We start from the raw sequence: 144,179 nt of genomic DNA, 5'->3' as shown, positions 1-144,179 counted from the left end.
GGGTCTTAAGACCAGATTTAAGACCCCTTTCTCAGATTTGGGCAGTCCTGAAAGGGACCGTTGGAGGCTGCCGTGAATAAGTAAATTTACTTTTCAATACTTATGTTTATGTGAAGATAAGAGGAGCATGAGTGCTCCTCCTGGCTCTACACCAATACTATGGGCCACTGCTGGCCTGGGCTCGCCCCACTCCCGTTCACCTCCCCTTCCTCAGCACTTACCTGCAGGTCGGCTCGGTGCTGGACCCGGCAGAATATCCCAAGGACCCGACCGATGAGCTGTACTGGGACAAGCAATTGGCGTCCGTAGCTTGCCTGTCTTATGGAAATGAGGGCCGATTTTCAGCGAGCTTTGGGCAGACGTCTTTGGTCGCCCATTTCAAGCTCCACGCCTGTTTTGCACTGTTTTCTGGCGCTACAGGGATTTCTCAGCCAATGAGTCTGGATGGTTTGCAGAAAGACCTAAATGGGCTTCCATTGGCTCAGCTGAAGACATTCCACAGATTGGTCCATCTGGCTTGGCTTGAAAAAACATCTCCTCTCCCCTCCCCCACCCCCAGTTTCTTACTGCAGTATGGCTTTTAAACCATTGTGAGCTATACTCAACTTAAAAGAAACACTCAATACAAATCATACCTAGATCGCTCCCTGGCAATACAGTTAGAAATTCACAAAAGGCGACAATATACATGGGCAAATCTTTCACAGTTTCTTTCTTACGTGTGGATTATAGTTTTACATATTTTCTATGTAACAGTCATGTTTTATTTCATACAATTTTCCAACAATGACAGCAAAACAAAATACTTATTTTTTTGAAGAAGGCTTTCTGAATATAAGTTAGTGTTGCTGAGAGATGATTATGTTTGCCTGTCCTATGATACCCAATCTTAAGGCTCGTAGTTATCAGGGTAGGCCCCAGTCATTGGTGTTACTTTCTTTGGACAAAGCAGGCTTAAAAGGGGATATGTTTGAAGTTTTAAACTGTCCAGTTGAATAGGTTATTTGAGATGAATAGGGTTGGTAGGTCTAGGGGGCTTGATTATAAAACTGTTAGGTAAAGATTTAGGTTAGCTGTTAGGAAGTATTTCTTTTTACAGAGAGTCATCTCTCTCTGGAACAGATTACTTAAGCATGTGGTGAGTATAGTTTCCCTGCAGTACTTCAAAAGCAGACTGGTCAAGTTTTTGAGAGAGGAAGACATTTTCAGTTATAGAGGGTTGGCTGAGAATAGAAGGATTTATCTTCTGGAGTTTTGCTTGATTGTTTTAGGGAGTTGAGAGAGGAATTTCCCAGACTCGTCTCAGTTTTTGTCTGTTTTTTTTTCATAACTGGGAAAGAGCGTGGGTCAGTAAAGTATGTGGTTACACCATGTCTGGGTGGGATGAGCTTGATGGACCAGGGGGTCTTTTCCAATCCTTTTCGTATGTTTGTATGGGTGAATTATAATTTTAATTTCCCAGTCCATTTAACCATTAAAAAAAAAGTGTGGTCACAGATATGCCTGATTTTAGTAAAAACAATTTTGCTAATGGAGCAGAGTTAAGGAAAAAGTCTCACTTTCCTGCTGAAAAATCTGAAGGTGGATTTTCCTGGGTCCCTGTTGTGTAAGCACCAAATTGGGGAGCACATCAGAAATATGCTCCCCCCAGCAGTGAGATATAGCACTTGAATTTCCTGTACTCTCTCATTTGCACGGGGGAGACATTCCATAAACATACGCTGGGACATGCTATTTCCAATTCATTGTGCCCTGGAAATGGGTGCAAATAAGATGCTAAACCCAGGAAAGCCCACCCTCTGGTTTGAAGCCTTCATTTTTTTCACAAAGTATTGCACACTAAGAAACAAGTTGGTCTACTTTATAATGCTATTATGTCAAAAATACTTAACATCTTCTAATTGTGCAATAGAAAAGGTATTCAGTCGAAAAATAATCCGACATACATTCACTGTTGGCTGGTCACATTTTCTTCATCCAGTTTAAATTCTAAAATACTGTTGCTAATAACTCACATTTATTTTGTGCAAAGGTCAGTTATATGTAACTCCAGCTCATTTGTTTCATAAAAAAGATGTAAATACCTATCTCTCGAATAATTACTGTATGAAGGTTTTTGATATTCAACTGAAATAGATGAGATCAACAATAGTATTTTTTAAATTACAGCATCCCCTTAAATTTAAGAAAATCTCCATCTGTTTGACACAAAATGTTTCTTTTAATATTCAGTTCTGCCCATCTAGTTTGTATAAGAATTGCTTTTGCTTGCTCTGCTAAATAATGCAGCGATGCAAGGCAAATTCCTTGTGCAGTGACTCAACTTTTAACAGTGTTGTGACCCTATAAAGGCCTAGGCTATAAACAAAATGCTTCATTAGGTTTTCAGTACATCTCTTTTCAGTTGCTCTTAATTGGCATTATGTAAATAGATTTGCTATTTCTGGAACGATTCCCTACCTGAATTTAATTGGTGTTGTAGGTGAAGTAATTAGAAGTGAAGCAGATGGTTAAGAAGATCTTTGCTTTAATCATTTAACATGGTGTTTGAAGAACATTTATAGAGGTATGATTTTTTTTTATTCCCAGTCTTTTTGACCAGTTCAGTATTGTGTTTTATGGATGTGTTTTAAGTGGCTGTATTGGCTGTTGAAGTACTTAATAAATTCGAAACAAAATTCACCTAGCAAAATACTTCAACTTAATTTTAATGACACAGATAAATTGTTCGATCATCGCTTATGTTTTAGGGGATGGAATGGCCCCCATTGTTATTTATAATATGTATGTTAGTGCATCCATATGCAATTGCTCTGTCTGCTATTTTAACATATTTGTTGACTCATTTACTTTAAAGGAATTAATGAATGTGTTAAAATACCACACAGAGGAATTGCATATGAAGTGTTAACATATTCATACAATTGCGAGCAATTTTATCCATACTATATAATGTGAACGTGGGCAAATCATTCACCAGCTTTATACTATTATAATTTTTAACAATATTAGACAAAAATGATTTGTGTTCTCCACTGTGACCTGACAGTCAGTATTTTTGTTTCTGTTTGCTGCGATGAAATGGATAAAAAACACAGATAGCGATTCAGTTTTGAGTTTTAAACGCTTGTGTATTGTAGGAGAAAGAAGAAAACTGAGGGAGTTAAGGAGGGGTTCCATAGTTTTGAGGTGAAGAGGAAAACATGAGTTGGAGTAGTGTGTAGAAGAATGAGTTTTGGTTTAAATAAAGTAAGGATATAGGGTGGAGACAGGGAAGTTCCATTGTGTCATCAACAAAGTAGAGAGACAGAAAGGTTGCAAGGGATAGAGATTGAAGCATAGCAGTGAGAAAGGAATTGCCTATCAGACTCTTCTTGTATTCTGTCCAGAAGTACAAGCAAGGTATGAGAAGAACTTTCCAAGATGTAGAAGCAATCTTGGAGCAGTGAAAATCGGTTAATGTCTCTGCAAAAATAATGGAAAGAGGAGTTTTAGAACATGCTTATCGTTTGTGCAATGGTATCCAACAGGTTATAAATTCAATAGTTTCAGGTGCTGTGTCTTTGAAGAATTGAAACAAACAAGAGTTTCATTGAAGGGCCTGAAAGGGGGTGAGGATGTAATGATTCAGCCATTGGCACTGCAAGGGAAATGGAAGTTGTGAACACTGAGTAGATGTGGACTGAAGTAGAGTGGAATCATCAAGAAAAGAATAGGTAGAATTGCATGATGGATGGAGAAGGACAGAGACCTAGAAACCTGAGTTAATGGCAAAAAGAATCAGAACATGAACTAAAGACGCTAGAGCCCAGAAATTCGAAAACAGGCATGCAGGGGTGCGACGTAACAGACCATTGTGTCCAACATGAACCGAGTGGTCAGCTTTTTTTTTTATTTTATTCGTTCACGGGATGTGGGCGTCGCTGGCAAGGCCGGCATTTATTGCCCATCCCTAATTGCCCTTGAGAAGGTGGTGGTGAGCCTCTGCCAACAATCTTAACAGCTTCCATGGCAGCTCACACTGCTTGGCTCTGAAGGTCAGCATTGACAGGAGATTTCAGAGCCTTACATCATTCCTGCACTCTGTGCTCGTGCAGCGCTGTACGAGTGCTGAGGCGCAGTGCCAGGAAAGTGGCCTTGGCTCCATGGGAGAGGTACCCACTGTACTCTCTCAGGATGACGGCATGCCTGCTCTCCCGCCACCCACTCTGCCAATCCCCTTATTAGTGCCACACAGCCAGCTGGACCAAACTTTCCCAGCCCACGCCAAGATGCTGCAGTCTGCAGCCAGATCCTCAAGGCCCGGAGCTGCTCGAGGTTGCCCACCATGGCCACCTGAAGTGTCCTCAATGGAAGCTCAGCAGACTCCCAAGCTATAGCCACTGGGGAAACACTTTGTAGGAGCACAAGGATAGGTAAACGAGCACACAAGACAGGCACTGAGGGGTTGCACAAGGGTGATTCTTAATTATTTCTGTTAACTATTAGACACAGAGGGAATTGAGTTGTTTGATAAATTTGTTTTTTGTTCTGGGTTTGGTGTTGGTGTTTATATTTGTAGTGAAGTGAGGGCATAATCCATAAGCCTGGACTGAAGGAAGGCAATAGGAAGGTGATAGTAAGGACAGTGGTGATAAGGAGTGTGACGGGGAGCTGTTGGTGATAAGGATTGAGGGGGGGAGCTGTTGGTGATAAGGATTGGGGGGGAACCTGTTGGTGATAAAGACTGAGGGGGAGCTGTTGGTGATAAGGTTTGGGGGGGAAAAGATGGTGATAAGGATTGGGGGGGAGGGATGGTGATAAGGATTGGGGGGAGGGACGGTGATAGGGATTGGGGGGGAGGGATGGTGATAGGGATTGGGGGGGAGGGACGGTGATAGGGATTGGGGGGGAGGGATGGTGATAAGGATTGGGGGGGAGGGACGGTGATATGGATTGGGGGGGAGGGATGGTGATAGGGATTGGGGGGGAGGGACGGTGATAAGGATTGGGGGGGAGGGATGGTGATAGGGATTGGGGGGGAGGGACGGTGATAAGGATTGGGGGGGAGGGACGGTGATAAGGATTGGGGGGGAGGGACGGTGATAGGGATTGGGGGGAGGGACGGTGATAGGGATTGGGGGGAGGGACGGTGATAGGGATTGGGGGGGAGGGACGGTGATAGGGATTGGGGGGGAGGGACGGTGATAGGGATTGGGGGGGAGGGACGGTGATAAGGATTGGGGGGGAGGGACGGTGATAGGGATTGGGGGGGAGGGACGGTGATAGGGATTGGGGGGGAGGGACGGTGATAGGGATTGGGGGGAGGGATGGTGATAAGGATTGGGGGGGAGGGACCATGATAAGGATTGGGGGGGAGGGATGGTGATATGGATTGGGGGGGAGGGATGGTGATAAGGATTGGGGGGGAGGGATGGTGATAGGGATTGGGGGGAAGGATGGTGATAAGGATTGGGGGGGAGGGATGGTGATAAGCATTGGGGGGGAGGGATGGTGATAAGGATTGGGGGGGAGGGATGGTGATAAGGATTGGGGGGGAGGGATGGTGATAAGGATTGGGGGGGAGGGATGGTGATAGGGATTGGGGGGAAGGATGGTGATAAGGATTGGGGGGGAGGGATGGTGATAAGCATTGGGGGGGAGGGATGGTGATAAGGATTGGGGGGGAGGGATGGTGATAAGGATCGGGGGGAGGGATGGTGATAGGGATTGGAGGGAGGGATGGTGATAAGGATTGGGGGGGAGGGATGGTGATAGGGATTGGGGGCGAGGGATGGTGGTAGGGATTGGGGGGAGGGATGGTGATAGGGATTGGGGGGGGGGACGGTGATAAGGATTGGGGGGGGATGGTGATAAGGATTGGGGGGGGGGAACGGTGATAAGGATTTGGGGGGAGGGATGGTGATAGGGATTGGGGGGGAGGGATGGTGATAAGGATTGGGGGGAGGGATGGTGATAAGGATTGGGGGGGAGGGATGGTGATAGGGATTGGGGGGGAGGGATGGTGATAGGGATTGGGGGGGAGGGATGGTGATAGGGATTGGGGGGGAGGGACGGTGATAGGGATTGGGGGGGAGGGATGGTGAAAGGGATTGGGGGGGAGGGATGGTGATATGGATTGGGGGGGAGGGATGGTGATAAGGATTGGGGGGGAGGGATGGTGAAAGGGATTGGGGGGGAGGGATGGTGATATGGATTGGGGGGGAGGGATGGTGAAAGGGATTGGGGGGGAGGGATGGTGATATGGATTGGGGGGGAGGGATGGTGATAAGGATTGGGGGGGAGGGATGGTGATAAGGATTGGGGGGGAGGGATGGTGAAAGGGATTGGGGGGGAGGGATGGTGATATGGATTGGGGGGGAGGGATGGTGATAAGGATTGAGGGGGAGGGATGGTGATAAGGATTGGGAGGAGGGATGGTGATAAGGATTGTGGGGGAGGGATGGTGATAGGCATTGGGGGGGGGGACGGTGATAGGGATTGGGGGGGAGGGATGGTGATAGGGATTGGGGGTGAGGGACGGTGATAAGGATTGGGGGGAGGGACGGTGATAAGGATTGGGGGGGAGGGATGGTGATAAGGATTGGGGGGAGGGATGGTGATAGGGATTGGGGGGGAGGGACGGTGATAGGGATTGGGGGGAGGGATGGTGATAGGGATTGGGGGGGAGGGATGGTGATAGGGATTGGGGGGGAGGGACGGTGATAGGGATTGGGGGGGTGGGATGGTGATAGGGATTGGGGGGGTGGGATGGTGATAGGGATTGGGGGGGAGGGACGGTGATAAGGATTGGGGGGAGGGACGGTGATAAGGATTGGGGGGGAGGGATGGTGATAGGGATTGGAGGGGGGACGGTGATAGGGATTGGGGGGGAGGGACGGTGATAAGGATTGGGGGGGAGGGATGGTGATAGGGATTGGGGGGAGGGACGGTGATAAGGATTGGGGGGGAGGGATGGTGATAGGGATTGGGGGGGGGACGGTGATAGGGATTGCGTGGGAGGGACGGTGATAAGGATTGGGGGGAGGGACGGTGATAAGGATTGGGGGGGAGGGACGGTGATAGGGATTGGGGGGGATGGACGGTGATAGGGATTGGGGGGGAGGGATGGAGATAGGGATTGGGGGGGGGACGGTGATAGGGATTGGGGGGAGGGACGGTGATAAGGATTGGGGGGAGGGACGGTGATAAGGATTGTGGGGGAGGGACGGTGATAAGGATTGGGGGGAGCTGTTGGTGATAAGGATTGAGGGGGAGGGACGGTGATAAGGATTGGGGGCATGGACGGTGATAAGGATTGGGGGGGAGGGATGGTGATAGGGATTGGGGGGGAGGGACGGTGATAAGGATTGGGGGGGAGGGACGGTGATAGGGATTGGGGGGGAGGTACGGTGATAAGGATTGGGGCGAGCTGTTGGTGATAAGGATTGGGGGGGAGGGATGGTTCACATGAAGCGCTGACTGAAAGCTCTGGCAGCTGGGGCCCTGGTGGCCGGTGCCACTCGTGTTCTTCCTCCTCTTCATGCTGTTTCTCCTCCTCCTGTGCCTTCTCCTGCTGCACTTCTTGCTGCTCAAATGGTGGTAAGGGCTGGTCCCTCATGATGGCAAAGCTATGCAGCATGCAGCAGATGACCACAAATCTGGATACATGGTCAGGGCTGTACTACAAAGCTCTTTCGGAACAGCCCAGTTAGCAGAGCAGAAGTGTTGTTTGAGCATGCGGACTATCTGCTCAATGACTTATCTGGTGGCAGCATGCCGGCTTCCTCTGCAGCTGTGCCTGGGTTCCTGACAGGCATCATGAGCCAAGTCTGAAGGGGATAGCCCTTGTTGCCCAGTGGCCAGCCTCTAACCTGGCTGGAATAAAGGTGACACAGAGGACTGATGAAGGATGAATGAATCATGACTGCTGCCAGGAAACAGGGCACAGAACTGCATGATGTGCTGCCTGTGTCCACAAACAAGCTGGACATTGAGGGAGTACAATCCCTTTCTGGTCAGAAAAATGCCAGGATGGTATGGGGAGCACACATGGCGATGTGGGCGCAGTCTATGGCACCTTGGACCGTGGGGAAGCCTGCAATATGGGCAAAGCCTCGTGCTCTCTCATCCTGCTCTGCTCTATCCATGGGAAAAGAGATGTAGCTGTTCCTCCTGGCATAGAGATCCTCAGTCTCCTCCCTGATAAATGGTGGACTGCAAATTGGCAGGTGTGGCTGATGTCACCTGCTGCAGCCTGGAATGAGCTTGTTGCATAAACATTAAGTGAGTGTTGTCTATGCCATGGTTTGAGGCTCAAGTTGTGGCTGTAGTAGGTGACAAAGATGGTTGATACCCTCCTTTGTGAAGTGAATGCACCTGAGACATTGTTCCTCAGTGAAGTTCAGGTAGGAGAAATGCTGCCTGAAGATCCACTGTGGGTGTGGCCTCCAGCGCAGTGCCCTCTGCCTCCCTCTTCTCCCACCTACTCCTGCTCTCACTCATCCCCCAACCCCAAAGGCCACACTAGACCACCCATGACTGCAGGAAAACTGTTTAGAAAGCAGCCAAAAATAGTGCAACACCAGCAAAAACTGCTCAGAGCTCACGCGTCAATAATGGAACGGAGGGTCGTAAAACAAGTGTAGGACCTTTATTTAAATATTTTAATTACCGTTCTGAATACTGCAGCGTGCACCCTTGGCGTCTACGGCGGAGGCCGATCTAATATGGCAGGTGGTGCACGCATATTGGACAGTTAGACACTTACATCTGTAAAACTGGCATGGCACCAACAAATTCTACGCCATGGTGTCTTCTATACACTAAAAATTGCATAGTTGGTCCTGGAATAGACTAGCGTCTCTGCTAACGATATGCAATACACCATGAGGGATCTCTCCCCAAGGTAGCATAATTCCTGTGGGCTGACCCATGGTTAACACTGGAGGAATTCCGGAAGAATTTATTGCTCAATTTCCTCTTGTTTACTAACCCAAGTGGAAAAGGATACTGTGGAGTTGAATAGTTTTGGGTGGGAGAGGTGTGGGAAATAGAAAATATGTTGAACTAACACTTCCCATGTTATTACCTCCATTCGCAACCCCTCAGATAATGAAGCAGTCCGAGCCTGCATGCAGCAAGACCTGGACAACATCCAGGCTTGGGCTGATAAGTGGCAAGTAACATTCGCGCCAGATAAGTGCCAGGCAATGACCATCTCCAACAAGAGAGAGTCTAACCACCTCCCCTTGACATTCAACGGCATTACCATCGCCGAATCCCCCACCATCAACATCCTGGGGGTCACCATTGACCAGAAACTTAACTGGACCAGCCATATAAATACTGTGGCTACAAGAGCAGGTCAGAGGCTGGGTATTCTGCGGCGAGTGACTCACCTCCTGACTCCCCAAAGCCTTTCCACCATCTACAAGGCACAAGTCAGGAGTGTGATGGAATACTCTCCACTTGCCTGGATGAGTGCAGCTCCAACAACACTCAAGAAGCTCGACACCATCCAAGATAAAGCAGCCCGCTTGATTGGCACCCCATCCACCACCCTAAACATTCACTCCCTTCACCACCGGCGCACTGTGGCTGCAGTGTGCACCATCCACAGGATGCACTGCAGCAACTCGCCAAGGCTTCTTCGACAGCACCTCCCAAACCCGCGACCTCTACCACCTAGAAGGACAAGGGCAGCAGGCGCATGGGAACAACACCACCTGCACGTTCCCCTCCAAGTCACACACCATCCCGACTTGGAAATATATCGCCGTTCCTTCATTGTCGCTGGGTCAAAATCCTGGAACTCCCTTCCTAACAGCACTGTGGGAGAACCGTCACCACACGGACTGCAGCGGTTCAAGAAGGCGGCTCACCACCACCTTCTCGAGGGCAATTAGGGATGGGCAATAAATGCCGGCCTTGCCAGCGACGCCCACATCCCGTGAACGAATAAAAAAAAAAATCACAAATAGAAAAAGTGTTAAAGTGTAACATGTTGCTAACTGATCTCATTGAGGGTTCAAGGAAGAGGAAGGTGTAATAAAGTGAGTTCCTTTTAATCTATTTGTAAATTGTTCAACAGAAATGCTCTGTTGATACGTACACTGCCTAGTGTGGAACTGGATTGGAAAGTTGAGAGGCACAATGTGGAGTACAGAAGCCGAGTGGTTATAGTACTGGATGAGCAACCGAGAAGTTATGAGTTCAAATCCAGAAAAATTACCATGAAAAGTATTGGATTTTTGTAAAAGCCCAACTGGGTCACCAATGCCCTTCAGGAAAGAATTGCCACCCCTCCCTGACATGTGAATCCAGTCCCATACTATGTAGCTGACTCTTAGGTGTGACTTTCAACTGCCGGACACCCACTTTTCACCTGAAGAATGGGCAACCAGTAATTGAAAATCGGAGGGGAGGACATGTCAGCTGCCCCATGGTACCCATGCCCGCCTGATGCAATTTTCTGGCAGGTCTTTTTTTTTATTCGTTCATGGGATGTGGGCATTGCTGGCGAGGCCGGCATTTATTGCCCATCCCTGATTAATGGGCGAGCTGCCTGTCTGCCTGAAATAGGTGAGTAGCTGTTTAAATTTGCAAATCAGATTCGTACACTGGTTGTAGGACCCAGATTGCAATTTTTAGGTACGAATGGACAGAGCAAGCATCGCGCATGCTCAGCTCAATTGTACCAGGTGTTGAGCTGCCTGATCAGCAGTCCTTAGAGGCACTGCTGGTGGCCACTCAAAACACAGCCCAGGAAACTTTCAACTTCTTTTTAGGTGGGCCCAGGTCGAGCTGGAGTGCTCCTCCTGCTGTGATATACAATGTTATGTAAAAGCATACAGACACAGATGCATTCAAATAACATATTAGTGGTATTTCCCTCTTCCCTATTAGAATTTTTATTCCAATCCATGCAATATTTATTAAAAGATAATTAAGAATCTGAGGCTCCAATTTTGAGAACCCCATCCAGTAGAAAATCACTCTTCACCCCTTGCTGCCTGCCCAATGTCCACACATTGGGGTAAATTTTAACATACCAGCGGGAATTCAGCGGGGGGATGAATAGTCACGTGGGAAACCCGGAAATATTTTGCGTGCGTTGGCTGGAGCGATCGCAGCCCAATTGAAGGTCTTTAATGTGACTTCCGGGTTTCGCGTCTCCAAGCTGCGCAGCGGGCGTACTGCACACCTGAATGACATGCTGGGAGCTGGAGTATTGCAACCATGGATCTTGAGGAAGAAAGGAGAAATTTGAAGAAATGGAGCAACAAAGGACTAAGTCAGCACTCCGGTTTAATGACTCTTTGCTTGAGTTGCTACTGGCTGGTGTGAGGAGTAGGAGGGACATACTGTACCCGGGTGATAGGAGGAAGCGCCCTGCCTCTGCCACCAAGATGGTGTGGCTGGAGGTGGCATTGGAGCTAAGCAGTGGGAGCACCATGGCAAGGACGTGGGTGCAGTGCAGGAAGTGCTTCAATCCAGGTCAGGAAAAGTGAGTACAGTTACTGATTCACCTACATCCTGTGGTGTACATACCCACCACCCCCACCCCCCAACCTCACTCTGTCTTACCCAAGCCTACTCCATCACATCATTCCTCACACCCACATAAGTCTCATTATCAACTTACCTTCTCTTTCTGTACACTTCCTCACCTCCCCATTTATGAACATACCACTCCCACTCACCCCAATCCTGATGCAACTTGATGAATCTGTCTGATAGTAACCCTCTGAAGCATCTCTTTTATTGGCAGCCTCACCCAAAGTAATGCATCCATCGGGTCACCCTCACTCACTCACAAGCCTGTTCTTTCTCCCCTTGTAGGAGAAGAGAGCACAAAATGCACGGGAGAGGAGTAGGACTGGAGGGGGGGCCACCAAAAAATAGTGCTCCTGACAGAGGCAGTAGCGGAGCTCAGCCACAGGGTTGAATGCTTGGGGCCGGAGTTGGTGAGACTGGCAGCCCGCAAACGTCTGGTGACAGAACTTTAACATCCTTCACACACATCATGAATTGACGTTATCGATGATTGACCTGTTACACATCTCAGTGTGTTCATTGCAAGATAACTTCTGCGATGATTCTTATCACATCACATCCAACCATGCACCAGCGCAGATACTGACACTTTGGTGGGTCCTGTTAGACAGATAGTTTGGTTGTCACCTGGTGATTCACTATGCGCAAATGAGCACGAGCAGACACTGGTGGCATGGGCAGCTGTGGTGAGTCCGCGTCGGGAGGCGCACTCCTCTCCAAGCTCTGCTCAGCTGGACACAGATGCTGGACCCCGGGGGCCATCGTTGAGATTTGGAATGATAGAGGTACAGCTGCAATGGCAGCCTCCATTGAGCTTCAAGCACAGCTTACAATGAGTCCATTCAGGCCATAACAATGCCCGTGCGGACTCTGGATGCCAGCTTTACTGCCGTCTTAATCAGGCGGACAGATACTTTAGCCGTGGCCTTAGAACACGTCACAGATGTGCTCCAAGCTGCTGTCCAGCAGAGTGGTCAGAGTGATGTGGCCGTGACCCTGGGGAGGGATGATGGCAAAAAGGGACATGGAAGTGAGGATTCCATTCAAAGCGCTCCCACGTCTCTCCCATTGCCCCCCTCCCCCCGAATCAGTACCCACAAGGCTGCCTCGTCTCCTGATGGCCAAGTCTGCCCCTGCACAGGTGCAGGTGGAACAATCTTTGGCGGGGCCCTCACGGACTCCAAAACCCAGAGGGTGCAGGCTGAGAGCATCTCAGCAATTAGGGCAGGGACCTGAGCAACCTGCCACTACCTCTGCTGAAGCCACAGGGGATGTACCATGTAGAAGCAGTATGAAGAGGAAGGCTAAGGTTTTATAATCACCAAGGGTATGCACAAGGGTATCTGACACAATGCTATGCTTTTCATTTATATTTGTTTTCTTTAACATGCATATTAATTGTTATAATTGTCACCACCACTGCCGTGTCTTGTCCATTCAGGAGTCCCCTTTTTGAAAGCGCTCCTTCATGTGCATCACATGAACGCCAAGATTTGATGCCGCCTATTGGGCACGTTTACAATGGGTGTATGTGCGGTCGAAGGACTGTTTTGTGCAAGCGGAGGGTGGGGTCTGGTGTTGGTGGTGTTGGTTATTCCAGGTTATTGAGTAGTTCACTATCTTCACTTTGTAGATCGTCTTATGAGAACCTGTTGGATATGAGTGAATCCCTGGATTCACGAGTAGCCATGTGCGCCTATGCTCTGCCGATGAGATGCCCAACTGCATTGTCCTCCTTCTCCTCCTCCTCCTTCCCCTCCTCCTCATCCTCCTCCTCATCGTCCTCTTCAATGTTGCCAGCACTTGAGGATGCTTCATGAGCACATTGGAGGTCCTCCATCTGTAACCCCCTCTGTTGAGTGATGTTGAACAGGATGCAACACACCACTATTATTCTACACACCCTCAGTGTTGAGTACTGAAGGGGTCCCCCAGATCAATCCAGGCAGCTGAAGCGCATCTTCAGCATTCCTATGGCTTGTTCAATGACAGACGTGGTGATGATGTGACTGTCATTGTACCGCTGCTGTGCCTCGTTGGTGGGGTTTCTCACAGGTGTCACGAGCCATGTCTGCAGGGGATATCCCTTGTCTTCAAGGAGCCAGCCTTTAAGTTTGTCTTCTGGTGGAAGAGGGCCGGGATGTTGGACTCGCGCAAAATGAAGGAATCATGGCAGCTTCCAGGGAATTTGGCACACTCCTGCAGAAACCTCTTCCGGTGCTCGCACACCAGCTGTGCATTGATGGAGTGATATCCCTTTCGGTTGATGAACAGTCCTGACTCATGTGGTGGTCCTCGGATTGTTATGTGTCTGCAATCAATTATAGGAACACAGGAATATAGGAACAGGAGTAGGCCATTCAGCCCCTCAAGCCTGCTCTGCTATTTGATAAGATCATGGCTGATCTGTGATCTAACTCCATATACCTGCCTTTGGCCCATATCCCTTAATACCTTTGGTTGCCAAAAAGCTATCTATCTCACATTTAAATTTAGCAATTGAGCTAGCATCATTTGCTGTTTGCGGAAGAGAGTTCCAAACTTCTACCACCCTTTGTGTGTAGAAATGTTTTCTAATCTCACTCCTGAAAGGTCTGGCTCTAATTTTTAGATTGTGCCCCCTACTCCTAGAATCCCCAACCAGTGGAAATAGTTTCTCTCTATCCACCCTATCTGTTCCCCTTAATATCTTATAAACTTCAATCAGATCACCCCTTAACCTTCAAAACTCTAGAGAATACAACCCCAATTTGTGTAATGTCTCCTCGTAACTTAACCCTTGAAGTCCGGGTATCATTCTAGTAAACCTACGCTGCACTCCCTCCAAGGCCAATATGTCCTTCCGAAGGTGCGGTGCCCAGAACTGCTCACAGTACTCCAGGTGCGGTCTAACCAGAGTTTTGTATAGCTGCAGCATAACTTCTGCCCCCTTGTACTCCAGTCCTCTAGATATAAAGGCCAGCATTTCATTACCTTATTGATTATTTCTGCACCTGCTCATGACACTTCAATGATCTATGTACCTGAACCCCTAAGTCCCTTTGGACATCCACTGTTTTTAACTTTTTACCATTTAGAAAGTATCCTTTTTTGATCCAAAGTGGATGACCACACATTTGCCACAGTTTTGCCCATTCACCTAATCTATCAATATCCCTTTGTAATTTTATGTTTTCATCTAAACTGCTTACAATGCCATCAATCTTTGTATCATCGGCAAACTTAGATATGAGACTTTCTATGCCTTCATCTAAGTCGTTAATAAATATTGTGAATAATTGAGGCCCCAAGACAGATCCCAGCGGGACTCCACTAGTCACATCCTGTCAATGTGAGTACTTACCCATTATCCCTACTCTCTGTCGCCTTTCGCTCAGCCAACTTCCTAACCAAGTCCGTACTTTTCCCTCGATTCCATGGGCTTCTATCTTAGTTAACAGTCTCTTATGTGGGACTTATCAAATGCCTTCTGGAAGTCCATATGAATAACATCAATTGACATTCCCCTGTCCACTACTTTAGTTACCTCTTCAAAAAATTCAATCAGGTTTGTCAGGCACGACCTACCTATCACTAATCCATGCTGGCTCTCTCTGATTAACTGAAAATTCTCGAGGTGTTCAGTCACCCTATCCTTAATTATAGACTCCAGCATTTTCCCCACAACAGATGTTAGGCTAACTGGTTTATAATTCCCTCGTTTCCCTCTCTCTTCTTTCTTAAAAAGCAAAGTGACGTGCAATTTTCCAATCTGGAGGGACAGTTCCTGAATCTAGAGAACTTTGAATGATTATAGTTAGGGCATCTGCAATGTACCCACCTACTTCCTTTAAAACCTTGGGATGGAAACCATCTGGTCCTGGGGATTTGTCACTCTTTAGTGCTATTATTTTCTTCATTACTGTTGTTTTACTTATGTTAATTTTATTGATTCCCTGTCCCCGATTCAATATTAGTTTTCTTGGGATTTCCAGCATGCTATCTTCTTTTTCGATTGTAAATACTGACACAAAGTAATTGTTCAACATGTCCACCATTTCCCCATTGTCAATGACAATATCCCCACTTTCAGTTTTTAAGGGGCCAACACTGCTCCTGACCACCCTTTTTTTCCTAATACAACTATAAAAGTTCTTCGTATTGGTTTTGATATCCCTTGCAAGTTTCTTTTCATACTCTCTTTTTTAGCTCTTACTATCTGTTTTGTGACCCTTTGTTGATCTTTGTATCTTTCCCATTCACCAGGATCTGTGCCATTTTTTGACTTTTTGTATGCCCTTTCCTTATACTGTCTTATACTGTCCCTTACCTCTTTAGCTGTCCATGGCTGGATTTTTTGGCAAGTAGAGTTCTTGCCCCTCAGGGGTACAAACCGATTCTGTATCACGTTAAATGTTTCTTTAAACATTTCCCACTGATCATCAGTCGTTTTATCCATTAACAGATTTGCCCAGTTTACTGTGGACAGTCTCTGTCTCATCCCATTGAAGTCGGCCTTACCCAAGTCTAGAATCTTAGCAGATGATTCACTTTTTTCCCTTTCAAACACTACCTTGAACTCGGTCATGTTATGATCGCTATTGGGTAGATGTTCACGCACAGTCAAGCTGTTAACTAAATCTGGTTCATTACTCATTACTAAATCTAGTATGGCTTGCCCCCTTGTTGCCTCTAGGACATACTGCTATAGAAAACTATCCCGGACACACTCAAGAAATTCACTACCTTTCTGACAGTTGCTAGTCTGCTTTTCCCAATCTATGTGAAGGTTAAAGTCCCCCATTAAGACCACTATGCCTTTGTTACATGCTTGTCTAATCTCTGCATTTATACAATCTAGCACTTCAGAGCTGCTGCCAGGGGTCCTATACACAACTCCCACTATTGTCTTCGATCCTTTCCTACTTCTCAATTCAACCCATAAGGTCTCTGTTGGCTGCTTACCCCTCATTATATTCTCCTTTATCATTGAAGTGATTTCACCTCCAATCACTAAGGCTACTCCTCCCCTTCTTCCATTTTCCCTATCTCTCCTGTAGATCTTATAACCCTTGTGGTGCACCTCTGTCTAGTGGACCTGCAACTCCCAGAACTGTATGTCGTGCCTGCCGCGGATGTTGATGTGCCTCCTCCTCAGGTACACTGCTGAATGAATCCATTCTGCCCCCCATCCTGATGCTGTCAGTTTGAGGGGGTCCAAAATGTAGGTAAATATGTCTGAACACCAGAATTCTGAGTGTGAACAAATAAATCTCAGTCTAAGCACAAAGAACTCCCCGCCAAAGGTTTGTCTGACAGAACTGATTGCTTTGCTGCAAAAAAAAAATCATTTTTTTGTGACCTGTCAATCATTGGTTTAACGGTCCTAATGAGTTGCCAGCTGAAACTCGCCTCTGTTTCTGAGGCATCTTTCAGAGGCCACGGGAGACATTTTCAGAAGAAGCTAAAATGGTTTGTGTAACTCAATACACAAAAAGTTAATAGGATTAAGTACTTTAAAGACCTAAATTGGCCTTTTAAATATTGTTCCGCTGGCACTTCCAGGTGTCAGAAGCGCACGCACATCCAAACGCTCCAGGGACAAACCCGGAAGTAGGTGCGTTGGAATCGGGATGCGGTCCTGCTCCAAAAACAGAATATTTTTACTACCCACTGTCCCCAACCCTCCCGATCTTGAGAGTTAAAATTTACCCCATTGTAAAAATCAACCCTAGGATCTCTAATGTTCTACATAATTTAAACCTCAATTTCAAGCATCAGTAGCTTTAAATTGGTTCGCAGTGGAACTCTCAATCCTGGGAATATTCACAAATCAAGGTTGTCATTCTGTTCCCAGAATTTGTTTAATTTGCTGCCTCTCCCCTCATTCATATTCTTTTCTCAGGCTCTTTTTTTCTGATCCTGAAGTATTTTCCTTTGGAGCTTTTTTATTTTAAACTAACATCATTGTGGGATAATTGGAGCCAGACCTGTTTCCATATTTTATTTTTAGCTGATTGTGTGCATAAACATCAGAGCCACATTGACATCAATTTTGGTCTTCAGACAGGATGGAAAAAATGAGAGGAAGGGCACAATTTATCATATGATTTGTGCCAATTTCATTGGGAATGTGAGTGACCCAGGTAGAAATTACTTCTGACATGATGACATTCTTTGCACGATGAATAGTTTCAAGGGTTATTCTGTTTCTAAATCATACAACATCTTTAGTTAACCTCCCTTCACAAGGGAAAGACCAGAATAGCAGTATGCCTGAAATATTTATGTTGGAGCACTGAAGCTTACAATATTAGGCTTGGTGTGGAGTTTGCATGAAATGGAAAGGTCTATCCACATTTATTGAAAACTGTGTCAAGAGTCGACTTTGGTAGATTCATTATAGGTATTCTCCGATCTGTGCTCCCAGCAAGAAACCACACTCACAGGGTGTGTGCTTCAGAGATAGGGCGACCATATTGTAAGTCCAATTCTCTAACCCGTGTTCCCTGTGGGAAACATGGGAAGATGTGTAAAGCAATGGTCATCGCACATCCATTTAATGTTCTTTTCAATTATGGAGTGCTTTCAGAAACCATTCATTATTTTATGCAATATTGCTGTTTGATTATATCTAACAATTCGTGCTGAATAGCAAATGCCTCTCCCAGGAGCTTATATGGCTATCGGGAGGGGTGTTGTGGAGCCTATATATTTTGATGCACAAGGCATCACAATTGTGTGGGACAAGCTGGATGGACCAGTGGGTCTTTTCCTGTCCGTCATTGTTCATATGTTCGTATGAAAAGTGCACTAAACTATTCAGATTAATAAGGGGAAATTTTCTAACTCCATGCTTCTGCTGGGGAGCCATGCCTGCTGGGAATGCATTCCAGAAATTTGGAAGCTCTTGTGCATGAATTTCTGACCATAGCATTACAAAATTGTGTGCAGAGAGTACTTAAATTTGCAATATGCACTCCCAACAGGTAAGGCTCCCACTGGGACTGTGAAGTCAAAATATTACCATATAGTCCATTCATAACAACAATTTCAAATTGCATTTCTGTAGTGCCTTTAATATAGAAAATATTCTAAAATAGCCTATTTGATATATATATAATTATTAGGACTTGGGTGTACAGGGCACAATTTCAAAATTTGCAGATGACACAAAACTTGAAAGTGAGGAGGATAGCAATAGACTTCAAGAGGACATAGACAGGCTGGTGGAATGGGCAGGCACATGGAGGATGAAATTTAACGCAGAGAAGTGCGAAGTGACACATTTTGGCAGGAAGAATGAGGAGAGGCAATATAAACTAATTGGTACAATTCTAAAGGGAGTGCAGGAACAGAGAAACCTGGGGGTATATGTGCACAAATCTTTGAAGGTGGCAGGACAGGTTGAGAAAGCGGTTAAAAAAGCATACAGGATCCTGGGCTTTATAAATAGAGGTATAGAGTACAAAAGCAAGGAAGTTATGATGAACCTTTATAAAATACTGGTTCGGCCACAACTGGAGTTCTGTGTCCAATTCTGGGCACTGGACTTTAGGAAGGATGTGAAGGTCTTAGAGAGGGTGCAGAAAAGATTTACTAGAATGGTTCCAGGGATGAGGGACTTCAGTTACGTGGACAGACTGGAGAAGCTGGGGTTGTTCTCCTTAGAGCAGAGAAGGTTAAGAGGAGATTTGATAGAAGTGTTCAAAATCATGAAGGGTTTAGATAAAATAAATCTAGAGAAACTGTTCCCATTGGCGGAAGGGTCAAGAACCAGAGAACACAGATTTAAGGTGATTGGCAAAAGAACCAAAGGCGACATGAGGAAAAACTTTTTTACACAGCGAGTGGTTATGATCTGAATACGCTGCCTGAAAGGTGGTGGAAGCAGATTCAATCATGGCTTTCAAAAAGGAATTGGATAAATACTTGAAGGGAAAAAATTTGCAGGGCTACGGGGAAAAAGCGGGGAAATGGGACTAACTGGATTGCTTTTACAAAGAGATGTCACGGGCTCGATGGGCCGAATGGCCTCCTTCTGGGCTGTAACCATTCTATGGTTCTATGATCCTTTGAAGACCTTCACAGAGATGTAATGAAAAAAATGGATGCTGAACAAATGAAGGAGATATTAGAAGGGATGACCAAACATTTAGTCCAAAAGGTAGATTTTTAGCAGGATCAAAAAGGAGGTGAGAGAGGTGGAGAGTTGGGGGAGTTTAAGGGAGGGAATTCTGGAGCTTGGAACCTAAGCAGCTGAAAGTGTGGCCACCAATGGGAAGGAAGAAAGTGATGCACAAGAAGCCAGCATCAGAAGACCACAGAGTTTGGGGGTGTGGTGGGTTCAGAGGAGGTTATAGAGATAGAAAGGAGTAAAGCCATGAATAGATTTAAACAGGAGGATGAGAATTTTAAATTTGAGGTGTTGAGGTATTGGGAGCCAATGTAGGTCAACAAGGACGGGCTGATAAATGAGTGGGACTTGGTGTACAGACAGCAGCGTTTTTGATGGATTGAAGTTTACCGAGGCTGGAGGATGGGAGGCTGACCAGGAAACCAATGGAAAAGTCGAGTCTGCAAGTAACAAAAGCTTGGATGAGGGTTTCAGCAGGAGATGGGCTGAGGCGGGGCGGAAATGAGCAATTACATCTCTGTGAAGGTCTTCAAAGGATCATAGAATCATAGAATAGTTACAGCACGGAAGGAGGCCATTCGCGCATCGAGCCCGTGACATCTCTTTGTAAGAGCAATCCAGTTAGTCCCATTCACCCGCTTTTTCCCCGTCGCCCTGCAAATTTTTTCCCATCAAGTATTTATTGCTCATTTGCTCATGATAAATGAGCAATATCCTCTCCATCACAAAGACTACCTCCTTGTGGAGATAGAAGTAGGTAGTCTTTGTGATGGAGAGGATATGGAGCCAGAGGCTCAGTGTGGTGATGAAATTAGATGCCGAGGTTGCGAGCAGTCAGGGTCAGCCTGAAATAGACCAGGGAGGAGGATAGAGTCATTGGCAAGGGTGCAGATTTTGTGGTCGGGCCCAAGGACAATGACTTTGATCTTCCCAATGTTTATCTGGAAATAATTTTCAGCTCATCCATGACAGGATGTCAGACAAGCAGCCTGACAACACAGAGGCAGTGGAGTGGTAGAAAGAAGTGGCGGAGAGGTGGAGCTGGGTGTCATCATCGTACATATGGAAGCTAACTCCATTGGGGTGAATTTCCATGGGGGTTCTCCTGATGGTCCACCGTAACTTCAACAGAACAGCCGTTAAAATCCTGGAAACACAGCGTAAATGCCATAAACGCCATTTGCATTGTTTTTCTGGGATTTCAACAGCTCTTCCACCAAAGATACAGCAGATGAGCAGGAAAACAATTGTGGAAATTCACCTCTCTGTCTGCAGATGATGTTGCCAAGGAGTAGCATGTAGATGAGGGTGGGTAGGAGCCCCAAGGATAGACCCTTGGAGGACATTGGAGCTCATGGTTGGAGGGCTGGCTGGGAAGCCGTTGCTGGAAATTGTCTGACTATGATCAGATAGGTAAGACTGGAACCAAGCAAAGGCAGTCCCATTGAATTAGACAACGGAGAAGCAGCATTTTAAGAGAATGATGTAGGCACCCATGTCCAAAAGCTGCAGAGAGGTGATGAGAAATAATACATTACGGTCACAGTCATAGAAAATGTTATTTGTGACTTTGTTTATGGATGTTTCTGTGCTGTGGGAGGGGTGGAAACCTGATTAGAGAGATTCAAACAGGGAGTTGCTGGAGAGACAGGCATGGATTTTGGAGGTGACAACATGTTCAAGGACTTTGGAGAGGAAAAGGATGTTGGAGATGGGGCACTGGTTTACAAAGACAGAGGGTCGAGTGTGAGACAGGGGAGATGATGACGGTTTTGAAAAGGAGGGGGACAGAGCCTGTGGGGAGGGAACCATTTACAATGGCACCTGGTATGAGGGCCAGGAATGGAAGTTTAGTAGGAATGGGGTAAAGGGAAGAGGAGGTGGGTCTCATGAAAGAGATGAGCTTGAAGAATGCATGAAAGATCATAGAAGTAAAACTATAGATAGACAGGAGTTCAGGGCTAGGGTGGAAGATTCTGGGAGGAGTTTTGGCTAGGTGGACAAGGGGAATGAGGGAGCAGGAGAGGCAGCTGAATGGATGGTCTCTATCTTGATGACAAAGAAGTCCATGAGCTCCACACACTTGTTATTAGAGGTGGGCAGGGACAGATGTTTAAGGAGATGGTTGGTAGTGGAAAAGAGAATCTGAGGATATCTTTGCTCTACAGGATGATCTTAGAGTAGTGGATGGTTTCTGCAGAGAAAATTGATGCCTGGTAGAACTTGATGTGGTCCAGCCAGATTTGATGATGAATGGCTAAACCAATTTTTTTTTGTTATTCGTTCATGGGATGTGGGCATCGCTGGCAAGCACAGCATTTATTGCCCATCCCTAATTGCCCTTGAGAAGATGGTGGTGAGCTGCCTTCTTGAATCGCTGCAGTCCATGTGATGAAGGCTCTCCCACAGTGCTGTTAGGTAGAGAGTTCCAGGAGTTTGACCCAGCAATGATGAAGGACGCCAGATTGTACACCAAATATGCTCAAGTCTCGTCCTTGCACTGGATGGAGTGAAGGTAGGGGTCCTACCAGATGGGATGACTGGGATGGGAGCCCATAAAGTTTTTTCTGGGGATAAGGGCATCAAGGGTGGAGGGGAGGGAATGGTTGAAAAAATCAACAACTGCAGAGGTATTGTGGTGAATGGAGAGCCAAAGGCTATGCTGTTGGGAGTTTGCAAATGTAGTTGTAAGTGACTTGGAGAGAGTTTTTTTCCAGCACAATGATGCAAAAGGAAGTGGGGTTGGAGGGGGAAAGGAGGATATTGGTGGTGAGGGATACGAGGAAGTGATCATAGACAGCCTTGTCAGTGACTGGAGAGGTCATGGGCGATGTTGAGGTTGACCGGGTGGCCGTGAATATGGGTAGGAGAGTTTATATGGAGGATGAACTTTTACAGTTATTTTTAGATATATTAGTATTTTCTCTTTCCAGTAATAATCTAATTATACATGTAATTTAATGCCCTTGTAATTACACTGTGCGATACTAATGTACAAATGCTTAAAGAGTTCTAATGTCCATTTAGCTTAATTTAGTTTGTACACTAATACTGCACAGGATAACTTCAATGCTAATAGATACCTGAGAATTATTACAAAGTACTAATCTAACCAGAGACTAGAGCCCATAATCTAGGCTGACACTTCAGTGCAGTACTGATAGAGTGCTGCACTGTTGGAGGTGCCGAGTGTAACTTCCCGATAACGCCCCCACAAGATATTTAACCTCATGATCTGTAAGGACTGGTACAAAGGAAGATTTTAGTCTCCTTTGTCTGGGCTGCTCTCTCCCAAATCTACAATGAATTAGGATGTAAAACCATTTCATTATCAATGTAGTTTTCCCATTTTGTTATTAATGTTTTTAAGATATTATGCATGAAATTGCTTAGATTGAACACCACTATTTGTATTATACAAATTGGGTATAGAGGGGTCTATTTTTAGATTTTCAGACACTTTGCGCAGTCATGCTGTAGTAAATGCATATACTTGTCACCTAGCTGTTATCACTGCATATTCTGATACACAACATCTTAACTTACTGCTGGCAGTAAGTTATTTATTGAATTGTCACAAAGCTGCAACAATTGTTAACCACTTAAACAAGCAGGAAATAGGGTACTTGACCTCTATAAGTCACTTGGTGGAAATTAAACTGACAGAGTTAATTGGAAAATAGAAACTATGGGCCCGATTTTACAACGGGTGCGGGTTCTCAGCGGGTGGGCCAGCGGGTGCGTTGAAAACGGGCCCGGTGAAATTAGTGGGTTGCCCGCGCGATCGTAGCAGGCAACACACTAATTGGATCCACTTACCTGCTCCTCCGGGTTCCCCGCTGCTGATCTGCGCGTCGGGCGGGCTGCGCATGCGCAGTAAGATCTGTTAGCTGGAGGCGCTCTATTTAAAGGGGCAGTCCTCCACTGACAGATGCTGCCACAAACAGCAAAAATTACAGCATGGAGCAGCCCAGGGGGAAGGCCGCTCCCAGTTTAATGATGCCTCACCCCAGGTATCATTCGATGGGGTGAGGAGGAGGGGGAGGACAGAGATCTTCCACCCGGCGGGCGGGAGGAAGCGGCCTGCCTCTGCCACCAAGAAGGCCTGGCTTGAGGTGGCAGAGGAGGTCACCAGCGCCACCAACATATCGCCCACCTGCATACAGTGCAGGAGGCGCTCCAATGACCTCAGTAGGTCAGCCACAGTGAGAACATGTAGTCTTTCCCCTACACTCCGTCTGCCACAACACTGCCCCCACCCCACATCTCCTTCGGCACTGCCAACACTACTCTGTCACATCACCCCTCATACCCACTCAAACCTCATCCTCATCTTACCTGCACCTACTCACCTCGCCAGTACTCATCCCGCCACTACCACGCAACCCAATCCTCATACAATCTCATGGCTCTATCCCATACTCACCCTCTCGTGCATCTCTCTCACGGCCAGCCTCACTCAACCTGCCACCACCTGTGCTGCAGCCACAGGGCATGCATCACATATGTGCAGTAGGCAGCGTAAGGCAAACGTGTCGTGAGCATGAAGGGGATGCACAAGGGTGTTTGAGGGTTTGTCATGGTTCTTACTTCTATTGAATTAAAGAACAACTCACATCACATATTATATTGGCACCACTACTGCCATGTCTTCGCGAATCCTGTCCGGTTTGTGCAATAATGCCCGCTCCCGGGTATCCCTATGAGGACCCACCACTGATGCCACCCAGTGTGTCACTGCAGAGTGGGTGTAGGTGTATTTGCAGGGCTCTTCTGCGCAGACGACTGAGAGACATCGGGGATGTCCCCGGTTGCAGCCTGGAAGGCTGTGGAGCAGAAGTTCGGGAGGGCAGTGGTGACTTTGACAGCGACAGGTAGGAAGATGGTGCACGGGCCAGCCAGGAGCAGCTCGGCATGAAGGAGGCTGCAGATGTCCACGGCTACATGTCGACTGACTCTCAGCCTCCCTGTGCACTGCTGCTCAGAGAGGTCCAGGAGGCTGAGCCTCGGTCTGTGGACCCTGTGGCGAGGGTAGTGCCCTCTGCGACGCATCTCTCTCTGCGGTAGCCCTCCCTCCTGCTGTACAGGTGGATGTGTCACAGCACTGTGTTGTGGAGCTCCACGTGTCAGAGGTGGACGGCGTGGATGGCGAGGCTGGTGATGCTGTTCGCCCTCCGAGGAGGTCATGACTGCAGCTACGGCGGCCCCCATCCGCAAGATGTACATCTGAGGGGGTCCGCAAGGTAGGTCCATGTCTCTGGACCCCGGGGTAAGTGTGCAGGTTGGTGACTTTGACCGTCAGGAGGAGGGTGGTGGAGGCCAAACTTTGTCCCAAGTGACAGAGTGGCCTCCTGCAATGGGTGAGGGTCTCCCCCCCCCCCCCACCTGTCAAATGGACCTTTGCAGCTGCCACAGGCTGACAGCTGCAACACGTCCATTTCAACTGGGAGTGTTTCCCCCAGTGTGTGAAACAGTCCCATGTTTATCCAAAATCACAAACAGTCCCTTAATCAGGTCAGTTAATGACCTGAACAAGCAAAGTAAATACTCTCAAGTGGCATCCCGCTGGCTTTAATTGCCTGCGGGATTCCCACCAGCGGGGGCTGCGTGCGCACGCCAGCGCATCATCGGGGAACCTGGAAGTGGGCGGGATCGAGGCGCGATCCGGTCCCGCACCTGGATTTCGGGATTTTTTGGGGCTCCCCCGCCAAGAACGCACCCGAGAGCGGGTGCTAAAATCGGGCCCTATGTCACAGAAATCAGCAAGAACTAGACTCTTGGAGCACTGGGTGGGCCTGATTGTTGAGCAGTCTGCGGTCAGGAACTTTTTAAAGTGGAAAACGGCACTAACCTAGTGTTGCCAACTCTGGTTTGATGTATTCCTGGAGGCTTCATTACATGATGTCCCATCCCCATGCTCCGGCTATTGGTCTGCCCAACATGTCCATCCTCAAGGCACACCGTCTTCCTATGCCAATTGGAAAGCAAACAGACTTCTTGTGGATAATTTTAACCCCCAAGAACCGGTGCTGGGGGTGGGTAGTAAAAGTTGTTGAATACTTCAGCAGGACCGCATCCCAGCTCCAACGCGCCCACTTCCGGGTTTAACCCAGGCACGTTAGGATGCGCGCGAGCAACAGAAACCTGAAAGTCCCATCCCCACTTAAAGTCGGCGGGCCGATACTTAAAGGGGCAATGTACCCCATTGTGATAGTTGAGACACTTAATTTTTTGTGTATTAGAAATGTAAAACGAATTTAACCTTACCTGTTCAGGTCTCCCATCGCTTCTGATTCACGTCAGGTGAAAGCAGGCGGGAAGGGCCGGATCCATAAGATGAGTGCCTTTATGGGCCCGGAGGAGTAGGAGTGCTTAATCCAGGCCCAACAAGCCCACCTGGCACGATAGGACCCCCGCTATTGGCAGACCATCCCCACCCCCACAATGGTGGACCCTCCCCCCATCGATGGTGGACCTCCCCACCAATGGTGGACCCCTCCCGATGGTAGATTCCCCCCCCGATGGTAGATTCCCCCCCTTCTCCGACCGATGGTGGACCCCCACTCCCCGATCTTCTCTAAGGCCCAACCGATATCATCCACGTCCTACCACCCCATCCCCCCTCCTCCGGTTTCTTCCATGGAACAACGGTCTCTCTCTCCCTCCCTCCCTCCCTTCTCTCCAATTTGCAGCTCCTTTCCCTCCCAACAAGCAGCCAGCCTGTCAATCTGGCTGCCTGGCGTGTGGAAAACCCGAAAGCTCAAATACTTACTTTCAATTGAGTTGTGATCGCAGAATGCAACGCACTGACTTGACTTCCGGGTTCTCCATATGCTGGGTTCCCGGCTCCGAGCGAAAATTATTCCCCATGACTCAAGTGGATGATTTTTGATTGTCAAACATTCTTTTTTTCCCCCTAATTCCTATATATTTTTATAACTAACAAATGAAAGTGTTCAAAGAAAATGAGAAAAAAAAACAATTTTTTAAAGCTCCTATGACTTTTCTCCTGGGTTGCTTGCAGCAGTGTCCTGGAAATTAATCTTCAATTCCTGGAGACTCCAGGACAATCCTGGGGGGTTGGCAACCCTATACTAACCCCACTAACCCATGAACCAGGACTGAAGCTACACAGTATTCACGAACAATGGAACCTGGCAAGAGGTCAGGGAAAGGCTCAATAATAATTGAATGCTGAACTATATAATCAGGTAAGTAGAGTAAGAAAGAATTGCCATTTACATAGCCCCTTATCACACCTCTCAGAAATATTCCAAGGCAATTTACATGCTGTGACTTTTTTTATAAAGACAAATGTGGCATTGATTTTGTTCAAAGCAGTGAGATGAATAACCAGTTAATCTATTTTTTGACGGAGTTGGTTGAGGGAAGAATGATTGGCCAGGACACCGGGAAAAACTCTGCTCTTCTTCAAATGTTATTGTCAACCTCCACCTCAATAGGCTGATTCCTTAATGTCTCATCCAAAGGATGGCACCGTAATAATGCCACAGTCCTGCAGTGCTGGACTAAAGTGCCAGCTTTGATTATATGTTCAAACCCTGGAGTAGGATAGAACTCATGACCTTCTGATTCAGAGGCATGAGCCAAGCTGATATTATGTAGCAAGTATATGCCAGAGAGCATCAAGCTAGAATTTTACAGTGCGGTAGTCAGACAAGATCTTGAGGGCTGTATCTGGTTTAGATTCATGAGACACAGGGGAGACATTAAAGCCCTGGAAGTGGTGCATAGAAGAACCACAAGGCTAGTTCCTAGAGACAAGGGACTGAGTTATGAGGGAAGACTGGAGAAACTTGGATTTTTCAACCTTGAAAGGAAGTGATAAAGAGGAGACCTAATGGAGGTATATATCATAAATAGTATGGAATAGATAAATCCAGAGCACAGGAAGTATTACATTCAACCACCAACCCAGAGGAACAACTGGAGGAGAACCATAACATTATACTGGAGCCTTGTATAGGCCAGAGTGTGTAAGGACAGTGGGTTCCTTCCCTTATGGACATTAACGAACCAGTTAGGGTTTTACGACAATACGACAGCTTAATGGTCACTTTTACAGACACCAGTTTTTTATTTCCAGATATTTGTTTTAAACTGAATTCAAATTCTTAGTCTGCCATGCTGGGATTTGAACTCACGTTCTCTGGATTATTAGTCCAGGCCTCTGTTTCTCTATCTTAAAGGTGGTATGCAAATGAAAGTTATTGTTATTATTGAGAGATCAGCAATATTTGTGATAGATATATGCCATTGGATTGACCACTGACACCTATATCTCCACATACATGCATTCTGAGTTGACTAACAATCCTGTATCTCCAACTGATTCTTTGCACTGTTATGTAAATAGATGAACTTCCTAATCTTCCAGAACAAAGCATCTGTCACCTTTTAAGAAGAAGAACGCTGGGTTTAGATATCCTGACAAATATATGCCGAGGAACCAAATGAATCCTTAACACTCTCGCTAGGAACCGTCTGGGGTTTACCTCCCAGGGTAGGTCTAGGAATGAGTGATGCCTGAGTCGACTTGCTGAACTACCCTTACATTGATGTGGAGATGCCGGTGATGGACTGGGGTTGACAATTGTAAACAATTTTACAACACCAAGTTATAGTCCAGCAATTTTATTTGAAATTCACAAGCTTTTGGAGGCTTCCTCCTTCCTCAGGTGAATGTGGAAATGAAATCCTCGAATCCTTCGCATTTTGTAAATTCACAAATTTATAAATCACAGAACAATACTTGGTGATTAGACACTGTTTTCAACTGCCCGTTGCCAAGGCAATCAGTGTGCAGACAGACAGGTGTTACCTACAGATCCCCCGAATATACAAACCACCAATAAAAAAGAGAAAGAGAGGCAGAAACATCGAAAAGACAGCAAATGACCCGTTGTATTAAAAACAGATAACATTTGTTCGCTGGTGGGGTAACGTGTAGCGTGACATGAACCCAAGATCCCGGTTGAGGCCGTCCTCATGGGTGCGGAATTTGGCTATCAATTTCCGCTCGACGATTTTGCGTTGTCGTGTGTCTCGAAGGCCGCCTTGGAGTACGCTTACCCGAAGGTCGGTGGCTGAATGTCCTTGACTGCTGAAGTGTTCCCCAACTGGGAGGGAACCCTCCTACCTGGCGATTGTTGCGCGGTGTCCGTTCATCCGTTGTCGCAGTGTCTGCATGGTCTCGCCAATGTACCATGCTCTGGGGCATCCTTTCCTGCAACGTATGAGGTATAGACAACGTTGGCCGAGTCACAGGAGTATGAACCATGTACCTGGTGGGTGGTGTCCTCTCGTGTGATGGTGGTATCTGTGTCGATGATCTGGCATGTCTTGCAGAGGTTGCCGTGGCAGGGTAGCGTGGTGTCGTGGACGCTGTTCTCCTGAAAGCTAGGTAATTTGCTGCGAACGATGGTCTGTTTGAGGTTGGGTGGCTGCTTAAAGGCGAGTAGTGGAGGTGTGGGGATGGCCATAGCGAGGTGTTCGTCGTCATTGATGACATGGCGTAGTTTCTCCGCTCCGGGGAAGTACTGGACGACAAAGGGTACTCTGTTGGTTGCGTCCCGTGTTGGTCTCCTGATGAGGCCTATGCGATTTTTCGCTGTAGCCCGTCGGAACTGTCGATCGATGAGTCGAGCGTCATATCCCGTTCTTACTAGGGCGTGTTTCAGCGTCTGTAGGTGACCATTGCGTTCCTCCTCGTCTGAGCAGACCCTGTGTGCTCGCAGGGCCTGTCCATAGGGGATGGCCTCTTTGACGTGGTTAGGGTGGAAGCTGGAAAAGTGGAGCATCGTGAGGATGTCTGTGGGCTTGCGGTAGAGTGAGGTGCTGAGGTGCCCGTCTTTGATGGAGATTCGTGTGTCCAAGAAAGAAACTGATTCTGAGGAGTAGTCCATGGTGAGCTTGATGGTGGGATGGAACTTGTTGATGTTATCGTGTAGTCTCTTTAGTGATTCCTCGCCGTGGGTCCATAGAAAGAAAATGTCGTCGATGTATCTGGTGTATAGTGTTGGTTGGAGGTCCTGTGCAGTGAAGAAGTCCAGCTCGAACTTGTGCATGAAAATGTTGGCGTATTGGGGTGCGAATTTGGTCCCCATGGCTGTTCCGTGTGTTTGGGTAAAGAACTGGTTATCGAAGGTGAAGACATTGTGATCCAGGATGAAGCGGATGAGTTGTAGGATGGCGTCTGGAGATTGGCTATTGTTGGTGTTGAGTATTGATGCTGTCGCAGCGATGCCGTCATCGTGGGGGATACTGGTGTATCGTGCCGAGACGTCCATCGTGACTAGAAGTGTTCCTGCTTCAACTGGTCCGTGGGTGCTGAGTTTTTGTAGGAAGTCTGTAGTGTCGCGACAGAAGCTGGGAGTTCCCTGTACGATGGGTTTCAGGATGCTCTCGATGTATCCAGAGAGGTTCTCACACAGGGTTCCGTTGCCTGATACGATAGGACGTCCAGGTGTGTTGGCTTTGTGTATCTTTGGGAGGCAGTAGAAGTCTCCCACGTTGCGGTTGGTCTTGAGAGCATTGATGGTGTCAAGCTGTCAGGAAATGCGTCAATGCCAGATTCATCAGCCGCACTCAGAAGACAGTCCAGAATGTCACCCGAGCACAACGCAACGCCATCAACGCTCTCAAGACCAACCGCAACATCGTCATCAAACCAGCGGATAAAGGAGGAGCCATCGTCATACAGAACAGAACGGACTATTGCAAAGAAGCATACCGACAACTGGACAACCAGGAACACTACAGACGGTTACCCGCAGATCCGACCAAAGAACACACCCACCAGCTCAACAAACTGATCAAACCTTCGATCCAGACCTTCAAAGCATCCTACGCACTCTCATCCCACGTACTCCCCGCGTGGGAGACTTCTACTGCCTCCCAAAGATACACAAAGCCAACACACCCGGACGTCCTATCGTATCAGGCAACGGAACCCTGTGTGAGAACCTCTCTGGATACATCGAGGGCATCCTGAAACCCATCGTACAGGGAACTCCCAGCTTCTGTCGCGACACTACAGACTTCCTACAAAAACTCAGTACCCACGGACCAGTTGAACCAGGAACACTTCTCACCACGATGGACGTCTCGGCACTATACACCAGTATCCCCCACGATGACGGCATCGCTGCGACAGCATCAATACTCAACACCAACAACAGCCAATCTCCAGACGCCATCCTACAACTCATCCGCTTCATCCTGGATCACAATGTCTTCACCTTCGATAACCAGTTCTTTACCCAAACACACGGAACTGCCATGGGGACCAAATTCGCACCCCAATACGCCAACATTTTCATGCACAAGTTCGAGCAGGACTTCTTCACTGCACAGGACCTCCAACCAACACTATACACCAGATACATCGACGACATTTTCTTTCTATGGACCCACGGCGAGGAATCACTAAAGAGACTACACGATAACATCAACAAGTTCCATCCCACCATCAAGCTCACCATGGACTACTCCTCAGAATCAGTTTCTTTCTTGGACACACGAATCTCCGTCAAAGACGGGCACCTCAGCACCTCACTCTACCGCAAGCCCACAGACAACCTCACGATGCTCCACTTTTCCAGCTTCCACCCTAACCACGTCAAAGAGGCCATCCCCTATGGACAGGCCCTGCGAATACACAGGGTCTGCTCAGACGAGGAGGAACACGATGGACACCTACAGACGCTGAAAGACGCCCTAGTAAGAACGGGATATGATGCTCGACTCATCGATCGACAGTTCCGACGGGCTACAGCGAAAAATCGCACAGACCTCCTCAGGAGACCAACACGGGACGCAACCAACAGAGTACCCTTTGTCGTCCAGTACTTCCCCGGAGCGGAGAAACTATGCCATGTTCTCCGCAGCCTTCAACATGTCATCAATGACGACGAACACCTCGCTATGGCCATCCCCACACCTCCACTACTCGCCATTAAACAGCCACCCAACCTCAAACAGACCATCGTTCGCAGCAAATTACCTAGCTTTCATTAGAACAGCGTCCACGACACCACACAACCCTGCCATGGTAACCTCTGCAAGACATGCCAGATCATCGACACAGATACCACCATCACACGAGAGGACACCACCCACCAGGTACATGGTTCATACTCCTGTGACTCGGCCAACGTTGTCTACCTCATACGTTGCAGGAAAGGATGCCCCGGAGCATGGTACATTGGCGAGACCATGCAGACACTGCGACAACGGATGAACGGACACTGCGCAACAATCGCCAGGTAGGAGGGTTCCCTCCCAGTCGGGGAACACTTCAGCAGTCAGGGACATTCAGCCACCGACCTTCGGGTAAGCGTAATCCAAGGCGGCCTTCGAGACACACGACAACGCAAAATCTTCGAGCAGAAATTGATAGCCAAGTTCCGCACCCATGAGGACGGCCTCAACCGGGATCTTGGGTTCGTGTCACGCTACACGTTACCCCACCAGCGAACAAATGTGATCTGTTTTTAATACAACGGGACATTTGCTGTCTTTTCGATGTTTCTGCCTCTCTCTCTTTTTTTTTGGTGGTTTGTATATTCGGGGGATCTGTAGGTAAGACCTGTCTGTCTGCACACTGATTGCCTTGGCAACGGGCAGTTGAAAACACTGTCTGTAATCACCAGGCATTGTTCTGTGATTTATAAATGCGAAGGGTTCGAGGATTTCATTTCCACATTCACCTGAGGAAGGAGGAAGCCTCCGAAAGCTTGTGAATTTCAAATAAAATTGCTGGACTATAACTTGGTGTTGTAAAATTGTTTACAATTACCCTTACATTAACCAGTTCAGATTAAATGTAAGATTTAGTTTAACCCTCTATTAGGATACCTACAAGTACTGAGTGAATGAAGAGGTCACAATCATTCATGCAATATAATACTGTTCATTGGTTACAAAATCACAACTTAAGGTTGCATACACAAACACTTAATAAATATGAATAGATGTAGTCAGAGTCTGAATAGCAAATCACTAACGGGCAGAGTTACTTAACAAAATGAATAGCCGAAGTTACGCAAGCAGCTCGGTGTATAAATAACATTAACGGGCACTGAATATTAATTGATCAGAGTCTGAGATTTTTACATTTGGTGAGGTTATTTTAGGGTTAAACCTCTAGATAGCTGACAAGTTGACAGTCTTGATAGCCAGTCTATTGGATAGATTATCGTTTATATACTGGTGGTTGGCAATGTTTCAAAGCATACACAAACTGGTCTTTATGAGCGCCATGGTTGAATATATCTTCTTCCTTCCCTGGGATGCAGGTGTTAGCTTCTGGGGTGTTGGGTCGATGAGCCCTCTTTCATCACTGGGGTTATCTGTTCAAATTCAATGTTTGGTTCCAGCTAAAGCCACCTTACGCATGAACAACGATATCTGAGCTGGCTTCACTCTCACCTTTCTCTGATCTTAACACTTAGAAAATTAAGTGACACTTTTCTCTGTCTGCAACTTGCAAGTACAGCCTTACAAGCTAACTCGGTATTTTATTCAGTGTCCTGATATGCTGTGCCTGTAAAGGGATCTTTCTCTATTTGCCGGATAAAGGTTCTTATAGAACAAAAACAACCTAAGTGAACTAACAGTGAGACTGCAACTTTTACAAAGTCAAAGAGAGACACTACTACAGACTGTTTGCTATTCTACAAGGATTACTACAGATTGTCCATTAGTGATTTTAGGGGTGCATTCTATATCTTAATTTCAATGGGAGGTCTCACTACATTCAATTAAGCATTCAGAGTGGCACATGTGTCAGAATCTCTCCCCCACCACTTCTACGATCAAACCTGATAAATGTGGAGTCCTGTATGACTGGGGGATGATTTTATCCTCAGCATGACAGACTTTGTGTCTGCAATTTTATGGCCTTTACCCTATCAACCTTGCATTTCTCGATAACAGTTGGAGGAAGAGCATTAGCAGCAGCAAGCTGGACGAGCAGCAGCTGGGCCTGTTAGCGCACAGCAGGCATTGGTCAAAATGATGTGTGCCATGTCTCTGAATATAATTTGGGGCCGAGACCCGTCGAATCAGATACGATTGCACAGATATATTCTTTTGAAAAATGAATTAATCTTAATTTATGACAGACTTCAAGTACCAACAAAGCAGCAACTTGATCCTAGCAGTAAGAGGACACTGCACAACATTTCTGCCATAAGGCAACCTTACCAATGGAGCACAGTGAGTATCCCTAGTCCAGGAGCTACGCCAGCTGTAGACTCTTTCTTCTGTGGAAGATTTGTCTTAGCTCCCCACCTAGGTGTACATCTTCTCTCATTATACCCTTTCTTATTGCTGCTATGCGACAGCTCTGCTATGACTCTCCTTTGTTTCTCAGCTTTCCCATGAACTTTATCACACTTGCCTGAACAGGTGGCATCTCTTTGCTGTGGATGTCCTTGCAATTAGCGCCAGTAAACATTAACTGCCTTTGACCTAACATATTCTTTCCCTTTCTAAAGGCAATTCAACTCTAGGAGCCACTGTCCACAGTCTTCTCTCATACATCTCACCTCAGCATTTTCCACACAGGCCATCTGCCCGATTTCTGATTTTTTTCCCACACAGGCTCCATTCCAGACGTCCCAGACATTGGTTCACTATTTCAAAATATTATGGTTTATAACTACGTAAACTACATTGTTACATTGTTTTTTCAGATGAGAAGCTAATATTTCACACAGTTACAGTTAAAACAACAGTACAGCAATATTACACTAACAAGTCTCCTCTGAGATTAATCAGGCTTGCTGCAATATCTCTGATTAACCCTTTTCATCCTGACTTTCACTCGAGGTGTCATCCATCACAGGTGAGGGGTAGGGGGGAGGTGCTGCTCATAGAAGGCCATATCCAGCCTACAGAGTCTATAGGCCAAGAGTCACTATCTTGGACATCTCAGAGGAGCAGTGGGTCTGGAGGGTGCACCTCACCAGCCAGACAGTGACAGATCTGTCCAGCATTCTGCAGCAGGACAAGGGGGATGATTTTAACCCCCAAGAACAGGTGGGTTGGGGGCGGGTGGGAGTTGAACATAGTTGTTTTTTGTGTCACGACCGCAACCCGGCTTTAATTCCGGATTCAACTTGGATGCGTAAAAGTACAGGCTTCCCACTGGGAATGCAAAGTCCGAAAATTTTGCGGTTGCGACCCAAAAAAACAACTATTTTCAATTCCCACCCGCCTCAACTCACCCGTTCTTGGGGGTTAAAATCATCCCCATGTTGCCTGCTGGGCCAGGGGGTCATATTTTGCCAATGGCTGTTGAAATCACCACCGTCCTGAACTTTTTCATCTCAGACTCCTTCCTGGCAAGAAAAGGCCTTGTACAAGCACTGCCCCCACCCTACCCTCACCTGCTGTGTTCTAACAGGCCCAGCTGCTGATCGCCTGATACTGCTACTGCTGCAGCTCCTCTTCTTCCAACTGTTCGTCCATCCAGAACAAAGCAGCAAAAATGGCACCCATGATAAGCTGAAAATGCTTAGTCAGGGTGAGTAAAGCAACAAATCAATAACCACTGCACTATTGAAATGCCTTGGCAGTAGGATAACTGGTCTAAGAGTGTTTGATGCTGACACTGGGAGGCTGAAATGTAAAATGTTCTATTCCCCAATGTTAAGAGCCCTCACCTTGCTGAAATTCACAAATAAAGAAAAATCACACTTTAGTAGGCATTTAAAAGAAAGACTTGCATTTATATAGTGCTTTTCAGGACCTCAGGGCATCCAAAGTGCTTCACAGCCAATTAAATACTTCAGAAGTCTAGTCACTATTGTAATGTAGGAAAAGCAGCAGCCAATATGCACACAGCAAGATCCCACAACAGCAATGTGCTAATGACCAGATAATCTGTTTTAATGATTAGTTGGTTGAGGGATAAATAATGGCCAGAACACCAGGGATAACTCCCCTGTTCTTCTTTGAATAGTGCCCTGGGATCATTTACGTGCACCCGAGAGGGCAGGCGGGGCCTTGGTTTAACATCTCTTTGGAAAGACGACACCTCTGACTGTGCAATGCTCCATCAATATTACACTGGAGTGTCAGCCTAAATTATGTGCTCAAGTCTCTAGAGTGGGGCTTGAACCCACAACCTTCTGACTCATAGGCAAGAGTGCTACCACTGAATCACAGCCGACAACATATCCATATACAATATGGATAATTAGATTAGTAAAGGAGGGCTCCAACTGACAAAAACATATTAAAATCTATGAAAATAGATAAATTGGTTAAGATTGCCACAAACTCTAGAACTGGGGACATGTCATACATACCAACTGTCATGATTTCACACTGTCAGTGTGTCAGTGGCAGGCCTCACAAACCAACATTTTTGTAGCCTGAGGCGTTTTTGCTTTGTCATCTCAAAATATCATTGCACACATTTGCGAATTGACAGAGCTCTGTACATGCACGAATGTCGACAACTTGTGTGCAAATGCAAAGTACCATGCATGCACACAATTTGTCAGCACTCGGCATGCACGAATCAGAAAATCTGCATGTCTGTCTGAGGTGCATGAGGTGTATCTGGGCCCCAGGCTAGTTTGGTGGTGAACACAGGTGGGGGAATTTATGTTCTAAGATTTAAAAGGGTGCCTTTCTGTAAAGCAGCTGCTGTAGCATTGAAAAAACAAATAAAAAGATCAAGCTTGCATTGTTACCACTAAGAAAACACACAAAGCAATGAACAACTCATCAGTTGTTCCTGTGACGATGCCCTATTGTTTCTAGAGAACAGGTAAACTTAGATTCAAAGTGTCTAAAAGTTTAACAGAGCAGATTATCTTGAAATATGGTATATTTAATTTTTCCTTTTTTCACCTCTACCTCTGTGTGCATTATTTACATTATTGCTTCATTCAGCTATGCATGTAGGCCTGCCATATTACACTCATTTTAATTTTTTAAGTATCTATACCCATTCCAGAATAAATTATTCTTGGCATTGAACGTTGAATCCCAGTATATGTCAAAATGCTGGAAATTGCACCTAAAAAATATCAACAATCAGAAGTTCCTGGGCAGGGGGATATCTGGTGGTCCCTCCCTCCCCCCTCCCTGAAATAAACCTCTCATCCTTGGTGCTTACGTCACCCATCAAAAAAATTCTAGACTCACCGGTGCAAAGGATGCAATTTTATGTCCAGTTTTTCTCTGCAATCCAAGTGATGGATATATTAGATATACCTGCTGCTTAGGCTACAACAAGCTTATGTTCCACTGCACTCTCGGTATAGCAATTTGTTTTCCATCACGGGCCAGGCCTTTTGGTTTGATTTCTCACGGAAAATGGCTCTGAATTACACAATTTGATCCTGAGATATTGGTGAGAATTTGAATCCCATGTAATAAACCCGAATTTAATTTATTCAGTCAGTATAGAATAGTAGCCCTATTCATAGGGCAATATTCAGGGCTGTTTTCTAATCAGTTGTTGCTTGAATTGTCAGTTTTTTGAGGTCTTTGTTAGTGTTTTTAAGAGATGTTCATCAGCTTTATGAGTTTACTAGGTTGGCATGTATGGAAGAAGGAAGGTGCACAGCTCAATTGCTAAATTTAAATCTGAGATAGATAGCTTTTTGCCAACCAAAGGTATTAAGGGATATGGGCTAAAGACAGGTATATGGAGTTGGATCACAGATCAGCCATGATCTTATCAAATGGCGGAGCAGGCTCGAGGGGCTGAATGGCCTACTCCTGTTCCTATGTTCCTATGGTTCACAGACACTTTAGATTTAATTGGTTTATGAAAATGGCAGTGACCATGTGGAACAGACTGACCAGCGAGGCAGTGAGGGCCGATAGTGAGAAAACTTTATGAGGCATTGCATGGATATTTAAGGGAGCATGTGACTGAGGGGTATTAACTTTTGGGACTGGCCAGATGGACTGCAGTCTCTTTTGTTCTTATGTTCCAACAAATGCATTATTTTACATCAGAGTTGCTTTTGTGAAGATGGATGTATCACAGACCATACTGCAAAACAGATTGAAAGGTAGTAAGGAATTAACTTTCAACCCTGTGATCTGATGGCAAAAGCAAAGTTCAGGATGTGTGGGTCTCTCTGTTTTAACACCCCAGTATTCATTTTAGCACTTCATTTCGCCTTGTGCCAGGACACATTTGTGAGCTAAGATCCATAATAAATTCTCATTCATTATTGTCAAATCTTTTTATATACCATTTATTTTTGTAAGTAGGAATTCATGCACTGAACAAAATTAAACAAACTCCAGAACATTTACTTTGGGAACAACTTGAAGCCACATTTGGTATAAAGCAGGAAAGATGGGGTTTGAGACGCAAAGGCTTTTCTGCTTGATCTGTTCACATTGAGCTCCTCAGCACAAGGGTCACATCACTAACAGGAAACAAGTCTGGTCAGTGTAGGTGCAAAGATGTGCTTTTGAAGGGTATTACATGTCTACAAGTGAAATGCCTTTCAAATTAGACTAGACTAAAAAACAACTTTCATGCATACTCTGCCGTCATTTGGAGGAAATAACAGCGAACTGCGAGGCTTTATTCATTGAGCTTTTCGTTCCTAACAGCTGTCATATAGTTACACTAGTCCTTACCCATGTCGTGGTGCCATTGTCCCCTGTTGTTACTCTAAATTCTAAAATCAATATTTGAAGAATTGAGATAGCGAGCTGTACATTTCATTTTTAATCCTTAGATTCTTGTTTTAACTTTCTATATATACTTTTTTTTCTTTTACTCCTAGATCAGCACATTTCTAATCCAACAAGGAAAGCAGCTTTGCTTGATTTCATTCCGGGAAATGAAATGGGGGAGATAACTGACGTGAGAGTCAGATAATAATTGAGAAATAACGACCACAACATCTTAGGTTTAGTGGAAGAATAGAAAATGATAGTGAAGAGTCAAAGATAACGGTTGTGGACTGGAAAAAGTCAAAGTTCAATTAAATAAAAAGGGATCTTGCCCAAATTAATTGAGCAGAAACATTAGCAAACAATATGACAGAACAGCAGTGGGGAATCTTCAGGTTTTTTTTTACTTGTTCTTGGGATGTGAGCGCCACTGGCAAGGCAGCATTTATTTACCATCCCTAGTTGTCTATCCCTAGGGCATTAACAGTCAAACACATGGGCCCCGTTATTAGCGGGGAGGCCGGGTGGCAGTGGGGGGGCGATTGGGCGTGTGGGTAACCCGCCCAATAAAATCTGTCCATTTCCCACACGATCGCGGGTCAATTGGAGCCATTTAACGTGGCTTCCGGGTTTGCCATCTGAAAGCTGCACAGTGGGCGGACTGCGCACCCGCATCACAGGCTGTCAGCTGGAGGAGATCTATTTAAAGGGACAGTCCTCCAATGGCTGCTCCTGGAGCAAACACCCACACGGCACAATGGAGCAGCACCGGGGAAAGGCTGCTCCTAGATTTAGTGATGCCTCACTCCAGGTGCTACTGGATGGAGTGAGGAGGAGGAGGGATGTCTTCTACCCGGCGGACGGGAGGACGTGGCCTGCCTCTGCCACCAACAAGGCCTGGCTCAAGGCGGCAAAGGAGGTCACCAGCAGCAGCAACATCTCCCGCACCTGGATCCAGTGCAAGAAGCGTTTCAATGACCTAACTAGGTCAGTCAAAGTGAGTACACTTACTCATTCTCCTACATTGAGTCTTCCACATCACCGTCCCCACCCCCCAACTCATTCTGCACTGCCAACGCTACTCTATCACATCACTCCTCACACCCACTCAAAGCTCATCCTCAACTTACCTGCACTTCCTCAGCACTTCCTCACCTCCCCATTAGTCACCCCACCACTACCACTCAACCCAATCCTCATACAATGTCATGGCTCTGTCTCATACTCACCCTCCGAAGCATCTCTTTCACGGTCAGCCGTACCCAAACCAATGCATTCATCGGTTGGCCACGTCACCATCACTCAATCATGCATTGTACTTTCTCCCCTTATAGGAGAAGCGAGCCCAGAATGCATAGGAGAGGGCGAGGACCGGAGGGGGGCCGCTACAAATCGTCGTCTTCACAGATGCGGAGCAGGATGCGCTGGAGCTCAGCCGCACCCTCAAGTGCCTGTCCGTTGGGGACGCCAAGACTGGCACCAGCAAATGTCTGGTGACAGAACTTTAACATTCAGCACACACAATATGAATTGATGTTAACATGCCTTGCCATCTTCAGCACCTCAGTATGCTCATCGCAACATTACACATCTGTGATCATGTTTTAACATACATACATACATACATATACACATATATATATATTTTTTTTTCTTTTACTCCTAGATCAGTACATTTCTAGTCAAACAAGGAAATCAGCCCCCAATGCACCCGGCCCGTCACCTGAAAATCGGTCCCATAGTGTAGGACTGGAGCCACATGCAGGCCAGACCAGGGTGGGATGGCAGGTCCCTTCTCTGAAGGACATTAGCAAACCAGTTGGGTTTTTACAACAATCCAGCAGCTTATGTGATAATTTTTTTCTAGCGCTAGCCCGGCAGAGTTTGCTGAATAACTCTTAGGGGTGGGAACCATGGCTGATTCCTCACTCCCTGACCCTGAGGTTTTGAGCCCAATAATCACCTACTGCCCAACTGAGATTAGCTAATTCAACACTAAGTGATCGTCTAGCTCACTGGATAACCTCTCAGAGCCATTGGGGAGTCCTAGTCAGTTTATCCATTTACAAATGCTTGGAAAAGAGGACTATTAAAGGGCATGTGGCAAAGTGGGATTAGACTTGGTGACTTCTGTGAAGAAAAATTACTGGTACAGATTTGATGGGCCAAATGATCTGTTTCTTTGCTGCAACATTCAATGATTTTATGATTCCAATATATAGGTACTTTCTGTAGTCTAGGACTCCTGTCTTACATCCCTACAAACATATAAATTACCATCATTATAGTACTTTTCAATTTGCTCAGTTATAGGATGCTTGGCAGATGGCCAAGCACTTTGCCTTTATTGAATGGTCCTCTGATGACCGACTCAGAAGCTCCAAAAGGTGTTCTGTTTTGCTTTATTTCTAGTATCAGTCTTTCTTTCTCCTCGCTATATCTTGACTTGCCTTTTCCTTAAATTCTGTAGGTTTCCTCTGTGTTTTTTTCTCATTTCAGATATATAAAAGCCCATTTCCAGATGCACTTCTGGTGGTTGAGGTTCCACTTTGGGATTGCATACTTGGAAAATCAACCCTATGTTCTCAACTCAAAGCGTCATCTCAATTCTGACCAAGTATCTTCAGTCCACCCCTACTTTCATCCCTGTGCCTACTTCTCTAACAAAAAGCTGCCACAACTTTTTTAAACATCAGGGGAAGTAAAGTTTCTACTTGCAGAGTGTCATTATACTGCTCCCTCATTATTGCATTTCTATTTGGCTGGTTTCCAAGACATGTGTTATAATGACGGTCTGTTATATTTACTAAGTGTTCGTTATGACCTTTTGAATGTAAGCCTAGAAAATGTGTTTGTACGTGCACAGAAATATTTGGCACAAAGACATGTAAGCAAAAAAAAATCATAAAACATTTTGCCAACAATTATTTCTGCTTTTAGAATTTTGAATCACGTTAAATTTGTGAAATATCCAAAACAGTACCAATTGGTGGTGACATACTATGCGTTAAAAATCTTTAATCCTTATCAGCAAAATTTGACATTTAGCTGGAACCTATGGATGCTATGCAAATATTAGCAAATGCAATGATGTCAGAATGATCTAAGCAGCAGACATTTGCGCAAGATGTGGTTAATGTAAATTTCAGCATCTTGCTGACAGCCTTGTAAAAGAGGCACCTATCCAGGAAATGCACGCTCATATAAGATAAAAATAACTCAGATGAAAGCAAGCTTTGACATTTCTTGTAAACTTATAACCAAGGCCCTGCATACCTATGGATGTTATAAATGTTGGGAATTATTCTCATTATTTCCCCTAAATGATTGCTTTAAATTTCTTTGAGACATTTAAAAGTATGTTTTAACATACAAGTAAATACAGTAAGCACTTTGTTTCCTCTTTGCCTTAAACAAGAATGTTTTTAAAGCTGTAATCTAATAATTCTCAAGGAAAGCAAAGCACTAAACATTAGACACTAAACTGTTCGGCTAGTTTCCTCCCAAAGATTTTCGATGCAGTTACTTTGAGTAGAAAACAACTGTTTTAGCCATGCCAACTTTAGCCAATATACATGTGCCAAATGTGCAAAGTTGTGCTATCAGAGCCAAATATGGCAACTGCTATACACTGCTAACTGCTACAGTTTTAGTGCCTGTTCTTTGAAAATCAAGCTACGTTTACCTGCTATGGCAATTTGCATTTGCAAATAGCGGCACCCCTGCTAAGAATGATGGCAAGCTTCTCCGATGGTTTCGTGAATTTACTGAAACATTCAGACCAGAGATACCTGCTGCTACCCGCTGTCACTTTGATGGATTACTGGAGAACTGCCAGTGCCCGCAGAACAGCACCCAGCTTGAATTGGTACCTTCAGGAGCTGGCAAAATGAACAAAATTGAAAAATCGCAAAAGTACCGATTATCTTCACAAACAGAAAAACTGTCACTTTCCCCATCATGCAGGACATCAGGTATTGCCAGGCATCATCAAGCTTAGTCCTAAAATATTTACATGTTTACATGCTCGACCTGAGACACAATTGGGATGCTTTTAACCTGGCCACCCATTTTAGATCTCTCCCAATTTTTATTTGTATTGACTTCAATGGAAATAAAAATCGGGAGAGATGTAGAACGAGCTGCTGATTCGCTATCACCCATTTTATACCATCGCACAAAGTCAAAATTACCCCCAATCAGTTGCGTATTAGCCATTGTTCCCACCAGTCCCACTAGTGATAGTTATATTTCCAGCCTGATGTCTGCTCCGTTGCATTCTCAAACTCTTCATCACACTGCCAGCCTTTGTTCCTCTCATTACCAGCCTTCTTAAGAATATTTCTGGTCAATGGTAACCCCCAGGATGTTGATAGTGGGGGATTTGACGATGGTAATGCTGTTGAATGTCAAGGGGAAGTGGTTTGACTCTGTCTTGTTGGAGATGGTCATTGCCTGGCACTTGTCTGGCGTGAATGTTACTTGCCACTTATCAGCCCAAGCCTGAATGTTGTCCAGGTCATGCTGCATGCGGGCTCGGACTGCTTCATTATCTGAGGGATTGCGAATGGAACTGAACACTGCAATCATCAGCGAACATCCCCATTTCTGCAGCATAACTTCTACCCCCTTGTATTCTAGTCCTCTAGATATAAAGGCCAGCATTCCATTAGACTTTTTGATTATTTTCTGTACCTGTCCATGATATTTTAATGACCTATGTACATGGACCCTTAAGTCTCTTTGGACCTCCACTGTTTTGAGCTTTTCACCATTTAGAAAGTACTCTGATCTATCCTTTTTAGGTCCAAAGTGGATGACCTCACACTTGCCTACATTGAAATCCATTTGCCACAGTTTTGCCCATTCACTTAATGTATTAATATCTGTCTGTAATTTTACGCTTCCATCTACACTGCTTACAATGCTGCCTATCTTTGTGTCATTGGCAAACTTGGATATATGGCTCTCTATCCCATCATCTAAGTTGTTAATAAATACAATGAACAGTTGAGGCTCCAACACTGATCCCTGTGGGACACCACTAATCACATCCTGCCAACTTGAGTACCTGCCCATTATACCTACTCTTTGTCTCTTGCCGCTCAGCCAATTAACTAACCAGATCAATAATTTGCCCTCAATTCCACGAGCTTCAACTTTTGCTAACAGTCCCTTATGAGGGACTTTATCAGATGCCTTCTGGAAGTCCATATAAACAATATCCATAGACTTTCCCTGTCCACTACTTAAGTCAACTCTTCAAAAAATTCAATCAGGTTCATCAGGCATGACCTACCCTTCACAAATCCATGCTGGGTCTCTCTGATCAGCTGAAAATTTTCAAGGTGTTCAGTCACTCTATCCCTAATTATAGACGCTAGTAATTTCCTGACAACAGATGTTGGGCTAACTGGTCTATAATTCCCTGGTTTCCCTCTCTCATCTTTCTTAAATAGCGGAGTGATGTCAATTTTCCAATCTAAAGGAACGGTTCCTGAACTGACAGAACTATAGTCAGGGATTCTGCAATGCTCTCATTAAATCCCTGGGATGGAAACCATCTGGTCCTGGGGATTTGTCACTCTTTAGTGCCATTATTTTTTTCATTACTGTTAATTTGCTTATGTTAATTATGGTAAGTCCCCATCCCTGATTCAAAATTAGTATCCTTGGGGTGTCCGGCCTAATCTTCCTTTATTGTAAATACTGATGCAAAGTAATTATTTAATGTCTGCCATTTCCTTATTTTCATTTACAATATCACCATTATCAGTTTTTAAGGGGCCCACATTGCCCTTGACCACTCTCTTTTTCCTAATATAATTGTAAAAAAATTTGTGTTGATTTTGATATCCCTTGCAAGTTTCTTTTCATACTCTCTATTTGTAGCTTTTACTATCTGTTTTGTCACCCTTTGCTGTTCTTTGTATCTCCCCCAGTCGCCAGGATCCGTGCTATTTTTTGCATTTTTGTATGCTTTTTCTTTTAGTTTTATGTTGTCCCTTACCTCTTTTGTCATCCATGGTTGTTTTTTTGGCAAGTAGAGCTCTTGTCCCTTAGGGGTATAAACGGGTTCTGTATCACGTTAAATTCTTTTTTGAACACCTCCCACTGATCTTCCGTCGTTTTACCCATTAACAAATTTTCTCAGTTTACTGTGGACAGTCTCTGTCTCATCCCATTGAAGTCGACCTTACCTAAATTTAAGTATAAGAGTAAATGAGTAAGGACGCCTTGCTGCAATTGTACAGGGCTTTGGTGAGACCACACCTGGAGTGCTGTGTACAGTTTTGGACTCCCTACCTAAGGAAGGATATACTTGCCTTAGAGCGGGTACAACAAAGGTTCACTACATTGATTCCTGGGATGAGAGGGTTGTCCTATGAGGAGAGATTAAGTAGAACGGGCCTATATTCTCTGGAGTTTAGAAGAATGAGAGGTGATCACATTGAAACGTATAAAATTCTTAGAGGGCTTAACAGGGTTGATGCTGAGAGGCTGTTTCCCCTGGCTGGAGAATCTAGAACTAGGAGTCATAGTCTCAAGATAAGAGGTTGGCCATTTAGGACCGAGATAAGGAAACATTTCTTCACTCAGAGGGTTGTGAATCTTTGGAATTCTCTACCCCAGAGGGCTGTGGATGCTCAGTTGTTGAGTATATTCAAGACTGAGATCGATAGATTTTTGGACTCTAAGGGAATCAAGGGATATGGGGACTGGGCAGGAAAGTGGAGTTGAGGTAAAAACCATGATCTTATTGAATGGCGGAGCAGGCTCCATGGGCCGAATGACCTACCCCTCCTCCTATATCTTATGTTCTTATGTAATTACATGTTTTTTAAAAAAAATTTCAGCTAGAAAAGTTGTTCAGAAACAGTTGAAAAGCCAAACAGAAGAGTTCATATAAATGCATCATTTTTGTCCATGGTATAGCTTCAAACAGTCCTGAACACTGGACAGAAGTTTGTTTTTGCAAGTGTACTGTTGAATTATCATTTTAAATCTGAATTTATACTAGAGACAGAAGATAAAGGTCCTTTATCATTGTTAAGCATCATAATCATCCAGAGAAGCAACATCCAGCTGCAGTTTGTCTAAACAATCATTTAATCTTTTGTTTATACATCAAAAAACATGAAGTATACAATGAGGCCTGAGATTTTACAGAATTAAACCTGAATGAGCTTGCAGAGCTGATTACTAGATGATGTGTCTGATGTTTTTTTAATTATGCTCGCGTGCATTAGTTATTGAACTGAAGTACCTTACTCTGTTCCTGTGTTGGATATAAAGAATACTTTGTGAAGCAGAGACACAGGATGTACAAGGAGATGTGCGTGGCTTATCACTCCAGACCATATCCGATGTTGAAATTTCAATTTCCTTTCCATTAATACTTTTCAGCCAAGGTTCATTATACTTGCCTTTCATGTCAATGGTGAGGGAGCCGAGGGTGGCATGAAGAGTCTGTGTGATTGCATTCTTCTATTCATTTTACATAGCTTTTTAAATTCTAATATGTATCAATGCAATATTTTGGAGAGCTGGAGGAAAGTAATAACAAGGGTTTAGGGCATTCTTGTTGTTTAATAAGTACAATTAATCAATCATAATACATGTTTCACTGATATATTTGACAGATTGTCTATAAAATTATCTATAATTATATATTGAAAGACAATTTACCAATTGTAATTTTCAGATTAATCAAACATAAACATGCATTGGTATCTGTTCCGGTTCATCCCCAACAGTTCCATAACACAGGACGCTGTGCTCTATGGGCTGTTCCCCGGAACGCACACCGAGACAGATATCATCTGCTGCTGGAAGACCAACTCGGTGAAGGAGGCCCTTTGGTCCGCCCGAAACCTGTTGGTCTTCCAGCTGAAGGAGCTGTCCACGATCGAGTGTTGCCGACTGGCACACTCCAACGTCCAGGAGTATGTGCTGCGGGATGCACTGAAGCGAGGTGCGGCATATGCAAAGGCTCTATGGAGAAAGACCACCGTGTAAGGCCACCCCACTTTGTATTGTACAGAATGTTTTAGAAGATATGTACTCCATTTAGAATTGAAAAAATGAGATCATAGTGTGTAAGATCTGCATTGTATTGGTTTAAACTATATTGCTTGAAATTGTGTCTTTTTACATTGAACTGTGTGTATCTTTAAATTTTATGAAATAAAGTATATTTGAAATATAAATAAAGACATTACTCACTGTGAATCAGATAACACACTTTTTAAATGAAAGGTGTTCTGCCTTCTAATGCATAATGTATTATTATGTATTATTATCTATTTAAGGCCTGACATTCTGCAATTTTTAGGGGGCAAAAGTGGTGTATTTCTGGCATAGGGGGTCAGAATTTGGGGCATAAATCACATATGCCATAATTACACCCTAAATTCCAGAATAATTGGCTGCTGTAAGAAATATGATTTCTAGACCAAGTCATAATCATGTATCCCATCCTGCAAAGCTGAAAAGCGAAGCTCAGGCCTTGCGTCTGTGAGAATACAAAGGGAGCCAGCATTCCACAGGAAATGATATATCCGACGTCAGGCCATCAGGCAAAGTGATTGGGAATATTGCAGAGACAATAGAAGTGTGAAACAGACACGTTGAAGATCAATTGTCAGAAACAGATAACAAGAAGTCCCAAGGCATAATCAAAGACTCAGGACCTGGACATCCTGTTATGCTAATTGCAGGAGCTTTGTTCAGATAATTAGGTAACCTTCGTCATTGGAATATACAGGATGAGACATCTCAAATGTCTGCATCCGAACAATCAAAATACACAGAAAGATAAGGGCATGTCCCTCCCCCATAAGGTAGATAGAATGGACAGCAGTTAACACCATAGAATGGATATCGGAAAGATGTCTGGAACAATGGGCACCCTAAGGGGAAGATGTCCAGGACAAATGATATAATGGGACTAATGCTGTTAATCTACTAGAAGTAAATATGCTTCAGGAAGATATATAAACTGAGGCACTGTCCCACTACAAGTCAGAAGCAGTTTCTTGGGACGGACAGAGGCCCACACACCCTAGGAGCCAGGCCTGAAGCTTCCTAGGGACAGGTTGTACCACCCTTGTTTATTTGATATAACTGTATTGGAACGCGTACAAATCTCCAGAGAAAGGGGGGAAAGGCGTGCCCAACGTGGCCCTCATCCTGATGGCCACCTTCGTCTGCGGCTGCATCAAGCTGTGCGTAGACCCTCAGTACGCAAACACAAAGTGCCACTACGTGCTGAGGTTCTACCTGTCCCCGGTGTTGAGAAGGATGGGCCTGGCCACGCTGCCACGGAACGCTCCATCCAGTTGGACCGTTCCACCCCACCTGTCCTTCGTGGAAAAGTTTGTGCAGAAAAACACCTTTGACCACAAGGCGATCAGCAAGTGGGCCGCACGTAACATCCTCGAGACCCTGCGGGTAAAGGAGATGGTGGATCCTGTCGGTTGGTTCCCCAAGCAGACTGTCAATGTCATTTGGCAGAACGCCTCATCGCCAGAGCTTTCAAACAAGCACCAAGACCTAGCTTGGCTGGTGGTGAGAAGGGCCCTTCCCGTCAGATCCTTCATGCACACCCGGACTCTCAGCGCCACCACGTGCTGTCCCCGAGGTGGCTGCGGTGGAGGCGAGATCGTCACCCATCTCCTTCTGGAATGTGCCTTTGCAAAGAAGGTCTGGAGAGAGATGCAGTGGTATCTGTCCAGGTTCGTCCCGAGCAGTTCCGTAACACAAGATTCTGTGCTCTACGGGCTTTTCCCGGGGACGCACACTGAGACGGACATCAACTGCTGCTGGAAGACCATCAACTCAGTGAAAGACGCCCTTTGGTCTGCCCGAAACTTGCTGGTCTTCCAGTGCACGGAGCTGTCCTCGACCAAGTGTTGCAGAATGGCACATTCCAAGGTCCAGGACTACGTGCTCAGGGACGCACTGAGGACGGGTGCGGCTGCCGCCAAGGCTCTGTGGGGAAAGGCAACCGTTTAGAGCCTTCCCGCCATTGTATACCGAGGGGCTGCAATCAGGGAAAAACCCCTCGGGCAGAATGTAAAATTCAAATTGATGTAATGAAATGTAATGTACCTGTAATGAATCTGTAATGAATCACCTGTATTGATTGTGATGCAATGAGGCACCCTAGAGTGTCATGAACTGTAATTATGTACAATGTGTTCATTGAACTGTACTTGATGTAACCTGCAAATTGTATAATCTGTATTGTGTACGTTTGGAATGAGATATGACAACTGTATTGTATGTATTGTTGCAAATTTTATGAATAAAGTATATTTTTTGAAAAAAAACTATGAGAACGTTGTTATATAAATACTTGTTTGGTATAACCGCATTAGAATGGTGTTTATAATGAAGCTTGCATATTTGGTCATACTTGGGTCTGAATCATTGTGGAAGTTATTATTAAGAAGGATTAACAACCCTTGGTGACATTAATAATAACATATTTGCAATAGCTGCTGGCAGAAGATGTGCCCACCCCCAAGCTGGTGCAGGTATGCAAATGACGACAATGAGGGATAAGTTGCTGTCCCAGAAATTTCATCATTTACACCAGAATTGCACCTGACTTGTTAAACCTGTAGACAAGAGGGGTAGGTTACCCACATGACTTGTCAAACCAGGACGTTCACAGGCTTTGACTGTTCACAAACTTTGTCTGAAACATCAGTTTTGACTGAAGTGATGAGAAATACTCTTTTTCAGCTGGGGTTCTGCAAGCTGCCTTTTCCATAGTTTCAGGCAGGGAATTCTATTTCTTCTCTCCCTTCTGTCATGGTGCCCTTACCATGGGGCTCGCTATGGGCATTCCCATGAATCATAGAATTATAGAATCATAGAAAGGTTACAGCATGGAAGGAGGCCATTCAGCCCATCGAGTCCACGCCAGCACAAACAATCCAGCTAGTCCCACTCCCCCGCCCTATCACCGTAGCCCTGCACATTTTTTTGTTTTAAATACTTATCTAGTTCCCTTTTGAAGGCCTTGATTGAATCTGCCTCCACCACTCCTTCGGGCAGTGCATTCCAGATCCTAACCACTCACTGTGTAAAAAGGTTTTTCCTCATGTCACTTTTGGTTCTTTTGCCAATCACCTTAAATCTATGTCCTCTGCTTCTTGACCCTTCTGCCAATAGGAACAGTTTCTCTCTATCTACTCTGTCTAGACCCTTCATGATTTTGAATATCTCTATCAAATCTCCTCGCAACCGTCTCTGTTCCAAGGAGAACAACCCCCAGCTTCTCCAGTCTGTCCATGTAATTTAAGTCCCTCATCCCTGGAACCATTCTAGTAAATCTCTTCTGCACCCTCTCTAATGCCTTCACATTTTTCCTAAAGTGCGGTGCCCAGAAGACACAATACTCCAGTTGTGGTCAAACCAGTGTTTTATAAAGGTTCATCATGAATTCCTTGCTTTTGTACTTTATGCCTCTATTTATAAAGCCCAGAACCCCGTATGCTTTTTTAACCGCTTTCTCAACCTGCCCTGCCACCTTCAACGATTTGTGCACATATACCCCCAGATCTCTCTGTTCCTCAGCCCCTTTTAGAATTGTGCCCTCTAGTTTATATCGCCTCTCCTTGTTTTTCCTTTCAAAATACATCACCTCGCATTTTTCCGCGTTAAAATTAATTTGCCACGTGTCCGCCGATGCCACCAGCCTGTTTATATCCTATTCTGTCTATAAACTATCACTATCCTCCTCACTGTTCACTTCCCTTCCAAGTTTTGTGTCATCTGCAAATTTTGAAATTGTGCCCTTAACTCCCAAGTCCAAGTCATTAATACATATCAAGAAAAGCAGTCTTCCCAGCACTGACCCCTAGGGAACACCACTGTACACCTCCTTCCAGTCCAAAAAACAACTGTTCACCACTACTTTCTGTTTCCTGTCAATTAGCCAATTCTGTATTCATGTTGCTATTGCCCCCTTTATTCCATAGGCCGCAATCTAAATAGCAAGCCTACTATACGAACATACGAATTAAGAGCAGGAGTAGGCCATTCGACCCCTCGAGCCTGCTCTGCCATTTGGTAAGATCATGGTTGATCTGATTGTGACCTCAACCCTACTTTCCCGTCTACCTACTATAACCTTTGATTCCCTTGTTAATCAGGAATCTACCTAACTCAGCTTTAAAAATATTCAATGACCCTGCCTCCACCACTCTCTGGGGAAGGGAGTTCCACAGACTCACGACCCTCTGAGAGAAACAATTTCTCCTCATCTCCGTCTTAAACGGGAGATGCCTTATTTTTGAACTGTGGCCCCTAGTTCTAGTCTCTCCCACAAGGGGAAATGTCCCCTCAGGATCTTATATGTTTCAATAAGATCACCTCTCATTCTTCTAAACTCCAGTGTATACAGGCCCAACTTGTCCAACCTTTCCTCATAAGATAACCCCCTCATCCCAGGAATCAGTCAAGTGAACCTTCTCTGAACCACCTCCAGAGCAATTATGTCCTTTCTTAAATAAGGAGACCAAAACTGCACACAGTGTTCTAGATGTGGCCTCACCAATGCCCTGTACAACTGTAGCAAAACATCTCTACTTTTATATTCCATTCCCCTTGCAATAAATGACAACATTCCATTTGCCTTCCTAATCATTTGCTGTACCTGCATACTAACTTTTTGTGATTCATGTACTTAGACACCCAGATCCCTCTGTATCTCAGAGCACTGCAATCTCTCTCCATTTAAATAATATACTGCTTTTCTATTCCTCCAGCCAAAGTGGACAAGTTCACATTTTCCCACTTTATACTCCTTCTGCCAAATTTTTGCCCACTCACTTAAACTATCTATGTCCCTTTGCAGACTCCTTATGTCCTCTTCACAACTTATTTTCCTGCCTACCTTTGTGTCATCAGCAAATTTAGCAACCATATGACACTTTAGCAAATGCTTTTTGAAAATCCATATATACCACATCAACTACATTGCCCTCATCTACCCTCTCTGTTACCTCATCAAAAAACTCTATCAAGTTGGTTAAACATGATTTGCCTTTAACAAATCCATGCTGGCTTTCTCTAATCGATCCACACTGATCCAAGTGACTCTTAATTCTGTCCCAGATTATCGTTTCCAAAAGTTTCCCCACCACCGAGGTTAAACCGACTGGCCTGTAGTTGCTGAGATTATCTTTACACCCTTTTTTGAACAAGGGTGGAACATTTACAATTCTCCAGTCCTCCGGCATCACCCCCCTATCTAAGAATGTTTGCAAGATTATGGCCAGGACCTCTGCAATTTCCCCACTTACTTCCCTCAGCAACCTAGGATGCATCCCATCGGACCGGGTGACTTATCTACTTTAAGTACAGCTAGCCTTTCAAGTACCTCTTCTTTCTCAATTTATCCGGTATCTTAACTATATCTTCCTTTATTGAGACTGGCAGCATCTTCTTCCTTGGTACAGACCGATCCAAAGTACTCATTTAGTACCTCAGCCATGCCCACTGCCTCCATGAGTAGTTCTCCTTTATGATCCCTAATCGGCCTCACCCCTCCTCTTACTACCCATTATGAATGTCCTTATAATGGAGGCAGAGCAGAAACGGGAGAAAGGTGAAATAAGAGAAGCACACAGGATGAAGCTACATCAAAGGAGAAGGCAACCAACTGGGAGGTGCCCTTCCACTAAAGTTTACAGACTATGCCACGCCCTCACAGATATCTCAGAAGAGGTCTGCTGAAAGAAGCAAATGTTCAATAAGGAGACAAAAAAGGAACTTTGCATCCCACTCGCAAACAGGACTCCAACCATCAAAGGACAAACAAACTTCAGAACAATGGATTACATTTCACAAATTGGTTTTACTGTGCACATTTACACAACTGTTTCTTATTACTACTGAGTCTACCCCAGGTGCCACTGCACCCTTCTTAAGTCTATACCTGAGTGATAGGCATGTCAGTGGTGTTTGGTTGTGCTGTAATTTCATGAGCTTCTTGGGGCCAAGATGGCCCTTGACTCGGGGCTTCTCAGTCCAGTTCAGCCAGCTGTGTCACCACTGAAGGTGCATGGACAGCCTGGTCCTGTGTATTTCAAAAAAACATTATTGAAAAACAAAATACTGACAGTTCATTGCAAGTCCATGCCTACAAGTCTCTTTTCCAGCCTGTATGTTTCTTCTTGTAACAAGCTGGATTAGCGCCAGTCCATAATGAATTTTGTTACTGCAGTTCTAATTAACAACGCTTGTGTTCCTTCTTTGTATATCAAATTGGACTAGATCCAACCCTTAGTGAAGTTCAATTTCTACTCATGCAATTTTGTTCTGTGTGTGGGCTTTTCTGTGTGTAGTTTTGTATGATTGCATTTCTCTGCATCCACCTTATGGGTAATTAAACTTGGCAACCTTTTCCCTTAGCTCTGAATTATCTACCCCTATATACAAATAAATCACTAGAACAGGCACACATGTCATTTCATTGGGGTGGATCCTCCTCTGTGACCCCATTTGAAAATGATAGAAAATGTCAGGCGGTGAGGATTGCAGCTGCCTGACCTGCATTTCCATCCCCGCACCGGGTCAGCTGCTAATGGCTCGTGCCCTATGTGCCTCATGCTAATGGCGATGGTGGGGGGTGGGGGGGCCTGGGTCCCCAGTAGATTTCCCTGGCATCCATCCCTGTTACAACTGCCTCCTGTGGAAGGTGCTAGTAGGCTCCAGGAAGTGTCAGTAGTGACCCTGAGGTCCCACTATGGAGGCAGAAGTCCTTGAAGTAGACTCCTCTCTTTCCAGTTCATCTATTGCAATCTTCAGGGTGCTTTTGCCCCTCTAATGCCGCCAAATGTAGAGGGCACAGAAAAGGCTATGATCTGGCAGGCTTCCCACGGGACCAGTGCGTTACAGATATAGTCCATGTGCTCATCATCAGATCGCGTGTCAACTCCAAGACATACATGAACAGGAAGAGAGAGGGATCACTTTATAAATGAGTAGGTATTTAGAGTCCACAGAAATGTGATCCTGCAAATGAAGGTTATTACCCAGGCAGCAGCCAAGATGCTTTTGATGTGTAGCATCCCATGTTGCCTGTGTTATTTGATGGCCCGAAGAGACTGAATGGATAGTTATTACTAGATCAGAGCTATTCTGTGCATCCATAGCTTATTCCACAATTAGAAACCATCACACATCAGTGAGCACGAATACAAAGATGCCAATATTACCACCCAAGTTTCCATGGAACACACCTTAAGGATTCTGAGGCAAAAATTCCATTGTTTGGACTGCTGATGTTCTACAGTAGAGACAAAGTCTCCAATATCATTACTGTCTGCTACATGCTGAGAAATTTTGCCATCCTAAGAGGAGCGAGCATGCAGCAGGATAAGGAACAGCTTCATGGGGTTGCAGGCCCACATAGAGGAGATGAGAAAGAGGAGGAGGATGAGATCAATGGATATGAAGTATGGACAGGGAATTGGTGTGGAACTCTGTGACCAAGAACTACTTCCAGTATGGACAGCTCTGCCACTGATCAACTTCGTTTTTCCAAAGAACATTGTCACTCCCAGAAAATGCTGCCTATTCTCTTCACTCAAGCTGAATTTCCATCTTTCAGCTGCATTACATTACTGATTACCTTTCTATAGCTCCCCAAAAACACAGTCCACACTAAAGAGAAATAAAAAGATGAATGTTAATTTTTCCTTTGGGTGACCAGCTAAGATGTGTTTGTTAACACTTCTTAAACTAAGAATACGTCTCTGTGTTCCCTGAGTGGGAGCACCAACTGTGGTGACAGGTTGAGGTTAGGTGGTGCACTTTATTGGGATTGGGATTTGTCATGATCTTGAACCTTTGGATGCAGTCGTGCAATGCCGTCATAACAGCTGGAGCCACATCCAACAAAACAGTGGCTGTCTGAATCTGCCCATTCTCAAGCATTTCCTCGAATCTTTGAGGAGGCTGGTTAATTGACAGGATATGTGTCCATCTTGAAAGGAAGCTATCTCATTAGACTCTTCTCCTGATATGTTTCTACGGTTGGACATCCCTGCTGGATGGCTAATGGGATGCTTAAAAGTGGTTTGTAAGGTGTCTCAGATGTGAGGCTTACCATCATTGTTCTCTACAAAGAGCCGGCACAGGCTCGATGGGCCAAATGGCCTCCTTCTGTGCTGTAATGATTCTATGATTCAAATGATTTCTATATCTGTCAGATTTGATAATGACAGACTCCTGTAACTAGGTGCCCATGGTCTCAATGGTACCAGTCACAGTGTTCATGAGAGAAAGTTGTTCTGCACCTGTTCCCTCAGTTCTTTTTGGTTCCCTTATAGATGGCTATGAATGTATCACTCACTCCATGGTACTCTGCACTTGAGTAATTCCCTCCTGTATGATTACAATGATGTTGGAGGTGCACTGCTGCATGTTCTCCACCAGCTGCTGCAGGCTGCTAAAGATGTTGCAAAATCAAAAGCCCTTTGTTGCCGCATTAACTTCACTTGAAGGCAAGGCCAGCACCATTGCTGAGTTAAAATCCTGGAATCCTCTAGCTAACAGCATCATGAGAGCACCATCACAACATGGACTGCAGCACTTCAAGAAGAAGGCCCATCACCACCTTCACAGGGTGACTAAAAATGGATAATAAATGTGGTATTGGCAGCATTGCTCACCTTCCAAAAACAAATTTTAAAAGAACAATTCTCTACCTTTGTAGTTGATAAAAGGCATAAGATTGTAGCATGGCCAAATCATTCTTCATGCTTGCCTGCCATGTCCACTTGTCCCCCCTCATTTGTGACTTGTGATTCACCTGGTGCACTTTCCTCAAAATCACCATCTATGTTCTCTAGGGTGCCCATAACAGTGCTGGTGCTTGGTATAGGTAAACTGCTTGATGTAACGTGCTGTGAAGTGCCTGATTCTGTGGTGCTCCTTCCTCTGTTCCCCTATCTTGGAAAGAATCTAAAGGAAGAGAAAAGGAGTAAGGTTTGCAATGCATCCTCCAAACATTGGCTTAGAAATTGGTCCATGCAATGCCTGAAAATCTCAGACTACTAAGGCCCCAATAAGGCCGACAGGAAGCGTGCACACATTTCCAACCGTAAGTGCATCGCTCGCCATATTGGATAAGGACAAACAAGAGGCATCCTTTACCCACACCTGAAGCAGATGTTAGACCCTTTGTATGTGCAAATAAGGGGCTTAACGCCTGTTTCAGGTCCCCTCTCCAAGATTGGTTTACCCTGAGGCAGTTGGTGTCATCGCCTGCCAACCAAGAAGGTAAGTAACTTACCTGAATGTTGAGCTGGGGGAGCAGGAGTGCTCCTCTCGACCCCACATTAAAGAAACTGATCATCGTTACATCCTCCTCCCCCCCCCCACCCATCACCGCCGCGCCCACCCCATCGCTGCTGCTCCTAGACCCGGCCCCGAATCCCAATCTCCCCCAGTCCAGACCCCAACACTTGATCTTCTCCGCTATCGTCTAAAGTCAAAATTACCCCCTAAGTTTGCAATACATGTCTAATAGTCAGATGATAGAAAAGAAAGAAAAAACTAATTTCACTGCACAGATTTGGGGAAAAATTGGAATGCTTAAATTGCTCAGCTCTACAGTACATCAGTTGTTCAATATGCAGTATTGTGAGGGAATGAATACAAGATTGTGCCCATGATTCCCGACCCTGCACATTCCAGATTTCTGTGGAAGATTTCCTCCATTCGCAATTTGTAGCAAATTCATGTAAGCGTTCTTTATATACATGCTCATGTTTTTACTACACATAGCAAACAGAGGAAATCACTTGCCTAATTAGCGTAGTCAGGGAGAGCTATTAGGCAGAGACCAGGCACTCCCCACAGGATGGGAACGAGAAGGCGGGTCGAGTCGCCAAGTCAAGAACAGTGTTGGCAGTGGCCAGCAAGCAAGTCATTTCCCTGCCTGCCTGCAGGTTGAGGAATAAGGTTTGAAAGTAAATCATTTAAATGGTGTGTGGCCAAGCCAGACTTAAGAGAAAGGGAGAAAATGAATCAGGTTCACAAATGGGGTGAACAGTCAGATTGTTCAAATGGGTAGCTTGTCAGATCATGGCCAACACACCCAAAAATTTCTGTATACTAAACACATGTTTATCAGTTGTTCTACGCACATTGACTTTGAAATTAGACTATGAATTTTAGAGGACTAGTGCTTAATACGTTCATATGCAATTAATTGAGCTGTTAACCTGTTTAAATTGTGTAATTTCAATGCTCCAGTCTATTTTAGATGTACAAGTGCCATTACGTAGTTGCAAGTGAACACCTTGTGGATGCAGTACTTTGTTTTGCCAACAGGAGGCTCCACCACCCAATTATTATATCAACTGACTAGCTGAAACAATGAGTACTGCTCTTGAATTACTGTGTCCACAGATTGACCTCAGTTATAATGGTATCTTTAGAAATTTATAAAGCTAAGCTCCTTAACTGCTAAAACTTTTGCTGGAAATATATTGAGGCACAAATAGAAATAAGTTCTTTAATTTCAGAAAATATTTCCCTTTGTGGCTAGGCAGGAAAGCAAGATCAATAAGAAACGATAACAGATTTTTCATCTGTTTGTAATGGTATTTGTAGTGTTAAAATAAGTAGGAAATGAAAATAGAAGGGCTGTTAAGGTCCTTCTAAACCAATCGAGAACAAAACATGTACATTTAAATTGGGGAGAGGAAAGGGGATAGAAATGAAAAGCGGATCCTGAACGCCAGGTCACAATGGGACATATTTTCTGACCAATACTATCTGCAATGTGCTAAATTCCTCTGTTTGCTTTATTAACACAGACATAAAGCACTTGTATGGGAATAGCACTGTTTGGAAAATATATCCTAACTTATTTTACTTTAATGATCAGCAATGAATCTAAATATCACCACAGTGTTTTCTACAACTTTATGCTCAAGATCAGCAACATGCTTTATGATTTTTATTTCAGTTTGCATACAAAAACCCCTTCACATCCATGTTCCCGCTAGCAGTCCAAAATTGCCCAGTGTTCCTTTATATATTTTGTAATAGTGAACAATTATTCTAAGAAACCTCAGAATTATAGCACTTAACATTTAAGCTTTCCAAGCCTATCCTACCACACAAATATGTTTCTAGGACACCGTTGATGTTCATTTGGTGTGCCAGGTTGGATAAACTCCGTGCAAAACTCAAAAGGTTGCATCTGACTTTAATTCAACTGAGAAACCAGATAGGTTAATTATATCAAGTTGTGTGTAATCATATCAAATTAGGATGTCATGTCCACATAAGATTGAGGAACTGATTGTTAGAACTCTTACTTTATCATTACCTCAACTTTATCTTTACATAAAACTTGCTTAAAGTGTACTATGTTTAGATTGCTTACAATGCATGAATATTTCCTACATTACAACAGTGACTACACTTCAAAAGTACTTCATTGGCTGTAAAGCGCTTTGTGACACTATAGAAATGCAAGCTCTTTCTTATTACTTCTTTATCAAGCCTATCGCAGATGAGGCTTAGGAGTATTGTTTCTAAGGATAGTAACTATATTACAGCATCTCACTGCAAAAAGCTCAATCATTTCATTGGATTTGCAATCATTACTTTTCTCATAAGCCCTCACTGTTAGCAGTGACAGGACTGATAGTCCATGGTAAATGTATTAATCTGTGGTACAAATTGTGCACTAAAATGCAGTATTTTATTTGCCAACGGATGATAGATTTATCGGCATAAAACATAAAAGTACCTGGCATTAATTTTAATGGGGGTGGAGTGAGTTACAGGTGAGTGCAATAATGAACCAAAAGAATATCATTCCATTACTTCTACTCAGTGTCAACAACAAGAAATCCCAGATGGTATGATCTAAGGCTAAAAGACTGTAATGCCAATTCTCCAACCTGTTCTCCCTTCGAATGTGAGTCTTGTTGGGAATGTTTGATCGGTGAATTTACCCTCTAGGAATATAGAAACATAGGGCGTTAAATTGTCTGTGTAGCGCCCGTTGTTACGGCGCTACACGGCCTCTCGAACATCCAAGATGGCGTCTTGGCACGTTTCCAGTGTGATGTGTGCCGGACGCCATCTTGGTATAGGAGTTAGCGCATGCGCAAATACCAAACGCCGGAAGCACGTAAAGTAAGGAGAAAATGGATGCAATCAGTGTGCAATGCTGATTTAAAGTGATAGACACCATTTTGGCACTTAACACTCAACTCAATGCATCGTCTTAACCACAACCATCTGAATGTGTCTCAGTGTGCCGGGAGGACTCCCACCAGTGCTATTTAAAGGGACCATGCAGGATTTATAGGTTAGTGGCTGGATTATTGCTACTGGCTGCCGATACATTTGTAACTGTTTTTGGAGGCCTCCTATACTTGAATACTAGGACGCGGGGACATAGCCTAACATTTAGAGCCAGGACGTACAGGACCGAAGTTAGGAAATGCTTCTACACACAAATGATGGGAGAAGTTTGGAATGCTCTTCTGCAAACTGCAGTTGATGCTAGCTCAATTGAGAATTCTAAATCTAAGATTGATAAATATCTGTGAACCAAGGGTATTAAGGGATATGGGGCTAAGGCGGGTATATGGAGTTAGGTCACAGGTCAAGCATGATCTCATTGAATGGCGGAACAGGCTCAAAGGGCTAAATGCCACTGCCACTTGCTGCCTCGTGTTATGCACCACCTTCTTCTGCAAGAAAGCGGGACGCGTGTCAGGATGATGTGCCTGTGATGGTTGAATAGCCGCCTGTGTGTGTGGCCTGTGCGTTGTGGGAGGGCGGCTTGCAACAGTGGTAATGTGTAAGAGTGAGAGGAAGCATCTGATTGGCAGAGTTGAATACTGATGGAAAGAATTTGTTGGTATGTCGATGATGGGGGGTGTAGTGCGTGGAGCAGTGGATGCGGCTAGTGGCCACATGACAGTTGACCTCACTTACCTTGACGACTTATGTGAAAGCATTGAATTTCTTCCTTCACTGCATCAATGTTCATGGTGCTGTGCGCCTGGCATTGACTTCGCCCCCCCCCCCGCTGCCTCCCACTGCCTCTTGAGTATATGTCTGGAGGGCCACTTGCCCACCCCATCCCACCCCTCCCCCAACCCCCCCGCTGTGGATATAGGATGCCGCTCCTTCTGTCCACCTGTTGAGGTCGAAGTTGAGGTTGAAGTTGAGGTCGAAGATCAGCCATGATCTGATTGAATGGCGGAGCAGGCTCGAGGGGCCATATGGCTTACTCCTGCTCCTGCTCCTGTTTCTTATGTTCTTATGTTCACCTCTGGCACCAAGGCCTCTAGTGCATCAGCGGAGAACCTTGGTGCATGCACTCTCGCAGGCCTGGTACCAACTCAGATCAGCAGATTAGTGAGGCCTGGCATGCAGATTGGAGGATGTGCGATTTACTAGTGTGCAACCTTTATTCAATGTTTTAACATAACTCATCAGTGTGTAAACATAGGGACGGGACCTGCATCTGTGTTTTACGTGTGCAATGTCTGATCTCCGTTCAGACTCCATGCAGACAGCAGACTGTTATTTTTAGCAAATAACAGGTACCGGCTACCTTTAAGAGATTTGAAGAGACATCCTCCCTTTAAGAGATTGGGTTTCCCCCTGCTGGTGTAAAATGTGAATTGCATTGAATCGATGTGCAAGGCCTGGATTTCAACACAGATTGACGGTGAGTACAGAGGCAGGACAAAGTTCTAGTCCTGCCTGCGCCAGGGCCGTTGGGCACGGGTCAATAGTAGATCATGCTACCTATGCCCAATAATAGGCCCAATCGAATTTTTCACCCATTGTATCTTACAGCACAGAAGGAGGTCATTCGACCCATTGTGCCTGTGCCGGCTCTTTGAAAGAGCTATCCAATTAGTCCCACTCCCCTGTTCTTTCCCCATAACTGTACAATTTTCTCTCCTCCCACCCTCACAATCCTCTGTGCACAAAATGTTTATCCTGCTTTCTGCCCTAAATCTCTTACGTTTAATCTTAATTAAGAACATAAGAAATAGGCATGATGTGGAGATGCCGGTGATGGACTGGGGTTGACAATTGTAAACAATTTTACAACACCAAGTTATAGTCCAACAAATTTATTTTTAATTCCACAAGCTTTCGGAGGCTTCCTCCTTCGTCAGGTGAACGGTATGGAAATGACATTTTCGAATCCTTCGCATTTTAAAATCCCAGAACAATGCCTGGTGATTACTGCCCGTTGCCAAGGCAATCACAGTGAGCAGACAGAAAGGTGTCACCTAAAAAGGCCACCGAATATACAAACCCCCCAAAAAAAAGAGAGAGAGAGAAGGAAGACAGTCAATGACCCGTTATATTAAAAACAGATAACATTTGTTCGCTGGTGGGGTTACGTGTAGTGTGACATGAACCCAAGATCCCGGTTGAGGCCGTCCTCATGGTGTTGGCTATCAATTTCTGCTCGATGATTTTGCGTTGTCGTGTGTCTCGAAGGCCGCCTTGGAGTATGCTTACCCGAAGGTCGGTGGCTGAATGTCCTTGACAACGGATGAACGGACACCGCGCAACAATCGCCAAACAGGAGGGTTCTCTCCCTGTCAGGGAAAACTTCAGCAGTTAAGGACATTCAGCCACCGACCTTCGGGTAAGCATACTCCAAGGCGGCCTTCGAGACACACGACAACGCAAAATCGTCGAGCAGAAATTGATAGCCAAGTTCCGCACCCATGAGGACGGCCTCAACCGGGATCTTGGGTTCATGTCACACTACACGTGACCCCACCAGCGAACAAATGTTATCTGTTTTTAATATAACGGGTCATTGACTGTCTTCCTTCTCTCTCTCTCTTTTTTTGGGGGGTTTGTATATTCGGTGGCCTTTTTAGGTGACACCTTTCTGTCTGCTCACTGTGATTGCCTTGGCAATGGGCAGTAATCACCAGGCATTGTTCTGGGATTTTAAAATGCGAAGGATTCGAAAATGTCATTTCCATACCGTTCACCTGACGAAGGAGGAAGCCTCCGAAAACTTGTGGAATTAAAAATAAATTTGTTGGACTATAACTTGGTGTTGTAAAATTGTTTACAATAAGAAATAGGAGCAGCAGTAGTCCATATGGCACCTTGAGCCTGCTCCACCATTCAATCAGATCATGGCTGATCTTCAACCTCAACTCCACTTTCCCGCTCGATCCCCATATCCCTTGATTCCCCTAGAGTCCAAAAATCTATCTATCTCAGCCTTGAATATACTCAAGGACTCAGCATCCATAGCCCTCTGGGTAGAGAATTCCAAAGATTCACAACCCTCCGAGTGAAGAAATTCGTCCTCCTCTCATTCTTAAATAGCCGACCCCTTATCCTGAGACCTTGCCCTCTAGTTCTAGACTCTCCAGCCAGGGCAAACAACCTCTCAGCATTTACCCTGTCCAGCCCCCTCAGAATCTTATATGTTTCAATGAGATCACCTCTCATACTTCTAAACTCCAGAGAGTATAGGCCCATTCTACTCAACCTCTCCTCATAGGACAATCTTCTCATCCCAGGAATTAATCTAGTGATCCTTCCTTGCACCGCCTCTAAGGCAAATATATCCTTCCTTAGATAAGGAGACCAAAACTGTAGGCAGTACTCCAGGTGAGGTCTCACCAAACCCCTGCACAACTGTAGTAAGACTTCCTTACTCTTGTACTCTAACCCCCTTGCAGTAAAGGCCAATATGCCATTTGCTTGCCTAATTGCCTGATGTACCTGCATACTAACTTTTTGTGTTTCTTGTACGAGGACACCCAAGTCTCTCTGGACTCTTTGGGGCTGATTTTAAACCCCAAGAATGGGTAGCTTGGGGGCGGGTGGGAGTTGAAAATAGTTGTTTTTTTGGGTCGCAACCGCAACCCGGCATTATTTCTGGGTTTAATGTCGGCACATAAAAGTACAGGCTTCCCACTGGAAATGCAACGTCCAAAAATTTTGCGGTTGCGACCCAAAAAAACAACTATTTTCAACTCCCACCCACCCCCAACACACTCATTCTTGGGGTTTAAAATCATCCCCTTCGTGTCCTCCTCACAGCTTACATTCCCACTTAGATTTGTATTGTCAGCAAACTTGGATACATTACACACAGTCCCTTCATCTAAGACATTAATATAGATTGTAAATAGCTGAGGCCCAAGCACTGATCCTTGAAGTACCCCACTAGTTACAGCCTGCCAACCTGAGAATGACCCGTTTATCCCTGCTTTTTGTTTTCTGTCCATTAACCAATCCTCTATCCATGCTATTATGTTACCCCCAACCCCATGAGCCCACATCTTGCGTAACAACCTTTTATGTGGCACCTTATCTAATGCCTTTTGAAAATCCTAATATACTACATCCACTGGTTCTCCTTTATCTACCCTGCTAGTTACATCCTCAACAAACTCTAATAAATTTGTCAAACATGATTTCCCTTTCATAAAACCATGTTGACTCTGCCTAATCATATTATGATTTTCTAAGTGCCCTGTTACCACTTCCTTATTAATGGATTCCAGCATTTTCCCAATGACTGATGTCAGGTTAACTGGCCTGTAATACCCTGTTTTCTCCCTCCCTCCTTTCTTGAATAGTGGTGTTACATTTGCTATTTTCCAACCCACTGGGACCGTTCTGGAATCTAGGGAATTTTGGAAGATCATAACCAATGCATCCACTATCTCTGCAGCCACCACTTTAGAACCTTTGGATGTAGGCCATCGGGTCCAGAGGATTTATCAGCTTTTCTAGGGATTTCTATCTCCTCTTGTTCTAGACTGCTCAATCATTGGAAAAAGTCTGTTTCTATCTACCGATCCCATCTCTTCAGAATAATTCTATCAAAAACAGCCACTTGCTGCAGAGTATTCACTCTCTGCCCTGCTCTTTTAGCTACAAAGTTAACATGGCTGGTCCAGTTAAGCTTCTGGTCAATGATCCACAAGATGTTGATGGGGGACCTGACAATAGTGGTGCCTTTGAAATTATGGGGAGGGGGGTGTTGAGCTTTCTCTTGTTGAGGAGGATCTTTGCCTGGCACTAACGTGGTGCAAATGTTACCTGCCACCTGTCAACCCAAGCCTGGATGTTATCCAAATCTTGCTTCCCCTGCCTGGAACCCCCCCCCGCCGCCCCACCACCCCGTAAGGCCCAACTCGACCCTCCTTTAGGTCGTTACACTTCATCAGGCTCACCATATGAGCCTCCATTCTTCCACCTGGTCCCTTATGGGCCGAGAAAATGGGGACTTCCAGGGTAGGGAACCCCTGTGCCAGCTCTACCCCTCTGACATAGCTGACCTTATAAGGAGTAAGCAGGGGCTCTAACCCTAACAAGACTAAGTGGGATTTCCCAACTAATTTCAAGACCTGACAAGTCATGGCTCTTTCCTGAGCCGTTCCGCCAGACCCCCATTGGCATTACAGTGGAATTCAGCAGAGTGATCGAGAGAATTTACTCCCGGATTTCAAACCTTTAATTCTGAAATTATTGGGGTAAATCAATGGAATGGAAATCAGGCAGGTTCCATTACAGGATCTGCTCCACCAGACCATAATTCGGTGAGATTTAAGGTGGTCATGGAAAAGGACAGGGAGGGGCCGGAAATAAAGGTTCTAAATTGGGAGAAGGCCGATTTTAATAGGATAAGGCAGGATCTGGCCAAAATGGACTGGGATCAGCTGCTTGTAGGAAAATCCGCATCGGAGCAATGGGAGTCTTTCAGAAGGGAGATTGAGACCATACAATGGCAACATGTTCCCGTAAAGGTCAAGGGTGGTTCCAAGAACTCCAGGGAACCTTGGATGTCAGGGGATATACGAGAATGGATTAGGAAAAAAAGGAGGGCTTTTGGCAGATACAAAAGGCTAAAGACGGAGGAAGCCCTAGAGGAGTACAAAAAGTGCAGGGGGATACTTAAAAAAGAAATTAGGAGATCAAGGAGGGGCCATGAAAAAACACTGGCGAGCAAAATAAAGGAAAATCCTAAGATGTTTTATAAGTATATTAAAGGTAAGAGGATGACTAGGGAAAAAATAGGGCCCATTAGGGACAAAAATGGCAATCTGTGTGTGGAGCCGGCAGATGTAGGAGGGGTTCTGAATGAGTTTTTTACATCTGTTTTCACTATGGAGAAGGACGATGTAGACATAGAAATACGGCAGGGGGACTGTGATATACTCGAACATATTAACATCGAGCAGGAGGAGGTATTGGCGGTTTTAGCAGGCCTAAAAATGGATAAATCCCCAGGCCCGGACGAAATGTATCCCAGGCTACTGTGTGAGGCAAAGGAGGAGATTGCGGGGGCTCTAACACATATATTCAGAACCTCTCTGGCCACAGGGGATGTGCCAGAGGACTGGAGAACGGCTAATGTAATACCATTATTCAAGAAGGGGAGTAGGGAAAAACCGGGGAACTACAGGCCAGTGAGCCTAACATCAGTGGTAGGAAAATTATTGGAAAAAATTCTGAAGGACAAAATTAGTCTCCACTTGGAGAAGCAAGGATTAATCAGGGATAGTCAACATGGCTTTGTCAAGGGAAGATCATGTCTGACTAATTTGATTGAATTTTTTGAGGGGGTGACTAGGCGTGTGGATGAGGGTAACGCAGTGGATGTGGTATACATGGATTTCAGTAAGGCCTTCGATAAAGTCCCGCACAGGAGACTGGTCAAGAAGGTACGAGCCCATGGAATCCAGGGTGCCTTGGCACTTTGGATACAAAACTGGCTTAGTGGCAGAAGGCAGAGGGTGATGGTCGAAGGTTGTTTTTGTGACTGGAAGCCTGTGGCCAGTGGGGTACCACAGGGATCGGTGCTGGGTCCCTTGCTGTTTGTGGTCTACATTAACGACTTGGATATGAATGTAAAAGGTATGATCAGTAAGTTCGCTGATGATACAAAAATTGGTAGGGTGGTAAATAGCGAGGAGGATAGCCTCAGTCTGCAGGACGATATAGATGGGTTGGTCAGATGGGCGGAACAGTGGCAAATGGAATTTAACTCGGAAAAGTGCGAGGTGATGCACTTTGGAGGGACTAACAAGGCAAGGGAATACACAATGAATGAGAGGACCCTAGGCAAGACAGAGGGTCAGAGGGATCTTGGTGTGAAAGTTCACAGATCCCTGAAGGCGGCGGAACAGGTAGATAAGGTGGTAAAGAAGGCATATGGGATACTTGCCTTTATTAGCCGAGGCATAGAATATAAGAGCAAGGAGGTTATGATGGAGCTGTATAAAACACTGGTTAGGCCACAGCTGGAGTACTGTGTGCAGTTCTGGTCGCCACACTACAGGAAGGATGTGATCGCTTTGGAGAGGGTGCAGAGGAGATTCACCAGGATGTTACCAGGGCTGGAGCGCTTCAGCTATGGAGAGAGACTGGGAAGATTGGGTTTGTTTTCCTTGGAGCAGAGGAGGCTGAGGGGGGACATGATTGAGGTGTACAAAATTATGAGGGGCACAGATAGGATGGATACTAAGGAGCTTTTTCCCTTCGTTGAGGGTTCTATAACAAGGGGGCATAGATTCAAGGTAAAAGGCGGGAGGTTTAGAGGGGATTTGAGAAAGAACTTTTTCACCCAGAGGGTGGTTGGAGTCTGGAACTCACTGCCTGAAAGGGTTGTGGAGGCAGGAACCCTCACAACATTCAAGAAGCATTTGGATGAGCACTTGAAATGCCATAGCATACAAGGCTAGGGACCAAATGCTGGAATATGGGATTAGATTAGACAGGGCTTGATGGCCGGCGCGGACACGATGGGCCGAAGGGCCTCTATCTGTGCTGTATAACTCTATGACTCTATTACTGGTGAGGATGAAAATTTACCCCAATGTGTGCTCTATATTTACATAGTAAAATAATTCACAGTTATTTTATTGTAAAAAGCAGAGTTAATTCTGTTTCATTATTTTTCTAATTGTGTTCAGAAACCAGTGTGAAACAACAAATAGTATAACAGTAACACTGTTTTGAATCATATAAGCACAGGAATATAGCTTTAGCTGTGATTCTGAGAAAGAATGGTTTCTTGTGTATTTGTCCTTTAGTAAGATAAGAAAAAACAAAAATGGTAACACCCCAGTGTCCAAAACTTTAATCATCTCTTAAATTGAAACAACCACCAACCAAAATTTTGTTACTGGGAGCCTTAATAGAAATGTTTATATTTAGGTTCCTCAACAAATTGTCTTTATTTATTTATTTATTTTGGTGCTAATCATGGTACAGCTATAATAGCTCTAATGTACCACCTATGCCCTAGAGTAAAATGTGTTTATTTGTTAAAATATAGCACTTCCTCAGACAGGATGCACCCACTTGGACAGAGAAGTACAGTAAACAGTTAGCTCCTGTTTATAAAAATGTTGTCAGCAAACTCACACAATACATTTGACATTTGGTTAACAGCTCAATTTTCTCTTGTGAAGAAATGGGGGCCCTATTTTATATTTGCTGCCTTTTTTGTCACTATTTTGCATTTAACTGCTGCATTATCATGTTATGCTGTCGAAATGTTACTTGTTTGAACTCATTTTACATCAGTACACCAAACACTAGCCAGTTTCACCAGTGATAGAAGTATTGTTACAATCCATGGCAACAATTTGAGGGGTGCTATAAATGGGTGGAGCAAGTGCTTACACCATAAAAGCACAACATACACACTGGGACAAGAAAGACAGAGAAAGGACTGCTTCACAGACCAGGAAGTGGACTTCCTGATTAAGCAATAGCTTAAAAACAGGAAGAAACTTCTGGGACATCAACATGACCTAAAAGCCTGCTGTTTCTTCCCAGGTCTAAATAGACATTATCAGGATGACTGGCTTTGACTATAGGAAAGAAACTGGAATGCTGTGAAGAGGGGGCAAAGGAAAAGGGATAGAAGTGATAGAATTAAAAGGCAATGACAGATTTCATACTGTAGTATACGAGGGGATGCAGCCAGTCTATTACAACAGCCCAGAATTTGCTGCAACCGGTCAACAAACGGTGCCCTCTGTTAGTTAGACTTGCCCTTGCCCGTTTAATCACCATGATATTTTACGCTGCAAGTTGCTGGAAGTGCGAGATGGAAATTCTACACAGCATCTGGGACCTGAGTGAACAGGGCAAGCGACTGTGTATGTCCTTGACCAATCAGATTGAAGGATTGTGAAATGACCACCGCAAGGACTGAACATGGAAGTGTAAATTAGAGTGGGTGAATTTAATGTCAAATCAAGTACAGAAAGAGAAATAAAGAGGGAAAGAAAGATTGGATTAAGAGAGAGAGAAAAGAGACAGAAAAGAAAAAAGTAATTAAAAAAAATGTTTTAAGTGTTTTTTAAAAATCTCCAACAACAATTGAAACCTGAAGGAATGAGACTCTAGACTTGTAATAGTTAATTTTCAGTGCCAGAGAGGTTGACTGGCAGTAGTTAATACTTAACACTTTATTAAAAGGATTTGTAGACTGAAATGGACAAGCCCTAGCTTTCTGAGGTGAGTTTAGTTCGTATCTACAGCGCAAGAACAGGAACTTCACGCCATTCAATGCATTTGAATTGTGAGTCAGACAGTGAGGTGCCATTTTCGCGAAGTTAATGACGGAGCGGTGCATCTCGGACAGCAATTTTTGCATTTTCGCATTTAATTGTGCATCTACCCTCGCCTGAAGTTGTTGTGCGATTTGCATATAAATAACGGGAAGCGGCGTTAGCCTCACCGTTACTTTGAAAGAAAATTCTGGGCAATTATGTTATCCTTGAGCAGTAACGCTTCAAACTAAGGTCTCAGAGGAGAGGGCACAGAATTGTTAATGCTACAAAATACACGAGGAAGAAAGTGAAGGAGGACCAGGACACATCAAGAGGGAGCAACATCCAAATGAGGCACTGACGATCCGGATTCTTTCCCCTCAGTCTGGTTCAGTAATAACTGAAGTCGAATACATTTTAAAGTTCAACACATCTTTAATAGCAGGGTTCTTAGTCTGCAGCATTGACTTGGACTCCTGATAGAGTCCCTCTATGCTGGCAGAGCAAGAACAAAAACATACAGAAATCCACACGTTTTTATACAGATGAATAGGGTTGGAACATACTTAACGAGGGTCAACACCAATCATAAGCCGGGCATAGGTTGCCATGCGAGGTTACATTATTGCCGGCCAATCATAGATCGTCCATGTGCTGATCATGCTGCTGTTAGACATCAAAGGGGATACTTCCTCATCTTCCAACTTGGAATGTTCTTCCCTGTTCCTTCTGTTCCTTATCTCCCAACCTGGAATGTCTTTCAACTTTGGCTAAGCTCGTTACCTATATTGATCTGCCATAAACATGGAGACATTCAGACCAGTCCTTGACTCACATCAAAGACCTATCATTGATAAGACAATGCAGGCCTGCTGACTAAGCAAACATATGGCCCAGCAGGAGGGCCAGGCCACTTGTATCAATCTCAGTTACTAACTAATTAACCCTTTCTAACCATTTTACATTCTGCTTCTTTGCCACGTAGGCATTTTAATATTTTACTAAAAACTGACCACGTAGGGATTCTCAGCACAATCTCAGACTGCCCTTTTTAATGGGATCAGCTGTGTAAGTTATTTTTACATAAGGATTGTGAAAGCTGCCAATGCAATTTGTTCTTCAAAATTGAGGCTTACCTCGAAAAATTGAGCAAACAGACTGATCTATCAGACTAAAGAGCAGGTTTTTACACTAAAGATCAATCGATCTGAAAAAGGATGTCCACATTACTGGGAGTATATTTTTGACTGCTAAACAGTGGAAAGGAAATTAAAAATGAAATTTGTTGACAAGTCCATGGGGCATGTATTAACAATAGAGTGATTTTTGTAGGATGCTTTAATTATCCAAGAAATAGTTTGGGATAGGAAACATGTTTATGGAGATAAAAAAAAGGAGCGCTTGCAGTGTGCTTAGGACTGTTTTCTCAGTCAGTTGTTGCTACTCCAACTAGGAAGGAAGCAACACGACCTGGCTCTGGATAATGAAGCAGATCATGTAGGCAACTTAAACGTAGGAGAATATTTGGGAAACAATAACCACAATATATTCAATGTAAAAACAGAAAAAAAAAGTTGAGGATAGGAGGACTTGACTGGGAAAAGCAAATTATACCAAAATAAAAAGAGGCAAATTAAGTAGAAAGAAAAATTGACAAATGGAACAAAAAAATCAGCAATAGAACAATTTTAAATATGTCATAGAAAGGGTATAAATCAAATACATTCCAGTAAGAAAACTAAAAGTGTATCAAAAGCTGGGCTCCATGGCTGAATAGTGAGATTAGATAAAATTTGAAACTAAAAAAGCATTTAGTGTTTGCAGAATAGGTGATAAAAATGAAAGCCAGGACAAACATGAACAATATAGGAAAGCTACAAAAAGAAAGATTAGAAATGTTAAGAGGAATATAAAATAAAATTAACAAGATGATTAAAGGGCAATTAAAAGGATTTCTATAGGCATATTAGAAGTATAAGGAAAGTCAAAAGATGAAGGAGGCAAGCTTGTAGTGGAGAGTGAGAGAATGACAGATACTAAATAAGTGCTTTGCCTCAGTTTTAACAGAGCAGGAGGATATTGGTTTTGTAGAACCAGCCGAGCTGGTGTAGAAGAGCTAATGGAGGTTATTATTCAATAAAAAATGGTACTAAAGAAGTTACTCAGACGCAAAGTGGAAAGGAAAATTGGGCAGGGTTTATAACGGGTGACTGATCTGCTATCAGTTTCCACCTCACCAAAAGCGAAGATTAGTCCCTGTAGCTTTTGAGGAAAAACCAGCAGTGCAGATTTGATGGGATGAATATTCTGTTTCTGTGGTGTAACATTCTACATAGCGCCTTATCATGGCCTCACAACATCCTAACGCACTTCACAACCAATAAATTAGTTTTAAAATGACACTGTAGTTATGTTGGCAACTAACAGAGCTATAACAACATATGGTATGATGTTATATTACTGGCTGCACTGTTTATAACTGTTATATTTAGAGTAGTGAGTTTTTAATTACAAAACTAGTTGACCTATTGTGACATATGTTCCACACAGGGAGTCAAGAATAAGTATACTTTACAGGTAAATTGGATTAGAAGGCAGTGGAGACAATGCTTAGGATCATTGGGCAAGCCGTCACTGCAGTCGTGACAACATGCCACGCTGGAGGTCCCGATAAAGTGGCTCTCTGCATATCTAATGTTCCTTCTCCTTTTCCACATCTCCCTCCTCCCATAATCATGTTGGCTCTCCTTTCGATCACCCCTTCCACCAGGGCCTCCACAGCATCATCGGAGAAGCATAGAGCCCTCTCTCCTGCTGGTCCTGCTATCCTCATGGCCATCTTTCCCTTCTCCAAGTAAGCTGTGTACCTGCCATGTGAAATGTGCACCTGCACCTTTAAGAGGTGCAGGCTGTTGATGACGTGCGCTGTGCACGCCCCATTTCCAACTCCTTCATTCTCCGTGCAGCCTCTCAGCAGCGCGGGTAGCGCTGGCTGCAGGGAGATATCATGGTAAGTAGCAGGCAGCACAAAGTTCATGTGCTGCCTGCGTAGGGGCCATCGGGCGCGGGGTACAAGTGCATCGCGCTACCCCCGCCCGAAAACAGCCCTTATCGAATTTTTCCCCCATCTTCTCTACGTCTACCCTATCGAACCCATTTATAATTTTAAAGACCTCTATGGGGTCACCTCTGTCTTCTCTTTACTAGAGAAAGCGTGTTCAGTCTTTCCTGATAATTATAACCTCTAAGTTCTGGTATCATCTTTGTAAATCATTTTTGCACTTTCTCCAGTGCTTCTATATCTTTTCTATATAGATCTATATATTCTATCCTTATTTTTATAGAATAGTTCAATTTTATATTATTATTTATAGTTAAATATTTAAACTTATAGCTATTTAGCAGAGAAGTAGAGATTGGTTGGAGCAAAGATTTTCTCTGCAGTACAGGCAGCGGAGCTGGGAGATACAGAATTGAAGCAATACAGTGCCACCACTGGTGGGAGGATGTTATTTCAGTATGATGAGTTTACAGAGGCAGTTTCCATTATAAACGTGGACATGGGAACTTACAATAGAAAAACGTTGACACAAAAGTGTGACAAAAATATGAACATAGGAAACAAGGTTTTGTTGACAGGAAATGCATGTAGATATAAAGGCTCCAAAATTTCTCGGGTTGAAATCCTGGTGGTTATGCTGGGATAATTCCTAACTGTGCCCTTCGGATTTGGCGGGATCAATGGGAGGGCACCTCATTATATGGGCCCACAAGTATAAGCACTACTTTGGGCATATTTTCGGTGCCCATCTGCCATTGCCAGCCAGAAATTCTGGATTAGGGAGTCCCCATCCTTGGTTCCACCCTGGTTGTCATTTGTCTTGTAATGGGGGTTCCACCCGTTACAAAGCAAACATGAAGCTCCTGAAAACGGTGGAGGCCTGGCACAACTGGGCTGCCACTTATTTCCTGAGGCTTCTGCTAGTCTCCCACTGGAGTTACAACAAGAACCTCTGTGAAATTTCAGTCCCAATTTTTTAAATATAGTATAGATCTACAGAATGTAGTAGTTTCTCAGTAATATAGGTGCACAATAGTCAATTGTTCTTAACAAAAGTCTTGCTATTCAATCTATCAAAGTTTCTCATTATTTCAAAAATTCAATGTAACTATTTTAGCTCAGTTCCTTCAACTTCAATGTATGGAGACTTCACTGAAAACCATGCAGAAGATAAAGAAGACTATCTTAGGTCATATTGTAAGACCATTTATACTGTAAGGTCATTTCTACTGTTTAACTTGAAAAAGTAGACGATTTTATCGGAATGTGCAAAATGGTTCCCAAAAACAAACAAAAATATAATTGTATATATATACAAAAAGCTGTTATCTCTTCCCCAGAATTTATTAAGGCCAAAACAGATGGGAATGAAAAAAATCTGCATGCAAATACTTAGCAGCTATTTCATCAGATCTTCTGTCTTTGAAACACCTTATGAAACCATAGCAGTTGCATAACTTCTAAAGAGATGAGTTGTGTTTAACATGGATTGATAACTTGTAATGTAGAGCTTTTGTCTTGAGTTAGTAAAATCAATGAAATGTTGAAATAAAAATAGAAAATGTTGAAATAAAAACAGAAAATATTGGAAATAGGGAGTTCGGTGGGTGAGAGGCCGGGGGCTGAACGGCTAGAGAAGGTTACAAATACAGGGAAAGATGAGACCATGAAGGAATTTAAACAGGCAATGAGAATTTTAAATTTGAGATGTTGGGGAATCAGGAGGAAATGTTGCGCAGTGAGAGATGAGGATTTTAGCAGCAGTGGAGGCAGGCAATGTTATGGAGGTATAAATAGACAGTCTTTGTGATGGAGAATATATGGGGTTGGAAGCTCACTTTAAGATCATAAGACTGCAAGGTTTCAAATAGTCTTTTTCAGTCAGAGATGGTGGTTGTGGACAGAGATGGAATAACATTGATTTTGCTATCTCTAAAATTTTGTTGAAGATTTTTCCCACATTGAATGCAATGTCAAGATGTAATCCAGAATTAACTTAGAGTCGTAGCTTGTGCTAAGATTATTTTAAGGCAGTGACTCGATGGCTTGGCAGTACCACAATTAGTGGAGCAAACTGCAAGCTCAAAATTCATAACAATAATAGATTGAGGATGAAAGAGCAAAATATTCAAAGAAGGGAGTTGCAGGGTGCACAGCTAAGAAGATCTCTTAATAGCTGTGAGACTTACGAAATTTTTAATTCCAGTAAATTGTAACATTGTCACAACACCACAAGGGAAAAATTCCCCTGGTCACTATGTGTAGTGAAGACTTCCTCTGCTCATTATCTCTTTTAGAATGTGCTTATGATTTCACCAGAAATATGAGTCAGAGGAAATCTTCACAAACACATTTATAATGTCAGTGCACATCGTGACCAGAGGAGTTCTTACTAAAACATGAGTTGTAACAAAGTTGTAGAAAAATACAATCCTTTGAAAATGGGGTTGATTAAACATGTATACTGCTTGATCCTCCATGACAAGAAATTTGTTTTGTATATGCAGTGACATAATTAATATATAAGCCTGAAAATTACAAACACTTAATGTGTTAGTATCAAAGGGGTTCTCCCAGTGGATAGAAGTGATTGCAAAGAGTGCATCTCAGGAAATTGTAGATGCCCAGCCTGTGTATCATGTAAGTCATGCATCGTACAGCATGGGCCTGAGCATCCACGGTGGGGAAGAGGGAACATCCTGGCAGGATGCACCTGCTTGGCACCTCCACAACTGACTCTGCCAAAGTTCATAGGGTTGGGGGAAGTCACTTAATTACCATGCCCACTCCACTAGGGTGCCCACCTTGCCTCAAAGGTCACATACCATTGTGCAAATTGCTAGTTATGGGGGCAGGGGGGGGTTTCAGGTGGTGGGTTCCCGCTACCCATGAAGAAGTGTGAAGTGCATCCTTTGGAAGGGAGCCGAAATGTCAGTAGAAATTTGGCAGAAAATTCAGAGGTCTAGGCCATGATTCAGGTCTAGACCCCCAGCTGGGTCTCACAACCAACACGTTTTGTATTGCTGCCAATAATATGCTGGTTCTCTGAGAGGCCAGGAACTTTGGAACTCCTGGTTTGAGATGTAAATAGGGTAGAGATCTAGCATTAATGATTTCCCCCATCCAACCTTTTCTGGTTAATCTTTTTGGCCAAAACAAGAAATGGCATGTATGAGGCAATTTTAGTTATATACCAAGTTACACTAAGCTGGCCTGATTTTAACATCTCTGTTAAAATAGTGGAGAGAAGAAATTGAGTACATTAAAGTAGTCATTTTTCAACACTCCAGGCAGGGAGCCCCACCTGTCGGGAGTGCAAATTGGAAATTTGGGGTGCACTGTGCTTGATTTCCCAATCATTACTTATAACTGATTGGAATATCATGTGCAATGCTTCCAGCAGGCAAGGATCCCCACTGGGAGCATGAAGTTGGAAAATGACTCCTTAAAGCATTTGTGCAATGAAATCATCGGCAGAAATCACCATCCTTACATCTCAATGGAATTATTAAAAGGGAATGTTTTATTGTTCCCAAGTTTTAAAGAAGATCCTTGAAAAATCATTAGCAGTGTGCCTTTTGCTTTCACCATTGATGATCCCTAAAAAGTTACACATTGTTCAGTATATTTCAGGATTTTGATCTCCTGTTGTAGGAGGAAGAATTTTTTTTAATCCAATTTGTCCATTTTCCGGTCCTTTAGACTGAGACCTGAGGTTTGCAAAAATATCTGCACTAACAATCATTTAACACAAACTGTTTATGTAGTTACGTCTCTGAAGACAACTTGTGGTCATGCTATTGGCGCTGAAAATACTTTTCGGCTATGTTACCCCAGTGACAGCCTCACGCCCCAGAAAAGTTATCCTTCAAACCAGAAACATACTTTTGTGGCCTTTCAGTCTCAAAGAATATCCAGTTACAGAATACAGTGCGTGAATACCCAGGGAAATGGCAAAAGAAACACAACTGAGAACCTCTGTGGTTTGAAACTTTTCCAGATGTTTTAAAATATTTTGGCAGAAGAAACAAAGTCCAAATATTTCCTTTCAAACATCTCAAAATCTTCAAGTTTACATTATTGACTTTGATTAGCCAAGAAAGGTGGAAAAATTGTGAAATTACTTGTTAAACATGAAACTTTCAAAATGCTAAACAGATGCAAAATATGCATCCAATCTTGTGTTTGTTTCAGATCAACTTCAATAGTTGTTACTGAGTAGATATCAATTTTTTTTGAAAGCTACCTTGAGAATATTTGACATTTTTATTGATGATAAAAGTTAACAACCGTACAAGTACAGTCCCTTTGTTTTCTGCTGGTAGGATTCTAACTTTGCAAGTGCTAAAAAGTTTCTACTACAGTGAGTTATGGAAAGCAAACCTCTCAACTGCCTCATTTTAATCTGAGTGTCCCAACAGGAGTGCCATTGAGAAGAGCAGCAGCACGCTAAACTCCTCATTACAGGTTGAGAAGTACGATTGAAAGAAGTTGGAATTTGTAAGATAAGTTAGATAGAAGGGCAAGTGATTTACTGTGCCATCTGATTTGTTGTTGCTCATGTCCTTATTTTCAGTGCCTCTGGGACTTGTTATGCAAAATTGCAGTTTTCAGGCAACAAACCATGGTATGTGGGGTAAGTATGGAAATTTGTGGGATTTGTTACGCATCACCAAATCGTTTTCCCCAGCTATAAATAACCTTACCAATAGAGTACCAATATTCACACCCCGTGGTATGAATTGCAAGTTCTTAACCCTATGTGAACTGCCGTGTTTGAAGTTTGCTTAACATTTTAGTTTGTTGAAAATGGTTGTGACACAACATAAATGTGTTATGAATTTCATGAAAGTATCATGAATAATTCAACCAGTCGGGTAAAAGAATGAAGTTCTGCTGAAGGGTCCCATTGAAGTGTTAACTTTTCACAAACTGATTGGCCTGCTGCGTATTTCTAGTATTATCTGTTTTTATTTCAGATTTCCAGTATTAATGTCTTTTTCATTTTAAACAAAACAGAGAAATTAGGTGCAGGTTGAGACAGTGGCTATGTCTGTTTCTCTAGTTTGTGCTATAACAGTGAGCTTGCTAACTGAGTATTTTTTTTAATTGTCTGAAAACTGCACAGCAGATTTAGAAGCTCATTCCCAAATCTAAGAATAAATAATTTACAGTTGGTCATAACTGTGCTGCTTTATTGACAGTAGGATAGAATTATTAATTTACCCACACTACAGAGTGCTTAGAAGAAACTTCGCAAAAACAAGTGCGTTAAAGATGTATTTCTGAACTCAGTTTCTCCTGCTCTGTGAGTAGACATTTCCTATCAGCCATAAAGCATCACTTTTGCATGATCCAACAGGTTAAGTGTTGATACTTTTCTTTTTCTCAGCTTACACATTAATGTAGTAATTGAGTGCAGAAGAATCTGCCTGTTTTTACACAGTCACATTCTTGGTCTCCATGGTAGCAGACTGGGTTTCAGCAATAAGTTGTATACAAGCAAAGACATAAATTTTCAGCAATTAAAACGTCAACATTCCTGTTAAAGTTGTTGCTGTTTTCAAACTACAATAACTTCTCTTTTAATATTATGGTAGCAAGCATGTTGGTTTTCACATTTTGATTACTGTTGATTTGGCATTTACTGAAATATCCTGCCAAGCTATTGACCCAAGTTACCCACTATTGATGCAATAATATCATTCGGAGTGCTTTATTTTGAAGAATAACTACTGTGGCAAACTGAAAGGGTGTTGTATCTTTAGAGTCATTTGTTTTCTTATAATTTAATTAGCAACAATCCTGACCAAGCCACTGTGGAGATTTTTGACAATTAAACATGAATAAAATCCCATTAAAACATGATACTTGGACATTTGTTGTTAATTAAATATCATTACGAGATTATTTTTCTCAACAATAAGGGTGACTGCAGAGCTTCCTTGTTGGCTCAGTGGTTAGGTCCACTGCTAGATCTGATGCTGAGCCATACAGAATGGGAAGGTCCCAGGTATGATCCATGGTCTGTGCTGAGGTAGCCAATCTTAGCCAGGAAGAGAACGCTACAATTAGCCTTAGTGTCCTTGGTCTAGGAAAGCAAAAAAATCAGCTTGGGTTGTTGCTTCAGAGTTGTACCCAGTGATCCCCATTGGAAAGACATGTGTATGGATATGAGTGAAGATAGGATCTGTCTACACTGTGATGTAACCCATTGTTGAATAGCTGGTTAATACTCACTGTCTAGGCTCCCGGATGTAGAATGGAAACTTGGCTGAGGTACTTGACACCTGTAGAGATCTGCCCTGCTATGAGTTACCATCTTCAGATGAAGTGGGATGCGATGAGAAAATTGGGAGGAAAAGATTTACAGCAGATTAGATTGAACTATGGTTGTAAATATAAGAGAAACATTAAGATGCAGCCAGTGAACAACAGCTTTGTATTTGCTTCTCATTAATTCCTACTTATTCTTATACTCTAGGAGTGTTTGAGCCTTATAACCTGAAACAGAAGGATCCTACATGGAATTCAAAAGGATAATATCACTTGGACCTTAGCCATCATCCCCAGCAGTTCTCACATGCTGATTTTTATTGCCTCCTCTGCAGAGATAGGTCACACTCATGGATCTCTTGCATTAAATCATAGAATCACAGAAATGACAGGACAGAAGGAGGCCATGCAGTCCATCTTCCTAAGGACCTCAGTCTTGCCAGAAATATGTCTGGCAGAATTTCCTGACATGGCCCCAATTTGCATTGCTTGTAGGGAAACAATAAATAAATAGCTTGAATGGCATTTCTGTGCTTTTAGCCTTTTCCGATGTGCCTGCATTTTTGAGAAGCTGCCTGCTATTTTCTTTGGTAACTATACTGAAAAGGAGAACCCCATTATACAGCTCAGAGTTGAGAGGAGTCTTAGAATGAAATTAATGGCTTATGTTTGTTCAAAAGAGTTCCAATAGTCTCCAAAGTTGAGATTGCTGGCAGGCTAGCTATGTTACATGATAGAATATTCAGTCAATGCCTTTTCAGAATGTAAGTCAAAGTATAGCTGACAGCAGATTTTATTTGAAGCTAATATTGAGTTGTGGAAATTGAAATAAAGATGGAGTTCAGGCTAACTGTAGTGTGTGAACAACACTAGTGAATCAGGAATGGAAGGGGTATTCAGTTATAATAAACCAGAGAAGAATCAATAGCACCCAGTACCATTGCCAGCTATGCTATTAGAGTGGTGAATCTGCTGAAATAAAGAGAAGGAAAAACAAACTTGATTGGCTCCAACACCTTATACATTTTTACTGAGAAACCAAGGCCCCCGGTGCAGGATACCATCAATGCTGAACTGACTAAAATGGAAGACTATATAAATCAGGAATTGATCAGGTAATGCTGAACTCATGGTTCAAAGTTTAAAGATTGTAGGAGAAAGGAAAAGCTGAAGGAGATAAGGAGGTCCACAGTTTTTAGGTTCTGGCAAGAATGAATTTGAATAGGATATTGTAATGAATCTTGATTTCAACACAGTGGGGAGTAGGAAGGAGGAACAGGACATAGAATGGTGCAGCTGCAGCTTAGAAGGTATAAGAGAGGGAAGCTCAGAGGACCTCTGACCATCAGAGAGGAGAATGTAGTAGGGAGAAACAAGAAAGATTGTGATGGAGAGAGAGCTTTTTTTTTTATTCGTTCATGGGATGTGGGCGTCGCTGGCGAGGCCGGCATTTATTGCCAATCCCTAATTGCCCTTGGACACATATCACCATTCCTTCATCATCGCTGGGTCAAATTCCTGGAACTCCCTGCTATCAGCACTGTGGGTATACCTTCACCACATGGACTGCAGCGGTTCAAGAAGAAGGCTCACCACCACCTTTTCACAGGCAATTACGGGTGGACAATAATTGCTGGCTTTGCCAGCGACGCCCACATCTCAAGAAAGAATTTAAAAATCCATTAACTTTACTGTTTTTGTTAACTTCAATGCAAACACATACATTTTTGATATTTTCACTGTTAAATTGAACTGTTTTAATATGGTTATCTTTTCATTTTCAATAAATAGTCAGTTACTATCTCTGTTACAAGGATTCTGCAGTATCATTTTCACCAGAATGATCAATGCTAAAAAATCCACTACCATAAATTTCCTGTCATTCAACAACTACTTCATGAATTTGTTAGATTAAAATGAGCAAACTGTTTATTACATTTTAAAACAGTAAAACAGCAAAAACAGGAAGCTAATAAAATGATAGAATAAGAGAAATTAACGTAAGAATCTGCAAGGTTCCCAAGATATGTATGAGACAAAACTAGTAATTGTACAAATGATATATGTCTATCCTCCAAAGTGCAGTTGCACAGGTTAAAGTGGTCAAGGATCAAAATACCGGCTAGTTAACTAACTGAAAAAATATTTTCATTTAATGGCTTAAGTTATTGCTGTTGATAAATGACTATGCATTTTTTTTGCTCAGCCAGATGTCTGATACATTCATTATCAGACTTAAGAGTATCTAAACTAAACTCATGAGAGTTTACATTTGCTCCAGATGGAATTCACACTCTCTCACTGTCCAGACAACCTCACTTATCTAAGTCCAGAGAATGTAGGTTGGCAAGAGCCAAAACATAGGCGCCCCAAGTGTGAGCAGGGGCACTACTGAAGTTTAACTTGGTAAGACTGTGCAGTCAACCAGCACAGAGCACTGGTAAGCATGCTGCTGCTTGTCCAGCTTGGACCACCCTACCCATTAGGACATCAGCTTGCAACGTTATCTGGAACCAAGCAGTAATTGGTCTATTTCTCCAGGTTCTCTCAACATGCCAAGCTGGCTGGTCCATCATCAACAACTCCCTGGAGTACTGTCGACCTGCCTGGCTGAGATATTGAATTACCATATATGTCACAAAGGATTGATTTTGTTATCAAGCATGTGTCCTTTGAGTCAACAGTCCCCACTTAACTTCTTCATTCCCAAAGTGAATAATCAATGATTGGTCATTGAGCAACACAACTCATATATCATAAAATATGTAATTGCATTGCCGCTATTCTCTTAACCATAATATTGGCACACACCATGGCCTATCACATGGTGGTTCCACCAGTTGAAGGTGAGGAGCTTTAGCTGGAAGCCCAATCTGAAATCCAATCATGGTAAACACTGAACCCTGGATATATGAGCATGTGTGCTCATACCCAGCATCCAGGTAACCCCTTTCAGCAGCTGTCATCCCAAGCCACAATTGTGCCATCAACTATATGGCGTGTAAGAGTAGATTTTGCCAACTCGCATTCATGAGTCTAGAAACTCCGGCCTGTTTTAGGTACAGAATTGGTGCAATTTGGTGCAGGGAGGAATTTGGGGTGGAACCTGTTTTCGCTGGGTTTCTGGCCTCTTCATAAACTTCTATTGGGGCCTTCACAGTTGTGAGTGGGACTGATGGAATGCTGGATATCCATGGAAATCTCATCAGTTCATTCTGGTGTACAGCCATAGGAAACAACACCTACGTCATGCAGGTGTATTTTCTGTACAATGGCCGCAGATGAAGCTCACAATGCTGTTTCCTAACAACTTCCTCCAGTAGCACTGTAAATGGTGTGGCGCCCACCCCTTTTGTGCAAATGATGCTGAGTTCAAGATAGGGAATGGGCCGATCACCGGGGCTGACTGACAGGTGGCAGTCCCACCTCATCACACTTCTGGTAACATAGCTGCCAAAGTGGAATTTCTGGGACACAGTACAGGATTTCACGTGCCAGGATTACATATCAAGAATTTAGGCAGAGGTGAGTGGACTCCACAGGATAGTTTGCAACATCCCAACCACCTTGATGTTGCATTCATCCAAGTTTAGGCTGACTCCTCACCAATTCAAGTCTGTGAGGTTGACTCCACGTCTAGGGCTCTGAATGAAAGATTGGTATAGGACAAAGCCCTCCCCATTAGGAACTATTTCCCCTTATTAGTTTGGGAAAAAAATGGAAAATGGCACTCTTGTAGTTTAGTTTTACAGTTTCAGCATATATAATTACTGTATAGTTATCAGCCAAGTATCTTTGAGAGACAGAGACAGGATGATTCCACCCTTTGATTTTTAAACTTGTTTATTCCATTCCTTCTTTCAGTTTTGTAAAATTGGCTCTAATTAGTCGCTTTGAAAGGAATGGAAACAAGAAATTGGAAGTAAAAACAGAAAAAAACAATCTCTGGAATATACAATGACTGAAGTTTTACTAATTGCAGTTTAAGATTTTACTTTATGTTATACTGACGGTTTTAAATCCATTTTGAAAGAAATGTTCAATATAACTAGTCCATGTCCTGCGTGTTAATGAATAAGGAGAAGTAATTTACTTTAACTATTTATCACAAATTGTGTGTTGTCCCCATTTTAAATGATGTTTACCTGAAGAAATTTAACGTGCCTAGAAGATCTCCTGAGGCAGTGGAACCAATTTTGATCTCCTCACCGCTCTGTCTGCGCAAAAACAGGAGGGCAGTGGTCAGGAATTGGAGCAGGATCTGGTTCTGTCAACTTTACACCAGTTCCCGGTACCAGCCAGCTTCTCGGGGCGATGGATTTTACTGGTACACAAAGCTCCCATCCAATGCAGGCCAGAATTTATTTTGCATATTTAAAAGGGACAGGGAAGGGCACTGCACCATTATCTGGCCTGGGGGTATCCTGGACACTGAGTCCTCAGCACGCCCAAGGAAACCTGGCAGGAAGAAGACCTCCAGCAGGCTTGCAGGTCTTTAAAATACCCACAGATTTTCAGGTGAGTGTTTTAAGCCTTTTTTTCCCCAGTTTTCTTTATTGTCAGCATTTACATTTTCACAAGCCTTTTTGGCTAGTTGTAATTATTTATTAGGCTCCCCGAGAGATACTCCGTTTAATCCAGGCAGTACATGCACCAACACACAGGAGTTTACATCACAAAAGATGTCATTCAGCCCATCATGTCCTGTTAGGTTTTTGCGAGAGTGATCCAAAACTAATCCCACTGCCCCGCTCTCTCCCCATAACCCTGTACCTGTATCTTCCTCTGCATCAAAACCTAACCAATTTTCTCTTAAAAGAAGCAAAGGTTTCAGCCTCAACCATTCTTTATGGCAAAGCATTCCATGCTCCAACAAACTGTTGCATAAAGAAATTTCTCTCAACCTCTCTCCTCACTCTATCAGTGACAAAATTTAAATTGATGCTCCATCGTCACTGATTCCCCAACTAGAGGAAATAATCTTTCCCATTTTATTCTATCACAATTCTTCATAACTACAGTGGAAGTCATCCTATATCCAAAGTCTTTCCTTAACTATAGCTTTCCATCCCTGGCATCATCCTCTTGAATTGATGCTCTATGCTTTATATGGTTTTAATGTCCTTTCAATGAAGTGCCGAAAATTGCAGTCGGTACTCTATGTGGCCTAACTAATGCTTTGTAGAAGTTCATCATAACCTTTTTACTCTTGTACTCAATGCCCCTATTTTTAAAACCAAAATTCTAATGGCGATTGTTATGGCTTTATCTACCTGCACTTGTACTTTCAGGGAATTATATATTTGAAACCTTAGATCTCTCTGTTCATCCACACCATTCACTGTCCTTCCATTAAGTGTATACTCCCATTCCTTGTTTATCCTTCCAGAATCTAGTACCTCACACATATTTACATTAAATTGTATCTGCCACCTCTCTGCCCATTCCACAAAACCTGTCTGTCTTCCTGTAATCTTCTTCCCAGTTTGCCAAGCCGCTACTTTTCTGTTATCAGCCAATTTTGAGATTATGCTCCTTATGCTCAAATCCAAATCATTTATTTATACCAAGAACAAAAATGGATCCAGCACTGACCCCGGTGATACACCACTTCTAAACCTTCTCCAATCTGAAAAACATCGATTTACCCTAACTGGCTAGGGTTTTCCTCTCATTGACTGGTTTGCGATAGAACAGTTCTAATACCCACCAATTTGGAACCGCCACTAATCCCTCTGCAAATTCTTCCCAGAACGTTCATTAGCTCCAGAGGGTAGTTTGAAGGTCATAAAACCACCCTTCGTTGTCTTCCCACCACTGGGAGGGAGAGAGAGAAATACAATTGAAGTGGAACACCACTTCTCAGCAAAATGGTGGAAGGAGCAATAGCCTCGGGGATGTCAGCAGCTGAAGAAGCCCCTAGATTTTCTAATACATCCATGTAGGTGCTTCTGACAGAAGTAAAGGCCATTTGATGGGCATTGAGCCATCAATGGAGGACCCACACCATTGGAGGAAGACCTTCAGCTTGGTGAGGGAGAGGTCATTGAGGAAATAAAGGATGGCAAGAAAGCAGCAGGGTACCAACAGCTGCCTGTAGCCAGAGATCTTTGACAGCAGCTCTTTGAAGGGCACTTGACCTGAACAATCCTTGCTTCCCTGCATTAACAATCATGCCCAACATCTCTGCCAATCCTTCCACCTTCAAATAAACAGTATCTGCCCAAAGCACAACATTGATATTTATGTCAACTAACATTGCAGGGTCACCAGTTACTAAAGGAACACTCTGCAAACAAAAATTTCAAAAAGCATTATTGGGTTGAATTTCTGCAGAGGTTCTCTTGACTGTCCACTGTAACTTTGGTGGAAGATCCATGGACACCCCAGAGAAATGGCATAAATGGTGTTTACGCCACTTCTCTGCTGTTTCATGGATCTTGTGTTGAAGTTACGCCAGGCGATTGGGAGAACCCCACGAAAAGTCAACCCTATTATTTTATTAGCTTACAGAAATGTGTGTACAAACTAATTATTAGCATCTCCACTACTGCATTGGAGAACCTTGGGGCCCTGTTGGAACTTATGTTGCCTGCTACTGCACAGTTTTGCTTGTCCTCATGCAAAAAAAAGGACGTCCCCTTTAAAATGCTGCTGCAAGCCTTTAAGAAGTGGCACTTCTCCCAATATCCTGCCTCCTAATCAGTGAGCACATTTTGCTCCACTGTAACTTTGGTGGAAGATCCATGGAAACTCCGGAGAAATGGCATAAATTGTGTTTACCCCATTTCTCTGCTGCTAATTCAACACATTATAATTAGGGCCGACTATCAAATTGCACGGTTCCATGCTAACTCCTCTAGGTGATTGTCATTACCCAACCAATTTACTCGTACCACATAAATGACTCCCAATGCTCTCTTCCATTCCTTGACAGGGTAGAACAAAAAGCTTGGTGTCTGATAGGTCACCCTCCTATCATCTGTAACCACCAGCCATACTCTATCCACCACAACCTCTCTTGCCTTTCCCTACTTTATTCATACCATAATGTTCATTGTTCACCTGAACTTTCCTCTCTTGTTCCTTCTAACTTACAAAATGCACCACCCTGCATCGTCACTGTGATAAAACCAAGACACATCACACTGTCTTCTGTTCTAGCTCATTATTAAGGTTAGGAATAGGAATATAGGAACAGGAGTAGGCCATTCAGCCCCTCGAGCCTGCTCCACCAGGGGTTAGATGAAGTAAAGTGGGAGGAGGCTCGTGTGGAGCATAAACCAGTTGGGCCAAATGGTCAATTTATGTGCTGTAAATTCTATATAATTCTTTCCTATGACTTCAAAACTGTGAAGCTCCTTACCTCTTCAGTCTTCTGTTCAGCCGATAATGTGCAAGCTTTTAAGCCCAAACTTGGCATCACCTCAGCACTATGTGTGCGAATTTTCATAGAGGTTCTCCCACTTGCCTGTTGTTACTTTGGTGGAAGAGCCATGGAAATCCTGGAAAAACAGCAAGTACATTATGAAAAATAGGCTTAACCAACTACAGTGCATATACATGAACGATAGAAGCATTCATGATAGGATGCCTGAACTCAAGGCTGTTGTGTCATATGGGACTTGTAGTATAATAGGAATATAAAAAACACAGTTAACCTACAATGAGGTACAACATGCCATGGTTTAAAGGAAGGACCGGCTAGACATAAAAGGAGGAAGACCAGCTCTGTGTGTTAGGGACACCTGGGAGATAAAGAAAGTAGACTCATTGGTACAGGATAAGCTTTGCAATGAGCAGGTCAGGCTGTAAATGTGTAGTGCAGAGAGAGCCGTAGACCACCAGATCAAAACAAAAAGGATAGGCTTCTTTATGAAGAGATAAGGAAGATACGTTCAAACAAAGACTATACTAATGGGGTATTGTAACCAACAAAACATAAACTGGGAATGTCCAAATGGTCTAGAATCTGAATAATCAAATGTACTGCATGACTGTTCTCTGACCCAGTATGTGAGGTATGTCATGGGAGGTAACTTACATATTGATCTGGTAACGGGAAGTGTCCCAGATAGCATTTTGAGAATTAAAACTGTAGTACCCCATGTGACACGGGCATAATTTTAACATGGCGCTGGAACTCAGAAAAAATTTCTGTGTGTCGGCTTGAGCGATCGCGATTAAATTGAAGGCCCTTAATGTAACTTCCGGGCTTCGCGTCACCAAGCTGCGCAGCGGGCGTACTGCGCACCCAAATGACATGCTGTGAGCTGGAATTTTTAAAGGCCATTGCAACCATGGGTTTTGAGGGAGAAAGGAGCAATGTGCAGAGATGCAGTATCAAAGGAGTGAGGCAGCACCCCACTTTAACAACTCTTCTCTTGAGTTGCTATTGGTTGGTGTGAGGAGCAGGAGGAAGATACTGTACCCGACTGACTGGAGGAAGCGCCCTGCCTCTGCCACCAGGAAGGCCTGGCTGGAGGTGGCAGAGGAGCTGAGCAGCAGGAGCACGGTGGCAAGGATGTGGGTGCAGTGCAGGAAGTGCTTTAATGACCTAACCAGGTCAGGAAAAGTGAGTACAGTTACTGATTCACCTACATCCTGTGGTTACATTACACCCCCCCCCTCACTCTGTCTTGCCAAGCGTTCTCCATCACATCACTCCTCACACCCACTTAAGTCTCATTATCAACTTACCTTCACTTTCTGTGCACTTCCTCACCTCCCCATTTGTGAACGTACCACTCCCACTCACAAACAGTGCCCCTGACAGATGCGGAGGAGGAGGCATTAGATCTCAGCTGTACGGTTGAATGCCTGGCCGTCGGAGATGGTGAGACTGGCAAACCGCAAACGGCTGGTGACAGAACTTTAACATCCTTCACACACATATTATGAATTGATGTTATCAGTGAATGACCTGTTGCACACCTCAATATGCTCATTGCAAACTAAGTTCTGCGATGATTGTTAATATTGCTTTATGTTCTCTTCCAGGGCCTTCAAAGATTGATGAGGAGGCACACGCCATGGAAGAGGGCGATTCCTCAGAGGAGCTCTATTTCTCTGAGGGCGCACCAGCATAGATACTCGCACTTCAGTGGGCCCTATTAGGCAAATAGTTGGGCTGTCAGATGGTGATTCAACACTCACAAGTGTGCACGAGCAGACATTGGTGGCAGGGGCAGCTGTAAAGAGTCCACGTCGTCGGCGCACTCTTCTCCGAGCTCTGCTCAGCTGGGCACAGATGCCGAACCCTGGGGGCCATCATTGAGATTGAGAATGATAGAGGTATATCTGCACCTTTGCGAGGTACTGGAAAACATGCCACGCACTTTATCCATAATAGCAGAGAGGATGGAGGAGTCCACCTCCAGCATTAGTGGATAGGTGGCACAGGTAAGTGCAGGAATGTCTGCGATGGAGAGAATGGCAGCCTCCATTGAGCTTCAAGCATGGTTCACAAATGAGTTCATTCAGGCCATGACAACGGCCATGTGGACTCTGGATGCCAACATTTCTGCCGCCTTAAACAAGCGGACAGATACTTTAGCCATGGTTTTATAACGCGTCACAGATCTGTTCCAAGCTGCTGTCGAGCAGAGTGTTAGGAGTGATGTGGCCCTGGCCCAGGAGAGAGATGATGGCGAAAGCAGATATGGAAGTGGGGACGCCACTCAAAGTGTTTCCACGTCTAACCCGTTGCCCCCCCCCGCCCCCCCGCCCCACCAGAACCAGCACCCACGATGCTGCCTCCTCTCCTGATTGCCAAGTCTGCCCCTGAATGGGTGCAAGTGAAGCAGTCTTTGGCAGGGCCATCATGGGCTCCAAAACCCAGAGGTCGTAGGCCAACAGCAACCAAGCAGTCAGGGCAGGGATTTGAGCAAATTGCCGCTACCTCTGCTGAAGCCCCAGGGGATGCATCACGTAGAAATGTTAGGAAGAGGAAGGCTAAGGTTTTGTAATCACCAAGGGTACGCACGAGGGTGACTGATGCAATGTCATGTTTTTCATTTGTATTTGTCTTTTGTTACATGCATATTAAATGTTATGATTCTCACCACCACTGACACGTCTTGCCCATTCTTGAGTCCTTTTTGTGAAAGCGCTCTTTCATGTGCTTCATCATGAACGCCAAGATTTGATGCCACCCATTGGGCGCATTTACAATGGGTGTGTGCGTGGTTGAAGGACTGTTTTGTGCAAATGGAGGGTGGGGGGGCTGGTATTGGTGGTAGTGATTGTTCCAGGCGGTCTGAGTAGTTCACTATCTTCAGTTTGCAGATCTCCTTATGAGAACCTGTTCAATATGAGTGATTCCCTGGCATCACGAGCATCCATGTGCATCATTGCTCTGGCGATGGTTTGTCCGTCTTAGTCCTCCACCTTTTCCTCTTCCTTCACATCGTCTTCTTCAATGTTGCCGGCAGATGAGAATGCTTCATGAGCACATTCGAGCTCCTCCACTTGTAACCCTCTATGCTAAGCGATGTTGTGCACGATACAACACACCACTATTATTCTACACACCCTCAGTGCTGACTACTGAAGGGCTCATCCAGATCGATCCAGGCACCGGAAGCACATCTTCAGCATTCCTATGGCTTGTTCAATGACAGACTTGGTGGTGATGTGGCTCTGGTTGTACCACTGCTTTGTCTCGTTGGTGGGGTTTCTCACAGGTGTCATGAACCACGTCTGCAGGGAGTATCCCTTATCTCAAAGGAGCCAGCCTTTAAGTCTGTCTTGTGTGTGGAAGAGGGCTGAGATGTTGGACTCGCGCAAAATGAAGGAATCATGGCAGCTGCCAGGGAATTTGGCACACACCTGCAGAAACCTCTTCCAGTGGTCGCACACCAGCTGCGCGTTTGTGGAATGATATCCCTTTCAGTTGATGAACAGTCCTGGCTCATGTGGAGGTCCTCGGATTGCTATTTGTGTGCAGTCAATTACGCCCCGCCCCCGTGAGAAGCCAGCCATAGAGGTGAAACCCACTGCCTTCTCAGTCTGGCTGATGTCGTCGCAGGGTAAATTGACATAGTCAGATGCCCTGGCAAACAAGCCATCCTTGACCTATCATGTACACATGTGTGCAGACAACTATGAGACCCTGGAGATGTCACCAGTGGTGCCCTGGAAGGATCCGGAGATGAAGAAATTGAGGGCAGTGGTTACTTTGAGTGGCCACCAGGCCCAGCTGGGAGCAGCTCTGCATGCAGGAGGCTGCAGATGTCTGCGACTACCTGCCGACTCAATCTGAACCTATGAAGGCACTGCTCCTCAGAGAGGTGCAGGAAGCTCAGCCTCTGCCTGTACACCCTCTAACATGGGTAGTGCCTCCTGCGACCTAGGCCCCTCCGTTGGTCCTCTCTCTGCTCTTCTGCAGGTCCTTGTGGTGCACCTCTGTCTTGTGCATCTGCCACTCCCAGAACTGCATGCCGTGCCTGCCGCGGATGATGATGTGCCTCCTCCTCAGATGTACTGTTGAATAAATCCATTGCGCCCTCCATCCTGATGGTGTCAGTTTGAGGGGGTCCAAAATGTAGGTAAATATTTCTGAACGCAAGAATTCTGAGTGTGAACAAAGAAATCTCAGTCCAAGCACAAAGAACTCCCAGTCAAAGGTTTGTCTGAGAGAACTGATTGCCCTGCTTCAGAAACTCACCTTTTATTCACATCTGTCAATCACCGGTTTCAAGGTCCAAATGAGGGTCGGCAGCAACTCGCCTCCGTTTCCATGGCGTGTTTCAGAGGTCATGGGAGGCATGTTCAGGAGAAGTTAAAATGGTTTGTGTAACTCAATACACAAAAAGTTAATCGACTTAAGTGGTTTAAATGCCTAAATTGGCCTTTTAAATATCGTCCCGCCAGCTTTAAATGCCACTGGGACTTCGGGTGTCAGAAGCACGCGCGCATCCAAACGCATCTGAGTTTATTTTTATTCGTTCCTGGGATGTGTCGCTGGCGAGGCTGGCATTTATTGCCCATCCCTAATTGCCCTTGAGAAGGTGGTGGTGAGCCGCCTTCTTGAACCGCTGCAGTCCGTGTGGTGACGGTTCTCCCACTGGGCTGTTCGGAAGGGAGTTCCAGGATTTTGACCCAGCGACGATGAAGGAACGGCGATATATTTCCAAGTCGGGATGGTGTATGACTTGGAGGGGAACGTGCAGGTGGTGTTGTTCCCATGTGCTTGCTGTTCTTGTCCTTCTAGGTGGTAGAGGTCGCGGGTATGGGAGGTGCTGTCGAAGAAGCCTTGGCGAGTTGCTGCAATGCATCCTGTGGCTGGTACACACTGCAGCCACTGTGCGCCGGTGGTGAAGGGAGTGAATATTTAGGGTGGTGGATGGGGTGCCAATCAAGCGGGCTGCTTTATCTTGGATGGTGTCGAGCTTCTTGAGTGTTGTTAGAGCTGCACTCATCCAAGCAAGTGGAGAGTATTCCATCACACTCCTGACTTGTGCCTTGTAGATGGTGGAAAGGCTTTGGGGAGTCAGGAGGTGAGTCACTCGTCGCAGAATACCCAGCCTCTGACCTGCTCTCGTAGCCACAGTATTGATATGGCTGGTCCAGTTAAGTTTCTGGTCAATGGTGACCCTCAGGATGTTAATGGTGGGGGATTCGGCGATGGTAATGCCGTTGAATGTCAAGGGGAGGTGGTTAGACTCTCTCTTGTTGGAGATGGTCATTGCCTGGCACTTATCTGGTGTGAATGTTACTTGCCACTTATGAGCCCAAGCCTGGATGTTGTCCAGGTCTTGCTGCATGCGGGCTCAGACTGCTTCATTATTTGAGGGGTTGCGAATGGAACTGAACACTGTGCAATCATCAGCGAACATCCCCATTTCTGACCTTATGATGGAGGGAAGGTCATTGATGAAGCAGCTGAAGATGGTTGGGCCTAGGACATTGCCCTGAGGAACTCCTGCAGCAATGCCCAGGGGCTGAGATGATTGGCCTTCAACAACCACTACCATCTTCCTTTGTGCTAGGTATGACTCCAGCCACTGGAGAGTTTTCCCCCTGATTCCCATTGACTTCAATATTACAAGGGCTCCTTGGTGCTACACTCAGTCAAATGCTGCCTTGATGTCAAGGGTAGTCACTCTCACCTCACCTCTGGAATTCAGCTCTTTTGTCCATGTTTGGACCAAGGCTGTAATGAGGTCTGGAGCCGAGTGGTCCTGGCGGAACCCAAACTGAGCATCGGTGAGCCGGTTATTGGTGAGTAAGTGCCGCTTGATAGCACTGTCGACGACACCTTCCATCACTTTGCTGATGATTGAGAGTAGACTGATAGGGCGGTAATTGGCCGGATTGGATTTGTCCTGCTTTTTGTGGACAGGGCATTCCTGGGCAATTTTCCACATTGCCGGGTAGATGCCAGTGTTGTAGCTGTACTGGAACAGCTTGGCTAGAGGCACAGCTAGTTCTGGAGCACAAGTCTTCAGCACTACAGCTGGGATGTTGTCGGGGCCCATGGCCTTTGCTGTATCCGGTGCACTCAGCCGATTTTTGATATCATGTGGAGTGAATCGAATTGGCTGAAGACTGGCTTCTGTGATGGTGGGGATTTCGGGAGGAGGCCGAGATGGATCATCCACTCGGCACTTCTGGCTGAAGATGGTTGCAAACGCTTCAGCCTTGTCTTTTGCACTCACGTGCTGGACTCCATCATCATTGAGGATGGGGATGTTTGCAGAGCCTCCTCCTCCCGTTAGTTGTTTCATTGTCCACCACCATTCACGACTGGATGTGGCAGGACTGCAGAGCTTTGATCTGATCCGTTGGTTGTGGAATCGCTTAGCTCTGTCTATAGCATGTTGCTTCCGCTGTTTAGCATGCATGTCGTCCTGAGTTGTAGCTTCACCAGGTTGGCACCTCATTTTTAGGTACGCCTGGTGCTGCTCCTGGCATGCTCTTCTACACTCCTCATTGAACCAGGGTTGATCCCCTGGCTTGTTGGTAATGGTAGAGTGAGGAATATGCCGGGCCATGAGGTTACAGATTGTGCTGGAATACAATTATGCTGCTGCTGATGGCCCACAGTGCCTCATGGATGCCAAGTTTTGAGCTGCTAGATCTGTTCTGAATCTATCCCATTTAGCACGGTGGTAGTGCCACACAACACGTTGGATGGTGTCCTCAGTGCGAAGACGGGACTTCTCCTCCACGAGGACTGTGCGGTGGTCACTCTTACCAATACTGTCATGGACAGATGCATTTGCGACAGGTAGATTGGTGAGGACGAGGTCAAGTAAGTTTTTCCCTCGTGTTGGTTCGCTCACCATCTGTCGCAGGCCCAGTCTGGCAGCTATGTCCTTCAGGACTCGACCAGCTAGTGGTGCTACCGAGCCACTCTTGGTGATGGACATTGAAGTCCCCCACCCAGAGTACATTTTCTGCCCTTGCTACCCTCAGTGCTTCCTCCAAGTGATGCTCAACATGGAGGAGGTCTGATTCATCAGCTGAGAGAGGGCGGTCGGTGGTAATCAGCAGGAGGTTTCCTTGCTCATGTTTGACCTGATGCCATGAGATTTCATGGGGTCCAGAGTCAATGTTGAGGACTCCCAGGGCCACTCCCTCCTGACTGTATATCACTGTACCGCCACCTCTGGTGGGTCAGTCCTGCCGGTGGGACAGGACATACCCAGGGATGGTGATGGAAGAGTCTGGGATGTTGGCTGAAAGGTATGATTCTGTGATTATGGCTATGTCAGGCTGTTGCTTGACTAGTCTGTGGGACAGCTCTCCCAATTTTGGCACAAGTCCCCAGATGTTAGTGAGGAGGACTTTGCAGGGTCGACTGGGCTTGGTTTGCCGTTGTCGTGTCCGGTGCCTAGTGGTCCGATGCCGGGTGGTCCGTCCGGTTTTATTCTTATTATGACTTTTAGTCGCGAGATTTTACAACTGAGTGGCTTGCTAGGCCATTTCAGAGGGCAATTAAGAATCAACCACATTGCTGTGGGTCTGGAGTCACATTTAGGCCAGACCGGGTAAGGGCGGCAGGTTTCCTTCCCTAAAGGACATTAGTCAAACCTGGAAGTAGGTGTGTTGAGCCGGGATGTGGTCCCGCTCCGAAAACTATATTTTCACTGCCCATCTGCCCCCAACCCACCTGTTCTTGGGGGTTAAAATTTACCTCATGGTCTGGGATAAACAGATACCACAAAGTAGCACTTAGGTTTGAAAGTCAGTATAGCATTGACATATGTAAACAATCAACATTGACCATAGGGCTAGAGGACACAAGTACAACTCTCATAAACCTCGATATGGTAATAGATTAGAAAACACTTATTTTCATGCAGGATAATGGACATCTATTTGAAGCTGCGTTGGTTGTTATCTGCTCTCATGCTTGAAAAGGGATGGCATGGAGTTCAGTGGGTATAAATGAGGGAAGAATAATGGAAGACAAAGGTACAATAAAAATAATCATGATTATTTGAATCATTTGCTATTGTCTGCTCGTAATTCCACAGATTAGTCATACATTGCACGGTCTGTAGTTATTATTGCTGTCAGTACTCCAACTTTTCTGATGATTAGATGTAAGACATCTAGACATTATTTAAAAAGTTTGTGCCTTACTTTATGTTACCATTTCGTACTTGATTTCTGGCTGAATTCCATTAATACCACTGGTAGTATGTCAGCAATGGTTTCAAGATTATGTGATTGACTGTCCCTGTTATAGCTGGAATGCCATGTCATGCACAGTTAATTTAATTCAGAACACAAAGTACACAGAGAATCATCAGAAAACAAAAAGTAAAATAAAAAGACTAATAATATTTGCACAGGTTGTATAAATTATGAATGACTTTTTTTTAGAACTGCAAGTAAATCTACTATTGATATATCTCTTCAGCCACAAGCACGATTGACTTCACTGTTTGAAACCATTATTTTTGCAGTACCAAATTCAACAGAAATTGATTATTTTGGTTGATGTACATTTTATTCTATAATCAGCACTGGAGAAACACACAAAAACAAATTACAAATGTTTTCCCTCCAATCTTAAATGCTGGTTAATCAAGTTTTAGGAAATTGTCAATCACCTAATCATACAAAGGATATTATTGCCCTTGTCAAAGAGCAGAGACAAGCAACCCAGATCATCTGGGTTTTTGGAAATCTAAGTAATGAGGAAAGTTAAAGAAGTTGGACTCATTTTGTTTGGAAAAAAGACTTGAAGGTGACCTAATTGAGGTCTTCAAGATTATGGAGGGAACTAAAAAAAGCTGATCCAGGCAAATCATTCATTGTGGTAAAGAGTTTAACTACAAATTAAAATGATAAAGTTAGAGTTCATTCAGGAGTAACTGTTACACAAATGACACTAGACTAGTGAAGTAGGGATTATCAGGGAAGGATAGGGTTGAGAGGCAACAAGATGTTTTTCTGGAGAGAGTAGGGATGGAGGGACATGGTGAGAAGGTGACTGCTGAGGTTGAGTGGGAAGTTGGTGAGAATGTGTCACCTTCCTAGTGGAGGCTGAGCAGAAGGCTGCCCATAGCTACGGAGTCATGGCACCAGTTATGGACTCATAGTTACTTACCTGAAAAGAAAGATGTTCAACGAATATCATACCTAAGTGCAGGCTCTAAGTTCAGTCGCCAAGGATGTACAACGGCTGACAGCTGTGACTCGAGAGCCTACAGATCTCATTTGTGGGCACATCAGGGAAACTTCAGTGGTAATAGTTTTTCTGTGATTTTGGTTTTGCTACTGCCCCATTCCCACCAAAAAACAGGGTGGTAGAGAGGCCAAAATGGCCCACCAGAACACTGCACTGGTCAATTGAGTTCTGTTGCCCCTTGCAGCTGTCACTGATGAGTTCTCGACTGACAATCCTCCTGTTGCTCTACTCCATGCTGTTCTGCCTCCAAATCAGCTAGGGTCATCTCCCTAGGAATCTCCATTTCCAAGCCTGTTTAAGATGAAAAAAGTTGCGCAGGGCACAGCAGGCTACAACAAAGGGGGATACATAATGTGGAACATATTTCATCAATCTATCAAGGCAATGGAAGAGCCCCTTAAAGACCCTAATGGTCCTCCCAGTGTCCACTTTGATAGAGGCTTGTGCCACCTTGTAGCACTCCTCAGCCATTGTACTTGCAACTCTTAGAGGTGACATTGCCATGGCAGAAAGAGTCGCACCTTGTCGCCCACAAGAAATCCATTCACTTGACTATCTTCCTTGAAGAGCTCTGGGAGGAACAAGGAAGGATTCATGAGGATGAATGCATCATGTGAAGGATTCTTGGTACCTGGTAATGCACAATCCGGACAGCAAGTGGAACCTCTTTCTGTCAAGAAAGTTGAGGAGGCTAACAGTAGGAGCTCGCAATGGTACATGGGTGCCATCTAATGCACCCAGCACCTAGGGAAATCACATCCGTCATTGGGAAAATGCTAGAATCCATTATTAAGGAAGTAGTAGCAGGACATTTGGAGACTCATAATACAATCAAGGAGAGTCAACATGGTTTTATGAAGGGTAAATCGTGTCTGATAAATTTATTAGAGTTCTTTGAGGAAGTAACGGGCAGGGTGGATAAAGGGGAACCAATGGATGCAGTATATTTGGATTTCCAAAAAGCATTCGATGAGGTGCCACAAGGTGTTGGGGGTAATATACTGGCATGGATAGAGGATTGGCTAACTAACAGAAAACAAAGAGTCGGGATAAAAGGGTCATTTTCAAAATGGCAATCTGTAACTCGTGGGGTGCCGCAGGGCTCAGTGCTGGGGCCTCAACTATTTATAATATAAATCAATGACTTGGATGAAGGAACAGAGTGTCTTGTGGTCAAATTTGCTGATGGTACAAAGATAGGTGGAAAAGCAAGTTGCGATGAGGACACAAAGTGTCTGCAAAGGGATATTGACAGGTTAAGCGAATGGGCAAAAATTTGGCAGATGGAATATAATGTGGGAAAATGTGAAGTCATCCACTTTGGGAGGAAAAATAAAAAAGCAAAATATTATTTGAATGGAGAAATACTACAAAATGCTGCGGTACAGAGGGATCTGGGTGTCCTCGTACATGAAATACAAAAAGTCAACATACAGGTGCAGCAGGTAATCCGGAAGGCAAACGGAATATTGGCCTTTTTTTCTAGGGAGATGGAGTATAAAAGCAGGGAAGTCATGCTACAACTTTACAGGGTGCTGGTGAAACCACACCTGGAGTACTGCATACAGTTCTGGTGCCCTTATTTAGGGAAGGATATACTTGCATTGGAGGCAGTTCAGAGAAGGTTCACTAGGTTGATTCCAGGTATGGAAGGGTTGTCTTATGAGGAAAGATTGAACAGGTTGGGTCTATATTCATTGGAGTTTTGAAGAATGAGAGGAGATCTTATTGAAACATACAAGATTCTGAGGAGGCTTGATAGGGTAGATGCTGAGAGGATGTTACCCCTCATGGGGGAATCTAAAACTAGGGGGCATAGTCTCAGAATAAGGGGTCGTCCGTTTAAGACGGAAATGAGGAGGAATTTCTTCTCCCAGAGGGTCGTGAATCTTTGGAATTCTTTACCCCAAAAAGCTGTGGAGGCTGAGTCATTGAATACGTTCAAGGCTGAGTTAGATAAATTTTTGATCAGCAAGGGAGTCAAAGGATATGGGGAAAAGGTGGGAAAGTGGAGTTGAGGTAAAAATCAGATCAGCCATGATCTCATTGAATGGCGGAGCAGGCTCGAGGGGCCGAATGGCCTACTCGTGCTCCTATCTCTTATGGTCTTATGGTCTCTTATGGAAACCCAGCAGTGCGATAAAACCGATGGCACTATCATAGTGCTATCTTGCTGTCATACTGAACTGGGTGAATTCCCCAGTTCTCCTAAAAAGTGGGCCTGGCAAATACATACTTGGATGACACCGCCCACCCCCCCACCCCCTTCACTCCCCTGGGTAATATTGCACAGATCGCCCATGTCACAGAGTTCTTCAGTAAGGTCTTTATAGGATCTGTGTTGCCTATAAATTCCTTATTTGAAATCTACAAGCTTTCGGAGGCTTCCTCCTTCCTCAGGTAAATGTCAGGAGCTCCTTGAAGCCTACGCATTTATACATCATAGAACAATACATGGTGTTTACAGACTGCCCCTGCAACTGCCCGTTGCCAAAGCAATCACCGTGTTCAGACAGAGAGGTGTCACCTACAGAACCCCCAAATACACATTCAACAAAAAAACAAACAGGAAAAAAAAACAGAGAGAGAGAGAGGCAGAAACATCCGGAAGGCAGAGAAAGCCAGCAAATGACCCATTATATTAAAAACAGATAGGTTTTGTTCACTGGTGGGGTAACGTGTAGCATGACATGAACCCAAGATCCCGGTTGAGGCCGTCCTCATGGGTGCGGAACTTGGCTATCAAGATCGGTGGCGATTGTTGCGCGGTGTCCGCTCATCATGACCATGCAGACACTGCGACAACGGATGAACGGACACCGCGCAACAATCGCCAGACAGGAGGGTTCCCTCCCAGTCGGGGAACACTTCAGCAGTCAGGGACATTCAGCCACCGATCTTCGGGTAAGCGTTCTCCAAGGCGGCCTTCGAGACACACAACAACGCAAAATCGTCGAGCAGAAATTGATAGCCAAGTTCCGCACCCATGAGGACGGCCTCAACCGGGATCTTGGGTTCATGTCACGCTACACGTTACCCCACCAGCGAACAAAACCTATCTGTTTTTAATATAATGGGTCATTTGCTGGCTTTCTCTGCCTTCCGGATGTTTCTGCCTCTCTCTCTCTCTGTTTTTTTTCCTGTTTGTTTTTTTTGTTGAATGTGTATTCGGGGGTTCTGTAGGTGACACCTCTCTGTCTGAACACGGTGATTGCTTTGGCAACGGGCAGTTGCAGGGGCAGTCTGTAAACACCATGTATTGTTCTATGATGTATAAATGCGTAGGCTTCAAGGAGCTCCTGACATTTACCTGAAGAAGGAGGAAGCCTCCGAAAGCTTGTAGATTTCAAATAAAAATCGTTGGACTATAACTTGGTGTTGTAAAATTGTTTACAATTGTCAACCCCAGTCCATCACCGGCATCTCCACATTATAAATTCCTTGGGTGAGGGATGGGATAATATATTAAATTGCACTGTCTCCTCAAGTGCTGCCTCACTCTCCTTTCCTCCATCCTGCACTGATCCTCCTCTTCATCCTCCTCCATTAAAATTGCAAACAAGGGAGTGCCCATTGGAAATCCTATACTTGGTGCTCAGAACCTCTCACTGCGGGCAGGGGTAAAAATGTTCTGGTGTTATCGGCTCAATCCAGGTGCAATGCAAAAAAAAAGGTTTTAAAAACTCTTCTGCAACTTTAGCAAATGCTCTTGAAAGTCTCTTCAAGCTGCAGGTTCCAAAATAAAGCACTTCTACCAGTACCAGCTGATATTGGCAATAGGTACACTCTAATTCTGTTCTTGTTACCCATGGCAGCACATGTCACAGGATTTGGGGACTCCAACACCATTCTTCCTCATTATAATTGATTCTAATGAGCTGCTGGGAGCATCAGCAAGCGCACATGTGGAAGGATCCCAATCACCATGCACACTATAGCACAGCCATTAAGGGATGGAAACCTGGCAGAAGGAGGTCCCAACCCAGAATCCACCCACTAAATTTCCAATATGCTGCTTTCGCACCCCAAACTCTCCAAAAGTGAGTAAATTCAAGGCCAAGTGCTCTCATGAAAATTATGGCTGCACGAAAGCTGTGCACACAATCACTGTTCTTGGCAAGGTTTGGAAATTGTTTTCATCAGATGGCATGAATGAAAGCTTTGTAATTTGTCCAGCAGTGAGAAAGGTCTGTAGATAATAACAAATTTGTTGAGGGAAGTGCGAAAATAGGACTATTAATGCAGTGACCAGATGTCAAAGTTAAGAGTTGTAGTGTATGAAAATGGGATTAATGCCTCTTACAGCTGGCAACAGATTGTTCTTCAAGTTGCTGCTGGTCCTCTTACTGGTCACCTTGCTGCCAGTGGGAGCTGTTCTCCTTTTGGGCCTCCATTTTGAGGCCTGTCGGCAAGGTAAGGTTGTACAGCAGGCAGCACACTACCATGATCCTTAAGATCCTAGCCAAACTATAGCGCAGGATGTCCCCAGATTGATTCAAAAAGATGTAAAGAAAGACTTTCATTTATATAATGCCTTTCACAACCCAAACTACTTTTGAAATGTAGCCACTGTCATCCATGCCCTTGTTACCTCTATTGACTATTCCAATGCTCTCCTGACTGGCCTCCCATCTTCTACCCACCATAAACTTGAGCTTATCCAAAATTCTGCTGCTCGTATCCTAACTCACACCAAGTCCCATTCACCCATTCCCCCTGTGCTCACTGACCTACATTGGCTCCCGGTATGGAAACACCTCAATTTTAAAATTCTCATCCTTGATTTCAAATCCCTCCGTGGCCTTGCCCCTCTCTATCTCTGCAACCTCCTCCAGCCCGACAACCCTCTGAGATCTTTGCACTCCTCCAATTATTATCCAATCCCCAATTTTAATTGCTCCACCATTGGCCATCGTGCCTTCAGCTGCCCAGGCCCTGAGCTCTGGAATTCCCTCCTTAAACCTCTATCTCTTCATTTAAGACAGTCCTTAAAACCTACCTCTTTGACCAAGCTTTTGGTCACCTGTCCTAGTAGCTGCTTATGTGGCTCAGTATCAAATTTTGTTTGATAACACTCCTGTGAAACGCCTTGGGATGTTTTACTACGTTAAACTCACTATATAAATGTGAGTTGTTGTTGTTGTTGTTGTTGCTGCTGCTGTTGTTGTTGTTGTGCAGGAAACATGCCATCCAGTTTTTGCACAGCAAGGTCCCACAAACAACAATGTGATAATGACCGGATAATCTTTTTTTAGTGATGTTGATTGAGGGATAACTATTTGTCAGGACAGTGGGGAGAACTCCCCTGCTGTTCTTCGAAATTGTGCCATGGAATCTTTCATGTCCATCTGAGAGGGCAGAGGCGGCCTTGGTTTAATGTCTCCTAAAACGCTGCTTCATCATGGCAATGGTGTGGTCAATGACTATTGCACCTCATTATACTGGTGTTCCACATCTGTCCTAGTTTATTGCATGGGTGTCACGATCCACAACTGCTTGATCTCCTAAGAGCCACCCTACAGTTTACCTTCTGGGTCAAACAGTGATTGCAGGTTGGACTGCCTTAAAATGAAGACATTGTAACAGTTACCTAGAAAGTAAGCATTAACTATCAAGCAAGGTACAGCTGATTGCCTAATGTGAGTGAGGTTCCCCATGGCAGCCTGGAGTACCTCACTGGATTTTTTCATTGACTTTAATGGAAATAAAAATTGTGAGAGATGTAAAACGGGCTGCTGATTCACTAGCACCCATTTTGCACTATTGCACAAAATTAAAATGACCCTTTTACAGTGATTGGTGGGGCCTTCCCTGCCCTGGAGTTTGGGTGTGGAACTATTTGCATGTGTCATAACTGTCACAGCATCCCTAGTAAATCATAGTCTCAACATGCACTCCTCTGACAAGTCCAGGTATTTCTATTTTTGCCTGCATATTTGGTTGGGAGTGTAAAGGCAAGGAGGAACAGTTCCCCTTTGATGTACTATAGTTTGCCTTGCATCCCTACATTTTTCTTCATCTTCTTTGTGCAACTAAAACAATAATGAGTGATTCCATAGTGACACCCATTGTCCCATAGGATAGTTTGCTTTCAAAAGTGGAAGGACTGTCCCACTGAAGGCCTCAACCAAATCTAAGGCCTTCTGTAGCTAAGTACTGGACAAAATTGGAGGGAGAGGATGCCGCTACTAGGTCCTCCCCTTCTACCAGAGGACTTTAACAGTATTCCTGCGCTTCCCAAGGCTTACCATCACCTCCCACATGACAGCCCTAGGGACAGGTAGTAACATGGGCAAACAGAAGGGAAACTCACCAGGGACCTGGACCCTGCTTCCCCCACAACTGATTAGGGTATGTGATGGGTGGGGAAGGAGTGGCTAGTGATGGTCCTGGCAAGGGCAGAGAGGAAGGAAATACAGGACTGGTGGTGAGACGATTCTAGGCCTTACTGCCCAAATTTCCTCTTATTCACTGCGCTATTTCGGGTAAGATCACGGAGGAAATTCCACCCCATAATTCCCCTATTATGTTTTTGCTTTCTTTTATTCTTTTTACTCACTGCATCTTTGGTTTCTGTGTTTCAGACTACTCTCATGAGCGTTTCCTCCCAAAGTCCTCAAGAGTTTATTTCGTTTGCCATGATATCTAACTCCTACCAGACCATCCTATCCTACAACCATTGCATAAAGACCTGTGAGCCTTGCCTTGTGCTCATTGGTGAACAGCGGATCAATCTATAGTTCATAAAGACCTGTGAGCCTTGCCTTGTGCTCATTGGTGAACAGCGGATCAATCTATAGTTCATAAACTTCTAAGGTTAAATAACTATTAAAAAAATCCCATGGCACTATTTGAGGAAGAGCAGTGAATTCTCTAAGAATCCTGACTAGCATTGCTCCCTCAACCAACATCTGAGTTACTTTTGCAGGACCATGCTGTGCATTTATCTACAAAACAACAGTGATCCATTCAAAAGTAATTCAGTGGTTGCGAAGTGCTTTGAGATTTCCTGAGAACATGGTAGGCACCTAATAAATGCCAATTCCACCTCCTCCCTTGCTAGTACTCCCATTGCCACATTGCCTTCTGTTACCTTTTTCTACCATCAGAAGGAGACTGGCACTTACCCTCTCTTCGGTGCTTTCCAATCTCCACTCTTCTTTGGCAATACTGTTTGCTTTCTTGTGAAAATAGATAGGGGGTAGATACGGCTGTCTATAACCTCAAGCTAACAACTTAGCTCTTCTCTGAATGCAGGAAAAAGAGGGCATCAATCAAGATCTCTACGCACTTCGTTCATTATAAACATTGGAGACCTGTGTGACCTGTCACCTTTTTATGAACTTATAGCACTTGACCTAACCTTGCAAATTGGAAACATTCTTATAACGTGAATGGGCAGCTCAGATAAATCATGTTAAAAGCAGGCTGATTGAGCAAACACTTCTTTAAAATAACTGATTCAGACTTGTGTCTAGAAAAAACACATAGAACACAGAGAAGAGAGACTAATATACTAAACGTCTGCAGAGGGCCAGGTGGGTACTTAAAGAACCTAATAATATTTAAACACAATCCCCAGCTGGCATATAACTCCTGTATTTATATACTTGTGAGGAATTACTGGAACCTGGAGACTCCCATAATTTGGTTTGCAGTAAAGTAAAACCATAGGTGCTGCAAAGATCAGTGAATAACACAGATGTATTAAATTACATAGCATATGCCTTGAAATAAATGTGGAGGCTTTGTGGACTAGGTAGCATGGTGAGGTAAAACCCCAGGGACCAAGATTTGATTGTAGTCCACAATGAATGTTTCTCCCTTGGCTGCCTGTGGGCATGTGTGAAATGAAATTGGGCATTTGGACAATTTAAGGTAACTGGCAAAAGAACCAGGGGGAGATGAGGAGAATTTTTTTAAAGTAATGAGTTGTTATGATCTGGAATGCGCTGCCAGAAAGGGTGGTGGATGCAGACTCAATAGTAATTCTCAAAGGGGGATTGGATATATATTTGAAAAGGAAACATTTTTAGGGCTATGGTGAAAGAGCAGGGGGAGTGGGACTAATTGGATGGCTTTTTCAAGGAGCTAGCACAGGCACGATGGGCCGAATGGCCTTCTTCTGTAATGTAAGATTCAATAATTCTATTCTATGATCTAAATCCAGTAAAGGTTTGCCATCCAAGATGTCTATGGTGATCAAGGGACTTCTGGATTCAATCTCACAAATCCAAGGATCCCAGGCAGGTAAGGGGATTGCTTTTTGCCATTACCTTCATACTGCTACCAGAATCCCCCTCTTTCACTATTTTTTTTATAATTGCTCTTGGAATGTGGGATACGTCAGCAAGGCTGCATTTAGTAGTGAGTGCATTCAAAGTCAACGACATGGTGTGGGACTGAAGTCACATGTAGACCAGGTCTGGTAGGGATGGCACGCTCCCCCCGAAGGACATTAGTGAAGTAGTTGGTTTTTTTGCAACAATCTGGCAGTTTTTATGGTCATTTTTCTGATGCCAGTCCACAAATTGCCAGATTTATTGAATTCAATTTCACAATTTCCTGCGGTCAGATTTGAATTCATGACCCCTGGCTTACCAGTCTAGCAGTCTAGCCAATGCATTATCATACCCATCAGGCTACTCTACTCCTCTCCTTTATTGCTTACAAGTTTCTTCTTTCATTGTCAGAAACAAATGCCACAGCTCCTTGCAATGTTGAGCCAACACAATTTGACAAGCGCTTAAACCAGTTGCTCCAATAACCTGTCTTTTTTGCTTCTAATGCAAACACTTCCTTTGAGAATGCATTTGTGTTGCTACAGATAGCAACCAGAGCCATTCTTCCCCCTAGAACTGGCAATCACACTCAGATGTAACATTTCTCAAATATTTTAAAATGGCTAAGTGTTTATTTTAGCAGGTTAAATTTAATATTAAAGTAAGAACCTACTCCTGACATTTAAATACCATCATTACTCTAATAATAAAAGATCTTGTTTCAGTGACACAGTCTATAAGCTGAAATCTTAAAGAAATAGCTAGCCTGGAATTCCCTGGAGTTGCCAGTGGCAATCCAAAGATTATGCTGAAAATAAATTGGGAATTGGCAAAGATTTACTTATAGCAGGAAATTGCTTATATCAAATACATGACTGCTTATCAACTTTTACAGCTGATTATTTATACCATTTTTTTGGTTATCATTTTTCTGTAATAGCATATAGGCATGTGCTAAAACTGACTTTCTTAAAACTGAAGAGAAAGTATGCTATATAATTGATTTTCACCCGTTTAGGAATTGTAACCTTTCTGGCAAAAAAAAAGTGGAAGTAGAAGGAACTAACACCCCATAGGATATAACTTATCTGTTTCAGTCTTTAATAACCAATTGCTTCTCTCCCATTTTTTAAATGGTGGAAAGCTAGGAACAGTGGAGGTCCAAAGAGATTTAGGGGTCCATGTACACAGATCACTAAAATGCAGTAGTCAGGTACAAATAATAATCAAAAGGCTAATGGAATTTTAGCCTTTATAACTAGAATGCTAGAATATAAAGGGGAGGAAGTTTTGCTACAGCTATGTAAAGCCCTGATTAGACCACATCTGGAGTACTGTGTACAATTCTGGGCACTGCACCTTAGAAGGGTTATATTGGCCTTGGAAGGAGTGCAGCGCAGATTCACCAGAATGTTACCAGGACTCCAAGGGTTAAATTATGAGGCGAGATTACATAAACCAGGCTTGAATTCCCTAGAATATAAAAGGTGAAGGGGTGATTTAATTAAGGTGTTTAGGATTTTGAAAGGAATTGGTAGGGTAGATAGAAACTTTTTCCACTGGTAGGGGAGTCTAGGACAAGGGGATATAACCTTAAAATCAGAGCCAGGTCATTTAGGAAAGAAGTTAGGAAACACTTCTTCACTCAAAGGGTGACGGAATGTGGAACTCTCTCCCACAAAAAGCAGTAGATGCTAGCTCAATTAATAATTTTAAATCTGAGATCGATAGAATTTTTTCCAGCCAAGGGTATTAAGGGATATGGAGCCAAGGATGGAGTTAGGATACAGATCAGCCATGATCTCATTGAATGGTGGAACAGGCTCGTGAGGCTGAATGGCCCACTCCTGTTCCTATGTTCCTATTATTGTAAAGACAGCCCATTATCCTCTCTACTGAAAACAATGGCTTAAGTGAAAACAGCAGTTTGTATCTTTAGTCTTGACAATAGAAGTAGAAGGCTAAAATGTGAGACATCCCCATCCCCCCAACCCCACCGTCAGAATACCATGCTGGTTGGGTAATCTGCACCCTTGCTGTCAACCTGCTGTTCTATTCTACCAGACTCCAAAGCCACTAGAGCCTATTCCACTTTGTTAGTGTTTCATGTTTCCCTTTCCACCAGCCTATTCCCCACTCCTCCAGCTATCCACTCACTTTCTGTGCCTCGTAATAGTCTTTTATTTCTTTCATTTCTCTCATTTTGCCTCCTCGTGCTTATATCACGTCTGCCAGTTAACCATCTCCTGTTTTCCACTCACTGGGGTTAATTTTGACTTTGGGTCATCGCGTAAAATGGGGAGAGATGTATAACGGGTGGCTGAATCGATATCACCCGTTTTACACTAGGAGCCAACGTCTACATTATCCCCAAACACCTCACAGGTCATACTATTACTTTTCCTGTGTATGTGTTTGCTCTTTTTTTTCATTCCCTCTTCCTTTGGATTCTTTTCCTTTTTAAATCTGTTCATCTGTAATATCTTCCAGTTTTGCTAAAGAGTTTGTACCTGAAACATTAACTTATCCGTTCTCTCCACAGATGCTGCCTGTTGCGCTGAGCTTTTCCAGCATTTTCTGTTTTTTGTTTCAAATTTCCATCATCTGCAATATTTTGCATTTTGTTTGCTAATATGTGAGATGTTTGAATTGATAAATAGCACGTCAACCAATTACTATGAAATATGGAAAAAACAGAGTGACAGGCAAAAATCAATAGATGGCACACGATGTTAAACAGATGAAATGTAATCATTTAGCAAGACCACTATGGGTTAATGGTGATACTGGTGAATCAAACAGAATGCAGGAAATTTGAATATCTTTCTATTTTTTGTACCAATATCAGCATCAGATGTAGCATGAATTAGTTACAAAGTACACAGTATTCTCAGTTAAGTGTCTTCTTGGCTCAGTGGTAGCACTCTTACCTCTGATTTGGAAGGTTCTGCCATCAGAACTCGACAACATGCTTCAGTGGCGTGCTAAGGAAAAGCTGCATTGTTGCAATGCCGTCTTTTGGATGGGACGTTAAACCAATTTAATGCTTGTTTGGATGGATGTTAAATATTCCACTGCGCTATTCGAAGAAGAACAGGAAGTTCTCCTGATGTGTTGTTCAACATTCCTCCCTCAACCAAAAACAAATTAACTGATCATTTGTTTCATTTACTGCTTGTGGGCCCTTGCTCAAATTGGGTGTTGTAATTGCGTAACATCAGTACTTCCACTTCAAAAACTGTTCATTGGCTTTGAAATGCTTTCGGATGTCCTGAGGGGATGTGAAAGGTACTATATAATTGCAGTTACTTTCTTCTTTTCCAAAACAATATGCAGTATTTTGGTTAGACCGCACCTGGAGTACTGTGAGCAGTTCTGGGCACCGCACCTTCGGAAGGACATATTGGCCTTGGAGGGAGTGCAGCGTAGGTTTACTAGAATGATACCCGGACTTCAAGGGTTAAGTTACGAGGAGACATTACGCAAATTGGGGTTGTATTCTCTAGAGTTTCGAAGGTTATGGGGTGATCGGATCGAAGTTTATAAGATATTAAGGGGAACAGATAGGGTGGATAGAGAGAAACTATTTCGGCTGGTTGGGGATTCTAGGAGTAGGGGGCACAGTCTAAAAATTAGAGCCAGACCTTTCAGGAGTGAGATTAGAAAACATTTCTACACACAAAGGGTGGTAGAAGTTTGGAACTCTCTTCCGCAAACGGCAATTGATACTAGCTCAATTGCTAAATTTAGATCTGAGATGCATAGCTTTTTGGCAACCAAAGGTATTAAGGGATATGGGCCAAAGGCAGGTATATGGAGTTAGATCACAGATCAGCCATGATCTTATTAAATGGCTGATCTGTGATCTAACTCCATATACCTGCTACACGTAACTCCACCAGCGAACAAAAGTTATCTGTTTTTAATATAACGGGTCATTTGCTGTCTTTCTCTTCCGTCCAGATGTTTCTATGTTTCTGCCTCTCTCTCTCTCTCTGTTTTTTTTTGGTTGTTTGTATATTCGGTGGCCCTGTAGGTAACACCTCTCTGTCTGAACACTTTGATTGCCTTGGCAACGGGCAGTTGGAAAGACTATCTGTAATCACCAGGTATTGTTCTGTGATTTATAAATGCGAAAGGTTCGAGGATTTCTTGACATTCACCTGAGGAAGGAGGAAGCCTCCGAAAGCTTGTGATTTTCAAATAAAATTGTTGGACTATAACTTGGTGTTGTAAAATTGTTTACAATAGAATGGTTACAGCATAGAAGGAAGCCACTTGGCCCATCGAGCCCGTGCTGGCTCTTTGTAAGAGCAATTCAGTTAGTCCCATTCCCCCGCTTTTTCCCCATAGCCCTGCAAATCTTTTCCCTTCAATTATTTATCCAACTCCTTCTTGAAAGCCACGATTGAATCTGCTTCCACTACCCTTTCAGGCAGCGCATTGCAGATCATAACTACTTGCTGCATAAAACAGCTTTTCCTCATGTCACCTTTGGTTCTTTCGCCAATCACCGTAAACGTGTGTCCTTTGGTTCTTGACCCTTCCAGGTAAACGTCCATCTTGAGGAACTTCAAACCACAGTGCAGGAAGTCTTTGTACAATTTAGACAGGTCAGGTCTCTCTAGTTAGTATTCTGTCTGTAGTCATTTCAGTTACAAGGCATACATTTGTTGAACTGAGCAAAAGTTAGTATACCCTCCTGTGAGATGACATATTATTAACATACTGGGATTTGAGGCATGAATCATTTATGTATCTGTTCCAGTTCATAATTGCTCACAGGAAAAGCCAAGTGCAGCTGATATAATAGAATTCCTATGTGCATTATTTTAACAAACTCATGAACCTGATCACTTATTGATTTTGTTAAAATAGTCCACATAGGAAATTTACACAAACACATTAATAATGATTAAAAAGTGCACTCATTCATTTTTACTCAGTTGTATATGGCCTGTATGCACTCCATACACTTGGTCAAATTTCCTCAATTTATGTTTATAGAAATAACAATTATTGCATTCCAACTTCATGTACACAAAGTAAGAAACATTAAGGTAGTTTGTCCAGAGTGATGCTGGTTCTATTTAATGTTATTGGGTTTTTCTTCAGGAATGATTGTCACTAAATTAGGTAACTTTTGTCTGGATGCAATGTTTCTATTAGTTTTTATTATTTTTTCAGTCAAAATGTTCCTGCAAAAGGCATTTTGCTTCCTTTCCAACTCCAAGTGCACACCCTCCAAGGTCCTGTAGCTTTGCACCCTCCATTGCGAAGGTGCACATCCATTCTTTTGAAATATGGAAGTTGAAATTGCTCTTTTAGCAAAAAAGTGCCTGTTTTTCTTCATAATCAATAAATCATTAATGAAATTCTATTCTCAGAAATTGAATGTTTAACACCAAATGTTCTCATGATCTTTTGAAGTTCATAATTATGGAAAAATACAGGCAATAAAAGAGGAATTCCATCACCTCCCCCCACCCCACGCACCACCCCCCCCCTCAACATGCACCATGCCCCCCCGCCCCCACCACACCCCGACCCCCAACCCCAAGACTATTGCTATATTGTTATGGCCAATCTGTACGTGAGATCCATGCTCCCTAATCACAGTCCCTGAGATCTTAGTCCCTAGGCTCCTCAGCCCTGGACAGTTATCTCTCAACCCTCCAGAAAGAAACAGCATTCTCCCTCTCTTCCACTCCCAGGTCCTCATTCTCATTAGTGCTCAGTGCTTCACCCAGTGAAATGCTTTCTAACTCATTGATTACTTCCACCCAAGTCTCTGTGCTGGTGATTGTGCATTTACGATGAAATTGGTGATGAATTGGTAAGAATTCCAGATCTGGAATGAGCAGCAACTGTGGCTCTGGTGGTCATTGGAGTGGCCATCCTCTACCTCCAAGGCACCCCTTATGCTGTGAAATGCCGAAGAGCTTATTTAGATCTGCATGCAGTGACATTTGACATTGAAGAAAGAGTGCCTGAGTGTTAAGGGCATTGCAATATTTTGAGAAAGCACATGACGCTGACACTAAGTATGATGAGCCTTGCCCTGTCGTTACCAACCTTCTGTGGCTATCTTGCCTCCAACTTTGCCGTCTCCTACATTCTCTCCTGTCAGTATGCCCATTATTTGCAGAGCTTCCTGTTGATTCAGAATCAGCCTTTTCAGTATTGGTATTCCTCCCCCAGTTGTAGTTTTGACTGTGGTTATATGCTACTTTTGTCCTTTGTGGGGAGAGAAGACTTCGTTATAGGAATGTGAGCAACATGGACACTTATTTTCCCCCATATGAGCACATGCATCCTACGAATGCAGGTGCATTATTCATTTAAATAAACTATCCTCGGCGACTAGCATAATAACTTAAGACATAAGAAATAGGAGCAGGATAAGGCCATACGGCCCCTCGAGCCTGCTCCACCATTCAATAAGATCATGGCTGATCTTCGACCTCAACTCCATTTTCCTGCCTGATGCCCATATCCCTTGATTCCCCTAGAGTCCAAAAATCTATCTATCTCAGCCTTGAATATATTCAACGACTCAGCATCCACAACCATCTGGAGCAGAGAATTCCAAAGATCCACAACCCTCTGGGTGAAGGAATTCCTCCTCATCTCAGTCCTAAAAGTTCGTCCCTTATCCATTTTTTAAAATTCATTCATGGGATGTGGGCTTCGCTGGCAAGGCCAGCATTTATTGCCCATCTCTAATTGCCCTTGAGAAGGTGGTGGTGAGCTCCCTTCTTGAAGTGCTGCAGTCTGTGCGGTGAAGGTTCTCCCATAGTGCTGTTAGGAAGGGAGTTCCATGATTTTGACCCAATGACGATGAAGGAACGGCAATATATTTCCAAGTCGGGATGGTGTGTGACTTGTAGGGGAACGTGCAGGTGGTGGTGTTCCCATGCACCTGCTGCCCTTGTCCTTCTAGGTGGTAGAGGTCGTGGGTTTGGGAGGTGCTGTTGATGAAGCCTTGGTGAGTTGTTGCAGTGCATCTTGTACATGGTACACACTGCAGCCATGGTGCGCCATTGGTAGAGGGAGTGAATGTTTAAGGTGGTGGATGGGGTGCCAATCAAGCAGGCTGCTTTGTCCTGGATGGTGTCGAGCTTCTTGAGTGGTGTTGGAGCTGCATTCATCCAGGAAAGTAGAGAGTATTCCATCACACTCCTGACTTGTGCCTTGTAGATGGTGGAAAGGCTTTGGGAGTCAGGACGTGAGTCAGTCACCGCAGAATACCCAGTCTCTGACCTGTTCTTGTAGCGACAGTATTTATGCGGCTAGTCTAGTTAAGTTTCTGGTCATTGGTGACCTCCAGGATGTTGATGGCACGGGATTCGCCGATGGTAATGCCATTGAATGTCAAGGGGAGGTGGTTAGACTTTGTCTTGTTGGAGACAGTAATTGCCTGGAATTTGTGTGGCGCGAATGTTACTTGCCACTTATGAGCCCAAACCTGGATGTTGTCCAGATCTTGTTGCATGAAGGCACGATTGCTTCATTATCTGGGGGGTTGCGAATGGAACTGAACACTATGCAATCATCAGTGAACATCCCCATTCTGACCTTATGATGGGGGGAAGGTCATTGATGAAGCAGCTGAAGATGGTTGGGCCTAGGACACTGCCCTGAGGAACTCCTGCAGCAATGCCCAGGGGCTGAGATGATTGGCCTCCAACAATCACTACCATCTTCCTTTGTGCCAGGTTTGACTCCAGCCACTGGAGAGTTTTGCCCCTGATTCCCACTGACTTCAATTTTACTAGGGCTCTTTGATGTCACACTCGGTCAAATGCTGCCTCGATGACAAGGGCAGTCACTCTCACCTCACCCCTGGAATTCAGCTCTTTTGTCCATATTTGGACCAAGGCTGTAATGAGGTCTGAAGCCAAGTGGTCCTGGCGGAACCCAAACTGAGCAGGTTATTGGTGAGTAAGTACTGCTTGATAGCACTGTCGACGACACCTTCCATCACTTTGCTGATGATTGAGAGTAGACTGATGGGGCAATAATTGTCTGAATTTGATTTGTCCTGCTTTTTGTGGACAGGACATGCCTGGGCAATTTTCCACATTGTCGGGTAGATGCCAATGTTGTAGCTGTACGGGAACAGCTTGGCTAGAGGCGCGGCTAGTTCTGGAGCACAAGTCTTCATGTGGAGTGAATTGAATTGGCTGAAGACTGGCTTCTGTGATGGTGGGGATCTCGGGAGGAGGCTGAGATGGAGCATCCAATTGGCACTTCTGGATTAAGATGGTTGCAAACGTTTCAGCCTTGTCTTTTGCCATCACGTGCTGGGCTCTGCCATCATTGAGGATGGGGATGTTCACGAAGCCTCCTCCTCCCGTTAGTTGTTTAATTGTGCACCACCATTCACGATTGGATGTGGCAGGACTGCAGAGCTTTGATCTGTTCCATTGGCTGTGGGATCTCTTAGCTCTGTCTATAGCATGATGCTTCTGCTGCTTAGCATGCATGTAGTCCTGTGTTGTAGCTTCAGCAGGTTGGCACCTCATTTTTAGGTACGCCTGGTGCTGCTCCTGGCATGCTCTTCTACACTCCTCATTGAACCAAGGTTGATCCCCTGGCTTGATGGTAATGGTAGAGTGATAATGGTAGATATGCCGGGCCATGAGATTACAGATTGTGGTGGAATACAATTCTGATGTTGTTGATGGCCTACAGCACCTACGGGATTCCCAGCTTTGAGCCGCTAGATCTGTTCTGAATCTATCCCATTTAGCACGTTGGTAGTGCCACACAACACGAATCTATGTCCCCTAGTTCTAGACTCTCCAGCCAGGGTAAACAGTCTCTCAGCATTTACCCTGTCAAGCCCTCTCAGAATCTTATATGTTTCAATGAGATCACTTCTCATTCTTCTAAACTCCAGAGAGCATAGGCCCATTCTTCTCAATCTCTCCTCATAGGACAACCCTCTCATGCCTGGAATTAATCTAGTGAACCTCTGTTGCACCGCATCTAAGGCAAGTATATCCTTCCTAATGTAAGGAGACCAAAAATGTACACAGTACTCCAGGTGTGGTCTAACCAAAGACCTGGAGAATTGCAGCAAGACTTCCTTCCTCTTGTACTCCAACTCCCTTGCAATAAAGGCCAACACACCATTTGTCTTCCTAATTGCATGCTGTACTTACATGCTAACTTTCTGTGTTTCATGTACAAGGACACCCAAATCCCTCTGAATGCCAACATTTAATAGTTTCTTACCATTTAAAAAATATTCAATTTTTCTATTCTTCCTTCCAAAGTGAATGACCTCACATTTCCCCACATTATACTCCATCTGCCACCTTCTTGCCCATTCACTTAACCTGTCTATATCCCTCTGCAGACTCTTTTTGTCCACCTCACAGCTTACTTTCCCATCTAGCTTTGCATCGTCAGCAACCTTGGATACATTACACTTAGTCCCTTCATCTAAGACATTAATATAGATTGTAAATAGTTGAGGCCCAAGCACTGATCCTTGCAGCACCCCACGAGTTACAGCATGTCAACCTGAAAATGACCCATTTATTCTTATTCTCTGTTTTCTGTCTATTGACCAATCCTCTATCCATGCTAATATATTGCCCCCAACACCATGAGCTCTTATCTCATAACAACCTTGTGTGTGGCACCTTATTGAATGCCTTTTGAAAATCTAAATGTACTACATCCACTGGTTCCCCTTTATCTATCTTGCTCGTTACATCCTCAAAAAACTCGAATAAATTTGTCAAACACAATTTCCCTTTCGTAAAATCATGTTGACTCTGCCTAATCATATAATGATTTTCTAAGTGCTCCGTTACCATTTCCTTAATAATAGATTCCAGCATTTTCCCGACTACTGATGTCAGGCTAACTGGCCTGAGGTTCCCTGTTTTCTCTCTCCCTCCCAGCAGAAGCCCTTGCGGCAGGCTGTGTGTGACAGAGTGATGGTGAGTTCAGACGGTGCTTGAGTGTTTACAGAGGTTGCCCTTTGGATAAGAGTCTCCCTGACACACAGTGATGATAGAAAAAGAGCACGAGAGGTAAGCGGGTCAGTGAAACCTTTATCAGTGGTACAGGGTGTGGATTGGCAACTGTGCCTTTACTTACCTTGGCCACTTTGTGATGTCACTGAACCTCTTCCTGCACTGTCAGGGAGCTGTTGGGGTGCTGGAAGCTGCACTGATATCTTCTGCGAACTCCCTTCATGCAGCCCAAATCAGCCCCTTATGTGGCTTCCATTCCTCAGTGCTCAAACGTGGATCCCTTCTCACCTTGACTTCAGCCAGCAATACCTCCTCTGCAAATCTAGGAGCCCTTTCTGCTGATGACTCCTCAAGGCTACCACTCTTTAAAACACTTTGCAGTTGTGCTTCTCAGGTTAGCCCGGTCAACATCTGGTGTTAATAGACGGCATGCGCACAGTGCACACACTGTTCATTGGTACCTCAAAATTGCTTCTGGGATCCTATGTACGTCATAAGACCCTGATTAGCATATTACAAATACCCTCCTGCCTGAAACAGTGCCTGTGCTGCTCATGCCGCGACGAAAATGGCAGGAACAGGCAAGTGTTGTACCACAATTTACGGGGTGCTGCTACCCCATTCACACTGGGTCGCTGGCTTTAGTCTTTCCAAAGCTGAGCTGGAGGATGTTGTGACTCATCCAACAATTCATTGTTGGACAATGAATCAGCACTGAGGCAAATGAAGGGACAAGAGAAGTGGTTGAGTGTCGAGCTGGGCATCATTGGTGGAAGTTGTCCCCTGCCTGCCAATGGGCAGCATGTAGATGGGGAAGAGGAGGGGGCCAAGGATAGATTCTTGGGCAACTTTGGAGTTACGGGAAGGGAAGAGAGGCTATTGCTAGTGATATGCTGGCTCTGTTTGGATGGATAGGAATGTGGCTACATGAGAGCAATTCTACAAAGCTGGATAACATAAGAAAGACATTGATTACGAAGGCATGGTCATCTATGCTGAACAATGCAAAGAGGACGAGAAGGGATAAAACATCATGGTCAGGGGATGTCTTCCATTACTTTGGTTAAGGCTGTTTTAGTGCTGTGTGTAAGACAGAGGTTGGACTGGAGGGTTTCAAATTTTGAATAATGGGAGATGGGACAGAGAAGGTGAAAGAGCTAGGAGGTGACGACATGTTCAAGCACCCTGGAGAGGAAAGGAAGGTTGAAGATAGGGTAATAATTTCAGTTCTAATATGTTATTAAAGACTAGATTAAAGCCCTTTTTGTGCTACACTTATCTTATAATTTTGCCATTCTGTAGGCATTTTCAGCCCAACATGCCTAATTTACATTAGAAAATGAACATTACTTAAATTATCCTGAAATGTAATATTTAAATTATTTACAACTACATTAACACATTACATTAGAAATTGAAGTTTAATGATGAGGCAATATAATTAATTATATACATTTCTAATTGGAAGGCTATTAACAGGGATAAGAGTGAAATTAAGTCAAGATTCTTTCTAGACTTTGTCAGTTCAATTAGTCGTTAGGTTCGAACAAAATAAAATATTTCTTTCTCTGTCTCCAAAGGTGGCATCAAATCTTGGTAGTGACCCAAATTTCCATGTTGCCATGGAGCTAGAATTGGGAGTGGCTGTTTAACGCAGAATGTTTTTAATTTGATCCGCTTAGCTCAAATGAGATTAAACCAAACTGAGAAAATTTTTTTATTCTGCCCATTCCAAGATAAGAGTTCTATTCCACATCCACAAGAAGACTAATCTATGACAAACCCTGTCACCAAATATGAAGATTTATTTGCTTTACATATGCTAATTTGTTTCATCATGAGTGCTTTCAGAATCTTACAATTGCAAAGCTTCGGTTTTTTAAATAACCCTGTTCGCTTGATATCATCTCAACCATCATACATTATATGCACTGCAATAATAACCGCACAAGTCCATGGGAGCATAATCATTTGCTTTTTCATAAGTTCAACACAGTCATTTCAGGTTCAATATTCTTGCGAATATTTTCATTACATTCAGATTCTAATATCAATTAAGGAACATTTTGATTTTCTAATAGGTAATGTCAAGAGTTTTTGCTCTTCGCGCAGAGCCTCACCTTCCAGTAACATATTGGGAATTCAGGCGCAAATCCATCCCGATTTTGCATCCATTCCTTTCAATGCTTGACACCTCATGGGGCACACACCTGGCAGGTGAGACTCCGCGCTGAGAGAATATATTCAGAAAATTACCCTGTGTCCTCGCTAAGCAACAACTTTCCCACATTCATTATAATAGACAAGAAAATGTGGGTTGGTAAGTGCACAAGTAGAAAACCCTGGATGCATCCTCCACATCTCAGGTGATAACCTCTCAGCATCTACCCTGTCAAGCCCCCTCAGAATCTTATGTTTCAATGAGATCACCTCTCATTCTTCTAAACTCCAGAGAGTATAGGCACATTCTACTCAAGCTTTCGATACATTTCGGTAGGAAGAACGAGGAGAGGCAATATAAACTAGAGGACACAACTCTAAAAGGGGTACAGGAACAGACAGATCTGGGGAAATATGTGCACAAATCGTTGAAGGTGGCAGAGCAGGTTGAGAAAGCAGTTAAAAAACCATACAGGATCCTGGGCTTTATAAATAGAGGCATAGAGTACAAAAATACAGAAGTCATGATGAGCCTTTATAAAACACTGGTTTGGCCACAACTAGAGTATTATGTCCAGTTCTGGGCACTGCACTTCGGGAAAGCTGTGAAGGACTTTGAGAAGGTGCAGAAGGGATTTACTAGAATGATTCTAGGAATGAGGGACTTTAGTTACGTGGATAGACTGGAGAAGCTGGGGTTGTTCTCCTTGGAACAGTAACGGTTGCGAGGAGATTTGATAGAGGTATTCAAAATTATGAAGGGTCTAGACAGAGTAGATAGAGAGAAACTGTTCCCATTGGCAGAAGGGTCAAGAACCAGAGGACATAGATTTAAGGTGATTGGCAAAAGAACAAAAGGTGACATGAGGAAAAACTTTTTTACACAGTGAGTGGTTAGAATCTGGAATGCACTGCCCGAGGGGATGGTGAAGGCAGATTCAATCACAGCCTTCAAAAGGGAACTGGATAAGTACTTGAAAGGAAAAAAATTGCAGGGCTACGGGGAAAGGGCGATGGAGTGGGACTAGCTGGATTGCTCTTGCCTAGAGCCGGCTTGGACTCGATGGGCTGAATGGCCTCCTTCCATGCTGTAACCTTTCTATGATTCTATGATTCTAACCTTTTCTTCATGGACAACCCTCTCATCCCAGGAATTAATCTAGTGAACTTCCGTTGCACCGCCTCTAAGGTAAATATATCCTTCCTTAGATAAGGAGACCGAAACAATACGCAGTACTCCAAGGGAGGTGTCACCAAACCCCTGTACTCCAACCTCCTTGTAATAAAGGCCAACATGCCATTTGCCTTCTTAATTGCCTGCTGTACCTGCATGCTAACTTTTTGTGTTCTTTTACCAGGACACCCAAGTCTCTCTGGACATCAACATTTAATAGTTTCATTACATTTATAAAATATTTTGTTTTTCTATTCTTCCTACCAAAGAGAATAACCTCACATTTCCCCACATTATTCTCCATCTGCCAACTTCTTGCCCACTCATTTAACCTGTCTATATCTCTTTGCAGGCTCTTTGTGTCCTCTTCACTGCTTACTTTCCCACCTAACTTTGTATCATCAGCAAACTCGGATACATTACACTCTGACCCTTTATCCACGTCATTAATATAGATTGTGAACAACTGAGGCCCAAGCACCGATCCTTGCGGTACCTCACTAGTTACTGCCTGCCAACCTAAAAATGACCTGTTCATCCCTACTCTCTATTTTCTGTCCATTAACCATTCCTCTATCCATGCTAATATGTTGTCCCCAACCCCATGAGCCCTTATCTTGTGTAACAACCTTTTATGTGGCACCTTATCGAATGCCTTTTGAAAATCCAAATATACTACATCTACCAGTTCCCCTTTATCTACCCTGTTAGTTACATCCTCAAAAAACTCTAATAAATTTGTCGAACACGATTTCCCTTTCATAAAACCATGTTGACTCTGCCTAATCATATTATGATGTTCTAAGTGACCTGTTAACACTTCCTTAATAATGGATTTCAGCATTTTCTCGACGACTGATGCCAGGCTAACTGGTCTGTAGTTCCCTGTTTTCTCTCTCCCTCCTTTCTTGAATAGCGGTGTTACATTTGCTACCTTCCAATCCACTGGGACCATTATAGAATCTAGGGAATTTTGGAAGATCATAACCAATGCATCCACTATCTCTGCAGCCACCTCTTTTAGAACCCTCGGATGTAGGTCATCAGGTCCAGGGGATTTATCAGCTTTTAGTCCCATTAGTTTCTCAAGTACTCTTTCTCTACTGATATTAATTACTTTAAGTTCCTCACTCTCATTAGACCCTTGGTTCCCCATTATTTCTGGTATGTTTTTTGTGTCTTCTACTGTGAAGACAAATACAAAATATTTATTTAACACACCTGTCATTTCCTGATTCTACATTATAATTTATCTTGTCTCAGCCTCTAGTGGACCAAAGTTTACTTTTGCCACTCTCTTCCTTTTTACATACTTGTAGAAGCTCTTACAATCTGATTTTATAGTTCTTGCTAGTTTACTTTCATATTCTATTTTCTCCCTTTTCATCAATTTTTTGGTCATCCTTTGCTGGTTTCTAAAACTCTCCCAATCCTTAGGCTTCTTGGCAGTATTATAAGCCTCTTCTTTTAATCTTATACTGTCCTTAACGTCTTTAGTTAGCCATGGTTGGATCACTTTTCCCGTGGAGTTTTTATTTTTCAATGGAATGTATATTTGTTGAGAATGTTGAAATATTTCTTTAAATGTTTGCCAATGCTTTACAACCGTCATACCCTTTAATTTAATTTCCCAATCCACCTTAGCCAACTCGCCCCTCATACCGATGTAATTGGCTTTATTTAAGTTTAGGACTCTAGTTTCGAACTTAAGTACGTCGCTCTCAGGAAGCAGTGTTACTTTTTGACAATTGTTATTATTTATCCTTCCTTTAATGAATGCATTTGTTCACCATGAGCTGGGACTGATCAGCTCCTATTGGTTGGTGATGGTGTAGAATGCGTCCTTCCTATCTCTGCTTAACGCATAACACAATTGTGATAACTGTTACAGAATACATGCTATTGTGGAAAAAAATAGCAAACCACAACTTGTGGACCGGGACCTTCAGATTTGTTGCAGTTTAAGACACTTGTCAGACCTTATTTGATGCACTATCTGCAGTTTGAGGGAGGATGCTATTGTTCTTGAGAGGGTACAGAGGTGAGCAACCAGATGTCAGAAATTGAAGTTGTGAGGAAAGGTTGCAAAGTTTGGGGTCAAAGATCCATGAAGTCTGCTGCCCATGAAGGTTCCGGGCTGTGTTCACTGGAAGTCTCTGTCGTTGACCTGTTGGACTTTCTAGGTTCTTAGAAATACATCGAAGTCACAACACGGAAACTCCTAATTTCATTTTTTTTAACCTGGTATTTGAACCCTTCACCATCGTGAATAATTTGCCTTCACTAATTTGGCACAACCAGTCCATGTCAGTGTTTAAACTTCACACAAGTAATAGTTCGAATCACATTTACCCATCCTGTTACCATATTCCCTGGGCACCGACGGTGATTTCCGTTTGTTTTTTGCGTTTTGGTGTATTGCAACGTAATTCTCAGGAAATTTGGGTGTGAATTTCCATCGGCATGATTGGCGTAGAAACTGATGTAAATTGAAACGTAATTTCTGTACAGGTGCAATCCAGGAAATTTCAGGCCATTAGTGGCTTACGAAAAGGAGAGGAGAATATATGCAAGGGACAAAACCTTCCTAATGTAAAGAACCATAGAGGTTTTTGACCCAGAAAGAAGCCATTCAACTCATCGGCCAGGATTTTAACCCCTCCTTGCCCAGCGAGAATGGTGAAAATTTGAAAAATCTAGCTCCCGGCTCCAATCCGTCGTGTTCCGGGCCGCCGCACTGTTTATGACGGTGAATCATGCCACTGACGAGGCTCCGGCTAAAGACAGGCGGGGGCCTACTACCCAATAATGTCATCGGTGTGACAATGTAATATTAAATTCATGACAAGGAGAGTCTCGCACTCAGAACCACGACAGGGGTTTGGGGGGCAGGGGGGTGGTGGAAGTGACTGGCCAGGAGAGACTAAGGTAAGTTTAAAAGATTTGATTCTATTCGAGCTCCTTGTGGGCCAAGAGGAGCAGAAGTGCTCCCCACAGGCCCCGCAACGAGTCCTTGGGCCTCCCAAGCCCGGCCTGCCCCCAATCGCGGTGGAACCCCCCCACACCCAATCGCCTCCAAACCCCTCCTCCCACTCAATGTCACGGACCATTCTCCCTGATATTTATCATTTACGTACAGCTGTTACTCTGTGGTTATAGGGCTGAAGTGGTAATTTATTCAAACAACAGTGTAAACTCTCATGTCATGTAGTCATACCATAGTTAATCAGATTCAACATGCTTATAGGATAACAGTTTCCCCATGATATTGTTGCATAATGACTATATTCTTAGCAGTGCTACCTGTTAAAAAAATAACACCAGGTGCATTTCGAATTTTAAAAGGGAACCAAAAGGGATGTGCTGTGACACAGCCTGGCTGGCTTTGAAAGTGAACTCCACCCCCATGATAATACAGCCTTTGGAAGGCAAGAACATTGTGTGTTACAACAAGGCATCAGGTATCAGTAATCATCCCATAATTTTGCTGAAATTGTAAAATGAAGAATGAACAGCAGCAGATTTAAACCGAAATAGTGTACACCGGAATTTGACGTGTTAACCTGTGTGAAGAGAAGAATTTCAAACCTCAAGAATTTTACAAATGAAAGTGAAATGTAATATATAAAATCAGAGAAGGTAAAAGGTAAGGAGCACCTAGACAGCTGGTACAACCTCTAAGCCATAATATCTATAGATTTATAGTACAGAGAGAAAAAGGTCAGTCTTATAATTTACTAGGCAATGAGGTAGAGGAACAATAGTCATGCCATGCAAAAGTAGCATACAAGCTTGTGCATGTGATCGGAAGGGTGAAAGATTTTATTTTTATAGCACCTTTCTCTCTTAAAAAATCTCAAAAAGCACTTTGCATTAATTATTTTGAAGTACAGTAACTCATTATGCAACCAAATGCGGCAGTTACTTTGTGCATAGCAAGATCCCATGTACAGCCAGGAGTTGAATGACCAAATAATGTGCTTTTGGTAGCACTGGTTGAGGGAGAAATGTTGGCCAGGACACCAGGAGGCCTCCCTGCTCTCCTTCGGTGCTGTGGGATCTTTAGTGCCCACGTGAGCAGGCAGACAGGACCTTGATATAACAGTACAGTCCAGAAGCCTCGTGGTCATAGTTGGACTAGCAACCCAGAGGTTATGAGTTCAAATCCCACCATAAGAAATTGTGAAATGGAATTCAATAAATCTGGTAATTTGTGGGCTAACACTTGAAAAATAACCATAAAACCCACATCCTTCAGTATCATCACCAAGCCAGCTGAGTCCTGAAGGAAATAGCTGTCAAATGAAGCCTGAGTCAGGTGCTGAGGGAACCAATATGAGGAATTAACCTACTTAACCTCATTCTCACCAACCTATCTGTTGCAAACACTTCTGTGGATGTCCAAAGGGACTTAGGGGTTCAGGTACATAGATCATTGAAGTGTTATGAACAGGTGCAGAAAATAATCAAGAAGGCTAATGGAATGCTGGCCTTTATATCCAGAGGACTGGAGTACAAGGGGGCAGAAGTTATGCTGCAGCTATACAAAACCCTGGTTAGACCGCACCTGGAGTACTGTGAGCAGTTCTGGGCACCGCACCTTCGGAAGGACATATTGACCTTGGAGGGAGTGCAGCGTAGGTTTACTAGAATGATACCCGGACTTCAAGGGTTAAGTTACGAGGAGAGAGTACACAAATTGGGGTTGTATTCTCTAGAGTTTAGAAGGTTAAGGGGTGATCTGATTGAAGTTTATAAGATATTAAGGGGAACGGATAGGGTGGATAGAGAGAAACTATTTCCGCTGGTTGGAGATTCTAGGAGTAGGGGGCACAGTCTAAAAATTAGAGCCAGACCTTTCAGGAGCGAGATTAGAAAACATTTCTACACACAAAGGGTGGTAGAAGTTTGGAACTCTCTTCCGCAAACGGCAATTGATACTAGCTCAATTGCTAAATTTAAATGTGAGATAGATAGCTTTTTGGCAATCAAAGGTATTAAGGGATATGGGCCAAAGGCAGGTGTATGGAGTTAGATCACAGATCAGCCATGATCTTATCAAATGGCGGAGCAGGCACGAGGGGCTGAATGGCCTACTCCTGTTCCTATGTTCCTATGTTCTGTCCATGATAGCATTGGTCGAAGTGACCACCACACAGACCTTGTGAAGACAAAGAAAGGACATTGTGTATTATGGTACTACCACAGTGCTAAGTGGGACAAACTAAGGACAGATCTTACAGTACAAATCTGGACAACCATGAATTGTCAAAAAAATCATGACTTTTTGATCACTGTCCTCACTAGCCTCCCATGTTCCTCCATACACCAGGGCCAATTTGTCCAAACGCCACCACCTGTATCCTGTTCTGTACCGTCTTGCTCCCAACCATTCTCACTTCCCTCCACTGACACCCTCGTCCCAAATTCAAAATCTTTATCCGTATTTGTACCCTATGGTTCTTTGACTCTGGGCACTTATGTATCCCTCCCCCCTTACTCAATGTTCCATACTTGGTGGCAACATTTTCATTTGTCTAAGTCCGACTTTCTGGAACTCCCTCCTAAGCCCCTTTACTTTGCCCTGACATTTCCCACTTTTAATAAGCTCCCAAAACCTATCTTTTCAATGATGCATTTGGTCACCTCTTGTAAATCTTCTACGACTGTCAGCAGCATTCTATGCTATATGAAGCAAATGGGGATATTTTATTGCAATAAATGTTCTATAAAAATGAAAGTTGTTCTTTACTAACTGTTACATGCAGTGTAGTTTGCTTCACCCCATTTACTATAATTGGAATCTGTAATAGTTTACCCAATTCATCCTTAAATGGACCCACCTGTCCTTTGACCTTCCTTCCACAGGTAAAAATTCTACTATTAAGATTCATTGGTCCCTCTTGTTGCCCTACAATTTAAGGGCTCAATTTTACGGGGAAATCGTGGGTACGTTGGGGGTGGGGGGCTCCGAAAATCACAGAAATCCCATTCAGGTTCAGAAGCCGGCTCCAACCCGCCAACTTCCGAGTTTCCCAAGGACGCACCTGTGTGCGTGCGGGTGTCCCAAAACTAGGGGCCCGATATTAGGAGGGCGGCGGGTTCGGAGCAGGGGGTCGACTGGGCGCGTTACCCACGCGCCCAGTGAAATCGGGGTGCTCCGCACGCAATCACAGGCTAATTGAAGCCACTTACCTTTGCTTCCGGGTTTTGCGCTGGAAAGCTGCGCAGCGGGCGGACTGCGCATGCGCAGCATAGGCTGTCAGCTGGAGGAGCCCTATTTAAAGGGGCAGTCCTCCACTGACTGATGCTGCAGAAAATAGGAAAAATTACAGCATGGAGCAGCCCAGGGGGAAGGCTGCTCCCAGGTTTAATGATGCCTCACTCCAGGTCTTATTGGATGGGGTGAGGAGGAGGGGGAGGACAGAGATCTTCTCCCCGGCGGAGGGGAGGAAGTAGCCTGCCTCTGCCACCCCGAAGGCCTGGCTTGAGGTGGCAGAGGAGGTCACCTGCACCACCAACATATCGCCCACTTGCATACAGAGCAGGAGGTGCTTCAATCACCTAAGTAGGTCAGCCGAAGAGAGTACACTTACACATTCCCCTACACTCCGTCTGCCACATCACCGCCCCCAACCCACATCTCCTTCTGCACTGCCAACACTACTCTATCACATTACTCCTCACACCCACTCAAAGCTCATCCTCATCTTACCTGCACTTACTCACCTCGCCAGTACTCATCCCACCACTACCACTCAACCCAATCCTCATACAATCTCATGGCTCTATCTCATACTCACCCTCTCGTGCATCTCTTTCACAGTCAGCCTCACTCAACCTGCCACTACCTGTGCTGCAGCCACAGGGCATGCATCACATATGTGCAGTAGGAAACGTAAGGCAAACATGTCATGAGCATGAAGGGGATGCACAAGGGTGTTTGAGGGTTTGTCATGGTTTTTACTTATATTTAATTTCTGATCAACTCACATCACATATTATATTGTCACCACTACTGCCACGTCTTTGCAAATCTTGTCTGGTTTGTGCAATAATACCCTTTCCTGAGGATCACAATGAAGACCCACAACTGATGCCACCCATTGTGTCACTGCAGAGTGGGTGTAGGTGTATTTGCAGGGCTCTTTTGTGCAGACGACTGGGAGACATTGGCGACGTCCCTGGTGGCACCCTGGAAGGATGCGGAGGAGAAGTTGTTGAGGGCAATGGTGACTTTCACAGTGACAGGTAAGAAGATGGTGCTCGGGCCAGCCGGGAGCAGCTCGGCATGAAAGAGGCTGCAGATGTCCACGACTACATGTCGAGTGACTCTGAGCCTCCGTGTGCACTGCTGCTCAGAGAGGTCCAGGAAGCTGAGCCTCGGTCTGTGGACCCTGTGGCGAGGGTAGTGCCCTCTGCGACGCATCTCTCTCTGCCATTGCCCTCCCTCCTGCTGTGCAGGTGGATGTGTCACAGCACTGTGTTGTGGAGCTCCACGTGTCAGAGGCGGACGACCTGGCTGGCGAGGCTGGTGATGCTCTTCGTCCTCCAAAGAGGTCATGTCTGTAGCTACGGTGGCCCCCATCTGGAAGATGTACATCTGAGGGGGTACGCAAGGTAGGTACATGTGTCTGGACACCGGGGTAAGTGTGCAAGTTTGTGAATTTTCTTGTTAGGAGGAGGGTGGTGGAGGCCAATCTTTGTCCAAAGTGACAGAGTGGCCTCCTGCAATGAGTGAGGGTCTCCCCCCGCAACCTGTCAAATGGACCTTTGCAGTTGCCACAGGCTGATGGCTGCAACATGTCCATTTCAATTGGGAGTGTTCCCCCATACGGGAAACAATCCTCGTTGATCTGAAAATCCCACCCCTCCTAAAATATCAGGTTAATCAGGTCTGTAAACGACCTGAAGTAACTGGTTAATTACTTCAAGTGGCACCCCGTTGGCTTTAATTGCCGGCGGGAGTCCCACATGTGGGGGCTGCGCGCGCATGTCAGCACGTCACTGGGAAACCCGCAAGTGGGCGGGTTGGAGCCGGGCTCCGGACCCGCCCTGGGCATCCCCAATTTTCGCAGCCTCCCCACCACGAACGCACCCGCTCGGGGGTGCGAAAATCGAGCCCTAGAAGTCCCGCCGGCAATTAAAGCCAGCAGGATGACAGTTAAAGAGCCAAATGTACCTCATTGAGGTACTTAAGGCACTTTACATATGACAGATTACTTGGTTATAACGATTTTTAACTTACCTGGGCAGCTTGCTCACCGCTTCTGATTCACCAGGCGTGAAGGGCCGGATCAAGGAAAAAGAAACGAAATAAAGTACATCAAAAACCATTGCACGAAGTTAAAACACAAAATCAACCTACCTTTCCGCCCTGCTCCGATGTCCGATGTATCCCTCTCCGATGTCCCCCACCTCACCCCTCCGATGTCCCCCCCGACCTCCCCCTCTTCACCCCCCCCGATGTCCCCTGATGTCTGCCTCTTCACGCCCCCGATGTCCCCGATCTCCTCCTCTTCACCCCCGATGTCCTCCCACTGTCCCCCTCTTCACCCCCAATCTTCTTTTCTCCCCCAATCTTCCCCTCTCCCCCCGATTTTCCCCTCTCCCCCTGATCTTTCCCCTCCAACCCCTATCTTCCCCCTCTCCCCAATCTTCCCCTCTCCCCCCTCCGATCGTCCCCTCTCCCCCCCCAATTCACCCCCCTCCCCTCTGATCTTCCTCTCTCCCCCCTGCTCCTCCCCTCTTCACCCCAATCTCCCACTCTCCCCCAATTCTTCCACTCTCCCCCTCCGATCTTCCACTCTCCCCTCTCCCCCCCCGATCTTCTGTTCCATGGCCAGATGACGTCTCGCTCTCTCTCTTTCCCTCCCCCTACCCCTCAATCAGGCTGGCTGCCGGGCACGAAACCCGGAGAGGACATTAATCATCAGCAATCACCATGCGATTGCGTCGGAAACAGTAAGTTTTTTTAATTCAGGTTCGCCACGCGCACCTTCACCTTCACACCCCCCACCCCACCACTGCCAACCCGCCACCATTTCAAAATTGAGCCCTTACGGTGAAAGTTGAGTGGGGGTTCTTCCAATCGTTTACCGTAACTTTGGCGGAAACTCATCGGGAGAAATGCTGCAGAAATTCTACCATTATTTATCTCTTACTTTTTTGAATAATTTCTTTAGCTATCCCCAGTTGCTTCCAATTGAATTCCCAATCCTTTATTGTTGCTTTGTATCTTTTAAAATATTTTTGCTTCATGTTATGTTCTCTCTATCCCCTTTGTTAAACTATAATGGTTATTTTTTGTTAAAGGGCATATATAAAAAAAGAACAAACTTACATTTATAAAGCGGCTTTAATGAACCCAGGTCATCTTGAAGCACTTAACAGTCAATGAAATACTTTTGAAGTATAACCACTTTTGTAGCCAATTTTCACACGGCAAAGTCCCACAAACAGCAATGAAATTAATGACCAGATAATCTGTTTTAGGTGTTGGTTGGGGAATAAATGCTGGCCAGGACATCTGGAAGAACTCCTCTGCTCTTCTTTGAATAGTGCTGTGGCATATATTACGTCTACCCGAGAGGGCAGACAGACCTCGGTTTAATGTCTCATCTAAAAGACGACACCTCCAACAGTGCAGCATTCCCTCAGTACTGTACTGAAGTGTCAACCTAAATTTCATGTTCACATTTCTGGAATAGAGCTTGAAAGTGGGCCATGAGACCCATGACCTTCTGACTTAGAGGTGAGAATATTACCACTGAGCCAAAGCTGACACCTTTTTTCCTCATCTTGTATAATAGCATTAAGTACATTCTATTTTCTTCTGTTGCCCTGTTTTTTAGTGTACTTTCCCAATTAATATTGCCAATATCCTAACGGCTCAAAAAAGTCTGCTTTTCTAAAGTCCTGTACTATCCATTGTTATAGTTTGCCTTAGCTTTGGCAACAATATCAATTCAAACATACAACAATCATTAGATCCCAAGTGCTCACCAATCTTCAAGTTAATAAGCAGCTCTGGCAGATTACTAAATGCCAAATCCAGTGCAGTGTCTGCTTTAGTAGCCTGGCTCACATGGTGCGTGAGGAAACCATCCCTGACTGCTTCAGTGAATTTGTTGTAATCTCAGCCCTCCCTTCAGGTTGCCTGATCTGTCATTCATCCTGTGGGATGTTGAAATCTCCTACACTTATTACATTGTCATGTTCTGCAGTCCTCCTTATCTGTCCAAATACCTCCCTTCACTTTGTGCTAGTGGTTTATAGCAGTTACCAATTAATAATTTTCATAGCTTATCATTTCTTAGTTTCATCCATATTGTTTCAACCTTATCCTCATTTGCTTTTATATGAATTTCAGAAATATATATATTTCATATTCTATGGCCTCATAACTAATCCCACAGGTTCATGCTATCCCCGTAGCTTCAAATATGCTATCGCACAGCTTTAGATATTTATCTATTCTTCCCTTAAATGATTCCAAAAGTTTGTGCCTTAACTACACCCTTTGCCTTAACTACACCCTGTGGCAGAATATTCCATACTCTAACCGCTTTCTGTGTAAAGAAATTTCTTCTAACCTCACTCTGCACTCTCTTAGTGACAATATTAAATTGATGACCCTCCATCACTGACTCATGTGAATCTTATATCATTCCAATTGATACTTCATTCTTGTGTATTTGTGGATTAGCAAACATTTCAGTAAAGGCTAATGCTTGTGTTTAAACTCAGCATGATTTTGAGAACTGGGTTATATAGCGAGTTAAAACATAATGATCTGCAACTGAGGGAAATAATAAAATTATAACTCATCTACTCTAACTAAATGCCACTACTTAAGGTTTGATGTTGACAGATTAATGTGTATTTATTTTTCCAACAAATTTGTGAAGATCTGTAGCAATTATAATAATCATTGCAATAATGGTGTAGAGAGAACTATATTCTGCATCAAATTCATTCGATATCTAGTCTGAAAGTGTTTGATGTTGGCAATGATTAAAAAAGTGAAATAAAAAGAATTATTTGTAATAATCTTACTGTGAAATGGTGCAAAGATAGAAATATCACATTGGTGCAGTAAGGGTTATTGATCTGAGAAGTTAATATTCATTGCCAAGACAGTGTAGAATAAAGCTGTGCAATTATTTTGTGATGTGGAGATGCCAGTGATGGACTGGAGTTGACAAATGTAAACAATCTTACAACATCAAGTTATAGTCCAACAATTTTATTTGAAAATCACAAGCTTTCGGAGGCTTCCTCTTTCGTCAGGTGAATGTCAGGAAATCCTTGAACGTTTCGCATTTATATTCAGAGAACAATACCTGGTGATTACAGATAATCATTCCAACTGCCCGTTGTCAAGGCAATCAAAGTGTTCAGACAGAGAGGTGTTACCTACAGGACCACCGAATATACAAACGGCCAGAACAAAAGACGGAGAGAGAGAGGGAGAAACATCTGAAAGGTAGAGAAAGACTGAAAATGACCCGTTGAATTAAAAACAGATAACTTTTATTCGCTGGTGGGGTTACGTGTAGCGCGACATGAACCCAAGATCCCGGTTGAGGCCGTCCTCATGGGTGCGGAACTTGGCTATCAATTTCTGCTCGACGATTTTGCGTTGTCGTGTGTCTCGAAGGCCGCCTTGGAGTATGCTTACCCGATGATCGGTGGCTGAATGTCCTTGACTGCTGAAGTGTTCCCCGACTGGGAGGGAACCCTCCTGTCTGGCGATTGTTGCGCGGTGTCCGTTCATCCGTTGTCGCAGTGTCTGCATGGTCTCGCCAATGTACCATGCTCCGGGGCATCCTTTCCTGCAACGTATGAGGTAGACAACGTTGGCCGAGTCACAGGAGTATGAACCATGTACCTGGTGGGTGGTGTCCTTTCGTGTGATGGTGGTATCTGTGTCGATGATCTGGCATGTCTTGCAGAGGTTGCCGTGGCAGGGTTGTGTGGTGTCGTACACGCTGTTCTCCTGAAAGCTGGGTAATTTGCTGAGTCGAGCGTCATATCCCATTCTCCCTCGTAAGAACGGGATATGACGCTCATCTCGTCAATTGACAGTTCCGACGGGCCACAGCGAAAAATCGCATAGACCTCCTCAGAAGACTAACACGGGACGCAACCAACAGAGTACCCTTCGTCGTCCAGTACTTCCCCGGAGCAGAGAAACTGCGCCATGTTCTCCGCAGCCTTCAACATGTCATCGATGACGACGAACACCTCGCAAAGGCCATCCCCACACCTCCACTACTCGCCTTTAAACAGCCGCCCAACCTCAAACAGACCATCGTTCGCAGCAAATTACCCAGCTTTCAGGAGAACAGCGTGTACGACACCACACAACCCTGCCACGGCAACCTCTGCAAGACATGCCAGATCATCGACACAGATACCACCATCACACGAAAGGACACCACCCACCAGGTACATGGTTCATACTCCTGTGACTCGGCCAACGTTGTCTACCTCATACGTTGCAGGAAAGGATGCCCCGGAGCATGGTACATTGGCGAGACCATGCAGACACTGCGACAACGGATGAACGGACACCGCGCAACAATCGCCAGACAGGAGGGTTCCCTCCCAGTCGGGGAACACTTCAGCAGTCAAGGACATTCAGCCACCGATCATCGGGTAAGCATACTCCAAGGCGGCCTTCGAGACACACGACAACGCAAAATCGTCGAGCAGAAATTGATAGCCAAGTTCCGCACCCATGAGGACGGCCTCAACCGGGATCTTGGGTTCATGTCGCGCTACACGTAACCCCACCAGCGAATAAAAGTTATCTGTTTTTAATTCAACGGGTCATTTTCAGTCTTTCTCTACCTTTCAGATGTTTCTCCCTCTCTCTCTCCGTCTTTTGTTCTGGCCGTTTGTATGTTCGGTGGTCCTGTAGGTAACACCTCTCTGTCTGAACACTTTGATTGCCTTGACAACGGGCAGTTGGAATGATTATCTGTAATCACCAGGTATTGTTCTCTGAATATAAATGCGAAAGGATCAAGGATTTCCTGACATTCACCTGACGAAAGAGGAAGCCTCCGAAAGCTTGTGATTTTCAAATAAAATTGTTGGACTATAACTTGGTGTTGTAAGATTGTTTACAATTATTTTGTGGTTAAAATTCTGAGCTGTAATGGCAGGATATAGAGACTCTAAAATCAAAGGAATATCTACTTGTCCTCTTTTTACCACTACCTAAAAAGCTGAAAACCAATAAATAATATAGAACCATAGAAGTATACAGCACAGAAGGAGGCCGTTCACTCCATCGTATCTGTGCTGGCTCTTTGCCAGAGAAATCCCAAACTAATCCCACTGCTCCACTCTCTCCCCATAGCCCTGCATTTTTCTTTGCTTCATGCGTTCATCCACTTTTCCTGTAAAATATGCAATTGTCCTTGCTTCGACTATTCATGTTCAAGCAGCCCTTTGCATAAACAAATTTCTACTACACTCTCTTGTCATTCTCTTTGCAAATATTCTCAATTGGTGACCCCACATCACTGACTCCCCAACCAGAGGAAACTATCTTTCCCTGTTCACTTATCAGAATGTTTAAGATTGTAAACAAGATTTAAAAGCAAACACTCAAGATCAAGAAAAAAGTCAGCCTTGATAATCAAAGTGACTGAGATCCAGCATAGAAAGACACAAAGCTGAGAGAGAGATGTAGTTAAAACTCCAATCTCCAATATAACTATGAGTTTCACAAAAACAAAAGTCAAATCTTTTTTTTATTCATTCATGGGATGTGGGCGTCGCTGACAAGGCCAGCATTTATTGCCCATCCCTAATTGCCCTTGAGAAGGTGGTGGTGAGCCGCCTTCTTGAACCGCTGCAGTCCGTGTGGTGAAGGTTCTCCCACAGTGCTGTTCGGTAGGGAGTTCCAGGATTTTGATCTAATATAAAGACAGTCCAAAAGACCCACAAGCAAAAAATCTACAAGTTGTTGTGTATCTTGATAGTTAAAAGGAATAGATACCTTTCTTCATTTTTATTATCAAAAGCAAAATACTGCGGATGCTGGAAATCTGAAATAAAAACAGAAAATGCTGGAGAAGTTCAGGCAGCATCAGTGGAGAAAGCAACAGAGTTAACATTTCAGATCGAAGACCTTTCATCTGAAGTGAAAGATGTTAAAAGAGTTAAAGTTTTTGAGCAAGTACAGAGCCAGGGAAAGGGGGGAGGGAGGGGAGGGGAGGGGAGGAAAGAACAAAAGGGAAGTTCTATGATAGGATAGAGGGCACAAGTGATTAAATGACAAAAGGGATGATGGTGCAAGGAAAGGAAGGTGGTAATGGGACAGGTTAAGAAACAAACAGTAGCAGCTGTAAATGGCATTTTCGTTATGATCTGGGCTCTAATCAAATACTTTTCTCATGCCTAACACAAAAGTCAGCTTCCATAGGCAAACACTTTCACTCCCTTTGTCCGACCTCATGTGCAATCTGGGATAGCTTGCCCTAACCAAACAGTAGAGTCATTTATGGCTCTCAATTACCCATAGGATTACCATTACACACCAACATCATTTCAGGGGATTTTTAATGTCAATCACCCAGCACAGTTTCATAACAAACTAATGCTTCCAAACAAGTTTATTCGCAGAAAGTCATTTCCAGTAGCAAGCAGTGACAGCCTTGAATCAGTTCATGAAAGGGCTAAACAGAAATACCAATCAGCTGAGTTCCTTTGAGCTGCTTTATTAACTGACCTTTCCAGTAATAGATAGAGAAATACTTCTCACTGGGATGGTCGCAGGCCGATCCCTACTGGCTATAGTCATTCTCAGAATTATGTAGGCATTCCTACTTATGGAGTTTGCGACTTGCCTCTGTGTCTGTTGTGACTAGGTGAAAACTGTAATTGATAAGGCAAAGGTGAATCCAAAGAGCTTCTACAAATACATCAAGGGCAAAAGAGTAACTAGGGAGAAAGTAGGGCCTCTGAAGGATCAACAAGGTCATCTATGTGCGGAACCACAAGAGATGGGTGAGATCCTAAATGAATATTTCGCATCGGTATTTACGGTTGAGAAAGGCATGGATGTTAGGGAACTTGGGGAAATAAATAGTGATGTCTTGAGGAGTGTACATATTACAGAGAGGGAGGTGCTGGAAGTCTTAACGCGCATCAAGGTGGATAAATCTCCGGGACCTGATGAAATGTATCCCAGGACGTTATGGGAGGTTAGGGAGGAAATTGCGGGTCCCCTAGCAGAGATATTTGAATCATCCACCGCTACAGGTGAGGTACCTGAAGATTGGAGGGTAGCAAATGTTGTACCTTTGTTTAAGAAGGGCGGCAGGGAAAAGCCTGGGAACTACAGACCGGTGAGCCTGACATCTGTAGTGGGTAAGTTGTTAGAGGGTATTCTGAGAGACAGGATCTACGGGCATTTGGAGAGGCAGGGACTGATTAGGAACAGTCAGCATGGTTTTGTGAGAGGAAAATCATGTCTCACGAATTTGATTGAGTTTTTTGAAGGGGTAACCAAGAAGATAGATGAGGGCTGTGCAGTAGACGTGGTCTACATGGACTTTAGCAAAGCCTTTGACAAGGTACCGCATGGTAGATTGTTACATAAGGTTAAATCTCACGGGATCCAAGGTGAGGTAGCCAATTGGATACAAAATTGGCTTGATGACAGAAGACAGAGGGTGGGTGTAGAGGGTTGTTTTTCAAATTGGAGGCCTGTGACCAGCGGTGTGCCTCAGGGATCGGTGCTGGGTCCGCTGTTATTTGTTATTTATATTAATGATTTGGATGAGAATTTAGGAGGCATGGTTAGTAAGTTTGCAGATGACACCAAGATTGGTGGCATCGTGGACAGTGAAGAAGGTTATCTAGGATTGCAACGGGATCTTGATAAATTGGGCCAGTGGGCCGATGAATGGCAGATGGAGTTTAATTTAGATAAATGTGAGGTGATGCATTTTGGTAGATCGAATCGGGCCAGGACCTACTCCGTTAATGGTAGGGCGTTGGGGAGAGTTATAGAACAAAGAGATCTAGGAGTACAGGTTCATAGCTCCTTGAAAGTGGAGTCACAGGTGGATAGGGTGGTGAAGAAGGCATTCAGCTTGCTTGGTTTCATTGGACAGAACATTGAATACAGGAGTTGGGATGTTTTGTTGAAGTTGTACAAGACATTAGTTAGGCCACACTTGGAATACTGTGTACAGTTCTGGTCACCCTATTATAGAAAGGATATTATTAAACTAGAAAGAGTGCAGAAAAGATTTACTAGGATGCTGCCGGGACTTGATGGTTTGACTTATAGGGAGAGGTTGGATAGACTGGGACTTTTTTCCCTGGAGAGTAGGAGGTTTCGGGGTGATCTTATACAAGTCTATAAAATAATGAGGGGGCATAGATTTAAGGTGAGAGGGGAGAGATACAAAAGGGTCCAGAGGGGCAATTTTTTCACTCAAAGGGTGGTGAGTGTCTGGAACGAGCTGCCAGAGGCAGTAGTAGAGGCGGGTACAATTTTGTCTTTTAAAAAGCATTTGGACAGTTACATGGGTAAGATGGGTATAGAGGGATATGGGCCAAGTGCAGGCAATTGGAACTAGCTTAGTGGTATAAACTGGGCGACATGGACATGTTGGGCCGAAGGGCCTGTTTCCATGTTGTAAACTTCTATGATTCTATGATATATCAAAAATTTCTGATCCTTATACTCCTAAAATCCTTTGAAATATAGTCATGCCTTTTAGAAGACAATTAACCTGGGACGCAAAGGTACTCTTCTTGAACGGTGCACAGTCTATTCCATAACACATATACAAAGACATGCCAATGGCCACATCTGGGTGTAGAAACTCTTATGTGTTGCACCCATTATTGGGGCATAAAACGTGCATAACGCATAGTAATTTAGTAATGGGATGGTCTGCACCCAATCTGCACAAGTTTCTCACTTTAAGCATTTGGTGGAGAGCCTCGCCCACTGGGAGTGCATTGAGGAAACTTGGGCTCACCCTGCATTTAATTTTCTGACCATTTATATTGATGCTCAGGAAATTGTGCATTGCATGCCTGAATTTTCGATGTCTGCTTCTGGTGGGCAGAGCTTTCTGCAGAGTGTGATGTTGGAAATTACCTCATATTTATTTGACTTTGCCCAAGGTGATCAGGAAAGTTGTGGAGGCACTGCTAAATTTGTGGAGCCGTTCACTCCATCATATCAGTGCTGGCTCTTTGCTGGAGAAATCCAAAACTAATCCCACTGCTCCACTCTCTCCCCATAGCCCTGCATCTTTCTTTGCTTCATGTGTTCATCCACTTTTCCCGTAAAAGGTGCAATTGTCCTTGCTTTCTCACTTAAAATCGCCTCCCCACCCCCATCACCTCCATCCCTCAGGATCACCTCCACAACTCTCCTGATCACCTTGGGCAAAGTCAAAAGAATATGAGGTAATTTCCAACTTCACACTCTGCAGAAAGCTCTGCCCACCAGAAGCGTACTTCGAAAATTCAGGTATGCAATGCACAGTTTCCTGAGCATCGATATAAATGGTCAGAAAATTAAGTGCAGGGTGAGCCCAAGTTTCCTCGATGCACTCCCAGTGGGTGAGGCTCTCCACCAAATGCTTGAAGTGAGAAACTTGTCCCTTATAATTCAATTTCAAACTAGTTGCACGATGGTATCTTTCTTATGCAGTCCAAAGAAACGGCTCATAAACTGTGAATATAAACTATCCCTCTTTTGTTCTAATGCAAACAAGAAAATGCTTATAAAATGAATGGAAATAATTACATATAACTAAAAACAGCACAGTGTTGGGGAGGGGCAGAATAAAAGCGGTGCTGCCCATGTCAAACAGCAAATATTTGTATTGTGTTTGAGTAGGGGATTATGTGGCGCCTGAGAGACTAAACATTTAAATCACGTGGACTGTTTTCTATAATAAATAATTATGGGACACTGAAAATATTTTGAATGTGTTCTTACAAGGATATTTTTTACGCAGCGAGTTGTTACTGTCTGAAAGGGAATTAGATAAATACTTGAAGGGGAAAATTTTGCAGCGCTATGGGAAAAGAGCAGGAGAGTGGGACTAATTGGATAGCTCTTTCAAGGAGCCAGCACAGGCACGATGGGCCAAATAGCCTCCTTCTGTCCTGTATCATTCTATGATTGTATGATATTGGATTATTTTATCTGTTGTGTTACTGAATCAATTTGCATTACATAGGTATACTGAACTTATTTTGTGTATATTCTGTTTATTTTGCACAAATCTAATTAAATTCCTATGATTTTTTTTTCAAGCTTAGTGACAAAGTTTAAAGAAGGACATATTTGTAAAATTCTAGATATATTAAAGGTTAACAAAATCTTTAAAGCAAAGTTTGCTACATACTATTGCCATCTCATATACTGGAAAGTCCTACAAAGTTGTACTTATGTCCAATAGTGGTTGCTTATGTTAACCTTCACTTCCTACCTCCTGCCTCTGCCTCCTAATTATCACAAGCTAGGCACAGATGAGGGAGGCCATTAGGCCCATCTTAGTTCATCCATCCAGAATAAAATAAACTTATATTCCCTATTATGTCATCTAAATGTCTCTTCAATCAATCTATGCTTTTTATCTCCACGATCGTATCCAGAAGACCATTCCAAGTGTTGATCACCACATTAACTTATTTCTGACATCTCTCCCAAATTGTCTTTTCTCAAATTTTAACCTATGCCCTCTTTTTCTGGTATCCTGGCTTATCTTGAAGTACTACGGCAACCATTTAGTATCTTGTATGCTTCTATAAGGTCCTCTCTCAGTCACCTTCAGTCAAGGATAAAGAACTTCAGTTTCCCTTGTCTTTCTTCCTAACTTAATTCATTGACTCCAGAAATCAGCCTCGTGTTGCCTCCAGGGCTTCAATTTTTTGCCCTTTTCGGTGCATTTTGGACACCTGTCTGACTGGGAAGGCCGGTAATCCCAGCGGATGCTGCCCACTCTGGCGGGTGTCAAGCTCCCTTCCTCTGGCAATGTACCAGGAGGGTTCTCATCGGCTCATTTGCCAACCCATCACCTCCCATCCTTACCTTGCTCCCTGCACTCTGCCATCGGTGGCAGAACTTTGAGCCATTACACTCCTGCGATTTGGAGCGCTCCCACCTTGTCATTTGTGAGATTGTAATGATAGGGCAAACATCTAGGATAATTACAAAAAGAATTAAAGGGGTGGTTGAAAAAATGTCTTTACACAGACGGTGGTTAGAATCTGGAATTCTCTGTCACAAATCATCATTGAAACAGAGTCCAAGGGCATCATTTTAGCATCCGCTATCGGGTGCGTTCCTGGCAGGGGGGCTCCGAAAATCGGAGAATCCCGGAGCGGGACCGGAACCCGGCTCCAACCCGCCCACTTCCGGGTTCCCCACTGACGCGCGGGCATGCGCGTGCAGCCCCCGCTGGTGGGACTCCCGCAGGCAATTAAAGCCAGCGGGATGCCACTTGAAAGTATTTATCTTGCTTGTTCAGGTCATTAACTGACCTGATTAAGGGATTATGTGAGGAGGGGTGGGATTTTATAGAAAACTGGGACTGTTTCCCACACTGGGGGAAACACTCCCAGTTCAAATGGACGTGTTGCAGCTGTCAGCCTGTGGCAGCTGCAAAGGTCCATTTGACAGGTGGTGGGGGGAGACCCTCACTCATTGCAGGAGGCCACTCTGTCACTTGCGACAAAGTTTAGCCTCCACCACCCTCCTCCTGACAATCAAAGTCACCAACTTGCACACTCACCCCGGGGTCCAGAGACATGGACCTACCTTGCGGACCCCCTCAGACGTACATCTTCCGGATGGGGGCCGCCGTAGCTGCAGTCATGACCTCCTCGGAGGGCGAACAGCATCACCAGCCTCACCATCCACGCCGTCCACCTCTGAAACGTGGAGCTCCACAACAGAGTGCTGTGACACATCCACCTGTACAGCAGGAGGGAGGGCTACCACAGAAAGAGATGCGTCGCAGAGGGCACTACCCTCGCCACAGGGTCCACAGACCGAGGCCCAGCTTCCTGGACCTCTCTGAGCAGCAGTGCACACGGAGGCTCAGAGTCACTCGACATGTAGTCGTGGACATCTGCAGCCTCCTTCATGCCGAGCTGCTCCCGGCTGGCCCGAGCACCATCTTCTTACCTGTCGCTGTCAAAGTCACCACTGCCCTCAACAACTTCTCCTCCGCATCCTTCCAGGGTGCCACCGGGGACATCACCGATGTCTCTCAGCCGTCTGCACAAAAGAGCCCTGCAAATACACCTACACCCACTCTGCAGTGACACAATGGGTGGCATCAGTTGTGGGTCTTCATAGTGATCCTCAGGAAAGGGCATTATTGAACAAACAAGACAAGATGCGCAAAGACATGGCATTAGTGGTGCCAATATAATATGTAATGTGAGTTGGTCAGAAATTAAATATAAGTAACAACCATGACAAACCCTCAAACACCCTTGTGCATCCCCTTCATGCTGACGGCACATTTACCTTACGCTGCCTACTGCACATATGTGATGCATGCCCTGTGGCTGCAGCACAGGTAGTGGCAGGTTGAATGAGGCTGACCGTGAAAGAGATGCACGAGAGGGTGAGTATGGGATAGAGCCATGAGATTGTATGAGGATTGAGTTGAGTGGTAGTGGTGGGATGAGTACTGGCGAGGTGAGTAGGTGCAGGTAAGATGAGGATGGGGTTTGAGTGGGTGTGAGGGGTGATGTGACAGAGTAGTGTTGGCAGTGCAGAAGGAGATGTGGGGTGGGGGCGGTGATGTGGCAGATGGAGTGTAGGGGAATGAGTAAGTGTACTCACTTTGGCTGACCTACTGAGGTCATTGGAGTGCCTCCTGCACTGTATGCAGGTGCGTGATATGTTGGTGGTGCAGGTGACCTCCTCTGCCACCTCGAGCCAGGCCTTCCTGGTGGCAGAGGCAGGCCGCTTCCTCCCTCCCGTCGGGGGGGAAGATCTCTGTCCTCCCCCTCCTCATCACTACATCTATTGATAACTGGAGTGAGGCATCATTAAACTGGGAGCAGCCTTCCCCCTGGGCTGCTCCATGCTGTAATTTTTTTCTATTTGTTGCAGCATCTGTCAGTGGAGGACTGCCCCTTTAAATAGAGCTCCTCCAGCTGACAGATTTTACTGCACATGCACAGCCCGCCCAACGCGCAGATCAGCAGTGGGGAACCCGGAAGAACAGGTAAGTGGATCCAATTGGGCTGCGATCGCGCGGGGAGCTGACTAATTTCACCGGGCGCGTTACCCACGCGCCCAATAGCCTCCCCGCCGCGAACCCGCAGCCCTGCTAACATCGAGCCCCATATATTTTTTTAAAATGGAATTAGACAGTTGCTTGAAAAAGAGAAATATTAAAGAGTAGGAGGAGCAAGGAGAGTGGGGTTAGACAGGTGACTCATGTGGAACAAAATACTGACACAAACTTGATGGGCTGAGTGGATTGTTTTTGTGCTGTAACATTTTATGATTCTATCTCCCTCTCTGCCTTCACAAACCTCCTAAAAATGTTTCTCTTTGCCCAAGCCTTTGCTCCTTTCCTAAATATTTCATCTAGTTTTCTGGTACTCAGTGTTGATCTTTTTTTCCCTTGTCAATCTGTCTTGAGATCTTTCTTTATTTGAGCAGCAGTGTAGAACTTTAAGTTGTAAACAATTTTACAACACCAAGTTATAGTCCAGCAATTTTATTTTAAATTCACAACGTTCACCTGAGGAAGGAGGAAGCCTCCGAAAGCTTGTGAAATTAAAATAAAATTGCTGGACTATAACTTGGTGTTGTAAAATTGTTTACAATTGTCAACCCCAGTCCATCACCGGCATCTCCACATCAGAACTATAAGTTGTACATAATGCACCTTAAAGACATAGTAGAACTAGCACCTAGAAACTGGTATAACTGGAAAAATGTACCATTTCATAGGTTGCAACACATAATTGTGTCACAGGATATCCCAGCTGTAATGCTTTTATTTTACGGTAAAACATTGATCTCATTTGTGTCTTTTATTAAATTCGTTCTTTCCCTGTGCATGACTGCACAGGAAATAGTAGTTGTAACACTTTGCTTTGGCTCTTGTTCAATGGACTGGGGTTGCTTTAGTTTGAAGCCATACAACTCCACAAAACCTAACATCAAGCTGACCGTGCTATTTAAAGTACTGTGGGTATGCACAGGAAATGATACTGAGCTGGTTTCTCATATATGAGCTACTTCACAAAGGCTACTGTCTGCAGGTAGACAATGACTCCATTAGCCTTTTACTGCTTGAATGCTTTGTTGCATGCGATACTCTAGTATGCTTACCATCTGTTTAAACAGGAGAGGCTTTACACAGCACTTCATAGCTAGATAGCAGCAGAGAAACCTGGCAATAATGAAAAGGTTGGTAGATAAATAGCAATAAAAATAGCCAGGCAAAACTGGCAAAGAGGATTCAGCTGTAATACTCTTACACTGGGCTGGTGGTGAAGAAACTACAGATGGCCTCGGTATTCCTGAGCCCGGGAGGAGAAAAGCATCCAAATGTCCCTGATTTTTTTTAAAAATGAGAATCGAAGGTGAAAGGCCAAGGCCCATCGTGCAAGAGACCACCAAGATAGAAAAGAGCAATAGAGAAGATAAGGCAAATTCATAGCTTGGATTTTAAAATCCTAATCATTATATATAACAAAAATTAAATATTTTCGTCCTTAATGTATCATATTGTTTGTTTCTTTCAATCTGTCACTGTATGTACAGGGTTAAAATCCAAGTTCGCGCACAAATAATATAGACCAGCTTGATCTGATACTTAATAGCCTCTGAGCAAACATTATTATGCCTGTGTCAGGTATCCAAGGGAGGGGCCAAGCCATTTAGCTCAAATACAGTGATCCTGTGCGAGTCAGGTAGGTATGGGAACCCAGGATGTAGTGATGGAGGAGCCTCAGCCCTTCACCTTGTCCAACAGGTACGAGGTGCTTGCTGCCTGTATGGATGAGATCAAGGACTGCAGGGAGGATGGGCAAACTAATCACGGCACCATGGTACAGGGGGTCATTCAAGTGGGGGAAGTAAAAAGGAATGTGGTAGAGATGGGAAATAGTATAGTCAGGGGGATAGATGCTGTTTGCTGCAGCCGCGAGTGGGAGTCCCGAAGGTTGTGTTGCCTGTCCGGTGCCAGGGTTAAGGATATCTCCTTGTGACTGGCAAAGAACTTGAAGCACGAGGGGATGGATCCAGTTGTCGTGGTCCACATAGGAACTAATGATATAGGTAGAACTAGGGATGAGGTTCTGCTGAGGGAGTTTGAGGAGCTAGGGTCCAAATTAATAAGCACAACCTCAAACGTAATAATCTCTGGATTACTACCTGAGCCACGCACTGACAATACAGAGCTAGGTGGGAAAGTAAGCTGTGAGGAGGACACAAGGAGTCTTCAAATGGATATAGACAGGTTAAGTGAATGGGCAAGAAGGTGGCAGATGGAGTATGTTGGGAAATGTGAGGTTATTCAATTTGGTAGGAAGAATAGAAAAACAATATTTTTTAAATGGTGAGAAACTATTAAATGTTGGTGTTCAGAGAGATTTGGGTGTCCTAGTACAAGAAACAAAGAAAGTTAGCTTGCAGGCACAGCAAGCAATCAGGAAGGGAAATGATATGTTGGTCTTTATTGCAAGGGGATTGGAGTACAAGATAAGGAAATCCTGCTACAATTGTACAGGGCTTTGACGAGACTACACCTGGAGTGCTGTGCACAGCTTTAGTCTCCTTACCTAAGGAAGGATATACTTGCCTTCGAGGTGGTGCAACGAAGGTTCACTAGATTGATTCCTTTGATGAGAGGGTTGTCCTATGATGAGAGATTGAGTAGAATGGGTTTATATTCTCTGGAGTTTAGATGGATGAGAGGTGATCTCATTGAAACATATAAGATTCTGAGGGGGCTTGACAGGGTAGATGCTGAGAGGTTGTTTCCTCTGGCTGGAAGTCTAGAGGGAGGGGACATAGTCTCAGGATAAGGGGTCGGCCATTTAAGACTGAGATGAGGAGGAATTTCTTCACTCAGAGGGTTGTGAATCTTTGGAATTCTCTACCCCAGAGGGCTGTGGATGCTGAGTCGTTGAATATGTTCATGGCTGAGATCGATGGATTTTTGGACTCTAGGGGAATCAAGAGATATGGGGATCGGGTGGGAAAGTAGAGTTGAGGTCGAAGATCAGCCATGATCTTATTGAATGGTGGAGCAGGCTTGAGGGGCTGTATGGCCTACTCCTGCTTCTATTTCCTATGTTCTTATGGATGTTTATTTGAATATGTTTGTTTGGCAATTCTTTTTGAGTTTAAGAGCTACCGATTCAAATTTCCTTTATACGAAACAAATTTTTAACATAGCCGGAAAATTCTTTGGCGGACTTTTTGGGCCTGATTTGGGATGAGATTGAACATCTTGCCAGTCCAGCTGACCCTGTCCCACTTTCGGGGGTCAGGGGCACTTGCATGGATAGGAAATAATAGTTGTATCTGATGCACTAAACTTCAAGGTGAACTGGACCTGGCTTTATTAGCTTGGAGCTGGGAACCCAGCATGCCTACAGATATTCGCGTGGGGAACCCGGAAGCCAAATGTGTGCGTGGCCAGCACTTGTTAAAGGCGGCTTGCACCTCTTAAAGGGGAGGTGCACAGTCAATTGAGAGCAGTGCAGGAGGGCAAGAAGTATTGCTGGACTTGCAAGAGAGCGCGCCCCAAGGTTCTTTGATGACTTACTGGAGGCCCTGGTGGAGGTAGTGGACGAAAGGAGGGCCATCCTGTACCCGCAGGGTGGTAGGAGGCCCTCCAGACACCAGCTGGACAGGCAGTGGGAGGCTGTGGCCGAGGAGGTGACAACCAGGAGTTCTGCACCGCGCATGTGGGTGCAGTGCTGAAAAAGGTTCAATGATTTGACACGAGTGGTCAAGGTGAGTGAATGCAAGTGTCAAGTGGCACATCCAACCAACTGCACCACTGCTCCAGGCACGACACCCCTCCCATCACCCACCCACCAACAAAAGCTGCCCATCCATACGCAACGCTGCACTTCGCATGCTGCATCTCACCCTCACATAATACCACACTCGGAGGCCACACAACCACCATTCACACTGGCAGCTATTCTTCCATGACAGGCACATCATCCTAGCAGGATGCTGACTGACACTCTGTCTTGCAGGAGAAGGTGGCGCATAACAGCCAGCAGCTGAAGAGACCTGAGGGAGGACAGGCACGCTTACATGTCCTCACCCCCCTGGAGGAGATGGTGCTGCAGATCATGGGGTGGGCTATCGCTGTGGCCGTGACCACTGGCGGCGCTGGAGGTCCCGACGAAGGGGGGTCTCTGCATACCTAATGCTACTTCTCATTTCCCACATCTCCCTCATCCCACAATCTTTTCTGACTCACGTGCTGCAGATGGTGTCAGCATGCATGTCTTACTTGCTCCTCTCCCTGGTCAACAACTCAACCTGTTTCCCTTTGTCATTGCAGATACTGAAGAATACGTGGTGGCACCGTCCGAGGAGGAGGAGGACGAGGAAACTGAAGCCACACCGTCACTCGATCTGACACTCGCTTCCACCAGCTCAGAGACTGACACTGCGTATCCTTTAGAGGTTAGGTTAGAGGAGGGATCTGTATGTGGTGAGACACCGAGCACACGTGCACAGGAGCCAGGGCGGGGTGAATGGATACCACTGGTGCCAGCTCACCGGAGGGCAAGGTCACTCACTAGTTCTGCTGCCGAGGTGGCGATGACTTCGATGGGCCAGGCTACAGAAGACAGCTGATGGGCGTACACCACCAAATGCTTGGGGCACTGGAAAGTCTGCCTGAAAGCCTGCGCACAATGTCAAGGGACATGGAGAAGTCCACTTTGAACTTGGCACAGGACTTTGCACGGAGCTTGGAGCCCATCCTTACCCATATGGAACGTGGTCAGCTCCATCAGCACACCTGAGGAACCCACCATGATGCAGCGTCTGATGGCCGATGTTGCGGTTTCCATTGCAGCACAAATCGATGTCATCAAAGCTCCGCAAGCTTTGGTTGAAGCTCAGACTGCTGCGATGGAAGCTCAGACTGCTGCGATGGAAGCTCAGACTGCTGCGATGGAAGTGCAGACTGCTGCAATGGAAGCTCAGACTGCTGCAATGGAAGCTCAGACTGCTGCAATGGAAGCTCAGACTGCTGCAATGGAAGCTCAGACTGCTGCAATGGAAGCTCAGACTGCTGCAATGGAAGCTCAGACTGCTGCAATGGAAGCTCAGACTGCTGCAATGGAAGCTCAGACTGCTGCGATGGAAGCTCAGACTGCTGCGATGGAAGTGCAGACTGCTGCGATGGAAGCTCAGACTGCTGCAATGGAAGCTCAGACTGCTGCGATGGAAGCTCAGACTGCTGCGATGGAAGTGCAGACTGCTGCGATGGAAGCTCAGACTGCTGCAATGGAAGCTCAGACTGCTGCAATGGAAGTGCAGACTGCTGCGATGGAAGCTCAGACTACTGCAATGGAAGCTCAGACTGCTGCAATGGAAGTGCAGACTGCTGCTATTGTGGCTCTGGGTAGCACTGTGGAATGGGGCTTCCAGGGTGTCACAGCACTCCAGCAATCCATCCTCCACCTGATCACTAAGATTGCGGAGGCACCGGCCCGGGGGAGTGGCAGTGGCACCATGGCAGTCGAACCTGCCTCTCTCAGGATGACAGCCTTCCTGCTCCCTCCCCTGCCACTCCGCTAGTGCCCTTGCTGTTGCTTATCAGCCAGCCAGGCCAGACTGCTGCAGCCAATGCCGAGATGGCGCTGTCTGAAGCCGGGCCCTCCCGGCCCAGAACTACTTGAGGTCGTCCTCCGAGGACATCTGCACGCTCCTTCATTGAAGGTCAGCAGCGTCCCACCACCCATGCTCTAGCCAATGGGAATGCACCCCATAGAAGCACTAGGATAGGTAAAGTCACATGAACAACAGGCATTAAGGGAACGCACAAGGGTGAATAGTCTCAATTTTTTGCATCATTTCATTTGTTTAATTATAAATGTGAATTTGAATTTACATTTAGTGGTGTTTTTTATTTCTGCGATGAGCTGAGGAAGGAAGCAATGTGTAATCATATGGAGGGCAATTTGATGGTCATATGGGAGAGGACAGGTGGGGAGTGTAGGACTGTTGGTGACTTGGGAGATGCCGTTCGTGTTATTGATATCATTCACGGATCAGGTGAGCACACAGAGTCCTGGTGGACAGGGCCAGTGTTCCCTGTTGCCCCCTTGCATCTTCCTCCACTTACCCCTCCGTCTCCTCCTCCTCAGCCTCCTCCTCCTTCTCAGCTCTTCCTCCTATTCCTCTGGCTCAGGGTCTTGCCGGATAATCGGTGGCAAGCACTGTTCCCTCATAATGGCGAGGTTGTGCAGCATGCAGCATACAATGATGAATCTTGACACCAGCTCAGCTGAGTACTGCAAGGCTCCAACAGAACGGTTCAGGCAGCGGAAGCATTGCTTTAGAAGGCCTCAACAACGTTATGTGTGGCTGCATGGCTCTCATTGTAGGCCCGCTCTGCACATGTGCGTGGGTTCCTGACCGGGGTCATGAGCCACCTCATGAGGGGATAGTCCTTGTCACCCAGTAGCCGGCCTTTCACTTGTCAAGCCGGTTCAAAGATAGCTGGCACGTTGGACTGCCGCAATGAATACTGGGACTAGGGGACATAGCCTAAAAATCAGAGCCAGGACTTGCAGGAGTGAAGTTAGGAAATGCTTCTCCATGCAAAGGGGAGTAGAAGTTTGGAATGCTCTTCCGCCAACGGCAGTCGATGCTAGCTCAATTATTAATTTTTAAATCTGAGATTGATAGATTTTTGTTAACCAAAGATATTATGGGATATGGGGCTAAGGTGGGTATATGGAGTTAGGTCACAGATCAACCATGATCGCATAGAATGGCAGACCAGGCTAAATGGCCTACTCCAGTTCCTATCTTCCTATGTTCCTATAATAAAGTTTCAATACTCTACAGGGAGTGGGCAGGCTAGCTGACAGGAAACAGCAAGGGCACTGGTAGAGTGGCAGAGGTGGGATAGGAATTCTGTCATCCTGAGAGAGGACAGCAGGTTCATGTTCCATGGAGCCACTGCCACTTGCTGCCTCCTGTTATGTGCCACCTTCTCCAGCAAGAAAGCGGGACGTGTGTTGGTGAGTATCCTGTAAGATGTTTGGGTGATGTGCCTGTCATGGTTGAATAGCTGGCAGTGTGTGTGATCTGTGAGTTGTGGGAGTGCAACAATGGTAATGTGTGAGGGTGAGAGGAAGCATCTGATTGGAAGAGTTGAGTACTGATTGAAAGAGTTTGTTGATATGTGGGTGATGGGTGGTGTAGTGAGTGGAGCAGTGGATGCAGTTGGTAGGAGATGCCACTTGACAGTTGACCTCACTCACCTTGACCACTCTTGTCAAAGCATTGAACTTCTTCCTGCACTGCATCCATGTTCGTGGTGCTATGCGCCTGGCATTGACTTCGTCCCCTACTCCCTCCCACTGTCTCGGGAACATATGTCTGGAGGGCCTCTTTCCCCTTAGTGCACAC

General features: G+C 44.5%; 1 protein-coding gene across 1 annotated transcript; it reads left to right on the top strand.

Annotated features, from left to right (window-relative positions):
• Positions 1-141,854: 141,854 nt before the first annotated feature.
• On the top strand, positions 141,855-142,337 carry LOC137326829 (P-selectin glycoprotein ligand 1-like). Its single transcript, XM_067992551.1, has one exon. It carries the CDS (start codon positions 141,855-141,857, stop codon positions 142,335-142,337), a length of 483 nt encoding a protein of 160 aa, XP_067848652.1.
• The last annotated feature ends 1,842 nt before the right edge of the window (positions 142,338-144,179 follow it).

The sequence above is a fragment of the Heptranchias perlo genome, chromosome 1 (assembly GCF_035084215.1).
Source record: "Heptranchias perlo isolate sHepPer1 chromosome 1, sHepPer1.hap1, whole genome shotgun sequence".
NCBI classification, from domain to species: Eukaryota; Metazoa; Chordata; class Chondrichthyes; order Hexanchiformes; family Hexanchidae; genus Heptranchias; species Heptranchias perlo.
Note: the sequence above shows the minus strand (reverse complement) of the source record. Positions and strands in the feature narration are given on the sequence as shown.

What these genes read in the sequence shown, in the direction of transcription:
- LOC137326829 (XM_067992551.1), top strand. Translation starts at nt 141,855, where the DNA reads ATGGAAGCTCAGACTGCTGCAATGGAAGCTCAGACTGCTGCGATGGAA.